We start from the raw sequence: 104184 nt of genomic DNA on the forward strand, positions 1-104184 counted from the left end.
TTTTGCTGGGATTAATCCTGTGAGTTGCTCCGTACCTCAGAACTCTCCAACTACAAGTCACTAAGGTTAGCACAGCAGATTCTAAAATCAATCCCGTGTCATTTCCATCTTCTCTTGTCTTACTAACTAGATCTGATGGAAATCTGCCAACATAATTTGCATGTGTGAAACAGATGAAGACATAGATGTACCTTTCCCCCACATGGTTTTCATATGAAAGTCATGCCAGGCCACATGAGGAAGGTAAATCTTCCTACAATGGTATATATACACAACTCCATACCACACGTGGCTAAATATCTATAAAAATATACACATATAAAATACATATATTTAAAATATTTTAATGACCTCAATGATATATTGGATAATTCTGTATGGAAACAGAGACACAACAAATAAGATTAAAGACTTTTTTAAAACTAAGGACTGCTAGTTTGATACTTAAGTGCAGCATTTTTATATCTAATTTTTAAATTAGGTTCCTAGGTCTTCAGGAGTAGTCTGAAGCTTTTTTGTAGTCTGTCTCACTAAAAATCAATAGAACTTAAAGTTCACAAGTCACCTGTGAAAATAAGACATGTTCATTGCCTTTTAAGGTTTTTAAAGTATAATTTAAATTTCAAAAATTACACTTCTGAATAAGCTAACAGGACCCAAGGTTTGTTTCGCACAACCCATAAAGACCATATCTGTCTTTGTAATTTCATCTATTTTAAGATTGCTCGATAAAGTCAACATCTTTTCAGATGTCTCTGTTTTGCCATTAGCAGTTAATGAGAAAATGTATTTTGGTGCCTGATCCTAAAATATTATTCGACACTCATGTGAGCCTTTTTGATACAGAGAGAAAAGAGCAGAACGTGTTTGTTTGGCTTAGGTAGCCATCTCCTCTGTTGTATTCTCTCTCTTTTCTCTTTGGAGTCACTGTGGTCTGATAAAGTTGCATTAAATGTCAGGATACTTTAGTCAATGTTCCAGTTCTGCAACTGGCCTGGTCTGTAGCCTTAAGAAAGTCATTTGACTGCTCGTGGTAAAACAGTTTCCTCATCTGTAATTCACTGCGTTGAGTCCATAAAATTAATCCTTTGCAAGTTCTTTTTAGTATTTTTTTTTGTTCTAGTTTTGCATTTCTAAGTACTAGATGCATCACAGTACTAACAATCCTTTTTTAGTCTTTGTAAAGCCCTTTGAAATTTACAGATGTTGACAAAACCAGACCTTCTATTGTTGGAATATTTAAGTTTTTTTTCAGGTCAAATGTTGCTTATGCAAAAAAAAAAAAAAAAATCCAGCCCTACTGTGTAGAAGACAGAGAAAAAATACTGTCCTTTTACACAGCATTATACTGTGTACCAGTGATATTCAGCATATATGATATTCAGGGTGCTCTAGAGTGTCAGCTGGAAAAGGCAAAGAAAATCCTTGAACCCTTAAAACTGCAACAGAAACCATCAACAGCCTTGTGGGACGATTTAGTCCCACTGGCCACAGGAAATTCTCCCATGAATTACTTGTAACCCATTCATATTAAATATTATTTCTTACATCGTTCTTCTAGATGTTAACTATGACTGACCTTATATGGATTTGATTGACCTGAACGAAGAAAATTCTTGTTCATGCCCTTGGCTATAATTCTCTCAGTCTCCTTGCTCTTGGTTTCATCTGGTTTTATCTAGCACATAATGTGAACACAAAATCGGTAAACAGATTGATACAAATCTCGTAAACACTAGTAACCACAAGCCAGAGCAAGAGTATATTAATGATATAGGCAGAGTTTAAATTAAAGCTCTTAAAAGCCATGTTAGCTACTCCATGCAATAAGAATGGGAATGATTTTAACTAACTGATATCTTAGAAGTGTGACCCATGGCTTTGACATCTGAATATAATTTGATCTTTTTCATACAATGACATCACTGTGCTTTGAAGAAATCTTCAAGTTCCACCTTACCAGGAATAATTGAACCAATATCTCTGTGTTTATAATTAGATGTGAGAAACACGGGTTTATGAGAAAGTGTATCATTCCTGAGAGATAATTAGGTCTCATAATACACAGTTACCTTCACAACTATATTGTACAGTTCAGAAGTAGAAATGTTTAAAGGTGGACTGCTAGACAACCTCATTAAGCATTAAGTGTACTTCCCTCTGCAATTTGAGTTTATATCCAGTTATTATTGGATACAGTGTTATCTTCTTATGCTTCTTAGAAAAGTTTGGAGGATTAAAAAAAAAATACTCACAGAGCCAAAATTAAAAATTGCATCATCTGTGACTATCTTCTTTCCACATATTAAACACACTGTATCGGGGATATTCCTAAGAGAGAGGGAAAACAGTAATTTTAAAGTTATTAGATGTGCTGCTTTTGGGCAACTATTCAATAAAAATAAAAATGTGTGCAACTGTACTTTGTATCAAATTCTCTTCTCAGTTCCACTGAGAACCAAGCTGATTTGTGCCAGGAGCTGTGAGAAGGAAATTTGGCCCTTCATCTGCCACTTTCCTGGAGGCAAGGCAAGCTTTTTAACTCAAATTCAGTCATCAAATGCCAAAGTAACATTTGTAGTAAACCTACCTAAGTTACAGTAGACGTTGCTTCAGTCCACTGTTTCTTAAAATATAAGTAATGAATGGCACGTGTATTATTTAGGTTTGTTTTGTGGTGGTTTTTTTTTTTTTTTAAACAAGAAAGCAGAGCATAAAAATAGGATCAGTTAGTGTCTGGAATGAAAATACAGGAATTCAAAAAAAGAGAACAAAAGGAAAGTCTAGGTAATAAAATAGTTTGTTTCACAGAGGGCATACGAAGCGGCTGCATATATTTACAAAGCCGTACAAACATTTTTATACCAGCAGGCAAAGATTATCCATAATAGCAGAAGGGCAAGACACTTTTCACATCTGTTTAACCTCCAGCTCCTCCACCAGGACTAAGCATAAGGTGGCCACTGCAATGCAGAAGAGCCACTAGCCATAAAGTTAGAGCCCCTTCAACAATGCGAGTTTTACTAATATTGTGCAAACATCCCTTCTAGGCACAGCACAGTTTTTTTTGCCGTGACTGGACCTGTTGGTCACCAACACAAGTGAGCTAATCGGTGACATCAAGTTTGGAGGCAGCCCGGGCTGCAGTGATTGTGCACTGATAGAGTTCGCCATCCTGAGGGATACGGGTCGGGCAAAGAGAAAAGTCAGGACCCTGAATTTCAGGAAAGCAAACCTCCAGCTGTTCAAGGAGTCAGTCAATAGGACCCCCTGGGAAACTGCCCTCAGGGACAAGGGAGCAGAACAGAGCTGGCAGATCTTTAAGGACACTCTCCACAGAGTGCCAGAGTTCTCGGTCCCCAGGTATAAGAAATCAGGAAGGGAGGGCAAGAGACCGGCATGGCCAAGTCGAGACCTGTTGGTCAAACTAAAGGGCAAAAAGGAAAAACACAGGCAGTGGAAGCAGGGACAGGTATCCTGGGAGGAGTACAGGGACGGTGCCTGGTTGTGTAGGGATGGGGTCAGGAAGGCCAAGGTGCAGCTGGATCTGAACTTGATAAGGGACACAAATAATAATAATAAGGGCTTCTACAGGTATGTCAGGCAGAAAAGGAAAGTCAAAGAAGGTGTACTCATCAATAGAGGCTGGGGGGTGAAGGGATTGAGAGTAACCCTGCTGAGAGGGACCTGCGGGTACTGGTGGATGAAAAGCTGGACATGAGTCAACAATGTGCAGTCGCAGCCCGGAAAGCCAACCACATCTTGGGCTGCCTTGAAAGAAGTGCAGACAGCAGGGCGAGGGAGGGGATTCTGCCCCTCTACTCTCTACCCCCTGTAGTGCTGCATCCAGCTCTGGGGCCACCAACATGAAAAGGACATGGACCTGTTGGAGCAGGGACAGAGGAGGCCCCTGAGATGCTGCGAGGGCTGGAGCCCCTCTGCTGGGAGGACAGGCTGGGAGAGTTGGGGGGGTTCAGCCTGGAGAAAAGAAGGCTCCGGGGAGACCTTATTGCAGCCTTCCAGTACTTAAAGGGGGTCTACAGGAAAGATGGGGGACAAACTTTTTAGCAGGGCCTGTTGCGATAGGACAAGGGGTAATGGTTTCTAACTAAAAGAGAAAAGATTTACATTAGATATAAGGAAGAAATTTTTTACACTGAGGGCAGTGAAACACTGGCCCAGGTTTCCCAAAGAGGTGGGAGATGCCTCATCCCTGGAAACATTCTGGGTCAGGCTAGACGAGGCTCTGAGCAACCTGGTCTAGTGAAAGATGTCCCTGCTCATGGCAGGGGGGTTGGACTATGTGATCTTTAAAGGTCCCTTCCCACCCAAACTGCTCTATCATTCTATGACTAATGAATACTGGAAATATTTAATACCATTGTTTTGTATGATAACTACCTTAATAACCAGATGACACAGGACATACAGTAACTGTGCCCACATGGTATCTGTGCTAGATTCTGCGGAAACATTATGCACAGAGGACAAATGTATATGGAAGAAGCATTATTCGTGTACTTTTCCATAGGTTCTTCAGAAGCATGTGAGCTACCCATGGCTTATGTACTGATGCTTGACACCAGATCTTCCAAACACAGAGGTGCTGTAGTATGTTCTCTTATGAAGAGAAACTGAAAACTTCAGTCTACAGCCATCACAGTTTTTGCTCTTATACTTCTAGTTAAACTGCAGACGTTAAGATAATCCTGAAGGAAAAAAAAAAAAAACAACAAAAACCCAAAAAAGATTTATCATTGGGCATACACTAAAATAAACTGCCAGTCAATCAACATGCACTAATAGCATACTTAAATGCAGATCAAAAATTTAAGGACCACAGTAAGAATTTACCTAACCAAACCAATGAGGAGGCTGGAAAAATAATGACCTGCTTATTCCCAAACCATACAAATTTGAATTATGAAGACATGAACTGAATGAAGAGGAAAGATGAAAAAAGCAATAATTGGTATTCCCTACTGACTAGGCCTCATTCCATATGTTGCCCTAAAAATAGAGCCTCAGGGAACTGGCTCAGAAAACTTGTTCTGGTAACTCCTCCTTCAGAGCTACAGGTTTACAGGAATAGAGATTTCAAGAGAGAAGAGACAGGCTGAAGGAGCATAAGAAAAGGCAGCACTGCAAACCAAAGACTACTATGGTTAGCTCTTTCATGAATTTAGAAACAGTTTGCCTTTCTATGGTTCTAGATTTTGTTTTATTGTTTTTCATTTCCCTAATTTCTGTTCCTCATATATATTTAACACAGGTTTTATTAGTTTACACGTTGTTTCTCTGGGCTGCTACTGCACATATTTTGCTATCAATACTTTCAGCGTTGCAAGTTTTCTTCATGCAAACGAATGACATTAAGCATCCCTACTTATGCTTGTAGATCAATGTCTTTTACTGCAAGACTAACAATTTTGAGAAACTCACAATGTCATTATCAGCACAATGTACACAGTGGTAGGAAGCTTTTGAAGTGAGCTGATCGTATAAAATTAAACCACGCAGTAACCTAGTCTGCTGAAATACCCTCTATACTAAAATCACAAATTCCAGGTAATTCTAAAATTAAAGCATCTCTTGTTTCATATAACATGTTTTACCTTGTAGCTTGAGTGTCACTCCCTACATGTTACCAGGTACATAATGCACTTGCCAGAAAATGCACAGGTTAATTCACGAAAAGTAGGACTTCTTTAGGCTGAATTTCCTTATTTCTGTGGTTTTAAGCTGCATTTAGACTACATTATCTCTGTAAAAGGCAGGAAGCAGCACTGAAGCACATTTCCCATTCTGAGTTCTCAAATATCACATTTCTCCATGGGCAGAAATGAGGTAATTATGCAATTCTTAAAATGAGTACTGCACCCTGACCTATTGGTTGTATCACTGTTTGCAGCCTCTCTTCTGCTCAGAACTCTAGACTGATCAGAAAAGATTTTGCATCCTCTAACTGTACTTTATCACATAGCCCCGACTATGATACCATCTCTGGTAAATCTAAAATTTGTCCAAGAATTGCAGAGATTGTCGGGTTGTTACTGTCTTGCAGGCAAATTTCTTTGACAAATAATTTGGGTGACATGAAGAAAAAATTTTGCCAGCAGGCATGTATTTAATATGTATTTAATATGGCACTACACATTAAAATACGTATTTTTTCCATCCACTAGGGAATGAATGCAGCATTTTCAGTAGATGAACTTTTGAAAAACGCCTTATAAAAATATATTTTTTTTGTGGGGGGAAGTAAAGTACTAGTATGTATGGAATATTTATAGAACCTATATGAAAATTATGTTCTTGTGCTCCCTCTGCTGTTTCTGTCACAGTGGAAAACTGGGAGTGTTTCAAGATCTGTGTATATTCCTTCATAGACAGTAAGAAATACTCATGCCTAAATAAAAAGGGGAGTCATTTCTCCTGGCAAAGGACTTTTCAAAAATAAAGCAGCATTATCTATCTGGAAAGCAAGCTTTTATGCATGATACAATGCCATGGACATACCTGGGCTTTCTGTAAACTAACATTACAGTTTGTTCCATTAAGAATACTAACAAAATATAATTCCACATGAGTTCTGAATATTATTGTAATTTAACTTATGCTATTGTTATTTATTATCACAATTGTTCATACAATTTTTACCAAGACTGGAGGGTTAATAGCCAAAATATGGTCTTCCTAAAATACAAGCAGTGAGAAACCTCCTACTAGTTTTAAAATAGCCTATTTTCTCTACGCAGATGGGTGACATACCGACACTATCTGTCAGAAGTAACACCAAATGCAGGAACATCAGAAGTATTTAAAATTGGTTGAAATATCTCATATAACAAATAATAATTAACAATGCCTGGAACGAGGACTTACCAAACTGGTTAACGACTGAAATTCTTAGCACGTCATCAGCAAGGGGAAACACTAGATTTAATCTCTCTCACAGTGGGATTCCCCTGTATCACATGCTTCTTTTTTCATTGTAGCAGCACGACTATTTTCTTTTTAATACTTGCTTTAACACTGCCTTCTTTCAACCTTGGAATAACAACATGTATATTAGTGTGATGGGATTTTTGTCGTATTATTAAGAGACTCCATCAGCTGCAAGAGAGTATAATTTCTACTTTTGAAATCTAAAAATCAAGAAAAGATGAAATTTTCTTGATAATGGTTTTGCAGAGAAATACATCACAGGCAGTTCCACCTTTGTGAACATACAAATTACAAAATAGTTATTGTATTCCAAATATTGCTATTAATTAAAAAATACCTCTTATAAAGCAGAAGCACATTAATTTTTTTCATCAAAACAGGCCTGATTTGAAGACATATAAGCAAAACAATCAGCACTGTTCTATCTAACATAAGCAAGGAACACAAGGTAGCAGACTGTCCAACTTGTTTTAATATACATAACAGACTGAAAAAAAATTCTTACATCAACTAACACACCCCTTAAATTCTTTGTAAGTTTGAGATGAGTGGAAAGTTATTGTGTGACTTCACTTTTGCAAAATACGAAGGTTTTTATGAAACATAGCTTTGCTTTTGCAGCATACCTACGCAGCACTTCAGAAAAATGCTTTTTGTCTCATCAGAAAAACTGTCATGGCATGTCTAAATCATTGTGTTGGCTCTTCTTGAAAAAAATCCTTACAAAACACTATTAGTCCTCTGAACATACTACTGCCTCTTCACAAATAACAACTGTCTGTTCAGATTCAACAAACTTGTAATGAAAGTTCTCTGTTTCATACACAAATAAGATTTTAAAAAGCTTCTTATTGAATGTTTTATTTATCTGGAGAAATGTCCATGCCAAAATGCTCCGCAAATGACAGTATCTTCAACATATATAAGCATCACTTCATAACTGAAATGTCACCAGGTATAGTTTAAGGTCTTCCTGACTATTTTTTAACATCATAAATTCGGTTTATTTATTTATAAAAAGTAAAGGGTTAAGATGCCCATAACAGTTTCAACCTATGGAATATGAACCATATTTCTGTATGTTTCATGTCCATTGCAGGGTCTGGGGGCTGTTTGTTTGAGACACATTGCAGTGTTTCAGTACACTGTTAAAATACATTTTGGCATTTCAGACATGGACTAGAAGAAATTAACTTATTAAAACTTAGCAAATCATCAGGACTGTTTAATTTAAAAATCTATTACTCCAACCACATGTTGAATGAAAAATGTCACTCAACACGTTAAGATAAATGCCTGGATACTAGCTGGGGTAAAAAGAGCAAGATTTTGTCATCTGCGGGTCTAAGGAAACTAAAAAAGCACAATGGGGTCAGGAGTACCTGGCTTCAGTATGGCTGTTGGCATAATCTAAAAGAGCTTGAGGAATTGTCTTCCATCATTCTTATGCTACAATACTTCAATGAAGTTGGAAACTGAACATTTAAAATCGTCACTATAAACGAACTGGGACTACAGTGAGGTATTTGTATTAAATACTTGGATGCTATTGTGCTAGGTTAGATAGATTTTTCTATTTTTTAAAAAAAGTTGCTTGGAAATTAAAGTTATAACAACATTATTTGAAAAACAATTTTATTTTTCCTTTTTTTTTTTTAAGGAAGGGTTATGTTTTAATAAGACATCAGATTTTAATGCTTTTAAGTGTTATTCTGGCACAAGACAGTACTTTACATGTTTGTTATTACAGTCAATCCACTTCATCTGACTTCAAATGTCTTTGCAGTATTCTGCATTATTCTCCCATCCAAGCTTAAAAATCATACTTTGAACATTACTATGTTATAAGAAAACGGCTATGAAATACAAGCAAAGACCATTTTTCAAGATGAACTCTTAATGAATGTTAAATTTGGGAAAGAATTACTAAACAGGTGAGGATTTATTTTTTTTTAAATACATGAGATTTGATCTCTGTTTTTAATTTAAAAATTCTCCACGTAAATCAACAGCCGCTGATGATGAGATCTTCGGCAAAATCTTCCATTGTGTTTAAAAACTCCTGACAAAATGTACATGCTGTATTTGAAGGCCACCACTCAATCCAAGTGCTGGAGTCCAAAGGGTACTGGAATCTAAGAAGACAACAGAAAATGATCAAAGATTTGGGGAGAAAAATGTCAAGCAGAAAAAAAATTACAATATGAAATTGCTTGCTTTGTGTTCATAATCCTGTTTGAAATGTACACATCTGAAAACACATTGTGTAACTATTGGTTGAACTAATACTTAAAAAATTAAATCAATTATACATTACATAAGAACTATTACATACAAACACTTGCCACTTCACAGCACACTTTAAATCTCTGCATATTCTGATGGTAAGTTACTTACTTGAAATTGTAACCAATGCTTATCTTTAAGGCTTCTTTTCCCATGATCAAATACTGCTCTCCTGGGCTCAATTCAACATCCGTACAGGACTTCTTTTTAACAAAGGTTATTTCATTATTTTTTTGAGCAAAAGCTTGCCCTGAAGTAAAATGTCAAGAATTGGAAAATTTCACAAAGAGAATTTCCAGTCACTCATATGTAAGACAGAAAACACCAAAGTGTTCTACAGTACAGCACAGCCAAGGGATCTATTTGCCACTAGTTATAGAACAGGAAAATTTGATGACATAAAACATATTTCCTGTAAAAGAATTTTTAAATTAAATCTGAATGGTAAGTAAGCCTTGTGCACATTAAATAGTTTTATATTATAGTAATTATAAGGAAATAGTGGGTGCTTAAACTCAGAGGAAAAATGACACAAAGGTAAGACAGTGAGTGCCCAAGAACATTCTAAAGTTCTTTGTCCCAGAAGCAGAAACATGCCCAAGCTACAAAAATCTGAGAAAAGTTAAGGCATGGCATATCTTTGCATACTACCCCACATCAATCATTGTATATACAGTAAGGGGGGGCATTCTGTGGAACGAATGAGACATTTAAACGACAGCTCACAACTGTATTAATTGATTATGGAATATGGTCGCTTTCTTTTGTCACTTAAAAGACATTTAACTGATTACAGTTTAGATTTGTTAGCAACAGATATAATACAGAAAAGCTGTTTAAAAACATCAAAGACTGTCCTTCTCAGGGCACAAAAGAATTCTCAAAGGCTCAACCCCTTGAGACTAGGGTTTTCTACTCTCATGAAATGACTTGGTTTGACTGCTGATTCTTGTCAGCTGCTTCAGTGGTCTCAACTAGACAGCTTTTACTCTAAATAAATTATTAAATGGATTAAGAATAGGAACCTCACCTCTTTTATAGAGGTCCAGAAGAGCTGCAGAATACTTTACAAAATAGCCTTCTTCACTGCGAGATAAGATGTTCACTTTATAAACTGCAGAACACAAAACAAACTTTTTGTTATTCCTTGTTCCTGCAATACATACTAAATATCTTACAGATGCTTAGATGGAGAATACAATGTCCCTTTACGATACTAATTTCTGGGAAAACTATGGATATAGCTATACAATGTAGGGCTAAGAAACATTAACAAGTCCTACCCATGCTCTAATCCGATGGAAGCTCTACCCATGCTCTCATCTGATGCCCCACAACTTCCTCTGACCCCAAAGCCACATGATCACGTTAGAATGGTACCAAGCAAGAGAAACACAATGCTTATTAACAGAACTCATCAGATCAGGCTCATTGGTGCACTAATCCTGGTTATGAGACTTATTCAGCAGAGGGTATGGGCAGCACTTATTCTTCTCTGCTCCAATATGTCACCTTTATATACTATATGCAATTGTCAAACCTACTGAATTTTAATCACTAAAGATCTAATTGGAACAAAACGTTTTGCAACAATAGTAAACAAGTAAACATTTCAGTCAGAGCCTGTGAAATAGGTAATGACAATTCAAATATTACCATATGCAATATCATTCTGGCATGCAGCTTCTCTCCTGGTATCAGCAGTTATTGACCGATCTAGTCTCTCTTGTACTTTACTACACTCAGCTACATTGAGAAAGAAAAAAGCCAGTGTTAAGACAATGCCATCACATGTCCTCAAATAAAACATCATGAACCTCCACCTCTTTGGGATAATCTACTGTAACTGAGAAACACCATAATTATGGGATTGCATGCTGGAATGATGAATATTTAAAATACAAAACAACACCCACAATCACCTGAAGTTAATCCAGTCAGACATCCACGATCATACTGCACATATTTTTAAAATATTTGTTTTTTAAATGTAAGATTTGTAGAGGACAACAGCTGTGTTCTTATGAGGATTTTTTTCCTTGTGTTTAGTGTGGTTTTGTCCAAAGCACTACACTGCATTTTCCCACCAAGTGAAATGGGAAAACATCTTAAAAAAGTTTACCTTCCATGCATTTGCATTCATGTCCTTCACACAATCTCACAAGTTTTTCATTTCCGTAGGGGTTATAAAGTATAGTGCACCTTTTATCTAGAAGATCCAAAAAGAAATAATAAACACATGTAGAATAGCAAAGTCCAAGAAGTCAGCACTACAACTTTGTGATACAAAAGTTACCCGAGCTTAAAATAACACAGATTAAAAGCTGTTGAAGAAGGAAAAATATAGTCTTTAAGGAGGAATAAAGAGTGAAACATGAATTTGAATGTATGGAACACATACCTGGTGCATGATATTCATATACAGTGAATGTGGCAGGATTTAGCATTCCAACCCGGAAAAGCTCACTTATTCGGAACTCAACACAGAGAAAATTATTAGCTGGCACCTATTGAAAGACACATGAATTAAGGAGCTCTGGAGGAAACAAAATTATTCCAAAGAGTTAAAGTAGTGCTTACAGTTATGAAAAGGGTAACATACAGAGTCTATCTGCAGAATAACATGCCCATCTTTTATCTCATAATCTGCTATCAACTGATCAACTCCACTTGCAAGCTGTAGGGGAAAAAAACAGAGAAAAATCTTTTATACAAGTTAAACATTTTTGGACAATCTTGAAGGTTTTGTGATCAGTAGCTTTAACATTAATTCTGAGATATAAAACGACCCTTATTTTAAGGTTGCCTCTTTATAATGTTCATACTCTCACTTGGGGTTTTTTGTTTTCTTTTAAGGAAATGATCCTTTTACTCATTACATGAAGATAATAAAGAATTGAAGACCTAATTATCCTTAAAAGAATACCTGAGTCCACATATAGGATCCTATTTAAATCCTATAACTCTTAACTCTGCTTGCCTTTAACTAAAACTCACACGCTCGTCAATAGGAGCTGGATGAACACAAGCACTACGGTTAAGATATCGCCACCTAATCATTAGGTGTGTATACTAACAGTGTTCCCTTTACAGTTAGCAGGTACAGCATCTCCAGAGGCTGATGCACACTACCCAAACACAGAAAATGGCCGCTCTCTATCCACTCTTGTCTTTCCATTAACAGCAGAGGGAGCCTAGATGTCAAACTTTGACTAGTTGTCTAGCTTCTGACTCTATCAAAAATCCATAATCTAGACTTCAGTAGATTACTCTCATTAGTATTAGAACTGTTTAGAAGCAACGAGGATATAAGGATATAAATCTGGACTACCACTCTAATTGAAAAAAGATGTACAGTAAATATTATAGTTCTGTCAAAAAAAACTTCAATAAAAGAAAAAAGTTCACTAATACTTACAGTAGATAAGTCTTCTGTATTTGCTTCCAATCCACTAACCAAACCTATGTCCATCACGGCATGAGCAGACCCTGACTGCGGCTCTCCCACACTGGGCCTGTACCTAAAATACATTAAAAATAATATTAGTTAAAGATAACGGAAATCTTCAAGAAAGAAATCTTCAAATGTGATCCGAGAAAAACCTAAGGAAAATACTACCAACATTTAGACCCCAGTAAACCTGTAATGAAGGAAAATAGTCCAGATGAATCACTGCAGCTTTATCCCAATATCATGCTTAAAGAAGCTTTTCTTAATACTTATGTTGCAGGAGAACCCATACATAAATTAAAGAAAAACTCCCTTCCAAAGAGATCATGACCTTTGACTCTAATTCTGTTTACACACATACATAACAGGGAAGAAACAGGCAGAAACGCAGATCAGAAGGCAAGGTGCAATTATTAACATACAAAAACATTTTAATCTCTTAAAAAAATAAAAGAAATTTAATATATCAGTTAATGTAACATTAAAACAATAACTAAAAAACCCAAAAGACCAGAAAGCCTTTGTAACATTCTTAGATTAATTTCATAATGCCTATGTAGACTCACAGCTCATTTGCTTTGCACTGCTCCAATTTCTTAACATGTCAGCTGAGAATTCCACCTTTGCAAGGAGGAACATTGAATGTTAGGAAATCCAGGACATTTAGAACCATCATTTAGTTAAATGAAACCCTTACATTCAAAACTTTGGCTCAATCACTGGGGAAACAAAAAAAACAACCAACCAAAAACCCCATCAGCTGTACTTACTTTGCACAAGCCTCGATGCGCCCAAGTGGCTCCCCATCTTCTCTTCTGTAACCTTTTCACATCAAGTAGAGTCAAATAAGTAATTTTATAACTCTTCAGAATCAGCAATCCAAAATTCTCATAAAGTATTTGCATAATTGAAAGATAATTCTTTCAATTGTTTTGGTGGCTATTTTTATAGGAACTCATTGTCTAGCCACAAACAAGTAACGTTATACTTCTTTTACAATTCAGGTAAAATAACAGGTTTAATGCTTTATGTGCTTTATTGTGTACTTATGCTGTTAAAACTACTTCATGGCAAAAGCTTAGAATGTGGTTATATACTCTGTTGTAACTGGACTAGAATTCTCAGTACCTTGTAGAACTCACTGTAAACTGCCCCCATCCCCCATCATATTTCTTTCTTCTGCTGGAAGTTTGTATTCCTCACTCCCCCAATTACAAAAACTCTTCCATAAATGAGTAAACATACACCTAATAGAAATACACCTAATAGAAATTCTATTCACAAAAAGGCAATAGTTTCAAGAAGGGCTAAAAAGGCTTCTACCAATTTCTTTTCAAGTTTTGCATTTAGAAAGTGGCAGAATTTATTAATTAAGTTTAATTCTTAATAAGAAACACTTTGTTAAACAAAGTAAGGCTTTTTTTCCTCCTTCCCTTGCACTGACCTGAGTAGTAATATTTAAAACCATATTAACCCTTTACCATCATCTCTCTTTGGAACAATCTTCAATTCAAAGTTACATGACTCTTCAGAAGTGCCAATTGTGTTATACACTGTCCTCACCTACACACGTACAAATAAATTAGACAAAACAGAAGCAGTAAACAATCCTCAAAACTGGCATAAAACTGTGAAAACTCATAACACGGAGAATATAATACCAGTAAAAACAAGTATCATTAGTTTTGAGGGATGCAAAGTAGAGTAAATAAATGATCAGCACAGAAAGAAACGGGGAATTGTTGAGCAAAACCACACCACTCTCGCTGGTTGTATTTACAAGACTAAAAATATTATCCAAACAACTCCTGATATTTTATGAATATAAATACTAGTACACAAAAATACGTACATTTCAGATGTTATTAAGTTTGATGTTAGAAGAGGCTATGAAACATTAGAAGAATCATGGCAACAGCTTAATATTTAGGCACACAAAAATTATTCCTTCAAATATTGCAAGAAAACAGTTTCTCAATAGCATTGCTTAATTAACTAAGAGTAAACACCACAATAACAGAGAATTGAGCAGTTTCTCAAAATTGATCACTAAGTTGGGTTTTTTCCTGTTTGGCTGTCTAAGCAGAGACAGGAACAATTGATAAGCATTAAAATTAAGTTGGTAATCTATTTAGATTTATGGAACAGAAAACCTCCAATGAAAAGGAAGAACCTTCACTACTTCTCTCTCATTAGCCATAAATCATACAATGGCTTGTACTAAATAAATAAAATATAGCCATAATGACATCCATCACTTCAGTCTAAAGGTAAGGGCAACAAATGGAATAGTTTATGAGAAATTTCAGTTTCCTTTTCAATGTTGATGTTAACAAACTGGAGGTTCCATTTAAAAAAAAATGGTTGCATGCTTACATTTACTGTTGCTATGCCAGTGCTGCTTCCAGTGCTTACATATATGTCATCATCCAAAGGTACCTAAAGGATTGATGTTTAACAAAAAGTTGTAAGTTAATGATAAAGATAGTGCTATTAGCAACAATTCAGGTCAGAAAATCTGCTTGCCTTCTCTACATTTTACATCCATATTAAGGCCTGACGCTACAAACAGATTCTACAAAAAAAAAAAAAAAAAAGACTTAATAGGAACAAGCAGAGATACTAAATTTAAATGAATATTGAAATGCATTCAATTTAGCAGGTAAGCAAAGTCCTTAAACAGTTGCTATACCGGATTACTACCAATATATTAAAAGAAAAAGCTACTTTAGTAGCAACATCAAAGTTCAAATAATTATTTAACAAGTTGCTAGAAATTCTGCTTTCACATTTCAAAAACGGTAATATTCACTTACTGTCATAGTTCTTCCCACAAAACTATCTTCTGTCAATTTAAATAGATCAAGGTCTCCGTGGTTTTTGTATGCCACCTTAACATTCATGTCCAAATCAAGCCGTTTGACAAGAAGGGAATGTTCAGTCAAGGCCTCAAGGGCATTAATTGTGTCCTGCCAGAAATCAGTTACAAAGAATTTAATAAGAAGTGAAAACGTATTACAAAGCAATTTATTTTCTGCCACTTAAACACAATTACAAATAATGGTAATCGTTACCAGCTAAACAGCTTAGCATTGTCTCAACAGTACACTTAACATGGTGGTAACACATTTAACAGAATGGTAACATATTTAGCACTATACTCATAGATATAATTATGCAATTTAAACAAATGCATGCAAGTACTAAAAAAGAAGTAAGCAAATAGCAATCAACAAACACAGCACTCACCATTTTTTTCATGGATTTTTAATAATTTAAAAAAGAGGGGGGTTGCATGAATTGGAATATTCTATATAGTACAACTAATTGATAGCGTATTATAAATCTGGCAATTTTCACTTGACTTTTAGTCTATTCATTTATACTAACACAGTTTTTACAATGAAACATACATACCATCTTACACAGCGTTCCATTTTTGTGGAAAACAAGAACAAACATCATGTCATGAAATGAAATATTCCATTTTATAAAAAACTTCAGAAAACAGTTTTCCTCCTATGATTCTTTTCAATCAGCAGATCTGAAGTGAGTGGAATCAGCTTGCAAATTTCTAATTATAATAGACTTCATGAAAAGAAGTCATATTTCCCAGAGCCAAAGAATATCACAGCACCAGAGTCATTTGATACTAATCCCGTACATAGGACATTGAAGTTGTCAATGTTGTCATCTCATGATATTATCCTCTTAAGACATCTCAGATTTTGTTACTTGAAGAAGGAGAACAAAACATTTAAAAGCTCACCTGAGTTGAATAAAATCCTCCACCATATCTTTGTTCTTCAGACAACCATTTGATGATCGGATTGGCATAGTTTTTGTCCCCTCTTAGCAAAGTAGTAAGCAAGGCATATGCTGTAGTTTCAACCGTTTGTGCAGTAACAGAGCTGGGAGCGTTGTGGTCTAGTGTTTTGAAAGTATCTTTCCAAAAACGATAAATAGGAGGGTCACCTTCAAAAGTATAAAAGGAAAGTTTCAGATTGAAACAGAGCAACAGCTCTCTCCAGACTACACAAGGTGAACTATTGCCTACTCAGGTCAAAAAGAAAAGGAGGAACTCACTCTGCATTTATTTAACAGGAGATGAATATACACTTCTCTTACTGTAGTAAGTTTGATGTTTATACTAGAAACTGATGATAAACAAACCTGATGCAAAGCATCTCATGCATAGCTAAATATTGCTGGTCCTGAACAGTGACAGATAGGCCAAATAAATAGAACACAGTTTTTAATATATTTATTTTTTTTAAAGCTACTTTCAACAGACAGGACAAAGCTTTTTATTCCAGTAGAAATTGTTACTTGGCAGAGAACAATCTGAGTCCCTTGCCTGTGACAAAAATATGCTAAGAAGGAGCAGCATTCACAAAAGACTATGAAGTCTCTCATCAACCAGTGAGAAATTAAGAAAAAAACACAACACAACAAAAGTGAGGGCAGTGGCAGATACTGTGAAAAAATTCCACTCTGAGCGAAGGAAGAGAATGGATCCATCATAAGGATGAGAAGGCAGAAAAAAGTAATCCACTATGGACACCTGCATAAAAGGAAAGCCAATAGGGAGAACGAACGTAATACAATGGGGAATGATGGATACCTAGCTGACTTGTGTACTGATAATGAAACTGCACTGTTGAAAAGCTGAAAGCAGGATTCAATCTAGCAAAAGTACTCGGCGACACAAGACTAAAAATTCACTTATGCCAAAGCAAGCATCACTGAAATTCACTCTCTAAGTAATGCCATCACATTATAGAATTTAAAAATACCAAAAGAACAGCCTACCTCAGAGTTAACTACAGCACAGACTCTGAGAGAAGTTAATAATACCTATGACAGATGCTTCCTTCTTCAGTGCAGAGAACGCTGATCGTGCAGAGGGGTGGTTCAAGTCCACAAGAGCTAAAGCATATGAAGTTATTGCCATAGTAAAGGGGCTTTGAGCAGACTGCACATTTTTCATCAAATAATCTCCTGCTTTATTTTTAGCATCATGGATTTTCTGAAAAGATGAACAGGCTACAGTTTACATTCGTGATTTATTTTTAAAGAAACACATCTATCAAGACAATATAGGTGTATATATAGTGTCTTCTACAATATATTTTATAATAAAGTGATCCAGAATTTCATTATTGTTCTTTCACTGATTTTGAAAGACAAACAAAGTAAATAAGTCTTAATCTTTGAAATTGAAAAAAGCTTCTTGATTTCTTTGAACAAATGTTAAAGAAAATGGAAGACATTAGAATCCCAGAACATGACTGCTGGAAGAAATAACAATATTATTTACCTGAGTAGGACATATTTTAATCGACTTCTCAATTCCAATAACAGAAAATGCTGTCAGGTACAAAGATTTTTCTTTAGCTTCTCTGGGTAATGTACCCTACAAAATCAAACATGTAAATAGAATAACATGTAACAACAGTAATTTAAATAAATAGAATTTTTTACAGTTTAGGTAAGGAAACAAATAGAAATTCCTATAAGAAATATCAATTTGTTTTAACCTGAAAATACATTGACTCTTTTGAAGGTAATAGCTGACTTGCAAAAAAGAGACAAAATTATATAAAATTATTGGCAAGCCAGGATGACTATTATCCTGTAAAATCAACCTACTTTTTTTTTTTTCCTAAATATTAAGAAGTGGCAAGCAGCTACTTTTAGTGGGAAAATAGAAAGGTTTGCAAGATTGTGCTGTTCTTTAAATGAATTTAGAAAAATGCAAATTTAGCAATGAATTGGTGTTCTGGTGAAATGCAGCTTAAAATACCTTGCATTCCTAAAACACATTATGTCCTTGTGATTTCAGCTTTTATTGTATACACACAGGCAACGTTTGGTTTTCATACCTGTAGTTTCACTGGTTGGTAATTTGCAAATTCAGTAAATGACCCATCTGGCATTTGACAGTTATCAATCAACCACAGAAGTGAATTACAAATAGAAATTTGATCAAGATTTATATATTGATTAACTTGTCCGAGAATCCTTAAAGCAAAAGCTGTCAACCTGCCAAGGAAATCAAAGAGATTACATTTGTTTTGATTACCAGATACTACTACATTGCTAAATGCTGGATACAAATTTGCACTATTTATGATTTAGGTATGCTACACACTCCCACAGTTCCAAGAAATATTGCAGATGAATTTTGGACTTAACAAACAGGCAACGATTACTCAGTTTTAAACTAGGATCAAATTCCATGTTTCAAGATACGAACTCATTACAGCCCCAAAAGATTACTTTTTCCTATGCACAGAACGTAAGGAAGATGCTTGTGAAGCATCTTCCTCTTTTCTTCTATGAGCCAACTGCATTTGCCATTGCAAAAGTCATGACAGTGACTATGTATGTTATGTTTTCCATAAACAGTATGACCCTCCTGTTTGACAGCCTTTAAGTATCATGGTTGTGTGAACAAAAGGTATGGCTATTTTGCCCTTGCTCGTGTCCCTGTACTTAGATTTCATTCCTCAAAGTTGAGGTGCAACCTTTACCTGAGCTTATGATTCTGCAGGGAACCAAGGTCTACACACTCCTTTTGTAACATTCCAGGCCCAAAGAAGAGGTTTCAGAACTAAACAAAATCCTACAAATTATCTGAGGTATGCCTACTGCTAACCATTGGTCCAACTTGGTTGTAACAGTGTGAACTATGGACACAAATACAAGAGTTAACAAGTGAAAACAAGGAATGAAGAGATATTATACAAAGTTGTAAGCACCATTTACATCTACTATCAGGTTCACCTCTCATGCTTACTAGAAAGTATTACCCTTTAAAAAGTAGTTAATATATTAAAGTGAAGGAGTGAAACAAGCCTTTTCCATTCATTCTGATCAAAAGACCTTTTGAACTCACCACGTGCTAGCTTGCCCATTCTTCCACATGCTATATGAGAAGTCAGAATTTCTGAATGACAAGAGGCTTACAATTCCTAAGCAGGCAGAAAACAAGTTATGAAAAGAGATTCATATTAAAATTGTATTTGCTGAATCAGATATATTATCTTTTTCATTCAGCAAATTTTATGCACCTCTACAACTCTGAAGCAAGAGAATAAGCTATATTTTTCTACCTTCTTTCATCTTCCTCCTCATTTGGGTTCTTGAAGTTAAGGTTTCAGGACCCAGTAAATGCCAGTTATTTGACTCTTCCAAGTAGCGAAACACATAAAATACTGGGGCAATACTCATAAGCTCTGCCTCTGCACTCCCCTTTGGCAGATTAGTAAGAATACTAAGACCACTAGGACTGAGGATTGTGGCAATCACTTCACCCATAAAATGTCCTATGGAAAGAAAAAAAACCAAAATTTATTTAAATAAGAGATCATGAAAGTGAATCCAAGGGCAGAGTCTGACTGATACTTATAAGCAATAATTCTGTATGAAGTATTTAAAATTCTGCACAAAAAGGTGATCTGCAGAGCCTTTTCTCAGAAGCAAGAGAACCTAGGAATAAATTCAGGCAAATTTAAGAAAGGAATAACAAATAGGAGAAGAAGAACATATATACAGAAAGTACATATGCAGTAGACTAAAAGTTTCAATTCAATTTACCTTTTACACTGACACTTCTATCAATTTTTGTTTTAGGGACCAGATTTAGTGGGATTTTGTATCGAAATTCTTGTCGTCTCTTGATTGTACCTGTAATTGAAAATGTACATATATGTATCATACTGCACAATGTAAATCAATAGATGATTCAGATGTAATAGCCAGTTTTAAAGGTCACAACTATCTGAGAAGTCAGCAACAAAAATACCCATGATAATGTGAAAACTAGAAATATGCCCAAATGCACATGCAAACAACATCAACCTTTGAAAAAGAACATATGCAAACACTTTCATCTTTCTTTTGCCTTTTTTGTTAAGAAAAAAAAATCCGATCTGGACCTAAACTTTATGGTTTCATATTCATCCCTGGTTAAATGAGAAAATGTTCTATTTTCATTAATAAAGCACCTGCTAACTTGTTTTGAAGCACACTGAGAAAAGCTTAGTATTATATCATAGCAAAAGATACATATAAAGGTTCCTTTAAGAATCCAAGTATTTGTTTGAAAGGCTAGCTATTTTGAGATAGATTTGTTAGTCAATGAAAGGACAAGAAATCCTTGTAAGGGACATATGAAGAATATTTCAGGAAGCAGAAATGCCATTTTTTTTCACATTACAGAAAACTTGATCATCATGAATCAAGAATAAGAAAAAAATAAACAAAGTAAAGACATATGATCGCTTCTCTTACCATAAACACCCTGTGGATCCAAAGTAAAACCTGCATGAAGTTCTTTCTTAATGCCTTCTGGCTGAAGAGGAAAGAAGTAGAAAATGAAAACACTTTTCCTTAATCAAATGTATTAGCAAAAACAACAGTGTAAAACCATAGTATTTTTGCCTTCTACATCCTTCTCCGTAGTTGAGTTTTACTTAACTTTTCTACATCTATTCTACGTACATTTAAGCTAGTGTTCTATCTCCCAAAATTCTTGAGAAAATTTAACAAAAGATTTAAATAAAAGCTTAGGAAAGTGTAAAATTACAAAAAAGTGTCTTTCAATGAGGCATGCTTAAGCAGTTGAAGATCTGAACCAAACAACTTAGAATACAAGTCTCCTTGCATACTAAGTTATAATTTATCTATTGATCTAATCTTTCTGACAATTCTTATATGCAAGGTTTAAAAATGTGTTTACTCAAATACTGCCATGCATTTTTCCACTGCATACACCTCCGCGAATTCAATATCATGTGATATTTTGCATTCTGATAATATTAAAATAAAGTAATATTTATGTATTGATTTATTTATATTTCTTGCATCTGAATCAATATGAAATTCAAAACCACTACAAAAATTTTGATTTTTTTTTCTTACCATTACACGCAATGTTTTAACTACAGTTTCACTGTTCTTGGCTGTCAGCAATGTAAAGTTGATAGTGTGAAGACCTAATTCCAAAGGAAGTATTCTGAATGTAACTGGTGACAACGAACTGCCATCTAGATTCTTAAAATTACAATTGCGTATCCTCGATCCAGTAGTTGCAGAATCTCCAAAAGAACAGATTCCATTTCCAGTTGCTATTTTAACACAGAACTGAAATGTTGAAAGATTTTAAATGTTTCACTTCTGTGACAGGTACAAAAACAGAGAAATATTAAAGCCACTGAAATACTACAATGAGCATTCTATTACTGTAATACAAATTTTCTCTTTACAACGAGCAATTGTTACTACCTTCTGAATTACTATTACTTCCACCAGAGACACAGTAACAAGCGGTCATTAGCCAGGGAACCGCTATAGTAGGCTTCACACATATACCTACTTCATGCACATACTTTTGCATACTTTTCTTGCATTCTTTCAACAATAATTTTGCACTTCTGTGTGAATGTAATTCCTTAAAACTAGTCCTTTTACATTAAAACCCCAGACAATGTGATCTGTGAGCTCTGGAGCAGGTCATTGAAAAATTCCCTTCACTTTTTAATACTGTGTCCAAACAATTGGAATAGAAAAATTGTATTTTAACTTTCATGAGGCAAAGTTGCTAGGCAAAAGCATGACAACATTGTAATCAGTGGAATGGCTGGAAATGAAACAATTAATGATTGGATTTCATTGTTACATAGTTATGTAGAGCATACATAGCACTGGCTGAAGGATTGGAGAAATCTGATCCAAGGATCTGTTTATACTGGATACTCATAGGGGGAATGTTTTTTTAGTTTATGATGTTAATCTTTCTGTGTAAACCACTAAGATCACAAATTACCTTAATTGCAGAAGCTCTATAGTTATAAACTGATCCTTTTAACTCAATTTGTTCCCCTCGCACCACAGAATAAGGAACATAAACACTCAGGAAGATATCTTTTACAACTTGCACTTCCAACGGCGCAGCAATACATATACCTAAGACAATTAAAAACATAAAAACAGACTATCTTATCCACCCTTCTGATAAAAAAGTTTGAAAAAAGTCTTCACGTACTTGCCACCTTTACTGATGACTTATGATTTTTCATTATGTACTTTGAAATTGTCCAAGCTTTCTTAAAAGTGACCAGGCTCTTGCTTCCTGTTTCAAGTTTCTATCTCCCACTCTTCACACGTACTTGCTGACATACCAGTCCTTTGGGCTTCTTCTCCTTCCCAAAGCGAGAAACAAATTTTCTATTTGGACTACCATATCTATCAGAAAATTTGTTTCTTCCTCTCCTCAAGTCCCTGAGCTAGTGATAGCAGGGCACTGTAAAGCTACGCCAGGGAAGAATCACTGACTATTTGTTTTTATATTCCTCTTAGTCATTTCTTATAGGCCACTGTCAAACACAAGACAGGCTAGACAGACCTTTGGTTTGCCAGCCATTTACATTCATAATCAGAAATGAAGTAATTTCCTTTCCCTAAAATACAGATTTTGATGTTTTCTTTTCCTGTTTATCAATCAGAAAATGGACATTTCAGAACATATGTGTCAACTACAATGAGAGGTTCTGCAAAATCCGAACGGAAAAGCTCCCTAATTACTTAGATACAATCTAATTAGGTTGCAGTACCTACCTTTATCAGAGATGCCAACACCTTGTACTTCCCAGGTAGTCAGCGAATCAGGCAAGGTGATGGACAGAGTCTTTGACCTGTGTTTAGAAGTCTTAGTACATTTATACATTATCAATAGCCAACAGCTAAACAACACAAAACCCATACATGCCAAAAGCAACTCCTGTATATAAAAGAGACTTAGATAAGGTAAGATAGCATATGTAGGACTTTTGTTTGAATAAACTAGGTTTTAGCTGAATTTACAAAAGCTGATGTCTAGTAAGGTCAAAAGTGAAAGGAAAAGTGGCTCAACAATCTGGGTACCAGACAGCATACCCTGCATGGAGGGAAGCACGGCAGGAACAGTTAGTTTGCATAAGACGCATTTTAGCACATGTTTCGGTATAACTAAGGCTACACAGCTTACCTCAAGTTTAGCATTTACTTTCTATAAAACTAAGTCAAATGCTGGTAACTGATTTGAGAAAAGTAGTACCTCGGAGAAACTCGGTGAACTTCCCATAACCAGCTTTCAGGGAAGTAGCTACGAACTTCAGCCTCATCCAGTTCCAAGATAGCCTCAAAATCTGAAGAACATAAATAAGGCAAGTAGAAAAAAAAAAACAACCACCCCCCTGCCAACGGCCTTCCATCAAAGGCTCCAAAATTGTTATCTTTTTCTTTTGTGATACAGTATTCTGCCTACTTACCTCAGGTTAGACCCAATACAAGAAAAAAGGTATCTGAATAACCTCAATCAGAAGTCTGTGTTAATCCCACCTCATCTATTTACACACACGAATACCTGTCCCATATCCAGACAGATTAACTTGTTAACAAGCAATTATAGGGAGAGAAGGGGAGACAAGAAATTTCATACTCCCACTGATCTTTCCTGAGATGTTATCCATTGGCTGTTTTGGGCCTTGGGTAAAGGATTCAAATTTAGCATTCAAGTTTAGCATTGCCTTCACAGGCAATGGTGCTCTCTTATTGCAGTTCTGCTTGTTCTAAGCGTGGGTGAACAGAATACAGCTCTTAAGAGAATAAAGAATTGATCTCCTACCCCTCTTTAGAAGTATACAACCAATGTCTTTGGAGACTAGTAAAACTCTTTCTGGAATAACCCTGACAGCTAATAGCAAGGGGTTAATAGATTAACAAAGCTATCACCTCTATATTTACCCATCTTCTACCAGAAGCGTTTCACCACATGTCCACAGGAGAGTTAAAGCTCTTGTACTTACGCATTCTTGCCAATATTAGAAGTTTATTAGGCTCTTCCTCCCGCAATCTATTTGCAAATTCACAGCAATCTCTGAATGCAGAAACGCACTTTGCATTACTCCGAATTCGCTGAGCTCTATCACTGCAAGTCTCAGTGACTGGATATGCTTTTACTCCAGCCATACAGCATCTTCGGATTTCTGGATGTGCGTATTTGGATGCTGAAATAATAATAAAATTCCCTTCCTTGAGATGAAATTTTTATTTCCACATGCATCTTAACTCTTTGTACTGAAGATACTTTTAAAATTTGCAGAATTTCAGAGAAGACACAAATTTGAGGATGAACAAAAACTTATAATTTTTCAAAAGCTAGGGACACACACTTAATCCCTACCATTCTGAAATAAAAATATAAATTAGATAAGAAGAGTTGTATTACATTTTAATATTTAGCAATCAAACATTCTTCTAATAGGCTTGGTCCCTCGCAGGTGGTCACTGGCAAAGATTGCCATATGGTAGTGCTGTGAGTTTTTAGGCTATGTCTCTTCAAAAAAATAAAAGCTTTTAAACATATGCTGTATTTTCAAAGTGTACTTAAATCTTGCCGGCTTCAAATTCAGCATATGGCTATGAGGCTTTATAAATGGGGTGCCCTCTAAAGTCAACTTCTGTATTTGGCAGTCTCTTCACTGTTTGTGTCTCCAATACATCAAGTTAGTAACAATAATTAAAAGTAGTAAGCAAACACTCAGTTTCTTTATTTCTAATGGATGAGGGGTTTTTTCCATAATTATATACTTTAAAAGGTTTTTTTGAACACCTTCTTTGAGTATCCGCTCCTTGAAGTCAGACCGTTTGGTTCTTAAAACTTCATTGCAAGTTTCACCTGTTCAAAAAACAAATAAATAAGTACAAAAGACATGACCTTTTTATGTAATTGCACAGCCTGCTTAAAAATAATTCCATAAAATAAAATTCAAAATCTGGGAGACTTTTTCCATTTACTATTTTAATTACATAAAAGTATTTTCATTTCAGTTACAATAACATTTTCCTCCCTCCAAAATCATTAGTATATGCATTCTCAGTTATTAACTGAGAGTCACAATGGAATATTTCAGAAAGGAAAATCCACAACTTCATGCTTAAAACAAAGGAATATACCTGCTTCATTTGAATCATCAACATTTGCATTGGTTAAAAATGTAAGCCCAGCCATTCGGAATACATCAACATTGTTCCGTCCTCCTCCAGCACCACACCCAAGGTCACTCTTTTCCAAATGTAGCATTATCTGAGGAAAAAAAAAAAAATCAGCAGCTAACAAAAATGTGGAATATAGCATATGATGAATGAGAAAGTTAGACTTGCAGAAAGGCCACTTTAGTCTGGGGGTGTCCTCACAACACACTGAAGAATACCATTTAGCGAAATTTGAGCTAATTCAAGCACCAGCACCAACAAAGCCACTTTCTTGTAGCTCACATCAGAGTTAGAGTCATGCAGATGCACTGAGGTGGAATGTGTTTATACCAGTTCTGATATTCAGACTAGCTTGTTTAAAAGCAATTCAATAGTGCTATAAGCCAGATTCAAATGATTCAAGGTTGGTGCAAAAGTATTCTCTTATTATTCTTCCATGTGTTTTGTATCTAACTGTTCTGAAGTATTAAAAAAAACATGTTTTATCACAGGAATGGAATTCTTACAGTGACAGACGATATGTAGGTTTAACGTATCTAAAATTCCATAAGTTCTGAAAACCCCTGTAACCCACTGAATGTAATAGTATGTGCCATACCATTGTACCAGTATGCCTTAAAAATATAACTTGAAAAGATTACAGAAGAACTAAGGAGGAGAATGCAGCCTCCATGCCTCTTTGATCAAGAAGCTCTCTAACACTGCAACCTATTTTTGGCCAAGTCTGAAGGGTTTTGATGAGATAGGTCAGATCTGCCTTTAAAACCATGATTTTGAACTGTCAGATTTAAACCAGCAACTTTTAATCCGGATTGAATTGATCTTCTGCCTATTTTCAGGTTTACCGACTGCACGACACATAATAGCTATCTGAATATGAACATGAAACAAACAGCAACTTGTTTTCCTTTTTGTGGCTAGTACTTAACTTTTTCCATTGCTGTCTTTTCTCTTCCTGTGACTCCATATACTGCCTTGTCAATAGATGACAAAGCAACAAAGGAATTGAATTGTGTTTTCAATTGAAGCGATACAACTTCTGCTGGATTCAGTATCTCTTTGCTTGATTGTAGCTTAATCTATAAATTGAAAACAAATGTTGGTAATTTTAAAAGCACATTGTTCCAAAATAAATGCATCTGAAGGCAGACACTTTGGTAAGTTGAGGAAGTGTTAAAGAACTTGTGTCATTCCAAGTTAAAACCTGACCCTAAAATGAATGCACACCCACAAATTTTGGTGCTTATTTTGCTACTCACATCAAGGCTATTCCCACACTTCTGTTCCACATTCAGCCAAACTGAATCAGCTACTAACTCGGCAGTTTCTTCTCCCATGACTATGTAGTAAACTATAAGACGCGCTGAAGGAACCATTTCTTGGGTTATCTGAAAAGTTAGATGTTCATATTCCAAATCCTTAATTCTCTTCTGAGTTCCAAAGCTTACTATCTTCCCTTTTGACATGATCTGTAATAGAAAAATGATGGAGAATAAAAAAGTCAAATTTTATATTTAATAGGTTTCTTACATGTAATGATTACTTGCATTTAAATACAATCCAACACAGACAAAAATGCATTTGGGACCAGTGGGTCTAGTTCAAGGGAAGGTAGCTCCCTCCACCATCCACTAAAAAGAAGTGCTGTCTCTGTGCATCTTGCTCTACCTCTCTATTTCAACTCCTGACTAGCACTACTTGTTCTTAATCCCGGTCTATGTCAGATGAGAATTCAAAGCAATGGAGATTTAATATATAATTTAAACACGAGATTGTTAACAATTTTTTATGATAAGACTGACAGATTGTATATAGAAGAAGCACTTGTCTGAGCTGCGTGCATTCTATGCTGAGGATAAGCCTTCATTGTCGAGGTTTTTAATCTCGGACCATATTTTAAATCACAATTCAATATTTTATGTGGAAACAACTGTTACTTACCAAATAGCTGTAGTGATGTATTTTATGAATATAACGACTATGTGGATATACGTTAATATTTATGAAATCCCCTACTTCTAGTATTTTGTGGTTTGAAGCCCAGTCAATATATAGATAACTCTGACTTAATGATGAATAAGCTTTTGCTTCATAGGTTTTACTTGCTTGGTTTTCATCTGAAAGATGTGGATCTGCAGTTTTTACCTGAAATGATAATAAAATGACTGAAAAATTTCTTAGAAAAGAAGGAAAAAAAAACCCGTATGTTCTGACTTCTGAATAGTTTAAGGACAGAATTATACTTAAGAAAACAAATAATTACAACATTAAAAGCATTCTGCAACATATTATTCAGAGGTATTAATAAATTAAAAGCCAACTCAAGACGTCCTTGTTTTCTTTAATAAAAAGATCTATATCAAGTCAAATATAAAATGGTAGTGTAGAAGCACATACATAAATAGAGCAGAAAAGGTCAATGATGTGCCTCCCTACAGAGTGAGGGAAGCACTCTGAGGCTTGTTTTCACACAATTCACTTAGAATTTTTGTTTAATATTTATTATGAAATAAATATTTGACAAATAAGGATATTTTGTTTCAGAACAATTTAATAAAGAATTTAATATGGAAGTAATGTTTCATTATAGCATTTGCATTTCATAACTGATTATTAATAATAATATCAAAGTCTATAAACTCAACTTTTTGAGTGTAAAATCTTTCTATTAGTGTTGTACATCTGCAAAAGTACAGAATTAAACCCTCGAAGAAATAAATTCATGGAATTACTTAACTCACTTGAAATTCCAATGTTTTGCTATCAGATGGGATATTAACAATAAACAAAGCCGTTCCATCATTCACGCTTGTTTTTCTTCTCCCAGATTCTGAACCCTCTGTTATCAACTGAGTCTCATCCATCTGCTCACTAAATGACTTTGCTGTAACAGTTACAGGGACATTTCCAACAAAGTGATCTACTGTATCTTTCACCTGCACCTGTTCATCAGAATAGATAACATTTCTTATATGAATGGTGACATTTTTCAAGAAGAAACTTTCAAGCTGCTAAGCTGCTTCTACAATAGCAAGTTAAAAAAAATGTAAGAGGTCAGTGGAAATTAAAAGCATGTTAAGACCTAGAGTAATACATACAAAAAAGAATAAGGTTTCTGCATTATGGGTTTTATGTTGTAATGTGCAGCAATACTGCTTATGTTAACTAACCTTAATGAAGAACGGAAGTCCAGGCTTCACAAAGAGAGGAGTAGCAATCAAATTCAATTTGTAAGGAGATACAGCAAATCTGACTCCAGCAAATTCTGCTTCACTACTGAGGCCACCTAACAAAATATTACGCCCCTTTTAATAATCACATCCTGGAGCCTATGTTTTCTCCACTTGCCTTCAAAGGGCAGCACAACCTGTCTGTTATAGCAAAGTCCTTGCATCTAAAGAGTCAACTCCTAGCACTGTTGTAAAGACAAATAGCCAAAACAAAAAAAGCTTAGTCTAAACATTTTTACAGTAATGGATAGGCTGTTCTTCCATACAAGTGTTTGGAAGAAAAATTTCTGAATACTAAAGAAAGTCTGATACTAGGAAAGTTATCCATATAGTTTTGTTTTCTAGTTCTGTTTACATTTGCAGATATGTCAAAAAACAAATCACTTAAAGAGCAACTTACCTGTAGACTCCAACACTGATGCCGCAATATATAAATATGACCCATCCAATTCTTCTAGACTTTGAAACCCTATAAAACTCACTGCTTGCTTACTGTTAAAATTGATCTCAGCAACTCCATTTTCAATCTAGAAATGAAATATAAATCATTACTTAATAGTCAGTATTTTAGAAATAATATATAAAATATACTATACACAAATTCTAACTTCAACATGTTTCTGTTCATTGTCTGTTTTTAGAGGAAGTCAAAGGTGGAGATGTTTTAATGAAGAATTCTTTATTCCCTAAAATTATTGATAATTAATCAACTAATGGCACATATTGCAAAGTGTGATGCAGGCCCAACAAGAGGTAGCAATAACACAGAGATATCTTCACTAAATGAGGAAAGATAATGCCTTTTATCATTCCTTAATAACTAAATCAAAAAGGCCAGACTAAATGAGGGAGGCATAATTGGTGGAGAACAGACTCCCCATAATACATCAACCTGATTTTGATCTGTTTGCCTCCCATCATGATTTGGTGTTAGTACATCGATCCTGTATTTTATTTCATTTGTTTATTCTGTAATAGATAGCATAAAAGTTATTTCATAGAAATTTCAACCACACAGTTTGCTCAAGTGAGTAATTAAACCAGATTGAAATTACATTCTGTCTCAGATGCTGCCTGAGTTTCATTTTAAAGTGCATTTCTATGAACTTGATGATAGGATTACATAGGAAAAGCTGGCACTGAATTGCTGTCAATGCAAGCTAGGAGTTGGAACCCATTCTCATCAAATTTAATGCGAAAAATGTAGTGGAATAGGATCAGTGCTGAACTAAGCATATGAAATCTACACGAATTAAGCTTGCTTCTTCTTACCCTAGTTACATGCATTGCACGAGGCATCATTCTTTTTTCAGTTTCTTCGATTATTCCAAAACGAAGAAAAACATCAGCACTTGCAAGCCTTTTATTATAAAAATAGCTGAGAACAAAACAACAATACAAAATGCTTTTAAGATTACTTTAATGGCTGAAACAAAGCATTTGTTTTTGAAGAAGAGTAATTTCACAGGCAAGAGATAGAAAACAAATATCTGTGTAGCTTTAAACACTTCTGTTGAAAAATAATCACTTTGTAACAATTTTAAAAAAAAGGTCACTTAATTCTCTTACAGAGCAGAAAAGATTGTGATGATAGGTTTTTCTTGAGGAAGTAAAAGAGGAAACTTCTGGACATGGGAGAATCATTCTTCAGGTAAGAGAAGAGGAGGTACACACATATTTAGACATCAAAGCCAAATTTCCTTACCTAGCTTTCACAACAATCCTGAAGCTCTCAAATTTATCAGAACTAATAAAGTTACTTTCTGGCTCTATGACGATGGAAAAACTTGGCATTGCTGAAAATTGAGTAGAAAAGAAAGCCACTTAGATGTGCTTTTATACATTAAGCCACAGGTACTCGGAAAGTTGCCTCTGTGTAGCCATCAAAGAATCATGTTGGTTTCATGTGATTTGAATTACAATATTACAGCCCCAAAATACAGCTGTCAGCTTGTCCACAGTGAAGCACAACTTACAAGCCCTAAGTTATCTGCAGTTGCCCTGGCTCCAGATTTTGCGTCAGTGCAACTATGTCAAGATGACCTGGCATACTAAAGAATAACTCTATTTAGAGGCAAGTTGTATTAATACAGTCTTATGCTGATGTGACGGATTAGCTTGAACGGACATTGCCACTTGGCATTATGCTGCATCCCATTCTGTGTATAAGCAGGCCAATGTTATCTCAGGCATTTCTGCATTTTCTTCCTCTGTGTTGTGTACTTGTGCTCTATAAATTTATCTGAAAACATATAAAAATGAAGGTTCACTGTATGGGCACACCTTACCATATTCCTTAACTTCAAATTTTGCAACAGCTGAGGTTACGAAATTCTTCTTATACTTGGCTTCAATTTTCCAAATTCCATACCTATGAAATGGCAACAACATTTTTTAAGATGAAAATTAATGTCACAGACAAAAATCAATATTACTACTTAACAATATTTCATGTTAATAATTAGAGAGAAAAATTTTGCACCATGGCCAAAAGCAGGTGGTTAACAGTGATTGGATCCATCAGAAAGGTCATCTTGAATGAAGACCTACAAGCAATCAGATCTTGACTGAGAACGGCTACGTGTGTCTACACTGAAAAATGTATTTTTAAGATATATTAGCCAAGAAAATGCTCCAAAGGACTCATGCAGACTTCAGTTAGGGTCCTTGTCTCTCTCACTAGGGCACTGAGGCACAACTGCAATTTATATAATAATTTATAGGAAATCAGTTCCTACAATCTTTCGGCTGTATAGCACCACGATAAAAATTATGCAAGTCTACTGTTAACAGATAATCAGTTTCAAGAAGGATACAAAATTAATTTTTACTCAGACTGAAATTATTGCTAATTTCCTAATGAAAAGTAAATCAGTCAAAAATGATTTTTTTTCAAGCACCTGCTAACCTCCTGCTGCCAACTCAGTGAATCTCCAGCACCCTCTCAAGACTAAAAGGAGAACTGAAGAGTTATTTATTTTGTATGCTGATGTTACTGGAAAAATACTGGTGATTTGTATGAATATATGTATGAAATATGAATGCTTCCTCTCCTTGAAATCAATACATCTTTGACTATTTCTATCTCTACAGGAGAAAGTTTTAGTTTTTGTTAATCTTCCTTTTGAATTGAGCACGACAAACCTACCACTAACTGTTGTTTAATTGCAGTTTTCTCATGAGTATTTTCACTCACTACATCTCCTCACTTTCTCTTATTACAGTGAGCATGTCATCTATTTGAAACGCAGAAAGTAAGCTTCCCACTTGGCTTTAGGAGACAAATGTTAGTTTGGAAGTCAACTGAAAAGGAGACTACTTGGTCGTGTAAGTTCCTTATTTATACCATGGTGACAACACTATGTGAAATGTTAGAAAATTCCAAGTTTCAAGTCATGCACACTGTGTATCAAGCAAAAGACACGCTGACAGTCTTTAAGAAAAGGCAGTATTATGTTATAATTCTCGAAAAGCATTAAAAAATCTACTTAGGATTAGGAGGAATCTTGAAGTCAGGAAAAGAAACTATTCCAGTAAAATCTTCTTCTTCTATAATATCCACTTTTACTCCTTCAGGATCCTTTAAAGTATAATAGAAAAGAATCAGCTGTTACAGAACATTCTTATCAAAAGGAAAATCTTCATTCTGTGATTTCAGTGGGCACCTGGCCATAACATATTTTTCTGCTTTGTCCATTTCACAGCATGAAAACACAAACATTTTTAGAAACAACTCAGACTGAAATTCTGATAAAACATTTTACTGTGGTTCCAACAATTAAAAGCTGTTACTACACAATGCTTAAAATTGCTAAAAAGTTACTGTAATAACAAGCCTACTGTTAAAGGCAAAAAAAATATAGTGTAAGAGATACTGATTATTTTTATAATATGAAATCAAATGAAATAAAAACAGTATAAAACCCATATATTATTAAATTTCCCTCAAAAATCCTTTCCCCAGATATTAAAGATAATTCATATTTTCTCTTTTTTTCCATTCTGCAACATCTTTGGATCTGGGACTTGAAAACCTCTATCCAACTGTGCAAGGTAATTTTTAGATCTTTTAAAAGCTGTCTGGCTACCTGCAAAAACATCTAACAGTTTTATTAAATATTCTTGCAATACTGATCTACCATCTAACTACACTGACTGTTTTTGTGATTTAAAGAATATTATTAAATCCAATTACAACTTACCACAAATGTTAGGACAGTTTCTCGTCGAGCTGGCTGCAGTTCTTCATTCAGGGAGTAAACCCTGACTTTCACTGTAAGAATTATTCCAATAAATCTCAAAGACATACCATTATAGAGATTTAAAAAAAAGAAACAAGCAAATAAAAACCCTCAAACCCCAACCTTTTGTCCATACTAATTGTTTAACTTTTGGGTATTTACAGAATGCTCTTGACCTTTTGTCAGTACGGTGTCCAAAGTGTAATTTATTCATGCTAGCAACAGGAGACCCTGCACCACAACTCTTTCACATTGAATCATCACAGTGCAATATAATTTTTTACCCTTACAGTCCTAGCATATCCCTTTTGTAGGAAAAGAACTCAATCTACATGAAACCAATGATTCAGTCATCATTTCTTCACAAATATTTTGAACGTGTTCCCAGGAACGTGTTCACTCTTTGGGCCACAGATTAGTCATTTAGGGTGCAGGGGACAGGGACTCAGACAATATTGGTAGAAGCCACTAATTTCTATGGTATGATCAAATAGTTCAAAATATTAATCTGCTGCTTAAAAAATTAAATAGCAGCCAATGGTGATACAACATAACCCAAGAGCTTAAAGAACGTTTAAATCCTAATTACTTGGCAAAGACAACACACTTTAAAAATTAAATAATAGCGAAAAGAAATAAGCATTATTTACCTGACTGATCAGGAGTATAAATTGGTTTGTCTGTTTGAATAAAAAGAAATCCATTCTCATAGGAAACAGGAATTTTTTTTAATCTTGTAAAATGTGGAGAAACAGCTTCCAAATACACATACTTCACCGCATTATCTGTTCTTGGTAAATCCATTGGCTGAAGCTGGGGGAGACAAAAGATTTTAAAAGAATATTAAAATATTTTTCAAGTATTTTTTCCTACAGGTTTTTTAGTCAGGTTTTTTTTGGGTTGGTTTTTGTTGTTGTTTGTTTGGGTTTTTTGAGAAGAGTATCTGAATACCAATTACTGTCTTGTTTGTTATTATTTAATAAAAACATCAACACCCACAAGTGTTTATTATTGTTTACATCATACATAATGGTATGGAGTATGAAGCTACAAACAGTTATTTTGAAATTTTGCATTTTATGTCCAGAACTAAAATAGCAAAGTGCAAAGCCCAGTTATGAGGTTACAAGAGTACATATTATCAGACTTCCATTTATACACATGATAAATCCTGACCACACCGAAGTTGCTGTTGTGGTTGGTAGTTTGGTAAAGTAGCTATTTTGGCTGGTAAGGAAAATTAGGTGAGAGGCATCTCCTGGAATGCATCACCCCAAGTAAAACCTTCTTGGTCATCAGCTATCAGTAAAAATCTATTTAGCTTCCTGCACTCTTTGCTTCAGGCAAATTAGTTAAATAAAGCTTTAGGGTAAAATCTGGGCCCCTTTGGAGCTTGTCACTGACAAACAATCCAAAGTCTTGAACCTCGATTTAATTACCATTTTGGCTTACTCTGAACACTCAGTTGACATATCTTGTCCACGTTCAACACTTCTCTATTCTCCCTTTTAAAGTTTTTCAAGTTATGCGACTATGATGTTTTCAAAATAGTTTGATTATATGTTTAACTTCGGTGTCACTCCTTCACGCTAATTTTATCAAATGTAATTTCAATGTCAGACAAACTAAAATGAAATAAACTACATGTAGCAAACTGAGAAATCGTGGCGTTAATGTTCTCTTCCCAGTTTAAACAACGGAAAACTTATCATAATCTTTTTTTAACATGTACAACTAAATGTCACAATAAAAACACTGCAAGAAAAGTCTGAATCCCTTACTGTTAAAGTTACAGCATCTTGAAATTTGTTGGCTGGAGTTAAAGAAATACGGCCAGAAGAATAAACAGCAAGCTTATCTGGAAAGCTTCTTATGGCAATATTGACTGGAAATCCTTTCTCATAAGCAAAAGCTTGCACTACGACTTTCTCCGATGCCCCAACTCGGAAGATCTTTGGTGCTGTAATGACATATCTGTATATGGAATATAAAACAATAAAAGGGTAATGAAACTATATTTATTTCAGATTTCTTACTTCATTTGTAATTCACTTATGTACACACCACTAAAGCAGACAAGCTAATCAGGCTAAGTTATTCTAAGACACTAGTTAAACACAGTAGAGCCCCAGTCAGAATAATTTTTATGAAAATTGTAATGTAACATTACCAAATAACAACTTGGGTAATGTTTATGGATTTCATTTTGCAGACACACAAAATCATGTCTACTAAAACAGATTATTTACATGGAAATAATTATTCCTTTTGCCAAATTAAACCCTGAAATACTGATCTTCCAAATAGTACATTTGTGCAATTTTCCCACCAGTAACATTCTTACTGAAATAAACGGTGCAACTTACAGTAAAGGCAAATGTGAACAAACTTTTGCAGGATTACTCTAATTTCCTCAGGGCTTTATAAACTGAAGTATGCATCATTCCACAAAAGCACAAGCCAGGCTTTAGTACCTGACCACATAGTGTAGCTAAAATACATATGAAGTGCCATTGAAAAAAACATGATATATGTGCATCTTCTTTTTCTGAAATGCCAAAAGCACTTAATTTGGCTGCTTTCTATACACCATTGTTAAGATATAAGAATCAAAAAAGCACCACTAAGTACAATTGTAAAATACACATTTAAGTAAGTGCTTTCAGCAAACCTGTAACAAAGTATCTGTCTTCAGGCTCTATAAAAAAGCTAATGAGCACCAGCTTTATTTCTTAACTTTTTTGCATGTTTACCTTGAGGTACATAAGCAGATGACTCTACCTCTTTCTCTGGCAGTAAATACAGTAATTCCAGAACCATCAGTCCTTTTCCTAGCTTAAGTCCCACATACACTAGTAAAAATTGTGCATGTGAAAACACATGAATTCAGAAAACGCCTTTTGTATTGGCTCTACTTAAATCCTGTGCCTATTTACCTAACATAGCGGATAACAATCCAGTAACATTTCCAGTAAATTCCTTTTTTGCTTTACTTACAGTTTTTCTTGGCTAAAAGTTGTTCCAGAAAATAGCAAAACAAAAAAATATATTAAAATCGTCATAGTGTCTATAACAACAAACACTGAACCATAGATGCTAATGGTTCTGGATTAAATTGTGTTTGGCTTCTGCAGTAGATGAACAGAAATACCAACACATTTCACTCATAGTTAATAATTAATTGCAGATCATGTTTTACTAAAACACTATTGCCCCCTCCCAAAGAAGCCAGAACAGCTAAACTTAGGAACTTTTTAATTTAGGATTCCAATTTTTTAATATGTCCAGAGTGTTCCTATGTTCTCTCTGTCTGATAGTTATATAAAACCAAAAAATAACCATCTTCAGAGGTAGCAAAAAAAAACCCCAACATACAAAAAATTAGATTCAGTTTGTCCTTCAGAAACTAATTTTTATTTAAATCAAAGTGATTTTAAATTTGCATCTAAAAAAAAAGCATTTGAATTATAGCAAACATAATGCACTGATATGATCAGACCAGAAGCTTCCTTCCTTTTTGTTTTGAAATAACTCTTCACTCGCAAATTTCTTTTAGTCATTTGTATTCCTGATTATGCCAACTTTTTGAGTACTTCCATCACAAATAAAACTGCAAAATGGAAATATTAGGGCACAACACATTTACAACATGTACTATTTCAAACTACATTTGCTAAAAAAATATTGGTGACAAAACCTTTGCATGCCTGATATCTAAGCGTAGGACCTCAACAAACACGTTTATGAAAAGTTAAACTAAAGTTGTGCAAGACTTCTCAGGTTTAAACAAATATGGTAGTCAACCTTTACGGGAAAGACATTTACAAAACTATTTCTGATCAATAGAAGATTAAATTACAAGAAGGCCAACTTGGGCTTCTCAACAGATGTAGTAAACTACAAGGGAAGCCACAATATATAGAATAAAATCTTACAAAAATGTCAGGTGCTTAATATTATTAAAATAATAGCCCAAGTACCTATTACTAAATACCAAACAATGAGTAAGTTTACATGGGTCATACGTAAACAATAAGGAGCAATCAGTAAAGAACTTGGCCTACTTCTTTTTCAACCCTCCATCTCACACCTGGTTGTATAAATTCCAAAGTAAAACACACGCAGCCCAAAACTTAGATTTATTGCAACACCTCTGTGAAAATGGCGGCAATTTAGGCCTACAGCATTGAGTTTATCACAATCAAATGTAATACTTATTTCCAATGCTACATACATACCAGAGTAAAGCCCATCTACACTGATAGACTAATGTGATAGAGATATAAAGCACGAACAAAGAAAAAAAAACACCAGAAAACCCAAAAAAGCCCTGTCACCAGGGTAGAATTTATTATTTATACAGTGACTTGGACATTAATTGAAACAAAACCTCTCAGTGCAGACCGGGCAGAAGCGGGGCGGCCGCCGCTGCTGTAACGCAATCGCTAGCGGCGGGAAAAGGAGATGAGGCTGCGCACGCGCCAGAGAGACCATCAGCGGCGGGAAAGCCGCGCGGCGGAGGGGGGTGGCTTCGCGAGGGCCGGGCCTGCCCCGCCCCTCCCCCGGGCCCGTTCACCCGTCGCAGGCCAAGCACCAGACAAAATGGCGCCGGCTCGGCTCTTCACGCCGGGCTCTTAAAGGAGCCGCAGCAGCTTGGGCCTGGCGGAGGCTGGAAACGACGAATGGTCGGCGGAGGCAGGGAGGACAGGAAAAAGGTGTACTGAGAGCCTGTGTCTTTACGCGGGGTCGCCCGAAGGCCGTTCTACCCGCCACTGCTCCGGCGGCGACGAGCGGGAAGCGGTGAAACGGCGTTACCATGTCAACGCAGGTAATCAAAGCGGAGGCCTGAGGGGAACCGCCCTCGGCGGGAACCGGCATCCCCCTTCAGCGAGTACCGCTGCTCCCTGGCGGCCGCGGCGCTGCCCCGCAGTGCGGCCCCGCAGAGTGGGGCTCAGCCCGGGGCTCGGCCCGCAGCACCGTGCCGCGCCGGCCGGTCGCCATCCTGTCAGGTGCGGGCCGGCCGTGGCGGGAGGGCGGGGAGAGGCCGCTGGCTCGGCTGTGGCGGCCGCGGCGGGTGCGCAGCCGTTAGCCCGGGAGGGAGGGGGGAAGCTGGCCGCACCGAGGACCTCTCTGCTCCCCGCCGGGGCGCGGGGTACACCCAGGGCAGATCTTCCCGGCCGGGCTAGCTCAACGCTCCCCCCTTCCCCGCCTGTTCTAACGTGAGAGTTTTGTCGTGGTTTTCATTGCAAGAGCACAGTCTGTTCTCAAGAAACCGCATTAAAATCTCTAACTTTTCTCCTTAAAACATGAAGAAACTTCCCAAAATAGCTTTTCGCTAGCTCACCACTACCTCCCCCCTCCTCTCCTCTTTCAGTTTCCTGGCCCTGAAAGAGTTGTGCCTCCAAGTATTGAAGAGAGTGGTGCCTTCTTTCTTTCTTTCTTTCTGAAGATTCAGGAAAAAAAAAATAATAAATAATCCATTTTAATGAAGAAGAACTTCTCAACTTAAAACACAATGTAATCACTCATGTACATCAAAGTTTCCTTAAAAGCACACATTTTTATCTTAATATCTTAAAATATACTTTTTGTTTACTGGGTCTAGGTTTTAGTAAAAACCTGTCCCTTGAAGATGGTTACTACGAAGGCTTTCATGCACAGAACATGAACACAACTGCTTCTACACTTACGCCTAGGGAAATATATTTGTCACTGGGGGAAGTTTCTGTTAACATTCTCTGGAATTTCCCACGCGGTCACGGAATAACTTGTTTGCAGAGAGGGAAACACTGAAGGAATGCCAGTGCTAGGCTGATTTTAATTATTTTTTTTTTCTCTGTTGTCTTTTTAGTCTTGTATTTGCTTGCAAAGTGCGTAATTTCTAGCTTTGGTTAAAAACAATTGGAATCCCGGTCCTCTCTTTCTGTCCTCTGCCAGCTATGTTAGGCTGAGTTGAGTATCTCCAGACCTGACAGACTGTGTAAGCCATAAATTGCAGGACAGTTACCAAGAGTTGCAAAACAGAAAGCAGTTCAGCTAGTTCCTGATGTTGTTGTGTAAAATGGCGTCACTAAACAGGTATACCATTCCTCCAAATATGTGTTAGAACACTGGAAGCTGTCACCCATTAGAGAATTGACTTAGATGTGTTTATTTGGCACCATTTAATTGCTGGAAATATTTTCTTTTGCTAAAACCACAATTTGGTTGGTATGCAAATCATTAAGATTTAGACTTATGTACAGTCTGATGTTTATTTCTGTTCTTCCAGATATTGGTCATATGATATTCTGTGTTTTTGGCAATGAAGAGAGGCTCAGTAAGAAAAGTATTATGTAGAAAAACACAGATGTCAGCTTCTGAGACACCTAGTCCAATGTCTCCTGTCAGTTCAAGTACCAGGTCGCCATCTCCTCTTAGCCAACAGACATCTCCATCTGCTTGCAAAAGGACAGAACGGAGGCATCAACAACCAGATATTACAACAGAAAACGTAGAAGCTGCTTTTGAGTATAAGTTTCATAAAGGTATTGTATAAATAACTGCTGGTATAAAAGTACATAGTAGAAGCTCTTCATCATATGAAGAGCGGTTGAAGGAGCTGGGACTGTTTAGTTTGAGGAGGAGGAGGCTGAGAGGAGAGCTCATCGCTCTCTACAACTATTTGAAAGGACACTGTAGGGAGGTTGGTGCTGGTCTCTTCTTACAGGTAATTAATGACAGAACAAGAGGGAATGGCTTCAAGCTCCAACAAGGTAGATTTAGACTTAGGAAAGAATTTTTCACAGAAAGAGTGGTCGGGCATTGGAATAGACTGCCCAGGGAGGTGGTTGAGTCACCATCTCTGGATGTGTTTAAGAGATGTGGTGTTGGGGGATATGGTGTAGGAGAGAACTTTGTAGAGTAGGGTAGATGGTTGGACTCGATGATCCCAAGGGTCTCTTCCAACCTAGACAATTCTATGATTCTATGAAGCACAAAAAGCCAGTGTTCTGTGAACTGTATGATTAAAGATGTATGATCTGTTGGAAAGAACCCTGAAAAAATTTGCTTGTATCTTTTGGTACTCGAATCACCGAATCACGCAGAATGGTCATGGTTGGAAGGGACCTCTGGAGATCATCTAGTCCAACCCCATAAGCCAGAGAAGGGTCACCTACAGCAAGTTGCACAGGACAGGATCCAGGCGGGTTTTGAATGTCTCCAGAGTGGGAGACTCCACAACCTCTCTGGGCAGCCTGTGCCAGTGCTCTGCCACCTTCAAAGTAAAGAAGTTCCTCCTCATGTTAAGATGGAACTTCCTGTGTTCAAGTCTGTGCCTGTTCCCTCTTGTCCTGTCACTGGGCACCACTGAAAAAAGACTGTTCCCATCCTCCTGGCACCCTCCCTTTAAGTATTTGTAAGCATTGATAAGATCCCCCCTCAATCTTCTTTTCTCTAGGCTAAAAAGGCCCAAGTGTGGAATGATAGTAATGAAAGCTATGTAGAATAATGAGACTTTTACTCCTTACATTCTGTGCTGAGGGGGAGGACTGACAAAGGGAGATGCATATTGTGCCTTTTTCAAAAGACTATACCCTCTTACTCTAACGTGTCATTTCCTGTAAGTGCTTCTGGTGTGCTGTCTCCTGTCATCACTTGTGGAGGTGTGGGGGGGAATAATTGTCAATGTTTTCCCAGTATTCAGTGTGAAGTAAAATACTAATATAAAAATCACCAGTTCTTTTGGTACTGAAGGTAGTTTCTGTGTTTAATTTCAGGTGAAAATGGTGTTAGTGCAGGAGTTAGGTACATCACTGAACCGCTTATAAAAGGTCTGTCAAAACAGGAAAACTTGGCATGTATAAGCTCATTGAATCTTTCTTCCCCAAAGGATGGGGACAAGAAATTTAAGGTAAGTTATTGAAAGTAACTGGTAATTATACAAAGTATAAAAATTAATTTAATTTTAATTATGTTAGCCTAGTTCTACAAGCAGCTTCTGTTTAAAAAAAAACAAAAACAAACAAACAACAAAAAAAACCAACCTGTCAGTGGACACTTGTGCAAAAGAACAAAATTTGGATCAGTTGGAATGAAGTTTAGAACGCTGTCCATTTGTGTAATTTTTTTAGCTTTTGGATTGTGTTGGTTTGCTTTGTTGTTTGATTGGGATTTTTTTAATGGCAAGTACCATTTTGTGTAGATGAGACTGGTCCACTGTAAATTTAAAATGTAGTTTTCTTCTTCCAACACTATAGAAGACTACCTAAAGCAGAGGTTTTCGAATGCAACAGCGGAAGTGTGATGAATAAAATGTTAGAATACTTTGTATTTTTTAATGAATAGGTGTTTGTTAAAAATATAAATATACCTTTTTCTTTAAAAAAGAAAAAATTAATAAAGCTGCAATGCTAATGGATTAATTTTCTGTTCTACAGTACATAGAAAACTTGGAAAAGTGCTCTAAACTAGAGACGCTAAATCTTAGTAACAACCAAATAGAGAAGATTGAGAAGTTGGATAAACTCATGAAGTTGCGTGAACTCAATTTGTCTTGCAACAAAATCAGGTAAGCAGAAACACCAACGTTTGGTAAGCCCAGATACAATAAAGGGGGCATTCTCGCTTGAGTTCTCCCACAGGTGTGAACAGTTAAGGTGAATTTCCCACCAGTTGTATGTCAAGACTAACAGGCTTTGGTCAGATCTTCTTAAAAAGCACAAGCTCTTAGGTGTTAGAAGGATAAGTAGTTCTGGGGGGTGCTATTAGTGTACCATGGCTGCAGTTAAACTTGTTTCCCTAGGAAACCAAGCCAGAAATGCAAGTTTCCAGATATCATAATGAAGAGTGTACAATAACCCAATTAAATGCATTAAAAATTTAATTAGACTTTTACTGCATATAATTACAGGTAAATACAGGAAGTTTTCTTTTAGGAGAGGAAGCTGAATGGGCTTAATCAGGCAGGCTGTAGACTCACTAAATTGCTTTTTCACTTTCACTGTTTTGAGAGTCTGGTATCTTTTCTGAGTGGTATAAAAATGTTGAAGGGCAGTGGTTTCGGCAATAGCAAAATTCTTTGTTTCCTTTAATTTTTCCGTTAGTGAATTATGATCTTTACATGAGACTGACTTTGCAGTAGAGAAGCTGCGATTTCGGTAGAAAAGTTAACAGTAGGAAGTAAGAAAGACACCAGCATTTGTACGCATTGCATTCACACAACTTCCTCTCTCAAGAGGAATTGAAAATGTCAGAGTAGCTTTTAGCTACTGCTGTATCTTTTCAGGCTTTAGTTACATACAGTTGGTTCCTACTCTTTAAAAAATGATGCGGTCACAAGAGCACATTCTACTGTACTTCGTTATAATACTCATGTCTTTAGATAAATGCTGAGGTAAACTCAAACCTAGTGTGTTTTCCTCATTAGCTATTTAGTATTTTAATGAGAACACTAAAAAATTTAGGTCTGCGTGCTGTCAGTTTACAGTTGATCCTGCCTTTATATGGAAAAAATCCTCAAACCAAACACGTTTTTATTTTGGTTCATCTATAACGGTCCCATAACATTCTCAGGAGAAAAAGAACAGATTTTGCATATTAAAATGGAATTACCACGGATTAAAATAATTCTAATGTTAAAATGAAGGTATGTAGAAATAAAGGTTTTGCTACAGTGAGCAAGAAAGTCTTGCTGTGAATTCTTTTTTTTGTCTTAATGTAGTACTTGAAAGTAAGCTGGTGTAATTTAATTTGATTTGTGAGTCCATGGCAGTAAACGACTATTTTGCTAATCTCTTGGATGATAATTATTTGAGACAGATTTTGCTGTTGTTTATCCATAATGCCTCAGTTACAGGATAAATTTGCTATGGTTCATGATAAGTTATGTTTTTCTTCCTTTTTTTTTTTTTTTTTTTTTTTCAGTAAAATTGAAGGTATAGAACATATGCAGAATCTACAAAAGCTGAACCTTGCAGGGAATGAGATCGAGCATATTCCAGTGTGGGTAGGGAAGAAACTGAGATCCCTGCGCATCCTTAATTTGAAACAGAATAAAGTATCATCGGTAAGTGATTATAGTTAAGAACAATAATTGTTCAGAATCTTTGCATGAAGCGAACTGCTACATTTACATTGATTGACTTACCCTGAATAATTGCTGAGTGTCTTTCCACGCAGTCTGTTGTCAAATACAGCCATTGTGAGCCTAATAAAGTTGTTTATCAGAAAATCCTCTCCTCCTGTGCCAGATATTCAAAGCATAAACCTATATTATGTTGCTCAGGAAATGGTAAGTTTTTTTGAGACTTAGGAAAAACTTGGTTACAATGTGAAGACACTTGGGTGTTATTGGTGGTGTCATAGAAGTGAATTATATGCTTTTGGAGACCTGAAAATAATCTTTTTGCTTATATTTTGTATTTAGGACATGACTAGATTTCTGTGGTCCAGATTAATTTCCATGTTTTGCAGCTACAAAACGGTGTCTATGAAAGGAAGTCACTTAATAAAATTCCTGAAGGAGTCATGCTACTTAAGAGGAGAGATGAACCAGCTTTGTTTGAGTACTCCTCATGATAAAATCTCCCTTTTCTTATGAATAAGTCTAGGGGAATGGAAGGTTATATATGTATCCTTGTTATTTTGAATTTTTCAAGGTTAAGCTTGATGACATTTGCCTTCTTTGCGGTGGTGTTTTTTCATAGAAGAAACAATTCAATTTTAGGAAGATAGTTTGTAGTTCATAGTACTGTCTGTTTGGGTAGGTTTTTAGGGATTCCACTTTAGCATAAATGTTAAAAGAGATCGTTTGAGATGGACCTAACATAAAAGATTCTGTACAGGCAGGAATTCAGTAATGCAGGTTTAATTGTTTTTGGAAGGATGTCTAATAATTGTTCTGTTTGTCTTTGATTTAGCTCCATGATATAGCTAAACTAAAGCCTCTACAGGATTTGACTTCTTTATTCCTTGCTGATAATCCGGTTGTAAGTCTGCCTCACTACCGCTTTTACACCATATTCCACTTGCGAGCACTGGAAAACTTGGATGGACAGCCAGTGACAAATCACGACAGGCAGGAAGCTCTAGAGAGGTTTAATTTAGGTAATAGTAATCTGCTAGAACTAAAGTGAATGGCACAAAACTTAAGTTTAGAAGGAGAAGATTTTCTATTTGAATTTTTCTATTTTGTTTTTCAGAAGAGGTAGAAAAATTAGAAAGAGAGTTGGAAAACACGATAAAGGAGATGGAGAACCTTAAACTTAACCAGTCCAAAGTGCTTGAGCAACTTCGCCATCAAGATGAGGTCAACAAATCATTAAAAGAAAAGACTTTGCAACAGAAACAAAGCTATGAAGATCTACAAAGGGACCTGGGCACCAAAAATGAATTGGTAAGCTAATCACTTGCACTAAGTAATTATTTATCTATGAAACAGAGTTGTCAATATGAGAGTTCAGATGGCTGGAGATTTATGTTTAAGATTGAGAGAGACAAAACTTAGGCATTTCAACTTCTAGAGAGTGCAACTTATTTGTTTGTCTCTAGTAACTTTTTGTTGTTGTTGTTTAAAATTCTGTCAGTTGATGAAAGGTTAAGTATCCTCTAGCTGCTAAATTGCCGATGTACTGACACTCCTGTGTTGTTTGGACTTTAAAGTGCTGCTGCAATAAGGGAAAAGATGAAATGCTTTTACAAAATCAAGGTGTTCTATGTCAGTAATACTCCTTGATTATTATTTTGAGTAATGGCCGTTGTTCACTTGTACTTTTTTAAGATCATCCTAAAATCTTAGTTTTGACAAGTATCTCTCATTGGTAGCTATAAAATGCAAGATAAGTCCTGCTGACTTGAGAGTGCTCAGTTGTGAATGACCTGATTGGAACTTACTATATGGCTTTTATCTTACCTGTTAGACTTGTCCTTTAAAATTTTATCCTTCAGAATCTCTATAGCTGATACTTCTATAGCTGTGTCTTCTGTGAACACCCACACTAAACCAGCAGCCTATGTCTAAGATGTAGTTTTCAGAGTAGTAAGATTTAGCAGCGTATCTTTTGCAACTTAACCCACTCTTATCCTTTGGATGACAAACTTTGCTTGATTCTTTCTTCCTTTAGCTGGTGTATTGGTTTGTCACAGTTCCCTTTCCGCAGAGCCTTTATTCCTCACTAAAGGTAGCCCCACTGTGCTCCTGGGTTGCATGGTTATTTTCATTTCTAGGATTTATTTGCATGGTTACTGAAGTAGGAGCATTTGTATAAAGTGTTCCAATGAGGCTTTATATTTACTGTGGGTTTTGGATACAATTTTCTTGAGGTTTTTTTTTTTTCTTTTCTCTCAAACACAGTTAACTTTTGCTTGACATATATTGGGTTTTAAAATCTTCCTTTAAGCCTTTCCTTTATTCCAGTCTGTTCTATTTCTTTTCCTCCATTAGTCCTGCTTTCCACTGTCTATTGGAGTTTTGCTGCATGTTCTCCCTCAGGTATTCAGCGTGCAAAGTTGATTTAAAAAGAAATCACATGATGGACCTTTAGTTAAAAAAAAAAAAATTAAAAAATCCTCAAAACCTAACTAGCACAAGGTTGAGCTAAGATGAAATGCATAGGTGCTATACACTTGACAATTGAGGTGTTTTGTTACTTTTACAGACAATAAATGTTAATAGTTCTCACTGCTCATTAGTAGCAGTAAATACATTTGTTATTTGGCATTGATTTTGCAAAAGGATTGTACCCAAATTATTTTTTCATCTGAAGTTAGTGACAGATTTATTATTGAACCTTTGATGCACGTAAACTTAAAAGGCCTTTCATGTGATCGTTTCTGTTATATTAATTGTGGGGTTCTTGTCTACTCTTAGTCATCATATGGTATCTTGTAATAAAGTTGCACTTTGTGATATTCTTGATCCAAAAATCCACCATCTTAACTTTTTCTGCTGTGAGCTTTGATTCACATCCTTGCCCTGCTCTCTACTGAATTGAAATATATGTGACCATGATGACACTTGAATGAACGTGACTGACTTTGTTTACTGCTTTATTAGCTAAAGCAGAAGACAATGGAGCTAACCCGAGCTTGCCAGAAGCAGTATGAATTGGAGCAGGAACTGGCGTTTTATAAGATTGATGCAAAATTTGAGCCATTAAATTATTTTCCGTCAGAGGTAATAATTTTAAAATAATGGATCTTTTCATTGCTCTTTCTCTTGCTTTTCAACTTGGAAAATAGAAAAGTTAATAGTTTTTTCTATAATTCTAATAGGTACTGCTTTATTAAGAGTTATTAGTTATGAAATACAAAAATTTAATTTTAAAATCTAAGTTAGAAGATTTGAACTAAATTGAATCTGAGTGACATTTAATGTGTTGAATATTAGTATACATACCTAGCTAAGTAGAGTTAGTGAACAAACATTTAATTCTTATTATTAATCAAACAAATGATAGTCCTTTCTTCTGGCTTAATTTTGGAGGCCCTTTCACTTGGAGAAATTCCACAAGCCAGAATGTTCTCAAGTTAAATGGTATTAGAATTTCTGTCCTGTTTCTGTTGTTTTTTTCTCATAACAGAGCTAACCTCTGTCATACTTGCAAAACCAAAAATTGTAGAGATGCCTGAATGAGTCTGCACAAGAAATGTAAAGATCAGTAATCATTAACTATGAATGATTTTTTTAAGTTATGTTTGAGTAAAGTTTAAGTGCAGCAATGTGATGGACTAAGTGTAATCTATATTACTACTAACTCTAAAACATTATGAAAAATACCTCCAGTTAAACACCACCTTGCATTACCCATTTGCAACAAATTGATCAAACCCTAATTGGGTTTGGTTTTAATTCCATTATAAAATAACAAGAACGTTCAAGGCCAAACAGGTCAAGGGTAGTCTGTTTTCTTTTAATTATTCTATTTTCACATTGGTTTTCCTTTCTATGCTTGTTAAGAGAGTCAAATGTATGTTATGAGTTGACTGCAATCATATTTCTGAAATAGATATAAAGACCTATTGCTTCATACATTTTAGGATGTTGAACTTGATAACGTACCTGGTGAAAGCCCATACATTGGTAAGGCCAGGTATAAAAGAAACATGTTTATTAGAGAAGGCTACATTGCTCACAAAGCTCAGCAGATGGAGATTGGAAAAATGCAACCAGATGAAGATGACTTCTATAGGAAAACCCAGATGAAATTGCAGCTCCAAACGCTAGATGAACTACTAGAGGATAAAGAAAAAAAGATTAACTCGGGTAAAATCTTAATTTTTATCAAATAAAAGTTAAAATATGTATATCATTGTAGTTGATTCCACTGATTAAATGCGTGACACGTATTTGACATAAGAATAGCAACAGTGTGTCAAAAGCTGTAAGTGCTGTAATTTCTAAACGCTGTACTTGATGCATTTTGGGTCAAATCTGCTACAATTTCCTTTTGCTATTATTTTAAGATAACTCAAGATGAAAGGATTAAATATTATTGAAAAGAGAATGCTAGGAAGGTTTCATATTTGAGGCATTAATTTAATCGTATAAGATTCATTAAAAACCTTTAGACATACTTTTTGAGAAACCCGAATGTACTAGCTTTGATTATCACTTTTAAGAAAACGTATTCTGATTAACACGTTAACAGAAAATGTGTATCAATGTTATACAGATACTGCTATATATTTTGTGGGGGTTTGTTGTTTGTTTTTTTTTTTTTTTTTTTGTCTGCAGCACAAAGAAGATTAGAAGAACTGCAAAGTGCAATAGGAAATGCAGAGCAACAGGTTTTGAAAGTAACAGGGGAACTGCGACAACTGGAGGATGCTCTGGCTCAGAAAAAAGTATGCAAAGAGGTGAAATGAATAGCAAGGGAAAGTGTTTGAAGCAGTATGATGTAGAAAACATCTGTTCTTGTTCTTTTTTAAAGGGCATATTGTAGATATGTAAATTCATTTGTCAAGCAACAAAAAAAAATCTTAGGGGTTTTAGACAGCTTGTTTACGAATAAGCTGTCAGAGTTGTAGTGCAATTAATTGCATCTAAACATGTTCTGTGTGATGCAGCTGCTGAACGTTAACTTTCCCCAGAACGCTTTGGAAGAACATAAGTAGAGATTTGAGCGCTGCAGTAAGTGGACAGTTCAGGGTCACTGCGTTAGGCAACAGGAGATTTGGATTTTAATTTGAACTTACTTTCTTGATTCGAATAACCATAAGCTTATAGCTCTTTGAAGGCTTAGTAGACTGAATGGAAAGTGACAGGGCAATGTCACAACATCATAAGCAGTGCTGATGATGTGACATACATGTTCATGCCAGAGGAAGTTTTACCTGAGCCCCTCAATATAGGTATGTGGATTGAATATATCACGATTTATCAGAAGAAACCTTACAGGAAGGACTGTTAACTGTGTAGGTTTAGTTGTACAGCTAATAATAAGCAATGTAGCTACATAATTGACAGCAATAATGAGTTTAAATATTTATAAGCATTAAATTAAAATTGTATCTTCTATTTCTTCAACATCTGTCATAAATTATTGCTATTTTTAGTCTTTAAACTTGTTTTAAAATCAGTGACCAGGCTCTTCCATATTTTAACTTAAAGAATAACTGTGGCAGGGGAAAAAAAGACATTCCAGATATTTCTCTTGAGACTGCAAAAAGGAATTATACAGGAGACTTTTGAAGTCTTGTTTGAAAACAAAACACTTTATGATAATGGTCAAAATGAGGGTTCTGGCACTTCCTCATATGGTAGACTAACGTTATGAAATTTCTCGTTACCATAAGCAAACTGTCTATTTTATAGTTCTTTTTGAGAAAGTCCTGTGAGTTTTTGTTATTTTAAGAAGATTCAAACCAATGAATAGATCATTTTTAGGGGACCTGTTAGGCTAAACTAGCAGTCTGATTTAACTTTTAAAAATGTTCTTGATCAGCTGTGTATTTCCAGTTAAACTATTTTACCCTGCCTCCCAATGCGATCTCCAGATATCCCAGGCCGACAAGGAGGGTCTTGAACAGCAGTTGAGTGAAAAGATACAAATCCTGCATCAGCTACGTGAGGAAGCTTTAGAAGTGGAAAAACAAATGGAGAAACAGAAAAGAGAAATAGGGAAAAAACAGAAAGAGCTAGAAGACTTGCAGAGTTCTCTTGCTTCTGTAAATCCTGAAGATCCAAGACATGTGAGTAAAACTGAAATCCTAAGTTATGCTCTGTATATATTCATTTACTGAGAAATGTAGTAAAAGCTATTTTAACTGATTACCGTTCAGTTGCAGCTATTTTGTGAATTACGTATTCTTTTAGCTATTTATCAATTTCCTTAGCTGTTATCATTTGAAAAAGCTACAATTCCTCACAGTTTAAAAAAAAACCCACCAACCGAACAAAAAAACAAACCCACAGAAACAACTTTGGTAAAACACTTAGGCAACTAATTTTCAATGCAGTTGAAATGCGTACAGCACGTTGAGAACTAGATCTTGATGCTTTGCAAAAACATGCTGTGCAGAGCCTCGGAGACAATTTCTGTGTATGAAGTCCTTAATGCATATTTTTGTAAAATCTGGCCTTAAAGATTTTTAAAGGTCTGTGTAACTGCTACAGGCCTGTGGCTGAAGACCTGCTTTGTCAGAGACCTCTGGCATTGGCACAAAAGCCTGTTTGGAAGAAGCCTAGAAAAACTGTCTGGAGTGGCAGATGCGGCTGACCTGGCCGAAGTGGTGACAGCTTGCATGAATATTCCAGGCTGTGAACTGCAGACAGCTGAAGGCAGCAGCAGCTTCGGCTTTCCACAGTAGTCCAGCATCCTAAAACTGGAATCACTTTTCAATAAATCTTTTCAGAATTAGAACGATTTATACTGCCTTTTTGGTGGGAGCTAATGCCCTTTCTCTGCTGGCACATACAGCCCTGTCATTGCTGATGGATTCAACAAGGTCTCCGAGGTCCCACGTCAGAGGGTTGGGGCAAACCTGGATGCCCCAGGGAGAGCTCTGGCTCGATTGTCTCATTTTTTTTTGACCTCCAAGGAAGCAAGACTTTTGACTTCTGAGTTATTAACTATGTTCAGGTACAGCAAACGCTTATAGAAACTTTTAAATTAAAATTAAATGGAATTACTCTTATAATAGCGTTTTAAAAAAGCTTGTGTCCTTTTAAATGAGAGCTTTTCATCTCGATGCTTTTAAGTATGCAAAGAAAGAATTTTTATGCTTGGCTCCCGTTTTCAGCAGAGGCCTGCAAACACTTTTACAAAATGCAATTTTTTTAAATTTTTTTATTATTATTATTATTTTCCTCTGAGCGGTGAGGCGGTGGGAGGGCCGTACGCCTCTCTCGGGCGGGATGGCTGAACTCGGGCCCGGCCCTTCCTTTCCCGCCGGCCGCCCGCCCGCGCTTCAAATCACAACACAGGAAGCGCCGGACGGCCCCGGGAACGGCCCCGGGAACGGCCCGGGGAGCTCCGGCCGCCTTCTGCTGCCGGGGCAGAAGTGGTCGGAGAAGACGGGAGTCTCCGCTGAACTGCTTTTTAAGCTGAACATACCGCTTGTTCAGTCAAATGAATTCTAGATCAGGGGTGGGGCGTTTTGCATGTGATACTGGAGGAAGAGAAGACAAAGGCAAAGCTGTAAGTGTTTGGGTTTTTTTTTTATTATTAAAACAGTGCTCTCGTGACGTTCAGCAGCTGCAGCAAAATGACTCAGCGGCAGCGCCTCTAATTGGGTTTTACTTGTTGAAATTTCACTTTTGAAAGCCGAATGGCGGTTTGTCTTTAACAAGGTGACGAGTTGAATTGTACTAACGGGAATGTTAAAAATAACTTCAGGTTTAATACATTAAAAATACAGAAAGCTGTTTTTACCCATCACTTCTGTTACAGAACCAACTCTGATTTTTCTGAGAGCTTATATTTAAAATTTCTACTGCTAGCTCAGTTTATTTTTTTTAAGTAGTAAAAAAAAGGTGCTGTTTATCATGACAGTGTAATTCTGTGGTTTTCTAAATTTTCTGGTATTTGAGTTATTGTGATTAATTTGATACCAGTGAGAAACAGATAACACTATGTTGTGTTGATAACCTAGTTTTGTATACAGCTGAAACAGTCAGCTAAATTCATACTAAGTGCATGAAGTCCTGACCAAAATCTCTGAGCTGTGGGTACAGTGTATTTCCCAGAAATACATTTAAAAAGAAAAAATTAAAAATGTACTTTAAGTAAATCTTTGCTATAAAGTTGCCCTGACTTGCTGGTTGTTCAGAGTATTTTGCTTTGGGTGGTGACCTGACAAGTTCTAAAGCATCATCTGCTGTGAAGGCAACGCAGGATGACAGGATTAAAGCTTCTGGAGGAAATCATGTTTGTTCTTGACTGAAAGAGGATATTGTGTAACAAAAAGTAAAGGCAGGAAGAAAGGTAGTATCCATGAGTAATAATTTATAAATGCAGGCCTTATCATGTCTGGGCAAGGGGCAGACTACTAACAATGCTGTTAGTGCACAGATTGCTTGCCTATCTGGGCTTCTTCGTGGGACACTTACAAGGAAAAAAAACAACCAAAAAAACCCGAAAACCAGAAGTACCAGAACGTATGCTACACTTAAGACTTACTGCTGGTAGTAAGCCACTGCAGAACTGGGCTAAAATATCGGTTTGACTTTTTCAATTTATATTGACATTGTCCCACTTAACCTTTCCAACTGTTAATTTACAGGCTCACATGAAAGCTCAAAAAACAAGTAAAGAACAGCAGTTTGATGTAATGAACAAACATTACAAACAGCTTGAGAGTCGCCTGGATGAAATGCTCTCTAGGATTGCTAAGGAAACTGAGGAAATCAAGGACTTGGAGCAACAGCTCACTGATGGTAAATTTTCCTTTTTGTCTTACAGTATTTCTTGTATTTAGGATAATGTGACAATTGAATTAAGGATTCAGTTTTGTTTATCTTTGCTTAAATGAAATGCAGAATGTGTAGGAAAAGGTTAAAAAAACTATTCTTAACGGATCTAAAAGGAGACTTTGGGTAAATTATTTTAATTTTTTTATTATTATTATGTTCGTCTCGCTTGTACATGGTTTGGGAAGGTAGTTTGGCACTGTGGTGGTTTGGGTTTTTTTTGTTTTTTTTCTTAAGGTGCGGGAAAGCTTTAGAAAATGACTTAAATTTAGTTCATTGACTCTGTTATGTATACATTTACTGTACACCTAGTTTATGTGAAAGTAAATATCCCTGAAAAGAATATGAATATAAAACCTGAAACAAAATTGATTTAGGTGTAAAGGTAGCAAATGTCATCTTAGGTGGGGGGCAGGAATGCACAAAGAAACGCACTTTCTTTTTAAATCTTCCAGTGGGCAAGTTAATACTGTAATATTGGAACTCTTAACCTTTAAAACACAGCACAGGCATTTTCTGGTTGAGTTCTAGTTACCTGTTGTTACTGCATATTCCAATCTTAAAGAAGATTAAGAAAGGCAGGGTTTTTTTTTTTTTGTTTTGTGAATAAGTGTGGCTTCTTAACTATCTCAAATTTGTTTTGCATTTCTGCAGGTCAAATAGCAACAAATGAAGCACTGAAAAGGGATTTAGAAAGTATTATCATTGGATTACAGACATACCTGGAAAGTGTTAAGTGTCAGGCAAAACAGGCCAATGAAGAATGTAAAGAGTTGAAGAAGGATAAAGAATCTTTACTACAGAGATTGGCAGATCTAGAAGAGGAAAGAAACAACCTGGAAATAGTTGCCATGGATGCCGAAAATATGAGACAAGTAAGGCTTAACACTATGTTTCTTCCCAAATTCAGACACTGAAAAATAAACTTAAAAAAAAAAAAAAGCAAACGGCCAAATGTGGAATAGCAAAGCACAGTTTCTTGGATAAAATAATTTTTTTATATGGTAACTTCAATTTGATATGCACATTAAGAACAGAATTTGGCCTTTAAAACCAGTTGCAAGGGAGATACAGTAAATTTGTGCTTTATGGAAGATGTCTCAGAAATGCAGGCTTTACCTTTCAGAAGCTACTGAAAATGGATTTGCAGTTGATATCATAGTGAATTGCATTAGTGAAAACTGTCTGGATACTAGCCAAGGATGTGCATGTTATTAGCTTGCATCTGTCCTATCAGCCAATTACTTAGAGAGCTGTCTTAGTATCCTGGTAAGTTTTATGTAAACCTTAATACCAGGGCAAAGTGTATTGCTTTAAGCTACACCTTTCTAACTTGAGTGTAGATTTTTGGTCAGTCTGTCACAGCAGCATCCTTGACCTGACCCTTGAATGTAGTAGTGCCACCTAGCTTTAAGTTTTAATATTTAGTGATCAGGGTTAGTTATTTTGATCTTTCTGCTGCCATGTTGATGATGAGTTCCAGAGTAACAGGAGAGGCAATGTACTCTAAGAAATCCTGGCTCTCCCATGTATATATTTCTAAAATTAATGTAAAATTCCAGGAAATCACAATGCTAGAAGGCGCACTCCAAGAGCAGCAAAAAATAAATGAATCGCTTAGAGATGCACAAGGGGACATCAGTGCCTATGAAGCTGAACTGGAAGCCCAGCTAAGAGACAGAGACACTGAAGCCAATCAGCAAAAAGAAGAGTTGGAAAGACTGAAACAACTTAGCCAGGTAAGAACAGAGCTCTTATGCTGCCAAAAGGATAGTACGCCCTGGGACAAGGGACAACCAAATTCTCCTCCATACCACATCTCCAATGTTGACTTGCAAATAATTGTTGGTTTAGGGGTGCCCCCAAATGGAAGGTGGTATCAGTTTGCTAGGATTTATAACTGCATTGAAGCAAGGTACAGATCATTTGGGGACCTTGTAGAGAATATTCACCATATTTAAAGGGAAAATAATAGTCTGGATCTTTTTGGAAAGAGAGAACTGCACACACATTGAAGAAATGACACTAAAGCAGTCCTGTGTAAAGTAGCAGATGAATGACAAAGGCTGCCTTTGCTCTTTGTGGTAGAAATTGAATTTTATAGCAATTTTTAAAATTTTTTTAATATATTATAAAGTACTAGTTTTCTGCTGGGGGAGAACAATGTGTGCTTTAATTTGTACAGTCCCATTTTATCTTACTGTTGGGGATTCTCATCTGGATTTGTGTATGATGATGTATAATGACTACTTTCTAAGTTCAATTTCCATTCATCAGAAATCAACATAGTGGTGGGGTTTTTTTGCAAGACTTATTCCAACTGCACGTTCCAGATTGCAGGCAGAAATGGAAATGCAAAACAGTAAAGTTGGTGTTCTGTCCCCAACCCCTCCAAGTCTTTTAGTTTTGATGTTTCAGGAAAAACTTGGAATGTCTCTGTAGAACCCTGATAAAATGTAAATCTGTCAGTTACCTGGTGGGTAGGACATGCTTATGCTAGGTCTAGATTAGGATTTACAATACTAGTCATGATGATGTTTTAGGAAATACACCTATTATCTATACATGGTAATGGGTTAATTTGGGATGGTTGGGGTTGTTTTCTTATTTGTTGTCATTTGTGGGTTGTTTTTTTTTTTTTCTGGAGATGTTGCCATATTGTTGTTGTTTTAAGAAACACAGCTGTTGTGTATTTGGGTGACAGGTTGGGGTTGGGAGTGGGGATATTAATCTGAAGGCTTTCTATGTTTGTAGATGGAACTGTCAGCCCTGCAAGCAGAACTTGAAAAAGAAAGGCAAGCGTTAGAGAATGCCCTGACCAAAGCACAACTAGCAGAAGAGAAGGAACAACAAAATTATAAGCTCCTTTCTCAGTTCAAACAATTGCAGGTGAAGTACTTGTTGCTGTTAAAAAGTTACCTGATACACAGTATGTTTCCCCACTGTCCCAAGGGGGAAGTGATAAGAATTTTAAAGGTTTCTGTATGAATCTTGTTTTGAAGTTCAGTACTGCTTATGACTTTTCCTGACTTCAATTTTCTTGTCCAGAAAGCCTATACCATAGTCTTATGTCTATTTTAGATATTTAGATTGACCTTTGAAATAATTTCAGAGCTGCTCAGTTATATTGCAGAGGGACTGATAAATTGTTATGTGTATCTTAATTTCCCACAAGCTTCATCCAGTACATGTCAATAAGAAAACTATTCGGATGCGGAAGAAAAAACTGATCCAATACCTAAAGCAGAATTTATTCCCTCTGTTTAGAGTTGTGATCCTGAGGAATCTTACTGAATTTCCACAAAACAGTAATAGCATTCAAGTACAATAGGCAACAGAGCTTGTGGTCCTGGAACTCACAGGCATTTCATGAACTGCATAGGTGTACAGAAACGCCTCTATTTTATACAATGTCACAGAGCAGTGCCTCATCTTAACTGAGATTAGAACTGGAGTGTTCCTCTTCCTAAAGCTGCTGAAAGGCTTGATCAACAGGATTTCTCTAGGCAAGAGTAATACACTGGGTTCAAGATCTTAAAACAAAACAAAAAAAAAAAAGAGAGAGAGAAGGGAGTTTCTTTGCCAGCCGTGTTTTGAAGTGCTGTGTGATTAAAGCAGTTTCCCTCATTGTGGAAAGGCTGAGTTCAGTCCTTCTTTCTCTCTTTCCTATCACATGCTCCTTAGAGGATACAATGACCACCACAATAGAATAGTTCATTTGGAAGGGACTTACAACAAACATCTAGTCCAACTGCCTGACCACTTCAGGATGAGCTTGTAAAAGATCCTTACCAGATACTAGCACTATCATTTTTGCTGAAGCTTGCCAATGTGAAGAGAAGAGTTTAAGACCATTGGGGCTGGGACAAGTGTGACTCCTTGGTCTAGTGGCTGGGACAGTGTCTGCAATTGTTCCATTGTCTGTTATGGATAGATAGTGTGACAGGCTTCTGTATGGCACTGGTCTTTGCTTATGTAAAGACAGTACTTCCTTAGTTTAAGGAAAGGATAAGATCATTTTTGAACTGGCATTTAAATACTTTTCAGCTTAAAGGAAACTGAAAGGCAAAGATTGTTTGGGTTGTTTTTGTTTTCTTGATGATAATGGTTCAGGCCACACTGAGAAAAATGTTTGAACTCTATTTAAAAAACAGAAGAAAAAAACCCCCAACCTCCAAAAAACCCACCACTAACAACCAAAATCCCAAAACAGATCTAGGTATTAAAAATTCTAGCTTTTATCATATGTGCGTTTGTTTGCTTATGGTTGTGGGGGTGGGGTTTTTTGTCTTTCTTTTTTTTTTCTAGGGAGACAATAATCTCCTGAAACAACAGCTTAAAGATCTTCAGAATCAGCTAAACCATGCAGTTGGTAACTTAGTTCATCCTGAGGAAGTCTTAGCTCGTATAAATGAACTCAAGCAGAAGCTTCAGACAGGAGTTGGAGAGATTGAGTGAGTAAAATAGAAGTACACACAGTGTTAAATTTGTGCATGTGAAATTGGTAAGTACATGAGAGCAACAAGGTACCTTTGCTGCATCCTACCGAGTCCAACTCGGGGCAGTTCAAACATGAATTTCAGCACCCTGTGGTGGTTATGAGAAAATCACCTGAGCTCAGTCACTGTATTATGAATATGCAGTCCCCTTGGGTTTCACTGCGAGGGACAGGGTAAAAGGTTCCCCCCCCATCTTTGTCCACAGCAGCAAAGAATTGTAATCAACAATGGTAATAAACAAAGACCAGGATGGTATAAGTAGAGCCAGGGTGGAGGTCTGTCTGTGCAGTCTAATGTGTTCAGTGCTGCACCTGAGTTCATTTATGTTGGATGACTTAAACTTGCGCTATTGTATTAGGCATCATTCTTTTAGTATCTGGTATCACAATTAAAAATCACTATTTTCTGTCTTGGAACCTGGATTGTTTCTCTTTCAGATGTCAGAATTCAGCTGATGTTTTAGGGAAAAGCCTTGCAAATCTGCAGAAAGAATTTAATGACATCCTTGCTGATGCTCAGAGGAAAAAAGAGAAAGCATGGGCTAGACAGAGACAATTGCAGGAGGAAATGGTATCCCAGCAGGAAAAACTGGAAGAAGTACAGGAGAAATATAGACAGGCATGTATCAAAACAACAAAAGCAAGAGTAAGACAATTTCGGCTTAGTCTAAAAAATGTAACGTGCAGCTGAAGGATGATGTTTCACTCTTGATGTAGCTTTGCTACCCTCCATCTTTCAGAGAAGTATAATTTTACTGAAGGTAGCCAAATTGAATATTTTTACTTGTCAGAAGCATATTGACAACTTGCATCAGAGCAGGATGCTGTTAGTTGTGATTAGAACAGGAATACTAATCGTTATTAGAGTTTTGATTTTCCTATTGTGCACAAATGTACATAATGTAATAATTTTCATTATAAAGAAACTCTGTAAGCAGGCAAAAGCTTCTGAATGCTTCCATGCTGTGCATACTGTGAAATCCTGGTTAAAGTAGTGAAATACATCAGCCGTTCTTGCTTTCTTTTGATAAGTGTTAAATAGGGTATTTGGCAGGACACGTGTGCCTCTGCAACCTTTTGTTGGCTTTTATTATATAAAATTTGCAAACATGTTACTTGTAGAAGAAGGGTTTAATGTACCTTAAAATTTCCACAAGCAATCTTACAGCAAATTTTAGCTGTATGATACAAGGAGAGACCTGCTTTTTGGTGTTTATGTAACAGTAGAGTTGGAATTTTTTTATTAATAGCCTTTATGATTTTTGCCTGATTATTTGGTGAATATGAATTTAGGCTCAATGATATGTCTTGGAGGCAGAAAAGATTTTAATTACAGGTACAAAAATATAGCCAGTAATCACCTCAAAATCACTATACATACCACTACCAAAATAACTCAGGCACTTTTAAAATGTAATAGTTACAGTGGCAAAGCAATTCTTTTTCCTTTCATTTCTGGTATGCTGGTAACTGCACTTCCCTAAAAGTTGTTTCTTTAAATCGTTAAAATAGGGTGTCTTTTGGTTGAAGAAAATATCTTTTTGGCTACTCATTCTAACTTATTTCTCCTATAGGTTAAAGCTGAAAACAGGCAGAATAAGAACAAGGTCCACCAGTTAGAGAATGAAATTCAACATTTACATGAAAAAATAAAGAGCATGGAAGAAATTCAGGGCCTTGCTGATCAACAGCTCCAGGAGGCAGATGAAGAGAAAGAAACTATTCTTGCTCAACTGGAAGATTTAGAGAAAAGGGTAGGAATGAGGAAGGACGAGTCCATGGACTGTGTTTTTTCCTGAAAAGAAGATTCAAAAACTTATGAATTATTTTGCTTTCTAAGATAGATCAAATAGCAGGAAGGAACACAGAGGTTAAATATAACATCTTTCTTTTCCTTAAATTTTATTGGTTGTTGTTTAGTTTTTTTTCTGTTGCTTCTACGTATACAATACAAAAGGGGGGGGGGGGGGGGGAAGGAGTCATACCAACAGAAAGCCTTTCTTCTGCGCTGCTTTTTACTTAAAACTTATAAAACCTATTGTTTTCCTGGTTTCAGAAAAAAGTAGAAGATGCCAGGGCACAAATGCAATTTGTCAGTCTAGATAAAGAACTGAAGGAATTAAAGAGAGCAATCATCACTTCAGATACACTAGCAGCTACAGAGCTCTCCATTGCTAAAAATCAGCTAAAGGCTCTTCATGGGACTGTTCTCAGAATTAATCAGGAGCGAGCTGAGGTAAATCAACATAGACAATTATTGCTTGTATGTAAGTAGTGTTTTCTAATGCCATCATAATGGGAGCAGTCCTGGTGACATCTTTTAAATTCAGCTTCAAAGCTTTATTCTGACTTGTCCTACTGCACAGGAGCTCTTGCTTTGGAGAGAGTCTCATCTTGAAATACAATAGGTGAATGCCTGAGTAAATTCAGCTGTGGACAGGCGTTCTTGCTGTGTGTTAGAAGGTGAGGGAGAGGCAAGGTTAATCTCTTATTAACTGGAAGTCAAACAATACTGCATTGTTATGTAAGATAGAAAAGCATAAGAAGGGACTATGGACATTTGTTCTTGCACTTCAATGTTTTAAAACGGGAATAATTTTTGGCTACAAACTAACATCTCCTGTATAGAAATACTGTAAAGTTAAACGAGAAATGTTATTTTACATGAACTTTCCCAGTTTCTGGAATTCCAGAACAGACAAGTGCTGATGCTTCTTATTAGTCAGCTTTTCACAAAGCTGCATGAGATGTCTGCACGTTTGTGAAGTACTCTTGCAAACTAAAGCTCAAACTAAAATGTCAATTTTAGGAGATTGAGGAAGCTGAAGAGTTCTGTGCTGAGGCAGCTCGTGCAGCTCGGGATCTTGCCAGAGCAGAAGCAGAAATAGAATTGTTACAACAACTCCTCAAAGAGAAGGAAGAACAAGTAGGTTGCAGATCTGTTTGCTCTGTATTATATGAGGATAAAATACTTAGATATACTGGTTGAATGAGTTTCTGAAAATGCCATATTCAGAGGTGTCTGCCCCACCTTTTTTCCTCAGGTTTTCACAATGCTCTTCCCTCCCCTGACATATGCCAAAGAACAAAATGAAAACCTCACTGACTAGAATAGCTGACTTTTAAGGAAAGCTATCACCTGTTCACTTAAATGCCTTTATGTAGGCTATGTCTGTAAGCCTCAGCCATATGAGGGGATGGGAAGAACAATTTTATTGTATTAAAATGGTATGTGTGCTTTGCTGAATGACCATTTTCGTAGGCATGGATTAGCATTGTTGAAAAAGTTACAGCACAGTCTAATTTAAACTGAAAGTGCTTTGCTTTGATTTAAAGTTACATTTTAAATAGTTTCAGCATGAAATGGAGAAAGCTGGTGAGAAGACTGTTGCATCAAGTGCTCAGAAGTTTGAAATTGATAAATTAAATGAAGTTATGGAACAACAAAAAGCAGAAATTGACCGTTTAAGATGGTTGTTGGACAACATTGGGACAGGTAATCTTGCTTTTCTCTCCATTTCTTGCAGATAAGCATGGATGCAGAAGGCTTCACTTTATTTTTTATATTTCTCGCTGTTTGATCTGAGAAGCTGTTCACAGCTCTGGAAGTTTATTCTAGGAGAATAAGCTGTTTGGGATACCTTCCTGTACGGTTCCTATACAGGATACATTCAGTCCTTAAATCACAGCGCTTCAGTGGATTCTCTGTATATATGCACATGCAGCAAACAGCAAGACAGAGTGCAGTTATGTGAGGTGTACAGATCTCTCCTTCAGATATGAAGAATGGAGGAAATGGATGGTTAAGGACCAGCGAAGGCACTGGCACTTCCTTTTCAGCTTTGCCAGTTGACATGCCGTGTGACCATTAGAAATTTAGTTAAGTTCTGCCTCAGTTTGAAAATCAGAATGATAGTGCATTTGTTTTCATTAGGTTGTATTAACAACACTTTTTACAACTGTTTGGAAAACACTAATTGTGTTATGAATTGTTTATACTGCTCTAGAACATTGTCAGTGATCTATATATAAGGAAGAATGAACATCAGTTACCTGTATATGAACTTGTATTTCTACAATCTTAAAATGACAAACTTGCAAGGGCCAGTGTATATTTGTATCACGATATAATAACAGTTAGTTTGTTTCTCCTGGCAATTATTTTTTAAATATTGTTTCAGATTAACAGGATAACAGTGAGGGAAAAGCTTTAAACTGTTACTTTTAATTAAAGCTTAATGCAGAATTTATGACTATTATTTGCCTTATATACCTATAAAACTGTGATTAATTTACAGGTAACAAAGATGAAATTCACAACTTAGAAGACGAAATTGCGGCACTCAAAAATGTGCTTTCATACCAGAATGATTACATCACCAGTATAGCGGATCCATTGAAAAGAAGGGGTTACTGGTATTATGTGCCATCATCACAGGTCAGGAATAAAATTCCTATTACTTGGAAAGCAATTTGATATGGGAAAGACCATTATAAACTTGCTAGGTTGTGAGGAACCTAAGAAAAAATGTTGGCTGGCATATAAGAGAAATACTGAAACAACACGTACACAAATGTTCCTCGATAAAGCTTGTTAATGTGTAGTAATAGGAATCTAGTATACATAAAATTTGTAGACAACTGTTCAAAATGCAGTACTGTAAATTCATTAGGTTAAGGTTTAAAAGGGGACATTACAGACAAACACTTCTTGGAAAACAGTATTTCTCTGAATTTAAGAGAAATACTGTTAAAATATATTTAGTGTTCTCCTTAAAGCAGCATCATGCTTTGAAGTGAGAGGAAGCAGGGCACGAATAGCCTATTCTTGAAAAATGGGTGCTTTAGAATGTCTACAACAAATAATTTATTTTACACGATTTATTATTTCTAGATTAACACGTATTCTTTTTTTCTTTAGGCTTCAACTCCTGCTTCCCACAGCACAAAGGATTCTGGAGTTTGTTTACTGTGTTCTGGCACATTCCCACCCAGAAAAGGGTGTGGTCAGGACAGGCAGTGCAGGAAGGAAGACTTGCCCAGTCAAGGAGGTCGTTGGGTTTACTCACCAGTCAGAAATAGGTTGTACAAAACAAATTCTGGTAAAGGTAAGTCAGTCTCATGGTCTCGGAATGTTTAGGAGCATACTAAAGATGGACTTGCTTAGCGGTCACAGTGAATTTTTTTTTTAGGTGTGTGAATGAATTACACGTGTTTATTACTGTTGAACTCATTATTCAGTTTAAGAAGTGTTTATTAGATTTTTGTACATTACATAAAGTGTGTGTTACTTTAAAATGTGCGTTTGAAGAATATCTTTTACTGAAAAAGTAATTAAAAATAACTTTATTTTTCTTTATTTCTTCTGGTAAAGATAGAAGAGCAAAAGAAGATACTGAAAGAAATGAAGACACTTGTGTACCCAAAGACCCTCCTTTTGTCCCACCTCCTGGTACAGTTATTTACACAGTCCTTCCAGATGGTGCCCCTGTACCTCAGGGCACTGTGGTCTATGGCCCTCCTCCTCCTGCATCAGCAAGTGGAGGTTCAGTTGCTCCTGGATCTGTCATCTACGGCCCACCTCCTGTGGGAGCCCCAGTTGTTTATGGCCCTCTTCCTCCAAACTTCACCATCCCACTCATTCCTGTTGGAGTGCTTCACTGCAACGTGCCTGAACATCATGATTTGGTAAGAGACAGCGCTGTAAGCTGCAGGTTTAACCATAGGCAACTGACTTAGGAATGTATGAGGAGCATCTTTTAACATACGTTTTCTCAAAAAACAAAAAAAAAAAAAGGTGCCATAGCCTCACTTTCACACATTAGATTAATCCAGTGTTTTGTTTCATTTAAAAAAAAAAAAAGTCTCTGCTAGGAAAGTTCTGGATCTACGAGAGCTTGCTGATAAGAATGCTCTGTCTTCAGTGCTAATAGTCCAGTCTTTGTTATCTGTAGCTGCTCCTATGTCTCAGCGGGACTGAAGTAGAAAATAGGTCTTGATTTTGTTGTTCTATTTCATGTATGTAGGAGAGTGAAGTCTCAAGGCTAGAAGACACTGTGTATTATTTAAAGTCTCAGAAATACAAAGATAAATGGTCAGAGGCAGCTGAGCATAAATGGAAAAAAGAGGTGGAAAAATTGCATCAAAACATTGAGGAACTTCTGCATGAAAGAGAAGAGCTGGAACATGAAGTAGCAGAGCTACGAAGAGCAGCTCAAAAATATAACAAACGCAAGTAAGAATATTGCACTAGAATGCATTTAAAGTAAGCGTGTGAAAATACCTAAACTTTTTTCCAATAAAAGTAAATTTTGACTCGTTTACAGTTAATGTTTTTGTCTGTATGGTATGTGTAATGACTAGAACTTCAAGAGGCTTGGGGCCTCTGGCATTTTGTATTTTAATTCCATGTCTGTCTTCCTGATCTTTCAGGGACTTTATTGAAGGGTACACTGACAACCTTATTGCAGAAATGCAGTTAGAAAAGTCTCTTAAACATCATGAAGATATCACAGATGAAATTGAATGTATAGAGAAGACTCTTCTGAAACGACGAGCAGAGCTTAGAGAGGCAGATAGGCTACTTTCAGAAGCTGAAGTGGAACTTGAGAGCACACGGGGGAAAGTAAGTAAAGCCATAACTCTTAACTGCAGAAGGATTTGTGTGTTGCGTTAAGATTGTTTTAAGCAGAGAATTTTTGTTTGTCTAAGCAGTTTATTTTGACTTGGATAACCTGCAACCTCTTAAAATGTTTCTATTTGAAAATAAGTCATGGGATAACCTGTGCTAAATGTTTCAGTCCTTAACAAAGCAGAGGAAGCTTTTCTGCTCTGGACAAAAGAGGAGAAAAGGTTCTGCTTCATGGTGTACAAAGGGACAAAGCGCTGGTGGAATATTCAAGCTAGGAGGAGGTCATCTTTAGACAGCTAAACTGCAGGTTATGGATGTGGAAAGCATAAGATGGGAATGTATTGTCTCAATAATACTCAATTTTTGCTCTAGACTAAAGACACTATTCAAAAGTACAATCGTGCCAAACAGCATTTGTCCCGTACTGAAACTGAGGCAAAGGAGCTAGAGCGAAGGGCTCAGGAAATGGCCATTAAGCTGGTGAAAGCAGATCAGCAATTAAGGTACACTGTTCTTGTGAATTTGTATCAAATGAGGATGAGAAGAACAAGATTTCTTGAAATATCAAGATGGTGCTTTTGGAGAGGGATAGCTGTTAAAATGTTAATATGTAAGGCAAAAATGCTTCTTTAGGTTATTACAGGCAGATACAAGGGATTTAGAACAGCATAAGAGGGAGCAAGAAAGTATTTTGAAGGAAATCAACAAAATGGTGGCTGCAAGAGACACCGAGTTCCAGTCGTTAAACCAGAAGATAGAAATGCTAACTGAAAGGTCAGTGTTTTTAATTTACCATAAACTGTATTAGAGAAAATAAAGAAGTCCCTCCTCCAAGAAGTTACTGCCTAAGGTATTCTTGTTTCTTCTGACCCATGTTTTTGTTCTCCCTGTCAGTCTTCAGAAGCTTCAAGGAGATATTAAAGTTGCAGAAGGTAATGAAGAACATCACCTCCAAATCCTTAGAGAAGCAGAAAACCTTCTTCAAGGCAAGAAAACTGAACTGGAAAGATTAAAAGATCAGGTAAGGCTTATCTTACTAAGTCTGAACTATCAATGTTGTTGTTTTTGAGGTAACTGAAAGCTGAGAAGAGTCTTAAGTTCTGAACTGCCTTGTCTGAAGAATGTCATTCTTAAGTTTATTTTAATGTTGGTAATTTGAATTCTCTTTGTTCTGTCTCATAATAAGCACGATCCTAATCTTGCTGGTGTTTCTGCGTAATAAATGTTACTGCATTCTCTATGACAATTCTTACTGCTTTTCAGCATGAGAGACTTGACTGTCTGAGGTACCGGACTGCGCTGTTCAGATCAGAACTTAGTCTTTAGTACTGGCTGTATTGCACAGGTTCAGCAAATGAAGCTCATTGCTCTGATGCTTGTGTTAGGCAATTCAAATAAATCTCTGGTGGGGAACACCATACTGCACTTGTTCTTGTGCACGTGTGTAGCTACAAAAATAAAAGCCTTCAGATGCCTCTTCTGTTAAACTTCTACATTGTAGATTACTGCTCAGCAACAAGAGCTCTTGTTTCTGGAGCAACAGTCAAATCAAAGAAGAGAAGAGCTCCGTGTCCTTCAAGGCTGCATTTCTCAAAAGAAAGGTGACCTCAAAGAAGCTCTTCGAGATGGAGAGAATGAAGCAAATGAAAAACTACACCAAATAAGAGTAACTTTTCTAAATGAGTTTTTGATTCATTATACCTATGAAGGACAACATTATATCTCTGAAGGACTATTCTTTATAGAAGTATCAAAAACATCCCATAAAGTTTCCACAAAATGAGTTTTGCTTTCTACAACATCCCAAAACCCACTGAAAAAATAGAGCAAGCAAGTTTTGTGTAGCTAAGAGCTTGGTCCAGATGCACAAATAAGTAGAACTCCCTAGTTCCACTAATACAGAACTGGTCCCTTGAGAAATAAATTATATTAAATAGAAGTCTGTGAATGATTTACTCTTGCTGAAACAAGCAGCTTCTAAAGCAAATAAGTCTGATCAGTGTGCGTAAAACACAGCAAAATAGGTTAGTCAGCTGTCTCCATCCCCATTTACTTGGAAAGGATTCTGTGCTTCTTTCTGAAACAAAAACAAAGTATCCAGGTTTAATTACATTTGGGGGGGGGCTTTTCGTCTGACTTCCTGTTTTAAGGCCTACCTGTTGTTCATTTAATGAGGGTGTTCTGATCAGACTTCTAGATCAAAATCTTTGCAAGATTACTGCTTCAAATTGTCAACAAGCAAGACTTTAACCTAAATATTCCCTATTTTTTGTTTGATTACACTATTAACTGTAGCTATAAACTCTGGAATTAAATTGACCAGAATATTGGTGATGGACTTTTATAAATATTTAGAACTTCTATTTAAAGCAAAACTTTATTTAAAATGGCAAATAATGGCATTCCTTGTAACACTGATATATTTCCACAGGAAATAAAACTACTTCTGGAAGAGCTTGATGTGGAGAGGAAAGAACTGGATGTGCAGATTAATGATAAAAGAGCACAGCTTTTGATCATAAAGAAGGATATTGGAAAAGAGGAAGAAAATCTTCAAGGAATACTTGGGCAAATTACCAGGCATAAAATAGGTATGTCCCTGGCTTTACTAGATGGTATTTTGTGCGGATTGAAAAGATACTTTGAGCTCTTAGTTGTACATTGCTGCAGTCTTCTGTTCCTCACTCCTTTTTAAGTATTGTGAACAACTGCAGAGAAGGAGTTCCCTGTAATTCTCATAGTTTATACAGAGCTGACTAGATACCCTCTGCATAAGTTGAGGCAGTGCTTTGTGCTGCTTTGTGTTTGGGACGGGAGATGTTCATGCCAGAGAGAAATGTAAACAAATCTGCTGTCGGGACCGATCAGTGAAGTTCACGCTCGAGCACTGTGTGGTTAGGAGGCATTCATTGTGCCACATTCACAGAAGAAGAATTAAACACCAGGACGTGTGGAGAAATGGCAGAATCTCCTCCCAAGCAGTTACATGCTGTCAGATCATGGGAAGTGTAAGCAGCAGCAGTTTGCAACTGTTGTACTTCTGAAATATTTTATTTTATTGTTTATCACTCAGATACTCTGTCCCACACTAACGCCCTAGGGAGTAGGAAGAGCAGGAGACCTAGGGACCTGCAACTTGCTGGTAGAACAGTATCAGATAAAATACCTGGTGCATCTGACATGGCAGTTGAAAACGTGAAGAGTTTTACAGGGATGATATCAGTACAGTGTCTTTTAATTTTTCCTTGGTGCCTTTTTTTGCAAATAGGTGCATTTAATGTGCTGGTAATAACCTCTGGTTTCTTTCATCTTATTAGAACTGAAACATGTTCTGGAAATGCTGGAGCTTGAAAATAATGAACTTAAAGGTTTGAAACTACAACATGACCAAAAGGTCAATGAGCTAGAAAAGATTCAGGCTGCGATTCTAGAAGTAAGTACTTCTTCTGTAGCTAATATAGTAACTGGAAGAAGAACTATTCTTATATATTCTGCGGTTCTGTTAAGATCTGGGTAACTGTTCTTCTAAATCAATCAGTTTCTAGTCTGATTTCAGCTTATCACAGAAAAGTCTTAGATCTGCTTAGGCCCTTTAAAATAAGGAGATTCTTTTGGGAATATGATGGAGAGAGGGTAAAAAGACAGAATGCTCTTCTGTGGCTGTGGAATGATGAATACTGTTTCGTTGGTATTAGCTTCCAGAGTCGTCTTACCTGGATTCTGTCTGTGTTGTCACTTGCATTACTAACTCATCTGAATGATCTTCTCTACCATTGAAAAGGTATTTTAGCTCAGCTAATCTCTTCTCTTTTTGACTGATAAAGACAGACATTCAACTTTGCTACCAGCGGGCAGAGGGATCAGTGGCATCCCTTTGGAAGTCTCACAGTAGCGGCAGGATTGTTGGGTCAGAGTCTGAGATAGCCTTCCTTTACTCAGTTGTGCAATTCCAGAGAACCTAACATTTTTGCAAAGACAGCATTTATAAGCAGATATTACCTGCTGCTTATTTTTAAAAGACTTTACCTCTTCTGTCTGTACTCCTTCTGTGAAGGACAGGGAAAAGAAGAGACTGGTTAATGTGCTTGGTACCTTTCTGTTACCACGTTTAAAGCGGTCACCGTTCTATGTTACCTGAGCATCTTGCAGCCCTTGAAGTGGTCGTTCTCAGAATGCCTGTGATGAAGGGATGTGTTACTCATACGGATGGGGGGAAAAATGGTGGTTAAACTACAAAGGAACAAAGAACTGCACTGCTATCTTCCAGTCCTCATGCTCATATTCATCATAAACTTGCTCAAATTAATCTGGCACTTGAAGCGGTTATCCCTGTTAGAGCGCAGTAGTTGTAGAGGGTACTCGTGCCTGCATGTAATCTCTGAATGAAAAGTTGTTAAACTGCTGCAGCTAAAGATGTTAATAACTTGTTCTACTCCTTGACCGTGTGAATGTGTTGTTCACAATGCCTTCTTTTGCAGGAGAAGTTAAAATTGGAGAATATTCAGAGATTATGTCAGTGTCAGCAAGGGGAAGTAGATTGGCAGGAACAACTACTCAAGAAAGACCGTCAGGAAAATGAACATCTGGTTTCTCAAATGCGCACTCTGCAAAGTAATATTGAGTCTTTGAATAAAGAAAAGGAAAAGCTTGAAGATGACTGTCAGAGTTTGGAAAAGAAATTGTCACAAACCAGAAGGTGGGAGGAAGACACCCCCCCGCACAAATATCAGAAATGATTGGAAGTGCCTTGAATGTCTGTTTATCATAATTAAAAATACAGCTATAACTTTGAGATGCCCCATTATACAGAATATGCTATTTCTTATATCCTGTAGAGGTTTTATTGTAAGCATGTCTACAGCAGACTTACAGAAAATATTCTGCAATGAAGCTGATGAATGCATCAGCATTTGTTATATCATGGCAATGCAATGAAAAATGTTATGAAAAGCAAAATGTTAAGTCTTGGCACAGGACAGCTGTCTTGCTCTCGTGACTATGAGGTAGCATCCCCTTGAGCTGAGACGTTTTTTACTGAAATGCAGCTGTTTTTTAGAGTCCTTGCCAAGTAGTTCTAACAAACCAAAAATATGTATTCACATTTTACAGAGACTTAACTGCTACTGAAGGTAGCAGCAGAACTGCATTGTCCAATATAGAACAAATGGAATTGGATGTTAAAAACCTGCAGCAGGAGGTACATCTACTGAACAAACAAAAAAAATCACTGAATGGAGACATTATTGTTGTACAGAAGGATCTTCAAGGTAAAGATCAATTTTTGGTTTTAAACTTATTTTATATATATTTATATATTTTAAGAGTAAAATATATATTATTTTTATATATATTATATTTATTATATATATTTTTATATTATTTTATATATTAAATATATTATTTTATAAATTTATAAATTTATATATATTATATATAAATATATATAAATATATATAAATATATATAAAAATAAATATAAAAATATATATAAATATAAATTATATATTTATATATAAAAATATATTATTTTATGAATTTATATATATTATATATAAATATATATATAAATAAATATAAAAATAAATATATATAAAATATAAATTATATATACTTATATATATAAAAATATATTATTTTATAAATTTATAAATTTATATATATTATATATAAATATATATAAATATATATAAATATATATATAAATAAATATAAAAATATATATAAATATAAATTATATATTTATATATAAAATATATTATTTTATAAATTTATATATATTATATATAAATATATATAAAAATATATATAAATATATATAAATAAATATAAAAATAAATATATATAAAATATAAATTATATATACTTATATATATAAAAATATATTATTTTATAAATTTATATTTATATGTTTTTATATATATATTTATATATAATATATATATAAATAAATATAAAAATAAATATATATAAAAAATAAATTATATATACTTATATATATAAATATATATTATTTTATAAATTTATAAATTTATATATTATATATAAATATATATAAATATATATAAAAATATAAATTATATATATTTATATATATATAAAAATATATTATTTTATAAATTTATATATTAAATATATTATACTATATTAATATATATTAATATATAAAAATATATTATATATTATATATTATATATATTAATATATATTGGATTATATTATATTATTATTTTATATTATTTATGTTTTTATATATTATATATATTATATTTATAATATATATATTATATTTATATATATTTTAAGAGTAATTTTTTTAAAAGACACACTGTAACAGTCCTGAGTGATATCAAATATCCAACATGCTCAAGTATCGACGGGCAGAAGGTATTTAACATGTTGAAAAGATGGAAATTTTGGAAAGTGTTTTTCTATTGATTACTTTAATTTATGAAAATAAATAACTTATTTGTATAGATATTTCAAATTGCTGACTGAAAATCTGTCACCAAATATTTTTCTAGAAAAAAAAGAAGAACTAGAAACACTGAAAGAAGAATTAAAGGACTCCAAGCAACAGCTTCAACTGGTAGAACAGGTTAGTCTTGGTGAAATACATTCTTCACGTAGTGAGTAGATTGTTGGGGTGTCGTTTATCACAACAGTTGACAGTCCATCACCTGCTTTTTGTCTAGGCACTCTAGCTCAAAATCAGACCTTGCAGAACTCCTAAGCAATGGCTAGTGTATTTCCTTGTTCTTGCTGAGTTTGGACTACAGTAGGTACAGAACCAAATAAGACTTCTGGTTTGGGTTTTCTGTGTAAGTGGCAGCTGTGATGACTCTCCTGGTCAGATTGTTATTACCAAGTTGGAGTGTGTGGCTTTTTTTGGTTTAATTCCTGGGTTGTTCAGTTTGGTGGAGAGTTTAGGGGTGGTTTTGTGGGTTTGGTTTTAAATTATCTTCTTTCTGGAAAACAATCCAGACACAGAGGCAAAGTCGATCTGGTTTATTTATTTTTAGGAAGAAGGTGCTTTTTTGTTGTTTTTGTTGGGGTTTTTTTTGGTTGTGGTTTTTTTTTTTTTTTTTAAAGTATCTTCTAGCTTCTGGTGGTTCCTATGGTGTCAGCTCACTCGTTGGCTGGTTTAAATGGAAGGTAACCTTCAGTGTGATTAGTGTGATCAGTTCTGTTCTTTCAAATGCAAGCTTTTTAGCCAGAGAGCTGTTACTCTTACCAGCCAGTTTTAAGTCACTTGATTTTATGGTTTATATTCCAGGATTTGAAAAATAATACAAGGCGTCAGGATGAGTTGCTTAGAGAGCAGGCAACCTTGAAAGAAGATATCCTGGAGTATTTAAGGAAACGGAAAGATTGCCAAGAGAGACAGAAAAAGAGGGAGAATCAATTGCAGCAGCTCCAGAAAGAGATTGAAGAGAAAGAAACAGAACTAGCCAAACAAGAAGCGGTAATGAGCCTGCTGACTTACCTCGTTTTCGCCTGACCTCTAAAGCTAATGCAGGCTAAAAAGATTGGGTGCAAGTTTCCAAATACTATACCAGTGCTTTAAGAAACACAAAGCCTCATTTTTAGGGGAATAGCAGTGAAGAAAAAGCTTCAGCATTCAGTTAAGTTTTAGTGAAAATTAGTGTTTCACAAACAAGGACTTTGTCTTCCTTCTTAGCAGGGTTATCTTATACTGAGCTGAGCACAAAACCTCTGTAAAGTCCACACTGACCACTGAGCGCGAGAAGGGCTAGTGTAGTGGAAGGCGCTGTGCAGTGCGATACCTCGGCTGCTGGTGGGGGTGGTATGGGTGAGGAGACAGACCGGTACAGATTATTCTCTGTAATTCTGTTTTGTCAGCTGCCAAGATAGAGCAGCTGGCTATAGCTCAGAGAACTTCTTCCCATGCTGTGTATTTGGGAGATGCTCAGAGAACTTCTTCCCATGCTTGGGAGATGAGCAAACTATGTAAAGTACCTGAAATGATACAATGGATTTCAAGTGAAACTCATCAAAGCTTAATTCCAGCTGCATTCCATAACTCCAAAACTAAACAGAAAAAAAATCTAGGGCGCTTTTAATCCTGAAGTTTTCTTTTGATTTTGAGTGGATCACTATTGGCAGCTAACTTTTGTTCTTCTCTTCTACAGTATTGCTGTACAATGCCCATCAGCCGTTCATGAAAATTAGGGCTTAATCATATATTCCTGTAGTAAAATTAACTTCCGTTTGCTAAGCAGTTTCAGCAAAGTGTTAATCAAAAGAAAAACTGAGGGAGCTATGCTGAAAATGAGAGGCAAGAAAAACTGATGAACTTCTATGTCAGTAAGGGAGTATTAGACTACTGTTCTTTCCAACTCCTGCTGCTTTAACTTCTCTGGTGTTTTTTGGTGATGGTGTTTGTCCTCATTCAGTTGGTACTAGTTAAAGCTTGAAGTGGTGTTTTTTTGGCAGAATCTACATCACCTCAAGCAAAATTCAGAACGTGAAGGAAAAAAACTGGAAGAATGTACTGCTAAAGTAAAAGATCAGAAAATACTATTGGAAAAGGAGTTAACAGAACAACAGAAGAAACTGGAGCAGGCAATAGCAAAAGTGAGGCTGGCGGAAGAAAACATCAGGAAACTGGAAAAGGAGGAGTCCCGATGTGCAGCACTGGAAGAAACTGTCCGAAAAAGCAGTAAGATTCAATGCACAAATAAATTGTTACAATCTGGGTTCTAAGTCTAATGAAGCCAACAAATATTTCTGTTAATCTCACTTGGTTTCTAATGCAGCACCTGGATTGACTCTCAATCCTTAAACTGACTTGCTCAAAGAACTGAAATTCCAAAGCCAACTGGTGTTCTGTCCCTTCTCTCCTTGTGTCAGTGCTTTTACAAACCACTGCTCAGCATATAAATGTGTTTGAAAAATACCTAATGTATATGAAATATGCCAAGATACTTATATTTCTGCTAATTGGGATTGTTTTAAAAAAACGTTAATTACAGAACATCAGCTCTCAGAAAAAGAATTACAATTACAAGAAAAAAATAGAGAAATACAGTCTCTTCAAAAAGAACTGGAAGTCTCCAAGTCTGAGCTAAACCGTCTCCAAGATCAGATAGCATCGGAGAGGAACAAAGCAGAAAAACAAATCTGGAGTCTGAAAGAAGCAGTGAAAATGCAAAGGATGCAACTTGAAAGAAAACTTCACGTAAGTCCTGGCTGAGGGAAGAATATTTGGGGATTTGGGTTATTTTTAAACACCAAAATGATAGAACCCCCGTTTTTATCACAGGAGGAACAAACTAATGCATGCATTAACTTCATGACTAGACAGAACTTGGGGCAACCAAACTCTTGGTATTTCTAGACTGCGCTGCAGAATACCTCTCTAGTTCCTCCTATTTAATGCTGTTTCTGCCTTTTAACTTGAAGAAATTGTGTTATGTGGGTTCTCTTGATTCATTTTTCTGAAATGGATGCTTACAGTAAAAGGCAACCTTCCTGCATTTCCCTAGAAACAGAAGCATGAAAATACCTGTTTGCGGATTGATGTAGCAACTGCTGAACAAGTAGCACACAATAACCATGAACGAGCCAAGCGCCTCAGGAAGGACCTTGGCCAGACCCAACAGGACCTTCTGGATCTCCAAACCCAGGTATGACTGAGTGGCCAAATACAGGTGGTTTGAGGGGAAAGCTATGTCTTCCAGAAGTTTATACTGTATTGGTTTTAAATCTCCTCCTCTCCAATGTATCACAGTTAAAAATGGACCTACTTAAAATTGCCATGTGATTTTTCCCAAACGTGGGAGAAGTTAAGCTTCGTTAACAATCGGCAGGGTCAGGCAGCTCAGTAATCCTGGTTTAAAAACAAACAGACCAACTCCAGGCAGTCGGTTGTGTGCGGAGCTGTCAGTGTAGCGCTGCTGCGCTGGAAAGCAGTACTTCATTCTTCACATGCTGAAGGCCATGGCAGAGCAGCACAGCTGCACGGTCGCCTTCCCATTAGGCGGTGAATGACAGGCACTGTCTAGGCCAGCTCGAAGGGATTGCCCCTCGCCCAGTGAAATGATGCCTGAAAAAGAGACCATGTTCTGCGGAGGTGGGTGGGGGGTGTAGGCCTAGCTACTCGTTGAGAGTAATTGGATTGAGGTGCTCCCAAGATACATAGCAAACGCACCATAACATTTGCTGTCAGCTCAGTTCAGGCAATGCTTCAGGCAAGAATTAGGACTCTGGCTTCTATTTACGTTAAGGTTTGGTAATAGGAACTTGGCATAATTAGAGTCATAATTTATGCAAATCACTAAATGTTACCAATGTTCAAAGCTACTCAGTAGGCACTTGACAAGTTGTTATTAACAAGCTTCATGTGGAATCAATCAATACCCGGAATTTCAATGTTTGGCGTGGCCCGGCTGTGCAGCACCAACCACACCGCCTCACAGGCCACACCGTGATAGTTTCTATAGTTTCTTACCTCACACAGCACATACATCGTCCACATTTCTGTTTAGATTAATATGTATACTTTGAATAGAAGTTTAAAACAACCTGGGCCAGCATTTTCTTCTCTTGATACTCATTTTATATTAGAAGATGATTTTGTGTTGTCTGACTTCTTCTAAGTCCTTTAATAAAGCCTTTACAAATTGTTTCGAAGGCCTTTAAAAATAGGGTCCTTCAGAGAAGAATGTTGTTAGCTACTACAAAGCATTCAAGGCAGACTGTGCAAGACCAGGGCAGGAACAGGTTTAAGTTAACAAATTGTGTCTTGGTAACTGTTGTTGCCTCTGTTACTGTCTGAGGAGCTTCACGGGCAAAGCTAATGTTGGAATTAGGGCTGTGTCAGATTTCCGACTGCAGTAGTCAAAATGTGAACATTTCAGAAATGAGCTTTGTTCAGTTACACGGGAAAATCCCTTTGGGTTGATGCATTTGTAACGTGACAGCAAAATGGTGAGACTGTTCTGTGATGTAGGTTAAAACTCAAGAAGACCTGGAAAAGAGACAAAGGGAAATAGAGAATGCAGCGACACTGCTTAAACTGGAGCTCGAAGATGAAATCAGGATGGGGTTTAAATCTTCAGGCCCATCTCTGGAGCCATTGGAAGATTTGGAAGCATCTTCTGAAGCAAAGGGCAGTCTGCAGTGTGAATCTAACTTGAAGGAGACTGGTCCATTTGCTGCTGCTGACAAAAGACTCTTCTCATTGGAAGAAAAGTTGGATTTTTCTAAAGTCTTCTTAATGGTAAAGTGATTTCAGAAAGTAGCTGCTACTTGTGCTACAGCTGAGCACGTCGGTGTTGGTACCTTCAGCTGTAACGCTCCCTTGCTGAATGTGGTTTTGTTTCCAAAAGGATGAACAGTGGCGTGGAGAGGCTCTCCGGGAAAAACTGCAGCATCATGAAGATCGGCTGAAGGTGGCACATCTCTTCCCCGTCACACCAAGATGTCCCTCGGGTCCCTTCTGAAAATAACCTAAACAGCCCAGGAGCGTGGAGGCTTCTCCAGCTCCGGTGTATCCACTCCCACATAGTGACTAGCTACAGTGTACCTTGGGGTGGGAACAGTAAAAGCCCTAGCAGCTGCACGCTGTATCAAGATGAATAATGTTAATTAATAGTTAATTGGATTTTTGAGTATTCCAACAAGATTCCCTCATTTACAACATATTTACATACAAATTACAGTTCAGGAGCGCCCATGATCATTTCAAGTCCAGGTGATGGTCAGGTTTAGTTAGAACATATCTGTTGCTCTCTCTTCAAGCAGTTCATGATAAAGGCTATAAAAATAGAGCTTATTTCTGCCTTGGGAGGAAGTGAACTATTTAAAAATAATTTGCAAACCTGTTGCTTTGTGCATGAGACTCACCATCCTATCCCTTACAGCTTGACTGTAAGGTCATCAGACTGTTTAAATACAGTCTTGGAAATTACACTGGCTGGATATAAATAGAACTAATGATTTATTTAGGCTCAGCTCCGGCAGTGCATGTCCAAGCAAGTGGAAGTATTAATCAGAGGGAAACAGCAAACGGAAGGAACCCTGCACAGCTTGAAGCGACAGGTGGATGCACTGGATGACCTGGTCAGCAGCACTTCTTCAGAGTCACTGTTCCTGGCCCAAAGCTCGAGTCTAGTGTCTCTTCATGAAACTCTGAATTTAACAAAAACACAGGTAATGTTCTACTGCGGACAGGAATTGTCAGTTGGGTTTTTTAAAATAATTTTTAGCTCGCTGGTAGTCTGTTACAGCCATATGCTCCCAATCTTGGAGGTGCTTCAGGGTTCTCTGGAGGTGGGGTGACCATACTGGACACCCAGTTACTCTGGCAGCATGAAAAGGCTGGTTTTTTACTTTGTCTTTTTTATTCTTTAAACAATAAATAAAAATCTGAATTGTAAGGATTAATGTGACTGCTAATTGAAGATGTTAATTTGTTACTCAGACTTACTTTTACTGCTTTTTCTAGGCTACTCTGACAAGACTTGCACCCTTCCCCAGTGGGCCCGCAGGGATGTCCGTGACGTCTCAGACGCTGGGTTCCTGCTCACAAGGAATTTCTCAGTAAGGCCCAGAGGTGAGATATGACTTTGTGTGGAGTCAGGCATGTCCTGAAGGCTGAGGCTCAGGGGCTGGAGGTGGTGGTGGCCCAGAGCAGGTGGGGCTTCCGGGACCATGTTGTCCCTTGCCACTGAAAGCATTCCTGTGGCTGGTATCCTGCCACTTGATGCTGTTTTGGCTCTTAGATGTATATTTTTAAACAAATTGCTGGTGGGAGCGGCTTGTAAGCTCTCCTGTATGACACGGAGAAATTGCTACTGTGTTGATCAACTTAAATGTTAAACTGCTGCCGTCCTTCATCTTCCAGTAACACTTATCTGGGTTTAATGAACATGGAGCCTGCATCTAAGTTTCAGTTACAGCCATTTACAGTGCCAGGCTAGTACTTAAGTGTTCTTTTGTAATGATTTAAGTTAAAAAATATTACTTCAGGAGCTGCCATACATTAGAAGAAAACCTTCAAGCACACCTACAGCTGCTCCAGCTGCAGCCAGCGGGGGCGATGCAGGTCAGACACTGTGCTGTGAGCAGCTGAAGCAGGTCTAGCTGCAGGCAGAGCCTCAGCATGTGCCATCAGTTACCACCTGAGAAGATTCCTACCTCACTGCGTCGCAGGCCTTTTTGAAGAGAGGTATTTGCCACCAGTACCCAGCAGCTGGGGGCAGGGCCTGCTCTACTGTGAAGTTTTTGTACAATCAAATATCTGAGCTTTATGTATATAAGGTTTTTTTTTAAAGAACTATTTTATAAGTGTCTAAAACAACTCCTCCTATTTAACTGTTGGTATTTGTCAGTTCCTACTTGAAAGAAAACTTGTAACAAGGACAGTTGTCCATTTACCTGTTGACAAATGCATGGATGTTTTACATACAATTATTTTTGAGTACTTTCTTAAAATAAACTTCAGTGACTGATGGTTGGTTTTGGTGGTGTTTTTTTTTTTGTAAGTTCTCAAGGATGTGCAGCCCTGGATTAGGACAGCAGTAGTACACGCATGACTATGGTTTCATAAACAAAGTTCCAAGCAACTTGCTCTTAATTAGTAGTGGAAAAACCACTTTGTAAACAGCCTTCAGGCAGCAGCAGAAGGCCCCATGCAAGCAGGACATGTTACCACACCTACCTCTTCCCCCTCCAGCAGGAAGCCTGAATGGAGCGACTCCCCTGGCCCTCTCTACCCTTTCCACTGAGACAGGCTTTGATGTCATGCTCAACCCTGCCCTTTCTCATCCACATTATTAACATAAACCTTCTCTGTGCACCAGGTGTCACCTGGCAACTCTGTCACATGGCTGGGAATAACCACCCAGCTCTGGGGCTTTGTTCTGGACTCAGCCTGTCACATCTTAATTTTTTGAGCTCTAGAGACTGGGAGCCTCCTCTTTACATCACTTAAGGTCCCTCTGAAAAGTAAAACATGAGCAATTAAAGCACAAATACCACCCCTACAAGGAACTCTTGCATAACCTCGGGTAGTGCTCGCATTCCTCTTCCACCAGGTCGAGGAGAGGCTTTTCCTCAAGCAGCAGAGCCCTGACTGCAGGCGAGCAGAAGCACCAGCTGCTGCGGGGGACAGAAAACAGCCTCAGGGGTGAGAAGCAAGAACAGCAGCAGCCCCTGTGAACCATTCCAAGGAACAAGCCCCCTCAGAAGTCACACTGTAAGCAGAGAGGGCCAGAGCAAAGACCACAAGCCGCTGTAGTTTATCTAGATACAGGTACTTTATTTACAAATATTTAGATTAATAGCATTGTTACATCAAATGAGGAGTACAGCAGTCCAAACAGATCCTTTCTGCGACAGAAACAGCGAGACCCACTGTACCTTACTCTGAGTACAGGTATTGCACCTCAGTGCGCTGCAGCCATCGCAACACTGACAGCATGGCAGCAGCAGGTCGTGGTCCCTGGGCAAACCCTTGGTGGTGCAACCTCTGTTGAAGCAGGATGCATTAGCTGTAGATCTTGAACATACCCATCTAATTAATAATATTAGTTAAAAAAAGGACTAACCAGACAAAACAAAGGGACAGTGCACAAGTTACCCAAATCCTATTGTCTGCACATTCCAGTTTTGGCTTTTATTTAACATTGACTGTACAATACTCTGGTACCACTGTTTACTTACAAGTCTGAACATTGTATAGTTTTAGTGTCTAGAAAGGGATTTTTAGACTACTTCGTATTTTAAACTCCATGGTAAGACTAAAGTTGGACACTTGATCATGGTTAAGCGTTTACCCCTTCCATTTTTAAGCTCCACATGCTGTTTCCCAAGTGCAGCCCAGCAGTGCTGCAGGTGGAGACACAAATTTCTGTGTCACACCCCAGCAACCCCCCCACAGTTCAGCTCAGTAACCCCCATATGTGCCCTCACCCCCCCCCCCCCCCCCCATACACACTTTACAGGTCATGTCACCGCAGGAAGGATAAACACAAAGGCTTGATGAAAAAGCCCAATTCTTAAAAGAAATCCTCACAGTGGGTTGTTAAAAATACAACAGTAGTTCAAAATCCCTAGAGAGCACGTGCATTGTTTCAACTGTCCAGTTCAGCCTCTGACCATTCAAAAAGTTAAAGGTATAAAAGCGTAAGATGTGCGAGAGAACCAGCCTTTGGATACGATGCAAGGCAGGTGATGAAGCCCAATAATGCAAAACGCTTACAAAAGAGAGAAGCAGGTTAGCACACTGCTGATTGCACAGAACAGGTTAATAAAATGGCATCGATATACCACAGTGCAAAGATGAGAGACAGATTCCACTAGTGTTAGTTTCGGCATTGGGATTAGAGTTCCCCCAGCACAATGTCCACTGGCAACACCAAGGAGTTAAGCCTACGTTAGTGAACTGCGGTTACATCGATTTCTGTACTAACGGGCAATGTGGTCACGTATAGGTCGTACTGTACAAACCGATATTTTCTTATATACTGTTCTAATGCCAGTAATCATTTTCTTCATTAAAATCATATACACAGGATGTATTTAACTGTTAGCTCAGTTCCTTCAAATTTTATACATATTTACGTTCTGTTAACACATGTAAAGGATAAAAGTGGCAAAAAAATGATGTAAAGCTATAAGCACAATGGATTGTTTCCCTGTGCAAGTTGTATGCTCCTGTGCCAGCCCTCCCCGACCCCACCATACACACCACAGGGAATTCTTTCCACAAAAGCACATCGGTACAGAGCCCCTTGCTACCATCCAAAGTCATTTCACAGCAAAAACTTATGCTTTACTATGGACAGCTCTACACAGTTAAAGGTGGGGAAGAAAGGCCAAAGAACCATAAAATTAAACCGTACAAGACAAAGCCCTGCAAAAGTGTAAAATCATGAGTCCAGCATCAGTGCTCAGTTTAAATTATGTATCGGTGACACTATCACAAGGACAATCAAGGAAAAAAAAAAAAAAAACTTCTAGATTTACCATGCAGGAGAGGTTTTATTACTCTACTTGCCTTTGATAACCTGATTACATCTAAAGTTGTTTAGCAGTTTAGTACTGTGTTAAACTTGTCTCAGAGTTTTAATTAAACCCAGTAAGATGTACAGAAGACAGGGAAGCAGTCAAAAGCACTGCTTCCAACAGAGAGGTGAAAGGTCAGAAATGGAGCCACGGAACAGAGGTCACTAGCAGCCACAGCCTTCTCTCTGGGGCTGGGGTTCGCTGGTTAGCCGCCCCCCCTGCGGAGCTGACGGTTTGTGCTGTACACCCGACTCTGCAGCGTTCAGATCCAGGCTTCCGTCTTGGATGTTCTGGTAGATTTTCTTGGCAGCCTCCAGGAACGCATCCTCAACGTTCTCTCCGCTACAAAGAGAGCAGCAGGAGTTATTTAGGCTACGCTTCAGCAAAGCGACACAGGGGACGGAGGCAGCTGTCTAGACACCCTCGCTGGGATCTGACAGGTCACCACGTAGGCACAGTCGGTACTCTGTCCTCTTACATGCAACAGGAGCTTACAGCACTTCAGGCAGACATACCACTAAGTTCGATAACCAGTCCTTGGGACAGCCTTTGATAGGAGAATTCACTCCCCAGCCGTTAAATCTATTAGGACTAGCCAGGAATAAAATCTTACATGCCAAAACACTGAGTAGCAAAAATAAGCTAAGGCACCGAGCCCTATGCATAGAGCGGTTCTGGAAGAGGCCAGGAGACAGGGGAGCTACTATTAATCAAAACCTTTTCAGCCAGAAGTCCTGTGACAACAGGTGCCAGCTGGAACCACGTGTACTAGTGTCACTGCAGGTCCCACCCCTTGTGTTCTGCCCAGCTGACCACCAGTATGGTGCGGCAAGTCTCAGTGACCAAAGGGACCGGCCGTTCACTGCAGAACCTGCTTACAGCTTGAATCATCCAAGAGAAGGAACCGCTAATTGGGAACACCTCTTACCCACACATACATGTTCTACACTCAAATGATGTCTAAAACCAAATCAGTTCATTTGAATTCAACAAGTCTTTACCTGAAACATAGCGAGAGGTCTAATTTCCAAGTTACCTCCAAGTCAAAACTGACATGATTGAAACCGCTATATACACCTTAGCCTCTAAGAGAAATGAAAAATAATGGTGTTTTTTTCTTTCCACTTGTAAAACCCTACTATACCTCAACTCTATAGCTGACTCTGTACTTAATCATAACCGATATATTTCTCTTAAGCAGATCACATCTGAATCATTACTCTAAACAAAAGTAACTTACGTTTTTGCACTTGCTTCAAGGAACAATAAACCTGTTCAGAAACAGAGGTTTAACAGTCAATGCATAACATACTTCAAACAGCCTTAAGGCAGTCACATTATGACTTCAGATTACATGCAAGACATTATTTTAGTACTGAACAGTATTTTATGACTAAGTTAAGGCATGAGTACACAGGCTGATTTCTAGAACTACGCACAGTTAGAGTTAAGCCAGACTATCTGAGGCACAGTGCAAGTTTGTACATACAATTATATTACTTTGGAAGCGTAAACTTGCAGCTATCAATGCTGAGGATTCACTTTAATATCGCTATCTTGTAGGAAATGTAACAGCTCAAGAGAAAAAAAACAACACAAACACACACACCATTTTCTTCAGCAAATTGTTTGGCTTCTTCATATGTAACATCCCTCTGTGCTTCCAGATCTGCTTTATTTCCTATGAGGATTATCACCTAGTTCAGAAGAGAGAAAATTAGTCTGGGAAAAAGCTTATTGGCTTTTTTGCTACCACCCTCTTTTTAAAAAAGATAAAAACCCAAAAGGAAATATGCAGAAAAGTTCAACTGCAAAACTCGCACATCTTCAGGAAAACACTGCTGTAGCAGCAGCCCCTCTGTAAGTTCAGGAACACTGTCTCCAGTTGCCCCTTTCAAATGCTTTAGGCTGTCCTCATGAAATGAGGTCCTAAAAAGCAGTGGTCCTACTCTTTAAGTCATGCAAGTTCTACTCAGAACCACTTCTTGTATTTGTTTAATTATCTGCTAATCCAGCCAGAATCTTAAGTTTTCTTTCATTGCAGCAAAGAGTCTTCCCATGAGCTCAGTACTGAAGTATTTTAGGAGCGTTCAGAAAAAGACTGAAGGGCGACAGCTCTGTGGTATGGTCAGAGAGACACACACAAACCTTCTTCCCCCATCCCTCCTGAAGACCTGGTCAGCTTTTGCTGGAGATCCAATTTATTTTCCAATCTAAGATGAGATAGCATTCACCTCATGACTACCACAAAGCAAGAAGCAGTAACAGAAGTTAAGGTTTGTTCAGAGTTCATCACAATTTTGTCTCCAACTGCTGAAAATAGGCCCCTGAAAGGTGAGTAGCACAACAAGACTTTTAGAAGAAACCACTGCTTTCCCACTCAGGAGACCACACTTTTCCTCCAGCTGCAGTAAGGCAAGAGAGTCACTGGTGTACTGCAAAATGGGGACATCAGGATAACTCAGAGCTAAGTAGCTGAGCAAACACAGGCAGCTCATTTAAGAGAACGCCACTACCACTGCAGATGCTTTGGCCTAAGCCTTCCACTTCTTGCTTAGGAGATAAGCAACCTTGCTTTCAAGCTAAATAAAGTCCAACTTACAGTATTTGGATTGGTGAGGTTCCTTGCATCTGTCAGCCAGCTGCTTAAGTGATTATACGTACTTCTTCTGCAAAGAATCAAGCAAGTACAGTTTTAGCTACGGTATTTTAAAGAAAATACCTAAGTGCCAACAGCATAGTCAGCATCCATTAAACACACTGACATCTGCCACCCCTACTCTTCTCTCCAGCCTCAAGAACGACAAAGCAGCAACATCTTGTTTTGCCTCAGACCAAGATTTCAACAAGTCAACTTTAAACCCCCAGAGCAACTCTTCCAACACAGGTGGAAAGACAGACCAATTCTCACTTCCAGTCTGTGGTAGTTTTGCTGTCATCACAAGGACAACATGTCTATTGTTTCATATAGAACACATTACAGGATTTCCTGTCAAATACTCTTACAAAACCATGTACGATAGAATAGCACTTCTGTAACAAACAGTGCATAAGATTATTTTTTACTCAAGATTTAAGCAAACAGGAGATATACCTATATATGCAGAAAAGAAAAAAAAAAAAAGATGTGCATAAAGAATACCAAGAACAGCCCCAGAGGAAGATGGGAGACATGGGAGAGCAAAAGCATTTCATGTTGCACATCTGATTAATTATTCCTTTCAAGCATCTTTAGTTTCCGTCTATAATAGGAAGGCAGGGCAGCTTCTGTGCAGTCTCGTTTTGCTAGAGGACTACCCCATAGAGAGGCCCAGAAGTCAGACTTCTCCAGTGCTCTCACCTAAACAGAGTCTTTTAAGCATGTTCACACAGCCCACTGCAACAGAGGTGATGTTCTCTCCTGTGTCTACTCTATTTTTGCCAGGTAAGTAGCAGTATCCATTGCCTCCCAGGAAGAGAAAAATCCACGTACTGAAGAGCAGATTTTAAGGACAAAGACAGTTCTCTAAACAACTTCAACATAGACAGTCAAGGCCTGGAGTGGAAAGATCCTCAGGTCTGTCAGCAGAGTTTTCCCAAGAAAAGCAGCTCACATAATTCCCTATGTTCCATTTTCAGCTCTTTAAGTATTTAAAGTATTTAGATGAAGAAGTGTGGTAAGCTTCACACACCAGGATACAAATCCATACAGACAGAGACAGAGTCCTTTAAATCTACGTCAAGGAGACAGACAATACAGTCCATGTGAGGCTGTGGTACCCAAACAGCTTGTCAGCACACGCAGAGCTACGGCACAAGATGCACCAGCCAGCAGCACCTTACCTGGTAATGTCATAGACCATGAGAGCTCCGGCTGCTCCTCTGTAGTAGCTTCGTGTGACAGCCCTGAATCTCTCTTGTCCTGCTGTATCCCAAATCTGTAGTTTAATTTTTTGGCCACTAACTTCAATTATTCTTGTGCCAAATTCAACACCAATTGTGTGGGGACAGTCCGCCATAACTGTCATGAAAAATAAGAGCAAACATCAGATCTTTCTAGTACAAGGTCTCCTTGCTACAAAGGTATTACTATCACCAGTTTTCAATTATCTTTTCTAGATTTTCAGTCTCTAAGAAAGCATTTTTACAGCTACAGTACCCAAACTGTATCACTTAACCAGAAATAAAACAAAGTATTTCCTGAGCTGCTGTTAGTTTTAAGAACAGTTATAAAATTTCTTGCCTTCTCTGATGCATGTATACTGATGCTGTTTGGCCATACATATCAGAAGGTATCAAGTCAGTTGATTCTCAGTCTATCCTTGAAGAAACGGTTAACTATTTTAATGCAGTAGGAAAAGATAACTTTAGGGAATTACCAAGATACAGTTAAAAGTCTGTAAAACAGCTTCAAAAACAAATATCCAAGTTGTTTCAGTTTCATAACAAACTCATCTTAATAAGCCCATCTTTAAGAACGATAAAGAAAATACAGAAAGGATGAGTACCTATTCAAGCTATCCACAGTTAATGAGTGTCTTGTAGTAGAGGTGTCGAGTATGTTAGTTTGTTCAGCTGTACTGCTTTGGCTTAACACAGACAAACTCAGAACAAGACACAGCCCTGTCAAGAATCTGACCGTGTGCAAAGTAGCATCGAAACAATTTGCTGATACTAGATTTTAATTAAAAGCAACAGTTAAAAAATCCTATTTCTACTAGAAAACAGAAATATTTCGAACTGTAGCTCCTACTCACTTATTGCCACATCTTGAGCAGCGCACAGTTAAAGACTTTGTACTAATAAATACCAAGGGACTGATCCATTGAGTGAGCGCTACATGGAAAGCTGTAAGAGCTAATAGCCACTGCAAACTCCAATGCAACACATTAAGAACTGAAGCTAATTCTTTGATAGCCATGACACCATACATGGAAAAAACATTACAGTTGGGACAGACTGCAGTAAGCCTTAACACCATCACGTGAGGCAGTCCAAGTGTCATGAGTCACAACAGCTACAGAAAATGACAGTGCTACTTAAGTCTGCAAACAGAGAGTCAAAGAAAAAATGAATCCTTTTTTTTCTTTTTGAAGTGCTTAAAAGCACTAAAAAACTCCAACTGCTTGTGTTCAAGCTACATCAATACTGAAAACATGCAAGTTTCAGACAAGAAATGTCCATATCAATGTTCCATATCAAAATCTGCTGGAAAAGCTGTAAAAACAGACATGGTCTTCCCACTCATCACAGGCAGGACTGACTGACAAGTAGCAGTTTTGCCATTACTACATCAACATTTTGTTTTTACACCTGCAGGAGTCAAAACAAAAATCTGACTAAGTACCATACAAACCCATACAGATTAAGACAGACACCACATCAAGCTCATGCACAATGGAAGCAAAAAGGCAGGAAAGAGGGATGAAGCATACCAGTTAGAATAAATATTGTGAATTGAAATACTTACACTTCTTTTCTGTAAACTGATGAAGCAAACAGGACTTTCCTACACCCATGTCCCCTGTTACAGAAAGAATAGTTAAGGCTGACACCACATCACCGTTGCAACAAGCGCATTTTCATCATCCCACACAATAAATGTTAGAGACAGGCAGCCATTCCTTTCTCAGGCCTAGCGGGCAATGTTCTACACCTGGCTACAGTCCTTACATTTATCAACTTTTGCACTATAGGTTTGTTAACAGGTACAGGGTTGCAAGTAAGGATGGACCAGAAAACTCAAAAGACAACTTAATTTGTATTACCAATTTTACAACTGTATTTCACAAGGTTCTACGTGAAGTAGACCTGTAAGAAACTGCAATGTAGAATACACCTTTTGAGCATTTGCCCTGCTCCTGTCTTACTTGCAATTACTGGTAAAGACATCAAAAACATTCACAAACAAGCAGAAGACAATGAGAAATTGCTTCACTTCCACTGATCCACTTACACAATGCCAATAGTGAGAAATAGCAAGATCTTTTAAGAACTGACTTTTCCACAGGCTGAGGCTGTCACAGCAGCCTGACTTACAAACCATTACAATAAGATTGCAGATCACTTACACCTACACAAGCTCATTAAGAATTAAACAATTAACACCAAGACCAGTTCTTCTAGGATAGTAATAAATGCAATCAAGTCTCTGACTCTAAACAGCCAAGGAAGCTGCAGCTAAAAGCAACATTTAAACAGAAAAAATACAGCCTAACAGAAGTTTATAAGCCTGTCTGAAGCAATGGATTCCAATTAGTACTTGTGTCTTCAACATACATTCTAAAACCTTTGAGACTAATGACGCAGAGGCAGCCAAAAATGCTACAGTAAACCTAAATCAACAAAACATCCCCACTGTGTTGATTCCCATTACATTTTTCCCCATTTCCAATGGATTTAGCATTTTTTCTAAATACAAACTTGATTTAGGGAGAAAGGGACTGAATGTACATGTTTTTAAATGCCTTTTCTTCTAGTGCTATGCAGAGGACTAAGCATTATGGCCCTAACAGTGAAGATATTAAAGAATACTGAAGTATGCATGTCAAGAACAGTTATTTTTAACAGTAACTCAGCAATAAAGTGAACTCAATACGGGTACTGGTACTTGCCCTCAATCCTAGTTCACTTGCCACCAATCACACAGCTCTAATTCTGCAGCACACAAAGGCGTTTGCCTTTATGTTGTCAGCTGCTAAAGCTTTAGAGCAAGTGTGGTCATCTGTGAGGGACTGAGGTTGGACAGGAATCACTACTATATCGCGAGTAGCATACAGCAGGAGTCACCACCAGCACAGCCACAGGGTTTGTAGGTAGGCTGTCATGCAGATACACATTGCCATGAACAGGTACACGCCCAGTGATACTTACCAATAATGATGTACTTAAAGATGTAGGAATAGTTGTAAGGTGCAGTTGCCATTGTGGCACTAAAACAAAACAAAAAATCAGAACACATCAGAACTGCTACTTGTTCACCAAACAACCCAATTCACCCAATTTAGTTCACAGAAGCAAACAAACCCCCTCCCGCTTACCCCCCCCCCCCCCCAACTATCCTTTCATTCCCAGCTCAAGTTTGTGTACTTCCCCACAGGCACCAAATTAGTGCCAGAGACATTCAGCAAAACTCCTACATCATTTGCTCGGAACCCTGTCAGTAAGGCCTCTAAGTAGAAACATGCTCTGTGCAGCACTGATACTTATTCAATTTTATGCAGAAAGACTTAAAGCTATTGAAAAGCTCCAGTAGCTTCTTGCTTTGTTACAGAGTCACTGAGTGGACCAGCACTCACTCGCCAAATAGCTGATACATGAACTGAAAATAAAATCTGACTCAGAAAAAAAATAAAAATCTGAAGAAGTTTAACAAAACCAGCAATTTGGAACTATTACCTCACACTTTTGAGACTTGCAACAGGAACAAAGGAAACAGCACATCTTGCAAACAGCTAAGAATTACTTAAAAAGAATGCTGTAGTAGCCTTAACTGGGGTCTGGACTGCTACATGTCCACATTAGAAAAGCAGCACAAGCCACAAATCAGATGTTCAGGAAGTTAGTTAACATCTCTGTGGCTTTGTCAGCACAGTAGCATTACAGCAGGGCTTAGCAGTTTCTCTTTTTTTAAGTGATAGTCAAAATTAGACTGGGGTAAGTACTTCCAATATTCCAGATTACATAGATGTAGGAGGAATTAGAACTGGCTTCAGCTGTGTAAACCTGCAGGGAGTAATAGCTGGCATCCCAACTAACACGTCAGTTAACCAGGATTACAAGCTTATACAGCCAGATATTGCCAGTTAACATAAAAGAGATGCAAAATACCTGCTTTTGTCCCAGGTTTTAAGTTAAAACTAGATATACTGTGATGACTTAAGCAAGCGGAAAATTTCTACAAGCAATTCACCATTTCCTTTCCTGCTCCTGCATGGCAGATAGCCAGCCATCAGAAAAACATGGTACTTCCATAAAGAACATGGCTTTAGCCTAGAAAGATTTTCATTCAGTCATGTGTCATTCACATGACAAGTGAAATCAGTACTGTAAAGAAATAAAACACAGGAAAGCTTACAAGCCTGTTCCTTTTTCAAAGGGAAAGTATTGTTGCCTCAACCACAATTAATCCGTAACAGTGAACTGTTGTCATAAGAAAGAAGGTGACTGACAACAAATCTCATTCACAGCACCCAGCCAACAGTCACCGCTTCACACAGCAGAGGTTTAAAGTAAACGCTCTTATCTAGACCTTGGAGGGGGAACAAGTCCAACAAGCAGTTTGGAAGGGTTTCCTGCATGCCAGTCGCTGATCTGCACCCTGCCTTTCCTCCATGCTTGGCTTATGATATGGAAACTCTCAGGTCCTTCCACCCCAAGCAGTATGCAAAGCATCTACGCACACACACAGTTCTATTAAGCCAAGTTTAATCCAAGATAGTAAACAAAATAGAATTTTGGACAGTAATTCTTGTATAAGTTGGCAAGATGGAATTCCACACCAAGTACTGTACAGGTTCTAAGAACAGCCATTTCCATCAAGAAAATTTTAGAGGAAACTCTTCTGCTGTAGTAGAGGGAAATCTCATGCAGCCATCCCACACCACCTTTGTCCTCCTCAGCCTCTGGCAAGTAACAGTGGACAGACCACTTCTTATTGCTGTACTGGGTAAGAATTCACATTCATGACTGGAAATTCACTGCTCTTTACCAAGCAAGCCAGCAACTTTACTGCCTTATTTCCTGCAGGGGAAGACTCCACAGTTACAGTATCAGCTTCAATACGCACACTGATTATTTTCAGAACCAGCAAATAAAGACAACTGCTCCATATAGAGTTCAAAATGAATGTGTCACTGTGGAAACATCAACTACTTCAAATTTTCTGAAGACCTCTTCACACATTATGTTCTTCCTCTTCTCCAGCACATCCTGACAGCAGTAACATTCAAACTGAGCATCTTCTGATCAAATGCACTTGTTCCTCCAGGATACTTAACTTGCCACTTGCTTTCTCAGTAAAGCTAGGAGGACTATGCTCACAGCTCAGTTCAGTTTGACAGCAGACGAGGTCAAACTGGAGGATTACAAGGTATGTCAGTGGAAATACCAAAAAAAAAAAAAAAAAAAAAAGCGCTTGAAAAGGCCAATTTATATATACAAGTACTTCAGGAGGATAGCATGAACTGCGCTATTTTCCACAGAAAGCAGGTGGGTGCTACAGCCACAATAAAGAAAGGCGAAGACACCAAAAGCAGTAATATGCATCTTGTTTGAAAGATCCATAGGGCATTCTGAAGATGGTAGTATCTAGAAACTTACACCATTAAAAAAAAAAAAAATTCAGCATCCTGAACTCCATGATAAGAACGACTTGTGTGGCTACGAAATCTGCCCTGCAGAAACCCAGGCAACCCTCTCTTCCTTCACAATACCAGTTGGCTAAGGAATGTTAAGTACCCAGAAATACTCAAAGAAGTTTCATGCTTCTGAACACATGACTTTACCATACTGCTGTATAACACAAGTGAGGGGAACACGTCCTACTACCCAAGCTTATAAGCAGCATCACTGGAAGGTGAGGAAGATTTATTTATTTTTTTTTTTTTAAAAAAAGAATGGACAAGCTAGGAACTCTGTGCAGGCTATATCACAAACTGAATGTGAAGCAAGTCTTAACTAGAATCTTTACTGTTAAATATACACCTCTGCTTATTTCACAGACTGGTTTTGCTTGCTAAAATATGTCAATTTTCATTATACTCTTTAAGTAAAGAAGTCTAAGGATGCTAGTTCAATATAAAAGAAGCTGTCACTGCTCTGCTACATATGCATCAAATTCAGTTCCCACTTCAAAGTGAGAGTTAGAAAACCAAATTCCGTGCTTAGCAACAAAGTCTACTAAGAAATGGGTGGGAAGGGAGGACTAATTTCAAGCCACGCCTCACTGCTAAAACTTCACCCTCATTCTTACCATGACGCTAGGCCCCTAAAGGAGGTGAGAGATACCACACCCCCCACTGCCTACCGCCAGACCTAGCACCCACTCGCTCTCCATGGCTCAAAGAAAAAGATAATTAATAGCAATACCAATAGAGAAATTCACACATCTGATGCATCTAGACCTCTCAAGCCCCAGAATGTTGCTGGAGAAGTCATTGTGTCTGATAGACATACGTACTGAAACTTGCAGAAACACAGATATTAACTTTAAACACATTTTCAGGAGTTAAACTGAATATTAAAGCAACACTTTGGTATTACATTTATTCCAAGGGTTACATTACAGAAAACGTTCTGAAATACTCTAAATTATTACTAAAGGTCAGGAATCTTTTCTGGAGAACAGATGACTCCTTTAAAAAAAAAAATTAAAAACAACACAACAACCAAGTAACAAACTTTTAAACACTCTAATTCCAACAGGGATAAGCAGGAATCCAAACTGCACTCAGATCTTGGAATAAAACTGATATTCCAGAAGGACTCTGTGCATAATAAATGCGACAAACTAAACACAGAAGCCATGGTGCGAATTCTGCCTTAGAAAACTAACAATCTCACCATTTACTATACAGATGAAAGAAGGAAATCTAGACACGAACAGTGCACAACAGGATTCAGTAAACACAAAAACATTAACTACATGCTAATGCACGCTGATAGCATCAGCCATCTGTAGAAACTGGAGTTCTACCTACACTTTGCAGTCCTCTGTTCCAAACTTGTGAATCAATAATCCCAATACAGGGGTCCAGAGTTTTCCTCTTGGGAGAGCAAAGGTGCAAGAACTGCAGGACTGAGAAAGTTGCACATGCCACTGCTGACATAATACAGTATGTCAAAGTTAACCAACCATGTATTTACTGTTAACAGAAAGTAAAAGAAGTTTAGTCTGGAAGCTTGGTCTACCTGCCATCTTTCTTCTGGGAAAGCCTGCCAACTTAGAACAAGGTTTGGCTCCCTTTTCAGAAGTAACAATTCCCCAGAGTTTAGAGCATTATTTCAGGATGGCAACTAGCCAGAGGATCATGCTTCACTATACACATTTCTGCTAGTTTCAAAGCCTGCAAAATTAATTTCTGTATTACAGTTCAGACTAGAAATTTTACAATGAACAGTGTCACCATAATCCAATTTCTATATATCGACTTCTTCCTTAGAGGCTTTTCCTTTTTTTTTTCCTTATAAAAAGTTACGAGATGATCTCACTTAATCAGATACTAGTACACCTACATTGCCTCCTCTAATCAACAAGCACTACGCAGGTATTTTGACATCTCACTGAAGCCTTATTTCAAGTATCAGCACACATCTGTATAAACTGAGATAAGGTTGTTCTAGGCACGTTGCTGTAACATTCTTTATCAGAATAACATAACTGTAAATATCATATCCATACCAGCTTTCATGAGACCCATGCAGTTCCTTCTAGCTCAACTCAAGGACACAGTCAATTTTAACTCCTCACTGGATATCAATTGCAGAGAGAAATTTCAATTATAAATTGAAACAACTTTTAAAGACCTGTTAAGTTTTTTGATTTGGAAGAAAACATTAGTTGCATACAAGGGGATCTGTATGCAACCAATAACAATTATTTAGAACAGCTTCTAAATCTCTACACAAAGTGAATAGGTAGTTATCCTCCTTCCTAGGGCATAACCTTCCTTCTCTTCCCTGCATATTTACTCAGATGTTAATTAACAGTGAACACAGAGATGAGATCAATAAGAGGGGAAGAACTGGGGAGAGGCAGAATTGTTTCAATTCATAACTGCACTAATCCCCTGATGAAGACTTTTGTCAAGCACTCAAACCAACGCAGTCTAACTGGTACCTTATTTTAAAAGGCTGCTAGAAATACAGTCTGTAACTGCTTTGTTTGTGGTCTTCTTGCAAAAAAATGACAATATACTGGAATGTAATAACAGTTTTGTTACCAATTAATAGACCTAAGCAGTGAATTCCCTTAAGTCTTTTGTCCATAACAAGCTATGAGGTCTATTACAATTATATTTCATTGTGGTTCTATGATTTCCACTCACCAAGGACATTTAGGTCTTCATAAACATATAAACATGTAGGCCCTCTTTAAGATGATGGCCCCACAACCTCCCTGGTCTGTTTGTTTATTTATTTTTGCAGGCTTGTGTTTAAAAAGCCCTCTTCTGAGACTGATCCCTGCTAGCAGCCCAGTACTTTCTCCTGCACATCTATCTGACAACGTTATTTGTTCCTGGCCAGTTCCTCACTCATTCTTCAGCTTTTCTAGAGTCATCCTCTCTAGCTTTCCCCATTTGGATTTCATTAAAGCATCTGATTAGCAAAGACAGTAAATCTGGCTGAACTGATCTTTGATCAGACAGCAACCTTCTTATTATCTGCTGTTGAAGATCACTTTGCATTTCTTATTATTTCCATGTCCAGTCATTCTTTCTCTGAAAGCACAGAGGGCCACATGCTACTGGGCTCAGACTAACAAGCTTCAGCTGTGCAGAGCTCCTTTTCAAGCAGTTCTTGAAGAAATGCATTTGCTATATTCTTTAATCATGTAGAATACCTCAGCTCGGCCTGAGGCCTACTAAGTATTTCTAAAGACTTCACAGGCCTTCAATTCTCTTCCTATATGAGAACTTTGACTTTATTTTTAAATCAAGACTATCTTCACTTTTTTATTTCCCTTGACAGCTATCCAGTCATACACAAAGTGTGTTGGTTATCCTTTTAATGGTTTCACATCCTGCTCCATTCAGTTCCTCCATTTTGTTCCCTAAACTTCCTGCATTTATATGCACACACCTCATTTCTTACTAACCACACCCTAGCACCATTGGTAAATTAAATATTGCATACCTGTCCTCAGCGGTAAGAACACTTTCTCCGATGTCCATTCTCTCAACCATAGTCTTTATCCATTTGTATATCCTCATTTATCCTACTTTCCTCTTCCTAAAGAACAGTCTAACCTGTAGCACACATCTGCGTTCCTAGCAAGAGAACCAAGTTCCAGAAATATCAGGTACATTCAGGGGCTGTACAGAAACCAGAAGAGTTTTGTTGTCAGTCTAACAAGTGAAAACAAAATGTCCGGAGTCACCACCTTGGAAAACACAAGTCACAAACACATTTTAGAACAAAATTAAGTAAGGCCTACCTCCTTTGCTTCAGAAAGATACAGCAAAATGAGAACCAATCATAAGTAGGTTCCATTAGATGCACAGGAGTAAACAAGTAATTTTAAAAGATCTATTTACATTTTAAATCCTAGTACCTCTAGTATAACAGGTTTGTCTTCAAACTGCTGTCCTTCACAATAACTTTTTTTGTTGTTATTCTTAAAGGAAAATAGCAGCTTCTTCCTTCCACTCAGATTTATGACATTTTCAAATCCCTACAGGAAGCTAGCAAATTCCTTTTTAATCTATATTAAATTATGTGACATTTAGTTATTAAGTTCCCCAGGGTGGGGATTTTCTTCCTATTCCTGAGTAATGCCCAAGCACAAGAGGCCCTCAATGCAAACCATAATAGATATCAATCCCCCAAAATGATGCATTCCATACGATAACATCTGGCTACTGGAAAATTAAGACTTCTGACTTGGAGCTTGAAATTATTTGGGATATAAACAACCTGAATAAATCTTGTTCACAAAGGGATACTTTTACCTCTGTGAAAGAGTGTCATACAACAGCATAAAACCACTCTGTTTCAGGGGCCTAGAAAGCAAAGTCCACATCAAGTAACCTCCAGAGGAAGAGAGATGTTGCCAGAGAGATCCCAATGCAGACAGACACCTTTTCCCGGCTTTACTGCAAAGATAATTCAGCACAATTTTAATTCAAGACAAAGCTACCCACAGATGTAATAGAAGCCTTAAGAGCATACTACAAACAGGCAACAGACAACTAGGTGAAAGAACAGAACTCCATTCTTCCATTTGCCCCAAATAAGCACCGACAAAAGAAAACTAGTCCAGAATACTTCTGTTGCTTTCTCAAATAGGAAGGGGCATTCCCCTCATCCCTCATGAAAGTTATTTTTCTGTCCAGTTCATGACAGTACAGGTCAACAAAAGAATCAAAAGGACAGGTAACACTGCACATCAGCTACATACACAGTATAGTATATACACGCAGTAAACACCCTACGTGCAACTGCAACGATTAGTAAGGCGCACACATATACATACATATGTATACACCGCCTGGGCACGAGTACTCGATGGTGGCGTGTTACACGGGGAGTGTGCAGTGCAGAGGAGGAATGGGAGGCGGTGGCGACAGACAGTGCAGCAGCGGCCTAGCTCCTGCCCAGCTGGCCTCACCCTGCTCGGCCCCGGGCGCACCAAAGGCCCCCTCCCCTTCCTGCCCGTCGCCGGTGCTAGGGCGGCCACCCCGCCGAGGCCGGGGGCCAGCCCGCACCGCCCCCGAGGTGGGCAGCGGCACACCGACCGGGAGCGCGGCCCCGAGTAGGCCCCGGCTCCGGGCAGCAGCAGGAGGAAGTATCGCCACCCGGGCCGGGTGGTGGCCGGGAGTCTGCCCCGGCCTGCAGGCGGGGGGCGGCGCGCCCGCTCGAGTGGAGCCCGCCGGGGGCCGGGCACCGGCGCGGGGCCTAGTGCTCTAGGCCCGGCCGGGTGGAGGGGCGCCCCTCCCCGGCTCCTCCGTACCTGGGTTCGGGGAGCGGGTGGCTGTGCAGCGTGGCTTCGTCGGCGACAGCCCGGTCCCCCCTGCGGGCACTGTAGCGTTCTGGCTCGGGCTGGGCGACGGCCGGGCCGGGTCTCCGCCTCTCTCCGGGGCTCCCTCAGGCTCGGCTCGGCTGGCTCCACTGCGCCCCCATCACCCCCCTTATCCAAGATGGCGGCGCTCCTCGCACGGGGTTTCCCCTCCCACTCTCGACGGGCGCCGGGGCTGCACAAAGGTGGGCGCGAGAGACCGCGCCGCAACCAATGGCGGAGGCCGCGCGTCGGAGCCGCCCCGCCTCCCCGCCGGCAAGCGGCGCGGGGCGGGGCGGGGCGGCACGAGACTGCACGGGACTCGGAAGGCCGCGGGGCGGCGGGGCAGTGCTGCCGCGGCGCGGCTCGGCAGTGGGGCGGCCCCGGAGCGCTCTGTTGAGCTCCCCGATTTGGGGTAAAATAATAGTCTCGTGTCTTTTACAACGTCCTGCGAAACGCTCGAACCACTCTGTTGATCCTGGCTTTGATTTTTTTAAAATATGCTTTTAAAACACTCGTGGTAGGCAAGACAAAAGCCGTAAAACTGCAAGGTGCTGCGCAAATCTCGCAGTTCGTGGGATTGGAAAAAAGTTTCAGTGGTTCAGGACATGAAAAAAATGTAGGAAAAGTAACATGAAGGCTTCTACATATCTCCAGTTCAATCAACTCACCCTGAATCTTAGCTCAACACACAAACTTCCCTTACACGAACACAGAAATTACAGGGACAGTTAATGAGTTCAGACGTTCAAAATTAGGACTCCTGGTATTCCAGATTAATACACAGATTTTCCGTTTTATGTTGTGTTTAACCTAAAACTCCTTTGAGATAGTCCTTTGGGAAGCTTTAGGGCCTACAGACCGGTTAAAGGTAGTTATGTCTCTCGGTATGGAGAGGAGCGGGGAGGGGGCAGGCAGCACTTCCCGGGGGATTTCTGCTTCTGAGGACCACCAGCATGCCTCCTCGGCTTCAGTGCCACAAAAGCAAAGAGCTGCAATTAAAGCAAGTGGAGGGATTCTGCTGCTTTTAGAACCAAGAGTTTATTAGGGATGAAGTATGACTGAAAAGAGCTGATGGTTTTTCCTGCACAATTCCATATTAGACATTGACTCTAAATAATGTGATTTCCTCTCCCAACAGGCTGCTAGAGGACAATAAGGATTTTATTTCAGTCCCACGCATTATGGAAAGCATCAAACTCTGTTTTGCATCAGTGTCCAAGATTCACATTATCCCTTCCCATAAGGCAGCATGCCACTGGTATCAACATTCCTATGGAAACCTCTTTCCAGAATGGGCATTTTCCATCTGCATTACTATGATATTACTAATTCAATTTTCTTAGCCTGGCGATGTACAGGGAATCCTCTGCTTTCACCAGTGCCCGCTTCCCCTGAGTCACCCACATCCTAATCATTACTCAACCCCTACCAGGGAGGGATACTGTGCTCCACGTCACCTGGGCAGAGCCTCTTACACAAGGTGAAAAGCAATTAGATTTTTTTTCAGCTACATAATAAATAAATAAACCTCTGAGTAATAAAAAGCACGGACTCAGCAGAAAGATATAAAATCTGCTAGCAATCTACTACAGTTGTTACGACTACTGTCAGTTATTGTCAGGGTTCTAACTTTTAAACAGATAACACTGTGCAACAGAACCCTTTTCAAGTTTTGCAATACCTTATATGGAGTGACTTTTACTAGAAAAATAGGTCAAAACAAGTCAGTAAGAATGATTTCCACAAGAGGGAGTCTTTAAACAGAAAATGATGTCTATTTTGACCCAGTTACAGTCTGGTTTACTGTCTTAAAAAAAATACGGTTCCTTTAAGCACTTGGTATTACCCCAAATATTATTCTATTAACACAGACACTATAACATTGGCTTAACAGGTTTTAACATTCAAAATTGTTAAAATATCACACAAAAATCCACTGACTGCTTTTCTACTTATGGTTCAGTCCTGGTAGAGTTAGTCAAACAGTGTTCGCTTTTCTGTTTTTGCAAGACAGAATTTGTGACGGGTAATGGTCACTGCTCCCTGTGATGCCCCGGAAAGGCTGGCAGACCGTGCAGCTGCAACGGTGTTCGGGAGCCAACTTGAGTTGGAACTTCTTTTCCAGTGAAAATTCCAGCAGCCCTGGCTCCTTCCCTCCACAGGATAAACCCTGTGGCTGGCTTTCCTGTCGAGTTTAGTAACCCCACCACCCCGTTCAGAACCACTTGCCTGGTACAAAAGCAGAACATTGCACCTCTTCAGCGACGCGAACAGGACAGCATGTCTCCCCTCCTGTGGGCGCAGATCCATCCTCAGCATTGCTCAACAATTCTCAAAATCACTTTAATGGTTGTGGAGAACTTTTTTTAATCTCAAACAGAAATGAAAAGCAGTTTTTGTATACAATTACAGTTCTTTCTTATCTGAAGCAAAGAAAACAAGAAGTCATTACCTAACTATGACTAAGATCGGTCTTTTTAATCTGAAACGGCTATTGCTGTGATTTACTCCCAAATATATTTTATATAAGACTCTCTTAATTTGTCAGATGGGGGAAAAGGCAATACAGATTTGCTTTAAAGGTTCTGGTTTGAATCGTTTTGTATGCTTTTATCCAATATTCCTATGAAGTTTAAAATACACAAAAGACATGAGCAAGACAGAAGATTGGGTAATGGCATCTATATTTCTTCTTTGACTCTTTCATTCTTGTGAGCACTTGAAAGCCTGCAGCAGTTTTTCAACAACAGTTATTGAGAAAAGGCTGACTTCAGCCTATTCATTCTGAACATCTGGACAGACCTAACAACAGTAATTAAAACCCACTAAATTGGTCACAATACCAAATTGCTAGAGATGGAATAGTGCCTATCGTCCCACCCTTCTTTGTGGATTTCTGCTAGGTCAATACAGCCTGCTCTTGAAAAGCCTTTTCTACGTGTCTCTTTCTGAAGTCTCTGTCAAGAAAGAATGGCATCCAAATTTTCTGGTCATATGAACATTGCTCTTGGATTTGTATTGTTACCACAAACCCCAGGAAAAGTAAAGACTCAGAGTTAATACAGTCTATGGAAGGTTTGAGGATTCTGTTCTTTTCAAATAAATTACATACAATGATCTATAATATCTGCTTCCTTGTTTTAGAATGCATCCTTGTAAAATACTTTTTAAATAATGATTAAACTACACGTCAGCATTTGTGAAGAATGTGGAATTGAACGGTACAGAAAGTTACAGTCATTTCTTATCCAAAACACTCTTTTTACTGAGGACAGACTCGCTTTAACCCCTCCACTTGGACAGAGCCACCTCCAGGCGGGGAAGCTTTGTCCCTCACCCAGTCCATTCCACCCTTGCCAAGGTCTGCTGCCAGCGACCTCGGTGTGATCCTGATACCCCCAAAGTCACCAGGGGCAAAATACAGCTCTCTCCATGCCTGACCCCAGGAAATGCAGACCCGAAGTTTATGGCACAGCTTGCTTAGCATGCCGAGCCGGGAGGAAAAGAGTGCCCATACCTTTCTTCAGGCTCCTTTTTAACATAGCTCAGCTCAAGGACCTATGGGCAATGAAAAATGAAGGGCACTAATATCTGCTTTATAGCGGTTCCTAAGAGAAATGCTCTATGACTCCTTTGCAACAAGCTGCTTTAAAATACTCTAAACAATCTATTTATTTTTGCAAGACTCTTCTGCATTTCATATCCCTACTGCTAAAAACTGTCAACACTATTATTTTTATGCTACAGCAGGTTCCTTTCCTAGCATTGTTCCAGCCACCCTCTGAAAACATAATATTACTTCTTATATTTTCAAAACTCTCTACCTTCAATATAATAAAATGTATTGGATTGACCTATTACATTATAATTAATAGTTTTGCCAGTAATAGGTTTTGTTATTATATACCTCCAAGTAAATGCTTTCAAAACAAAACATAATCCTCACAACATTCTGGCGAAGGGAAGTGTTCTAATCCCCATGCTACAAACACAAAACCTGAAGATCAGTGTGACTGAGGGCTTTGCCGTAGGACACAAATACACCAAAAAGACAAAAATAGGAGCCAGACGTTCTGACTCCCAACTCCCTGTTCAGACCACAGCTACACTCCCACTTCGTTGGGACCGCTACTTTAAACGAATCGTTGGGTCTCAGCCAATTTTTAGTTTCCTTATTAAAATAGAGTTTTGCACAAGGAGGAGGGCTTGGGGGTGTTGGGTTGATGAGAAATTCCACATGAGCTGGCAATGTGCACTGGCAGCCCAGAAGGCCAGCCGAATCCTGGGCAGCATCAAAAGAAGTGGGGCCAGCAGGGCGAAGGAGGGGATTGTGCCCCTCTGCTCCGCTCTGGTGAGACCTCATCTGGAGTACTGCGTCCGGCTCTGGAGCACCCAACATAAGAAGGACATGGACCTGTTGGTGTGACCTATTGCTCTGAGGGCTGGAGCCCCTCTGCTGTGAGGACAGGCTGAGAGAGTTGGGGCTGTTCAGTCTGGAGAAGGTTCCAGGGAGACCTTAGAGCCCCTTCCAGTATCTGAAGGGGGATTACAAAAAGGCTGGGGAGGGACTTTTTACAAGGGCATGTAGTAGCATGTAGTAGCAATGGCTTCAAACTGGAAGAGCGGAAATTTAGAATAGATATCAGGAAAAAAATTTCACTCTGAGGGTGGTGAGGCACTGGAACAAATTGCCATGGGAAGTTGTGGCTGCCCCATCCCTGGAGGTGTTCAAGGCCAGGTTGGACAGGGCTTGGAGCAATCTGGGCTGGTGGGAGGTGTTTCTGCCCAGGGCAGGGGGTTGGAACTAGATGATCTTTAAGGTCCCTTCCAACCCAAACCATTCTGTGACTCTATGAAAAAAAAAGAAAGAAGAACAATATCACAATAATCTATAACATTGTTCACTCAAGAAGCTTGAGAAACTCCATGATAAAGATCTTTTAATGCCCCTGTGAAGTGGTTATTTTACTCAGTTACTTTGCAGATCTATAGACCTACAATTCCTTCATGGCTCAAAGTGCACACGCACAGACCTAACAGCAAGGCTCCATTAAACTAGCGAGCATGTGATTATCCGTTGCAATCCAGAAATTTTCACACGCTCATCAGCATCTGAAAATTTTAAGAGGTGATAACACCACAGAAATCAAGAAACTAACAATTATAGGAAAATATATTTGAAATCACAGAGGAAGTAAGCCTTCCCCATTTCCATATGCATGGAAAAACTAAGGAACATTGTGTGTGGCAGACAAGCCCAGCAACTTAGAGTAAATGCAAATGTCAAACAATTGGTCACTAGTTCCTTATTTGCAGTCACAACAGCTGCTGTGAAGTCATAATACAGGTTCTCAATATTGCTATCACTAAGACGACTTTGCTTATCCTACAGGAAATATTACTTCCTACAGTGCAGTAGAAATCTCATTATAATAGAAATGATCCATGAAGTGCAGCTACGGAAAACAGCCACTGCTGGCACTTACAGGGCAATGTGGAAGCAGGAATTAGCAACAGTTAGGAAAATCTGTTAGCCAGCAGCAACAATGGCCAGATTGTCAGAATTTAAACTGTCACATCACAAACACGGTCAATAAAAGGGTAAGTAAAGTAAGGTATGTTTGTTCAAATTTGGTTTGTCTGTCTGTCTTCTTCCCCTGAACCCCAACTTCTTCTTCTGGCTTTGTTCAAGTTTATGTAGGCAAATACAGAAAGACGCAGCACAGGATATTTCAGGAAATATTTTGAAATACACTTCTGTGAGAGGTGATCCCACACCACTAGCTTGGTCTGAAATGACTAATTTGTTTTCTCTTGTATTTTAAGTTGCTATGTTCTTCTTTCATATCTAACCATTTCAGCTTTGTGGTGTTTGTAGAAATTTCCTCATGGGCAACTGTTTTTTTAGTTCCTTCTTTATCTTTTTTTAGTTCCTTCATCTGTTGTAAAATAGGAAGCCCAACATCATGTTTTCACTGGCACTTATACAATCTCAAAGCTTCAAATTAAACTTATTAATAATATAAGAAAATTTGGGCCAACAGTAATTCTGGTGTAAGTAGATGCAGATCAGCTGGATTCTCTCTGTTAATGCTTTATTTCATTGAAGGCAGGGAATGGAAGTACAAAATAGAAGTATACCCCTTCGCCTGCCTGCCTGCCTTTCAGCACTAACTTTCAAGCATGGCTCTCAAGTACATATAGCAGTGGCTCCAGTTGACCGGGTCAGTGCTCAGCATGATTCCTTTTATCCTGACTAAAGATAAAGCTGAGCTGCATTGGCTTTATTTGACTTATTTTGGAGATCACATTTCAACTCTGCTGTGTGGTTCACTTCTTTAGCTTAATCCTCAATGCTGCATTCAAGCTTGCATACATCATTTAGCATGTAGCTTATATCTTAGCGCCAAAAAAAAACTGTTACAGCAATAGAACTGCCTGCAAAAGACCAGCATCAGCCCTTCAGACATGCAAGTTTTGTGGTTTTTCTGGTTGATATGACAACATGCCCATAGACCAAATCTTAAAAATGGTGAAAGAATGTATGAGTCAATCATCTTGCACAAATCAAGATGAGATCCACGCAGAGCTTCTCATGAACAGAAAGCAATGACTGAAGCTAACAACAAATACCTTTAGATATTTGTGTATGTGCACATTTGAGCACATTTGTGCACACAAATGTGCCCGATTTCAAGGTATTTTCTTGCTGAATGACAATTATGTAGCAGTACTTTGCAAGTGCAGAACATTAAGGCTGGCATGGCACAACAGTTTGCCTCAAAACGTTTCTGCCCTTCTCATTCACAGCAATTCCTGAGGCTCTTCCTGATATCAATATACTATCTTCATTCTACTTTAGATACGGACGTAATTCCACATCCCACTCTCTCTGTAGTGAGAGAGGTTTCTTCCTGAAAAGCAACTATCTCATCTGTTTCAGCACACCAAGCTCACTTTCTTATATGGTCAACAACACAGCTGTAGCTGCATTTCCAGTTGAATAGGTTTGTTGTGGCAACTAAGACCTAAAATTTCCATGGAAACATTACAATTTTAACAATGCCTTTTTTTTTTTTTTCAGAATAAATAAATACATTGAACACAATGTTTTGAAAAGGTTGACTAATTTTGCATTAATCATATTTGACTGACAAATAATTTTTGGTTTCATAGAATCACAGCATCCCAGAATGGTCAGGGTTGGAAGGGCCCTCTGGAGCTCCCCCAGTCCCACCCCCCCTGCCAGAGCAGGGGCACCTCCAGCAGTGGCACAGGACACGTCCAGGCGGGTTTGGAATGGCTCCAGAGGGGGAGACTCCCCCCCCTCTCTGGGCAGCTGTGCCAGTGCTCTGCCACCCGCACGGGAGAGAAGTCCCTCCTCAGGTTGAGATGGAACTTCCTATGGTCAAGTTTGTGCCCGTTATCTCTTGTTTAGCTGTGTAATGATTATAAATGCAATTCATATTATGCAATATAATATGTCTCTTTTTAATTAAAACCAAAATTAAATGTTAACATTTGGGATGAAAACACATTTTGAAAGAGCAGAATTTCCCATAGTTATTAGCTCTAATGAGGAGCCTGTCCCTTTGTAGCTCTAAATAGCACCTTTGCTTGATATGAACATCATGCAGAACACCAAGCAGATAATTTAAGTTATGAAAACAGAATCCATGTGAGTGTCTGACAGTGTTAGTATCTCTTTGTAATGTATGTTCCTGATGTAATGAAAGGCTTACTATTGCCCCGGTCATGCACAGTTCTACCAGACAGTGGAATCAAAATGGCAGATAAATTTTAGCCCTTCTAAAATATTCTGCGTAATAATGTTCTCATAAAACAAAAGGATAGCAGCAATCTTCTTCAGTTACAACGATGACAGAGGAGAAATATTGACCATTGGCTTTTATAATTAACCATGTCATTGTTAACATTTCCATGCAATTCCAGCAGCAACTGAAGGCATTGTTGATGGCATAGAAACTGTTTTTGTAAAAACCCATACCAGGGTGGCACTGTCTCGGTACAATGCTTCTCTCAAGAACACAAGACAGTTCTCTGATTACATGATGCAGAAAGAGAAAGAAAAACAACAGCCGTCTGTGGCTGGTCTGCCTGTCTCAGATTTACCACAACTCACTTGTAATATCGAGGAAAAACGACATAAAAAAATGCAAGAAGTTAGACATTTCACTTGTTTCTGAGTAATGTTAAAACTGTATTACTAGCTCTCTGATGTGGTACTGCATACAATGTTCCACAAAAAACAGTTAACTGTAAACTGATTTTAAGGATCATGTTCCTTTCTAGAGCTTCAACACAACCATGGGAGGAATGAATCTGCTCTGTATTATATATACCAAGTACATGAGCCATAAAGTCCATGTCTTTGTGTGTGTACTGTTCTAACTCATCTGCTGCTGATAGACTTTGGAAATTAAACATTATGTTAAATTTCTTAGGAGCTTAAATGGGTTATCTAACAAATAATTATAATTCTGTTACCCATGTCATCACCATTTGTTTACCAGATTCATACACACACTATGCCCTGGGGCCCTTGCTCTTGCAAAGAAGGTATTCCGGGGTACATTGTAGCTCGCAAGCATCAACTATATTATCTTCACATGGCTCAGGGCCAGAAAGACATGTATATATACACACATACATATCTGTGCTTGCAAATACACAGTATCTGGCAGAAGGGAGTGGGTTTCTATAAATGGGTGACAGGATGGAAGCGGACGCTGTCCTCCAAGGCCATCGCTGGTGCTGGCCCCAGCAGTCCTGCTGGTCCTGGTGCAGACAGCAGGGATCAAAGGCTATGCACATGTACTAAAGCCCCCCAGACCACACCATTGGTTTATTATGACATTAAACCACTGTATTGTAGAATGATGTTTGATTAATGACTGTATACTCTAGAAAGAGACCATACTACAAGTTTCTTCTACATGTGCTTTTGTATGGACATATCAATTCTTGAATGAAAGTACATAAAAGCAAACAAGAAAACTCATACAACAAATTACATCATGAAAACAATATCTGGAATTGAAGAGGAGGGGAGATGTGGCAGAAGCAAACCCATTTAGAAGAACGTAGAGTAGTATATCAAGAAATAGGGAAATATTTGACAGTTACTGCAAAGTTTTCCACACCACAAGCAAAAACTCAGCTAAACAGAAAAAACAATCCATCTGACTCGGATGTATTTCATGAGACAGGGGTAAAGCCAGGAAAAAACTAGTAACATCCAGAGACAAGAACAAACCTCGGCATATCTCAACGCAGTCAAGTTAAAGGTATGAAAGAAACGTGGAGAAGGATGAGCTGGGGACAGAGGCTGCGGATATTTAGAGCTAGAGAGGGGTGAACTGGAGTTCAGAGACAAGCTGCTTATCACCCTGCCATAGCCCTGCAAAGGGGCACTGATCCCGTGTGCGCTCACAACCCAAATACCCCAGAGGCGGCTTCAGGCGGATCCTCCCGCAACGTGAAAGCCATGGCCTCACAGTGCTTACTTTGCCTTCACCTCCTGCTTCGTTGCCCAGTTTTGGGTGGAGAAGCAAGTCTTCCAGCACCACTGCCTTGCCGTAGGGCAGCGGCAGCCGCCGAGCCTCCCATGGAACCTCAATGACGGGCTTTGTTCGGCAGCCTCAATGCACGCCTTATTCCTTTGGGAGCAGAGGGAGGCGCCGGGCGGCCTGGAGGGAGGTGAGGGGTGTGGGGGCGCCAGGCTTTCCCCAGATTTGCCGGTGACCGTTTCCCCGGCCAGGCCCTGGGATGGCGTGCCTTGTCGCCCCCGCCTCATGGCGATGCGGCCTGCTGTGTGTGAGAAAGGGAGCGAAGGAACAACCGTCGACCCCGGGGTCCGGCTCCGTCGGGGGAAGCCGCGGGGGCCGGGGTGGGCGCGCGTGGGCGCGGGCCCGGGGGGGGGCAGGGGAGGCCGGGCCGCGCGCGGGCTGAGGTAAAGCCGGTCCAACAAAATGGTGGCCGAGGGCGCGCGCCGGCTGAGGCGGCACCGCCGGCCGTTACCGGCAGCCGCGCCCCCTGGCGGCGGGGCTGCGCCGCGACCCGCCCCCGGGGCTGCCCGGCCCCGCCCGGCCCCGCCCGGCCCCGCTCCCGGCAGCTGCCTCTACCCGGCGAGCGCCAGCAGCAGGTAGGGCCGGGGGCGCGGGGAACGGGCCGCAGGGGGCGCGGGCCGCCCGCCCCGCCATAGCTCCCGGGGGG

General features: G+C 38.1%; 3 protein-coding genes across 5 annotated transcripts; 1 reads left to right on the forward strand and 2 right to left on the reverse strand.

Annotated features, from left to right (window-relative positions):
- Window positions 1-8871: 8871 nt before the first annotated feature.
- C5 (complement C5) lies at window positions 8872-36259 on the reverse strand (the record flags this gene model as incomplete). Its single annotated transcript, XM_082492685.1, has 41 exons — window positions 8872-9083; window positions 9346-9484; window positions 10265-10348; window positions 10891-10980; window positions 11357-11443; window positions 11636-11741; window positions 11837-11911; window positions 12653-12755; window positions 13456-13507; window positions 14167-14248; window positions 15062-15124; window positions 15502-15654; window positions 16455-16660; window positions 17543-17714; window positions 18006-18101; window positions 18571-18730; window positions 19587-19662; window positions 19804-20016; window positions 20288-20377; window positions 20984-21044; window positions 21614-21835; window positions 22518-22657; window positions 23309-23385; window positions 23787-23877; window positions 24538-24738; window positions 25344-25409; window positions 25688-25817; window positions 26656-26805; window positions 26986-27195; window positions 27668-27871; window positions 28468-28668; window positions 28897-29012; window positions 29357-29483; window positions 30229-30334; window positions 30662-30752; window positions 31245-31327; window positions 32445-32536; window positions 33159-33229; window positions 33848-34010; window positions 34979-35171; window positions 36195-36259. 41 exons carry the CDS (start codon window positions 36257-36259, stop codon window positions 8954-8956), a joined length of 5037 nt encoding a protein of 1678 aa, XP_082348811.1. The 3' UTR covers window positions 8872-8953.
- A 5466-nt stretch (window positions 36260-41725) lies between these two features.
- Window positions 41726-76679, forward strand: CNTRL (centriolin). The gene is made up of 41 exons (XM_082492458.1): window positions 41726-41748; window positions 43104-43245; window positions 44099-44285; window positions 44381-44574; window positions 46234-46353; window positions 47217-47442; window positions 47914-48023; window positions 49176-49370; window positions 51903-52056; window positions 52744-52964; window positions 53652-53828; window positions 54844-54978; window positions 56398-56543; window positions 57026-57206; window positions 58162-58341; window positions 58644-58823; window positions 59397-59513; window positions 59939-60083; window positions 60886-61025; window positions 61509-61695; window positions 61962-62275; window positions 62614-62822; window positions 63020-63212; window positions 63591-63721; window positions 63852-63992; window positions 64113-64239; window positions 64720-64884; window positions 65650-65809; window positions 66536-66651; window positions 67697-67914; window positions 68328-68485; window positions 69740-69813; window positions 70492-70680; window positions 71673-71898; window positions 72212-72417; window positions 72725-72865; window positions 74191-74460; window positions 74570-74632; window positions 75189-75392; window positions 75688-75795; window positions 76212-76679. Exons 2-40 carry the CDS (start codon window positions 43126-43128, stop codon window positions 75784-75786), a joined length of 6519 nt encoding a protein of 2172 aa, XP_082348584.1. The 5' UTR covers window positions 41726-41748; window positions 43104-43125; the 3' UTR covers window positions 75787-75795; window positions 76212-76679.
- Window positions 76680-77481: 802 nt separating this feature from the next.
- Window positions 77482-94070, reverse strand: RAB14 (RAB14, member RAS oncogene family). 3 transcript variants are annotated; one of them, XM_082492627.1, is made up of 8 exons: window positions 93901-94070; window positions 86103-86161; window positions 84700-84753; window positions 83073-83250; window positions 81853-81919; window positions 80860-80947; window positions 80491-80521; window positions 77482-79592 (listed from the first exon to the last, which is right to left on the reverse strand). In XM_082492627.1, the coding sequence occupies exons 2-8, from the start codon at window positions 86152-86154 to the stop codon at window positions 79415-79417; spliced, it is 648 nt and encodes a 215-aa protein (XP_082348753.1). In that variant the 5' UTR covers window positions 86155-86161; window positions 93901-94070; the 3' UTR covers window positions 77482-79414. The 3 variants fall into 3 exon arrangements, with proteins under 3 accessions (XP_082348753.1, XP_082348752.1, XP_082348751.1); XM_082492626.1 differs by lacking the exon at window positions 93901-94070 and adding an exon at window positions 92900-92967; XM_082492625.1 differs by lacking the exon at window positions 93901-94070 and adding an exon at window positions 92085-92213.
- Window positions 94071-104184: the final 10114 nt, after the last annotated feature.

The sequence above is a fragment of the Vanellus vanellus genome (assembly GCF_965231255.1).
Source record: "Vanellus vanellus genome assembly, chromosome: 18".
Classification (NCBI taxonomy): domain Eukaryota; kingdom Metazoa; phylum Chordata; class Aves; order Charadriiformes; family Charadriidae; genus Vanellus; species Vanellus vanellus.

What these genes read in the sequence shown, in the direction of transcription:
- CNTRL (XM_082492458.1), top strand. Translation starts at nt 43,126, where the DNA reads ATGCAGAATCTACAAAAGCTGAACCTTGCAGGGAATGAGATCGAGCAT. An exon ending in ATCCTGAAGATCCAAGACAT is followed by an intron (nt 49,371 to 51,902) that starts GTGAGTAAAACT and finishes GTTAATTTACAG; the next exon opens with GCTCACATGAAAGCTCAAAA. An exon ending in AACTAGCCAAACAAGAAGCG is followed by an intron (nt 70,681 to 71,672) that starts GTAATGAGCCTG and finishes TTTTTTTGGCAG; the next exon opens with AATCTACATCACCTCAAGCA.
- RAB14 (XM_082492625.1), bottom strand. Translation starts at nt 92,161, where the DNA reads ATGAGGATATACAAATGGATAAAGACTATGGTTGAGAGAATGGACATC. An exon ending in CTTTAAGTACATCATTATTG is followed by an intron (nt 84,754 to 86,102) that starts GTAAGTATCACT and finishes TTTCTGTAACAG; the next exon opens with GGGACATGGGTGTAGGAAAG. An exon ending in TCAGTTTACAGAAAAGAAGT is followed by an intron (nt 83,251 to 84,699) that starts GTAAGTATTTCA and finishes TTTTCATGACAG; the next exon opens with TTATGGCGGACTGTCCCCAC.